The sequence below is a fragment of the Daphnia magna genome, linkage group LG9 (genome assembly GCF_020631705.1).
Source record: "Daphnia magna isolate NIES linkage group LG9, ASM2063170v1.1, whole genome shotgun sequence".
Taxonomy (NCBI): domain Eukaryota; kingdom Metazoa; phylum Arthropoda; class Branchiopoda; order Diplostraca; family Daphniidae; genus Daphnia; species Daphnia magna.
Genome location: NC_059190.1, coordinates 5,689,445 through 5,832,608, shown reverse-complemented (window position 1 = coordinate 5,832,608; position 143,164 = coordinate 5,689,445). Strand labels below are relative to the sequence as shown.

Sequence of the window (143,164 nt, the reverse complement as noted above, 5' to 3'; positions counted from 1 at the left end):
TTTGCGGGAGAGTCTGTCGCGTAACACAGATCCAATATGGCCACGCCCACAGTCACGCCTGCCTCCAACACGCGACTGGATCCAATATGGCGGCGCCCCTAAAATGTCAGTTACACACAAAACACACAAAATATAAACCAAAAAAAAATGAAAACTTACGGAGATTCACACACCACTTCACAAATTGACAAGACAAAACCTCAGAGAAGAGAGAGAAAAAAAAAAATAAATAAATACTTTAAGGCAGTGGCGTTCAGTAAGGCGACTTTTTAAAAGTCGTTCTAAGGCCTTGTAATCCCACTTCTGACACCAATTGTTACGTTCGTAACGAGAACACTGGGATTTACCTTCGAAAGAGGCAATTAAATAGTTCAACGAAATAGTTGTATTCCGTCCCTGTACTTGGGATTCGCACAGTTACACAAAAAAAAAGGGAACACGCGAAAAGGGAATGGAAAAATAATCCGCGAGGGAAAGCCAGCGTTTAAACAAAGCCCCCTCTTATGGTCCTGTCGCTCAGACGGTTTACCCTCTACTGCCTTTTACAACAGGTAGACAAAGGCGTCTGGCTAATTGACCCGCCATCTGGCAGAGACAAGCACATAATTAGGGATGGGGATATTGGCGGGAGATACAATTGTAACAAGTTCCTCGCTTGAGATTGACTCCACGTCAGAGTAATATTTTTCCATAGTGGGAGGAATGGACTGACTTTTCAGTGCTAACTGCCGTTTATATAGTCCTCACTTCACCTGGATTAGGACACGTATTGCTGGGCGTAAATAAAATAGCGTTGCTAGGGTTTTCATAATCATGAGATCTTACTTTTTTTAAAATTTTATTACTTTAGTTATATTTAGTTTTGTTTCTAAATTTAAAATATATATATACATACAAATTTTTTTTTTACGTTGACAAGAACATGTAAGCGAGAACTGAAGGCTATAAATATTGCCGCACCCACTTCGGTAATGCGGCACCTCTTTAATAAATCACTCGGGTTTCTTAAAAGACAGTGTATTAGCGGCACGAGCACGAGACGTATACAACTGACAAGGGAAGTAAGAACTGCGAGGGCGAGTGCTAGTAGGCCTGGCTTTTTATACGAAAGGCCTTCTAGATGACGCGGGAAGTAAAACCTATTATGATGGTCAAGCAGATTGCCTGGTTGACCCCTTTTTAGGCCAAGGTGACACATCACGGAAGAGAAAGCGTGAGCTATACCCTTCTATGCTGCGTCCCTTCCTAGCCATTAACACGTGGATGTCTGATCTTCTGGTTAATCGGACATACAAGTGTCATTATTACTTTGCGTATGCATGGCCTGTTGCTAGGCCAGACCTACCCGTGACAGGTCCCTCCTCTTGAAGGCAGACGACCCGACTACAAGTACATCATTATCCTGCTCAACCATCCTACGTCAAGCTACAGTAATTTAATTGCTACAACTACAGTTTGCAAAGCGGGAGCACTATTAAGGGAAGAGTAAAACAATTAATAAATCAAAAAACGTCGATCTGCAGTTGCCGACAGTTATGGCGACACCATCGTATTTTCTTCTGGCTCTTTTTTGGACATAGGACCAATCTCGTAGCAATTATTATCAATTTTTTCATGGTACTCTAATTTCGTTTTTAATTGTTGTGTGTTGTATCCCATGAATAGGGTAATCATGGTAAGCGTCACTAGTCCTAGCGCTAGTTCGTAAGGGTATCTTTGTGTTTTCATTCCTTTCTCAGTTTCAGCTTTTTGTAATAGTTGCCGGATTTGTTGCCCCGTCATTTCTGATGACAACCTGTTTGTCGTTATGCCGTAGCATTCCACTGATCAAATTTAGCTCGCTTTTGTCTTTTGTTGGTAGCTCAAATACTGCCGCCGTTTTTTTCTAATGTCACGTTTGCGTAGCCACTACTTATTGTGGGGGCTTGTAATGGTTTCGTCGTGACTTCCATTTGACCTTCCAGACTTGCGGGCAATATCCAGTCTTCTGTTCGGGCTGTACATCCTGGGGGAATTTCAAGAATGCCAATTGCTGGTAAATGCAGCGTTCGCGGTGTTTGTTTCTCCATAGTAGGAGGGCACGAAAAAACCACTTCGTGTAGTGCTGCTGCTGAAAAAGCCCAACGGTTTTTTTCTAAGTATGCTACCTCTGGTCCTTTCCATTCCATAAATTGGGTTTGACATTGCATTGTTGTTCGTTCTTGATCATATAAAAACTAACCCATCGCACAAGATGTACGTGCCCCTCTTTTACTGAGACCTTTATGGAAATTGCACAATTGCTTTTCCAATGCTCGGCATTTTTTTATGTCTTCTGCCGATAATTCCATGAAAGTTTCTAAATCTGCTGATACTGCTAGGAAATCTGGAAGATTCTTGAACTGGATGCCGTGCGTTCCATTATCTGTTGCTTATGGTAGTCGAATAAGCCCGTATAGGCTGTACTGTTGGGAGTGATCGTAAATGGGGACTTCGATGAAGAGTCGGAACTTTTCGTTAACCACTGCTACGGAAACCCTTGCTTCCCGGTAGGTAACCCATAGTTCTTCCGTTGGTACTGCCCATCCAAGGGGTAGCTTTGCGTTCACTGCTTCTAACACTGCTGCGAGTTCTGCCGGAGGGAAGATTTGGGGTGCTAGGTGTCCACTGGCAAAAAAGGCCAACCCCACGTCAAAGGTATCCGCCAACTGATGTAACCATAACAATACATTGCTTATAGAGTCGAACGCTGTATCCAGATGCGTTAGGTATGGTAAATAACTCCACACTGCCAGTTCATGCTGTTGCATCGTATTCAATATTTCTTTTGTTACTGTTTTTAGCGCCTCTGTTTGCGCTTGCAAATCCTGTATTATTAATGTGTTCATCCGAATTTCCCACAGAGATTCGTTCGCTACTGTTGCCTGCTTGTCCAGTAAATGCACAATTTCTAAGTCCCTCCGTGTCAGCCCAGCTACTTGTGTGCTAAGTTCCGTTAGGTCTGCTAGAGTTGATACCCCGAACAGCCATTTTAACACCATTCCTCCTCCGTCTATAATTGCTCGTTTAGGATGGGATACTCCTTCAATGGCCGCTCGAAAGGTAGTTAACCGTTCCTTTGAGACTTCTAGATCACGGGAGAAGAGATTTAACTTGTGTTCAATTTTTTCCGCTGTCGTGAAACTTGTTGTATCTCGCCATGAATTCACCGAGTCACTTTTCATGAAGTTGATTCCATCTTTTCGATGACGCACTGCCACCTCGACATATTCTTGAAGTTTGTTTTCCAACACTGTGACAGCTGCTTCTGCCTGGCTTAAGTACAAATCAGTGATTATTGTCCATGTTGATTCACGAAATACCACTCCTGGTTTTTCTTGGAACAGCACTGTATCTCGAATGAGTACTGCATCAGTGGAAGTCGGAACTGTTATCGCGAGAACACATAAGAGATATGGGAGTACTAGTGCCAGGTAATTTGGTCGGTTTCTTCTTCTAGGTGGTATGTCTGTTACCGCTCCCCTGTTATTTCGAAAAATTATGGGTGTTGTTGTTGTTTTTTCCACCGGACTGCTTTTTACTGGATCATTCTTGTTTTCTTGGTTTTGTGTAGTTTTCTTTCGACATTTTCTGTTCTTGTTTCCGTAGAAGTAGTGGACGTGTTTTCTTTCTTGGTTTTGCCTTCTTTGACCTTCGACTGCTTGTTTTCCTGTGATGTGATTGTCTCTAGATTTTCATTGAGAATCCTCTCTTCTACTGCATTTTCTGTCAGTAGTGTGGGTTGTGGGTCTACGTCTTCTTCCGCTATTAGTTCATGAAATAATTTTATTCGTACTACAGGAACAATGTCTGATGCGCCTTTACCAGACCGTGGTTTAATTTCGTAATTTACTGGAGTTGTTGGTCGGATCACCACGTATGGTCCTAACCAACGGTGCAATAATTTATCCGATCGTCCTACTTTTCTTACTGGTTTGTAGATTAATACCAAATCTCCCGGTTGAAAGTACTTTTCGCGATGATGAGCGTCATATCCTATTTTATTTTTGTTTTGTGCGTTGTCCATGCGTAAGTAAACAATTTCTCTAGCTGTTTGAAGGTCTGCTAATATTCTATCCGCATACCCGAGTTGCGTAATTTCTTGGAAAGTTGAGGATTGGCTGTTGCTTCTAGCTCTAGATCTATTGGGAAAATTGGTTCGCGGCCGTACAGTAGGAAGAATGGTGAATATCCCGTTGATTCCTGTCGAGCCGTGTTATACGCAAAACAAACGTATTGTAGCGTTTCATCCCAATCCTTTTGGTCTGCACTTACGTACATAGATAGCATCATGGCCAACGTATGGTTCATTCTTTCCACTTGCCCGTTTGCTTGGGGATGATAGCTGGATGTAGTCTTGTGGTTGGTGTTCATTTGCTGCATCAAACTTCGAGTTATCCCTGCTAGAAAACATTTTCCTCTATCCATGATTATTTGTTCTGGCGCTCCATGTCGAAGGATGATTTGGTGTAGCAAAAATTCTGCCACCTCTTCCGCTTTCCCCGAGGGCATTGCTTTTAGTTCGACCAATTTTGTCAAATAGTCAACTGCTACTATTATCATTTTGTTTCCCTTGTTTGAGTTTGGAAACGGTCCCAAGAGATCTATTCCCACCTTCTCGAACGGCCTTTCCACTTTTATACATTGGAGTAGTCCTGCTGGCTTGTCCGGAATTCCTTTTCGTCCTTGACAGCTAGGACAAGTTTGCACATAGTTAGTTACGTCGGTTTCCATTCGCTTCCAGTAATACCGATTCGAGATTTTTACCAACGTACGCTGGATTCCTAGGTGGCCTGCTATGATGTCATCGTGAGAATTTTTTCTCTATATTCTGGTGGTACGCAAAGTCGAAAATATGTCTTTCCGTTATTGTTTTTATATCGGTACAGTTGATTGTTCCGTAAACAGTATCGTTCTTTGGAAATTCTTTCTTTTTCTCTGCGATCAATTATTGACTTCCACTCTTTGACATTTTTCTGTTTTTCTTTTAATTCCACCGAAATTTCTTTTTCTTCTAACTGTTCTGCCGTTTCCGACAGCATCCCTATCTGCAGGCACCGATCCTCTTCAGTGTCCTCATAGACAGGGAAGGAATGGCGAGACAGACAATCTGCATTATTATGGAGTTTTCCGCTATGATATTTTATTTGGATGTCGTATTCCTGTAACGATAAGCTCCAACATGCTAACCGATCTGCTAAATCCTTTTTGGTCAATAACAAACATAGGGCTTCATGATCTGTCGTGATGTTGATTAGACCGCCCCACACGTAACATCTGAATTTTGTTAGGCTCCATATACGTGCTAGACATTCTTTTTCCGTTATGGAATAATTTTATTCCGAGTCTGACAATAAACGAATAATATATGCCAGTGGGTGTTCTACCCCTACTTTCTTTTGAGCCAACACCGCTCCATTCCCATAGCCGCAAGCATCTGGAATAATTTCCATTGGTAGTGAATAATCTGGGTGTGCTAACACGGGGGCTGTTAACAAAGCAGTTTTTAATTCCCCGAAACGGTCCTTTTGATCCTTTCCCCAAACAAACAAAGTATCTTGTTTGATAAGGAGAGTAAGCGGTTTGGCAATTTTCGCGAAGTTTTTAATGTGCTTTCTGTAATAAGAACACAATCCCAAAAAACTTTGAACCCTTTTTACCTTCTCTGCCGTAGTTTTTCCTTCTTTACACGATGGGAAGTTTTTCACTGCCAATAATTTTTCTGGGTCTGGCCCAATTCCATCTTTAGATATAATATTCCCCAACACTTTAAGGGTAGTTTCGGCAAACTGGCATTTCTTCAACTTTAGCCTAAGTCCAGGTTTCAGCAAACAATCTAACACCAATCGTAACCGTTTTACATGGCCTGCGAATGTTTTATAATAGACCACGATATCGTCTAGATACACGAGGCACGATGTCCATCGAAGCCCTCCAAGAACTATATCCATGGTTCGTTGAAATGTGCTGGGTCCATTTGTGAGACCAAATGGCATCACTTTAAATTGGTATAGACCATCTGTCGTAACAAATACCGTCTTTTGTCGATCTTCTTCCTTCATTGAGATTTGATGGTATCCTGCTTGTAGATACATTATTGAAAAGTAGTTAGAGCCTTCCAACTTGCTTAACACATTGCTGATTTTGGTAATGGTAATAATAACATCACGTACTGTTACTGCATTAAGTCCACGATAGTGGACACAAAATCGCCAGGTCCCATCGTTTTTCTTAATTAGTACTACAGGTGCACCCCGTGGGCCATCTAACACTTCTATGATATCCTTTTTCAAAAAATCTTCCACTTTTTCTTCGACTATTTGTCTTGCTTTCCATGCACTGGCGTATGGTTGACGGTGCACTGGTTTTGTGCCCAGTGTGATCTCAATGTTGTGTTCGGCGACGAGACACTTCCCTAACTCCTTCCCTTCTGCTGCAAAACATTGTATGTATTCCAGGAGTAGCGTTGTTAGTTGTTCACGCTGTTCTTTTGTTACTCCTTCAGCGATCTGACCGTTTAACTCGGGGACTATCGTTGCCTCTTCTTGATCCATGGCCTTTGCTTCTTTTTCTGTAATATTGTGGACGCTGCTTGTTTCCTCGTCCAACTCGTCTTCGGAATATGTTTGCACTGTTCCAAGCGTCACTCCTTCGGTGTTCTCCGATCTCGTACTACTTTATTCTCGTACCATATATCTCGTACCGGTACGAGATCATCGGTACGAGATTGGAGCTTCTAAGCAGCCGGTACGAGATCCTCGGCTCTTGACAGAAGATATTTTAAAAAATTTCTTCGTCGTAGAATAGCCACTACTCTAACCAACCGCCCGGTATTGCTCCAAGCCGCTTAATGAAATCTGAGGGAAACTGGGCCGCCTTATATACGGTCGCAGAGGGTGAGCGCTGCGCCACCAAGCGGGGTTCATCCCCTTTGGGTACAAGATTGTCGGTACGAGATTGCTTGTACGAGATTGTCGGTACCAGAGATTAAGTAAGAACGATTTCATAAATAAATATATCAGTTTTAGCTCTACGTCCCCTCTTGTAAAATTTCATATTGCTTATTGTTTACTTTCTTGTTAAAATTTAATTTCCCGAAGTGATTTAGGGCGAGGCATTTTCCATTTTGGGTCGGAGGAAACGAATGAAATTCGCCTGTTAAGCTCAATAGATGGCTTTGGAGACGAAATTCGCCAATAAATGGATTTAGACTTTGAATAAATAAACTTACGGTAGAACTAATTCTGGAAAGAATCTTATAGATTACTAATTACGGATAAAAATGTTCTGTTATCGTTTTCATTCCATAGCATTCCATTTTTCGGAATTATTAAATTATTTAAAAATTGAAAAAAGAAATAAACGGCAGCCATAATTTCAACTTGGTAAAATAAAAACAAAGCAGACGACTGCGGATATTGATATGTCTTTCCAAGTTTCCAGCATGCTTTACAGAAATTGCAGCTCAAGTTCAGGAAATCCAGCCAAAGAGTAAGGTAGATATATATGAAGAAGATCACATCGGATTTGACGAATCAGGCTTTTTTTATTCAGAAATCTACGGTGAAGTTCAAAGTCGATTTGATTGATATGTAACTTCAATTGCCACAACTGATGAAGTTGAAGGAGAAGATTATGATGGAGCAGTTGCCATTGGAGGCAGGCAAATTTTCACAGCACCAGCTGCGATTCTCAATGATGTGGCAGGAGAAGACTTTGACCTATTTGCTGAACATCGGAGATCAACTATTGCTGATAGAGAAGATGAATACAGAGCAATGCGTTGGAAGTTGATTATTTCCCCAGAACATGTTGATTCATTTGCTGAAGGTAAATTTAATATTTGTTATTCATTTTGTATAATTGTGTGTTGTGATGCAATAGTGGAACACATTATTCAATTTAATCTTATTTTAAAATTAAGAACATCTGTGATTGTGAAGTAAACTCTTTTTGTTTATCTATATTCTCATATCGTTACCCAATGACAAATTAAAAGAGGGCCATAGCAACCAGTTAAGTTAAAAGCTCTTGGAGATGAGTAATCTAAGGCTCTCAAAGGGGAATTGTTACAAGAAACTATTAAGCACACTAGAAGCCAATATTAACCTAGAACAAGCTACTTAATTATAGGTGGATTATTCACTTGTGGGCAAGGAGCTGATCTGCTCAAATTCCCCTTCCGTAACCATAATAAATAACATAAGTAAAAAAATAATAATAACCACGTATGTATTTGTAACTTCTTGTGGGCAAAGAAACCGTTTAAGAGTTGTTTCTACTTTCCATCGCTCACAGGGAGTTTTGGGTCTTGACTGCCGATTTTTCTATAAATTTTGATTACAAGATCTTTCTTACTTTGAATTAAAACCCATTTTTCTTTTTTGGGTTTTAATTTAAAGTAAGGTTCTATTTTCTTTATTTCCTAGAATTGTGTCACTCTCGAGGTCTAGCTCAGGTAAAAGATTGTCTTGTTGGTTTTAAATCTCTGGGCAAAATTCGTCTTGCCATATCATGCTGTTTAACATGGGGCGGAGTCTGTTGACATGGATTCGTATTAGCATGAAGGAGTTATCGGTGATGTCGACCGTTTTATTATCATACAGTTTTATTACTCTGTATGGACCCTTAAATTTCGAGACAAATTTTCTGCTGTCTCCTTGAGGAAGAACTTTGATATTTATCAATACTTTATCCCCTACTTTGTATTCGTTTAATACTGCTCTCTTGTTATATTTTTCTCTTTGTTTCTCTCTCGCCTTTTTGGTTTTCTTCGCGAGCAATTTGGAAACCTATTCTAAGTCGTTCTAGCATAAAACTAGTATAATCTGCAGGATAGTGTGTGGAAAATGGTAGAGCATCGAGAAAATTGTGGATAAGGAGTTTGGGATCACGTCCATCCAAAAGAAAAAATGGCGTTTCTAATGTTGACGAATGAACGGAATTACGATATTCAAAGCATATGTCTCCCAGCATTTGTTCCCAGTTTTCATGCTCAGTTTTCATGCCCTTTTTTTAATTCTTTTCTGAGCATTGTTGTTAACGTACTATTGAATCTTTCGGTTCCTTCGTTACTAGCGGGATTATACGCTGTCGTTAATCGTTGATCAATTTCTAATATTTTACATAAGTGGCAAAAATTGCAGATGTAAAATTCGTTTCTCTATCAGACACTATCGCTTTTGGTAGACATTGCCTTTGTACGATTAATTTCGCTGATGACTAAAAATGGTTCGTCAAGCAGAAGTGACGGAAAGATTTTATCGCGAAGATTACTGCTAGGTTTTCTTTTTCTACAGTGGCGTAATTTAATTCTGGTTTTCTGAGTTGTCTACTTGAATACGTAATGACCACTATATTACCGTCTTGGATTTAAAACAATACAGCTCCAATTCCATAACTACATGCGTCAGTAAAAAGTAAAAATTGTTTGCTAAAGTCGGGATATTCTAGAAAAGGCTTAGTTGTAAGGTATGTTCGGAGGGTCTCAAAAGCTACCTGATCTTCGTCAGTCCATATAAAAGGTTTTTTTAAGCTAGTTTATGGGTTTTCTTTGTTAGTAGCTGGGCAATAGTGTCGCACCCACTTCGGTAATGCGGCACCTCTCCAATAAGTCACTGGGGTTTTAAAGACAGTGTATTAGCTGCACGAGCACGAGACGTATACATTGTTAGTAAGAACTGCGAGAGCAAATGCTAGTAGGCCTGGCTTTTTATACGAAAGGCCTACTAGATGACGCGGGAAGTAAAACCTATTATGATGGTCAAGCAGATCGCCTGGTTGACCCCTTTTAGGCCAAGGTGACACATCACGGAAGAGAAAGCGTGAGCTATCCCCTTCTATGTTGCATCCCTTCCTAGCCATTAACACGTGGATGTCCGACCTGCTGATTAGTCGGACATACACGTGCCATTATTACTTCGCGTATGCCTGGCCCGTTGCTAGGCCAGATATACCCGTGACAATAGAACCAAATCTTTTAATAACACGTCTATAGTATCCTGCTACTCCCAAAAAAGATCTGATGTCGTCAGCTGACTTAGGAACTGGATAATTAAGAATTTCATCAATTTTTGCGGGATCTGGTGTGATGCCTTCTTTAGAAATTATATTGTGACGAAGGAACAACACTGAATTGGCGAGGACTAAGTGGTGTATTGAATTCAGTCACGACACACGTTGCAGAATAAACTGTAGGAAGAACTGCCCCGAATCGATCGAGTACTTCCCTATTTAAAGGAAAGAACGTCTAGGGGGACACGGGAAGTAAGGTACCATTATGGTCACGTAGATAACTTCCACGTGTACTTTAGAGGGTAAAGGGGTGACAAAGAAACTAGCCACACTTATACGTGAGTCTACAGATAGTCAAGTAGATAATTCTACTCGACTTTAACAGGGGGGAAGCGGAACAGAAGGTTGGGCGGAGGGCGTTCCACGAGGATGTCTTTAACACATGAATACCCTTCCAATCCTCGTGACAGATCCCCCCCCCGTTTGAAGGCAATCGTCCTCGATCGGTCCGCCTGAACCTTCTTATAAGCGCACTAACAAGGAAGGTAATTATGTAATGAACTAATGTCGGTTTAAAAGTTCCACATCTTGAGAATGGATGAAGTTTTCTCAGGCAGGATCGGATTTTCATCCTCGTGGGTGATAGTCAGCTGCTTATATATATTCCCATACTGTTCTTTAGATAATTATCCAACCGTTGGGCGAGTTATAGCGTGAATCCCGCTAGACCACCTATAGCCAGGGCCGTGACAACAAAAGCTACTATCCATTCAAACGGATAGGTGATTGCTGCAAGTTGTTGAAAGAGAATATTCTAGGAGGTTTAGTATTTGATTGTGTGTCATAGCGGTTGTTGATTGCCATTTTTCCTGTTGGAGCTAATATTTGCTCACCTGATTGAAATGAAACGTGTTTATTGAGGGGAATTGAACGACTGTTGCCTTTTTTTACTTGTAATGTTTTTTCGGAATAGAGCAAGTGACTGACGCGTACCCCCTACTGTTTTACGAGCGCAACTTACTATTTTAAGAGAGAAATTGCGGCTGGCAGCCATGTTTGTATCTCGATATATATGGCTTCCAGCCGCAAAAGCTATCTTAAAACACCAAGGTGCGCTCATAAAACAATGGGGGTACGCGTCAGTCACTTGCTCTATTCCGCAAAATCAGGCATGTTAATTGATACGGCGGCTGCCGTGGTGCTACACTCCAGACTTGCTGGAAATATCCAATCATTCGTGCGTGATGTACATGCTTGTGGGACCTCAAATAAGCCTATGGCTCGTAGCTGGAGGCGTCGTGGTGGTAGATGTGTGCTATATGGTGAACACAAAAAACGACGCCATGAGGACCTAACATCGAAAATGCCCAACGATTTTGTAACAGGGAAGCTATCTCCGGGCCATTCCATTGGGCAAATTGTGTTTGACAGCAGGCGTTATCTTGTGCTACTTCGTTAGTGATTGAGCCATGACGTTATGGATGGCACACGACTTCATTTTTCCTCTCTTGAAGAATCCAGTGTGAAACTTGTAAAGCTGCTTTCTAACTGGCGACAGTTAAGCATTTCGAGATCTGATAGTTCAATCAATGTATCTAGATCTGGTGATACTGCTAAATATTCTGGTAGATTGCTTAAACGCACTCCGTGCGTGCCGTTAGCTGTTGGTTTGGAAAGCTTAACGATTTGGAATAAATGAAATTGTTGAGCATGATCGTAAATGGGGATCTCAATAAATAGGCAGAATTTATTGTGAATCACTGCAACTGACACTCGTGCTTTTTGGTGTATTAACCATAGTTCTTCCGAAGGTATCACCCAAACGAGGGGTAAATTATTGTTGATTTCTCTTATTACTCGTTGTAATTCGGTGGGAGGAAATATCTGCTGGGATATGTGGCCACTTGCTAACGTTGATAAGCCAATTTTCCAGTCCTCGATTTTCTGTTGAAGCCAAACTATGACATGTTCCAACGTGTCAAATTTGCCCTCCAATTCCGCGAAGTATTATTCCTGTTGAATTTGGATCAACTCGTAAGACTGGATGTAATCTAGAATATAATCCACCCTCTTGTTTTAGATAGAGGACTGATGCTGAGGATCTTGTAACAGAACAAGATTCGATCGTGTTAACTGTAAGGTTTCATTTACAATCAACGTGTGCTTATCCAGCACGTGTACCACATCTCGGTTTTCCTTCCCCATTGTTTTAATTTTCTGGCCGCCTGCGTTTACTACTCCTCTCTTCAGTCGTCCTGCTCCTGATAGGGTCAGGGCACAGGTTGTGAGTTTTCATTTGGAGTTGTTTACGGCTCTGCTCAACAAAAGCACTCTTTTTTTCTATTTTATCCACCGCCATGAAGCTGGTTGGGTCTCTCCAAGCCGTATGTACGTCCTTTTCTTTGAACTTCGCTCCATCTTTTTTTAGTTTGGCAGCCAATAAAGACATTTCGTTAAGGTGTTCTTCAACTACTACGATGGCCTTCTCCTTGTTTTTTAATAATACATCTGTTACGACTGCCTACGACGATTCGCTGATTGAAAACCCGGGTTGTTCCTTGAAGAGTACGGTATCCCTTACCATAATTGCTGCACAGCTGTCCATAATGCCTAATCTCATGAGAGACAGAAATTATACCATTCCGACTTTAAAAAGCTTCATGCTAACTACGTGAGCCAGGCAGTATCCTAATTGTTAAAAGTGAACACCTCGTAGACTAGTTTCACTGATTAACTTATTTTTTTATTGTTGCTTGATATGAGACTCGACAAATATATCAAGGGAGGACAAAAGAATCCATAAGACAATAGACATTTTTCAAGTAAGAACAGTGATAAAACAGTATATCGGTGCAGACGACGGGAAGACAAGAGAGGGTTGCCAGATCAATAATAATCGCAACATCAAACCGGAACTACTCCAATTCTTGTTCTGAGCTCTGGAAAAACCGGGCCCGGAAGCGCCTTGGTCAGTAGATCGGCTAGTTGGTCTTTTGTTCCGATATGGACGACTGCAATCTTGCCGCTCACCTGTTGCTCACGGATATAGTGGTATCGTATATCAATATGCTTAGTCCGACGATGGAATCCTGGATTCGGTGTGAGTTTTACTGCTCCTTGATTATCGCCAAATAAAGCTGTTGGTTGTGTCTGTACGCAGCCAATACTGTCGAATAATTGGCGTGCCCAGACAATTTCCTTTGTCGCCTTGCACATTGCCACGTATTACGCTTCTGTGGTAGATAGAGATACACAAGATTGGCGTCTACTGCCCCACGCAATTAGTCCCCCATTAAAGATGAGAAGAAATCCAGAAGTTGACTTGCGGGAATCAGTGTCGCCAGCGTAGTCTGCATCTGCGTATGCGGTTAACACCTGGGGTTTATCTCCGATTTTGTAGACCACTCCAAATTGTGACGTCCCTTTTAAGTATGACAGAATTCTTGTCACAGCTAACCAGTGAACTTGTTTTGGATCGTGGCAGAATTGTGCTACTTGTCCTACAGCATATGAAATGTCTGGACGTGTGCAGACCATCAAGAACATTAAGCTGCCAACTGCCTCACGGTATACGGACTGGTCACAAGGTGGTGAACAAGGTCCGCCATCAACACCTGCCAAGGGAAGTCTGAAAAATGGGTCCGCTGGTAATCCCTTTGGGTTGCACTCCGCCATTTTGAACCGGTGAAGGATGTGAAAGATGTACTGTTGTTGTGAAAGATAGATAGTTCGATTAGGACGATCTCTATCGATTTTGATGCCGATGAAAAGATCAGCTTCTTGAGTGGAAATTTCCAGGAAAAGGATGATCTGATGGCTGGTTAATTATTTCCAGCAGCCGTTTCTTGTTCCGTCCACACAGAAGACCATCATCGACCCAAATTGCTAGGATGTTGATGCCGTCACCACCATGGTGATGATAAACACAAGAGTCAATTGGGCTTCGAGTGAATCCAAGATTAACAAGTAGGCCGTCAAATTTAATGTTCCACAACCTAGATGCTTGCTTAATGCCATACAAGCTTTTCTGCAAACGACAAACGTGGGTTGGGTAAGCAGTTGAAGTAAACCCTGTCGGTTGATCCATGAAGATTTCCTCAGTTAGTTCACCATTTAAAAATGCAGTTCTTACATCGAGTTGTAGAATTTCCAAATCGTTCGTTGCTGCTGTTGATAGAATTGCTCTTACTGATTTGTGGCGCACCACCGGAGAAAATGTTTCGTCGTAATAAACGCCCTCCTTTTGTGAGAAGCCCTTGGCTACTAAGCGAGTTTTGCGGCAAATGGGGTGACCGAACGAGTCCATTTTCACTTTGAAGATCCACTTATTCTTAACTGTCTTGCGGCCACTTGGAAGCTTTTCTAGACGGCAAGTTTCGTTTTCTTTTAGAGAACTCATTTCTTCTTCCATAGCGCAGGTCCATTATTTCGCATCTGGTGATGTGATTGCTTCTTCATACGATTGCGGTTCAACAATGCTTGAGAAACCATCGGTTGTGGCACAAAGAAAATCGGGGTCTTCAATAAGACGATCGGGTTTCCTTCGGATACGAATTGTTTTGAGAGAAGGATCCATTGTGGCTTCTGGTAAGTCAAATCCATGAAAGGGTTCAATATCAGCTTCCACTCCACTAGTTGCTTGTGTGCCGTTGGAACATATGATTGAATTAGACACGGTGGCACGATCATTGGATGCTGATGCATCCCCACCCACTCTATTTTCAGTCAAAATGTCAACATTAGCTACATCGCAACAGGGTGGTGACATGATCGGGGCTTCACTTAGATTTCATTGAAAATAATATCTCTCGATATTTTTACTTTCCCGGATGAAGGGTCGTAGAGTCGAAAGGCTTACTGCGTTTCAGAGTATCCAACAAACTGGCATTTTAGTCCTTTTGGTTCAAGTTTTGAGCGTTCATCCTTAGGAATGTGATAGTAAGCGTCACAGCCAAATATGTGGAGTTGGGAGACATTCGGTTTTCTTCCGTGCCATCCCTGGTAGGGTGTCATTGTTAGCATAGCCTTACATGACAATCTATTGTGTAGATAGACAGCTGCTGCTGAAGCCTCCGCCCAAAATTTTGTTCCAAGAGTTGATGAATGGAGCATGCTTTTTGCTGACTCAAGAATTGTACGATTGTATCGCTCAACGACTCCATTTTGTTCAGGTGTTTTTGCTGTATTTGTTTGATGGACGATTCCTTTGTTGGCAATCCATTGAATTAACTCCTTGCTCATGTATTCCCCTCCGTTGTCAGATTGAAGGGTTACAATGCGTTCATTAGTTTCGGTTTCAAACAAGGCAATGAGATGTTGAATGTGTGAGCTCACTTCGGACTTCTTCTTCAGGAACCTTATAAAGCCATATCCGTTGAAGTCATCACGATCGTAAGGAAGTAGAGAGATCCATTAAGCGACGGAACAGACATTGTCCACATAAGTCATTGTGGATAAGACCACCTCTTTTTGTTACTCGAGTGCGACCACACGTAGGAAAAGGGAGCCGATGATGTTTACCGAAAACGCATCCTTCACAAAAGGGGGGAGTGTCCGTTGAATTATCAATGACGAGACCATCGACGAAGTTAGCAGAATTCATTTTCTTTAACTTAGCAAAATTTACGTGTCCTAGACGTTCATGCCAAATCTAGATGGAGTTTGGTTTTGCTCTGGCAGCGAGTGCTGCAGATACCCCTGGCGGTTGTTAGTTTAAGAAATGCATTTTCTAGAGTCTCTTCTGAATCTTAGAACCAGTTCCAACAATTTTTCCGTTGTTACTAAGTGTCGAATGATGCTACAATATCGCGTTCTATTGTTGCTTCTATTTAGAACAAGTTCACACCTAGATTGGGAACAAACAAAACTTTGCGTAGGGTGCCATTATGCCACACATCATCAACTTTATATCTAATGGAAATATCTCCAATTCCTGTAGCCTGAAGTGCCTCGTTGTTTTTCCCGACTCCTTTGATAAGACGCTTGCCTAGTGGGATTGACTGGAAATTTTTGAATAAGTCTCTGATATCGGACATGTGCTCACTCGCTCCTGAGTCGGCATACCAACAATCTGAATCAAATTGAATATCAGTGGATTTGAAGGCATACGAATCTTCTTCGATTGGTCGTTCAGTTCTAGATGGTTGAGTGAGGAGAGCGTCGCCACTACCAGCATCGCTTTTTCCTTGTAGGTAGGACTTCGATTAAGTTTTGTGCAATAGGCACAGATTACTTTTGGGCAATTTTCACTTCTGTTAAAGTCTCTCTTTGACTCAGAGAATGCAACCTTCCCTTTCTTTTTGTTAACGAAAAAGGCTCCAGAATCAGATGGCTCCATAGTTACGTCAGCTAACTTCAACATGTTTTCTTCAACTTGCAACCTGGACGCTGGAAGTGGGATTGTCTTGATTGTGTTGTCAGTGCTGTTCCAAGCAGACATAAAGGCCTTGTAATTTCTGTTACCATTGAGAGGTAGAGTCGAAGTTATCTTGGCTATGATCTGATCATGCGAAACAGCAGAGTTGACATCTCGAAGTTGAGCTGCTAAGGATTCGATGGCAGCAATATGAATCATTATGTCATGATTGGAATCATACTGATAGGACATGAATTTGCCCATCAACAAATGCTTGTTTTCCATGCTTGCTAGTTCGTATTGGTTCAGAAGGCGAGTCCACATTAAATGAGATGTTGTACAGTTCATGATTGTTCGCATGACTTTTTCTTCAATAGTAGACACAATGAAGTTTTGTGCTGCGATATCCATCTTCATCCACTCATTGATCTCAGCCGTGTTGGCTGTTACAGCGGCAGCATTTGAAGGATTTGCAACTGGGGCTACTACTGTTGGCTTCTGATAGACTCCTTCTACTACGTCGAGTAGACCATGATTCATTAGAACAAGTCTTAATTGAAACTTGTAGAAATTGAACATTTGAACTGATCTCCTTTGAACTTTGAAATGTGAGAAACATTTTTTGCAGAAAAAATTCCAGCGGCCATTTTACCTCTGTTACAGAAACCAGCGTGAGTTCACTTTCTTGCTTAAGTATCGTTATTACAATTTATAATACCTATGGCGAAGCTAGGCCCATAACCTGTTAAAAGTAAACACCTCGTAGACTAGTTTCACTGATTAACTTGTTTCTTTATTGTTGCTTGATATGAGACTCGACAAATATATCAAGGGAGAACAAAAGGATCCATAAGACACGAGACAGTTTTCAAGTAAGAACAGTAATAAAACAGTTTATCGGTGCAGACGACGTGAAGACAAGAAAAGGGTTGCCAGATCGATAATAATTGCAACACTAATATCCCTAACTTTTAGTTAGAAACTTATAATTAGCATAGAAAGATTCGTCTTAATTAGCCGAATTTAACCATGCTTAGTTTATGGGGGTGTGTTGCAAATTGACTTTGCAATCCCACACCCTCTCCCTTTTTTTGACCGTCTCGTACCCCTCCTCCCACGCGCCACTTCTCTCTCTTCTCATCTAATAACCCTCTAATTTTGGCGCGCAGAAACAAGGAAAAAGAGGGTGGGGGAGGAAAGGGAAGAACGAAAGAGGAAAGGACAAGACAACTCGGGGGGCTAGTCGCAAGCAAAAACTGGACCAAGAAGGTTGTCTCAGAAATCTAGGACAAATTACTCTTTTCCATTGTTAGCCTCCACTCTTTCAACAAATACAAAATCGTTTCCAGCCAGCAATCGTTCTTGTCATTCCCTACAATTTGGTGCATCGACCGGGAAGACAAAGAACGTTGTAGGTAGGAAATTTCCAGACCAAGAACGAGCGAAGCCAGCCACCACGCTGCTACCACGCCGCCACCACGCTGTCACCACGCTACAACCACGCCGCCATCACTGCTTCTAAATCACCGCCGTCGTTACTGCCACTAGATTTTCTCTGCCATCTTCTCCTCCAATGGTAGGAAGAGGACCACGCCGTCGAAGAACCGAAGCGGGCAAAAAGGCCGAAAAGGAGAGGCGAGCTAAGAAGCGCCAAATCGCAGCGCAGCAACGCGACGAAGACATAGAGAAGCAGCTTGCCCAGCTGGAAGAGACGGAACTTCACCACCCACTCAACTATGGTAAATTTTAATCTTAACAGAAGAGAAAAACCAACAGATTCCGTCTAACTCCCCAGCCCATCCAGTTAAGCCCCAAGAACAGTGTCCGGCCATTGACTGGCCTGGACCTTCTACACGTGGTACACACCCGAATCGCCCCGAACCGGCTGAAACGAACCGCCCCGAATCTGGTTGTCCTGAACCCGATCACCCCGAACCAGCGAGACCGAATCGCCCTGAACCGGATCACCCCGAACCGGATCGCCTCGAACCGTTCCACCCCGTGCGTACTACTCACGAGTCTACAGCCTCGTCTTCATCATACCAGTTGCGTTCAGTAGTTTACCGGCAGGAACCAACTTCGAATTCCCCGTCTACACCTCCCCACCTTAGTGTTCAGCCGATACCGGCACGAACCTAGCAGACCCCCCCCCTCTCACACCTGCGTTCAGTCGTATATCGGCAAGAACCAGCTCCAAACTTCTTCTCTACCCAATCCTACACTACACTCCCGTCGCATACTGTAACTAACCTCTCCACCACCCACCCGACGTTGCGTTCAGTCGTTTATCGGCACGAACAAACGTTAGATCCTCCCTCTCACCCTACTTATACTAGCGCTCAGCCACACGCTGACCTGGATCAGCGCGAATCTCTATCGCAATCCGAAGTCTTCACTGACGACGAGGAAGACAATCTTCCCACTTTCCCACCCGAGTCTGACGAAGACGTCGCCACTACCCGTAAGGCTGAACCATATCTACCAGCAAGTAGCCAAGCACCTAACAGCAACAAAATAGCAGCCAGACGCATACTGCGGAAGACGGCGATTTCAGCACGAAAACGTTGCAACACCGAAAACGTTAAGTGCCATCCGCCTCCACGTTCATCTCTCCTTAAGGATTTCATCCCCATCAAGTTGGTAGGCAAACGACGCTTCAATACCAGAGGCCTCCCGAGACCACCTCGTCACCGCGACAAAGACGCCGACGCCCCAGCTGACTGCTTTGCCCTGGGACCAGCCAGACGGCGCTACTTGCCACCACACCTTCGAGAAGAAAGGGTCATCTTAACGAAGTCCATTACGCCCGGTACAGCCAGAAGATCGCAGAATTAATCCATCAATTGCATCTAACTATAACTTTTTCACCTGCCGCATCACCTGTGGGTTGACTGTCACATCAAGTCAATACATTTCTCTCGCAAGCACATAAAGTCGTCGTTATTTAGCAATGGATGAAACGGACGCAAATGATAATCTAGAAAGGGAAAGCCCGGAAACCCTAAAACGTATGCGAACCACTGAGAAAACCCGTCTTTCGAAGATGATTACTCGAATATCCAATCACATGGAGGAGAGAGGCAGCAGAAAGGTACTTAGAGTGTACCGCAATCAACTGGCGGAAATTCTGCAAGAATGCAACTGTCTTAACAGCGCATACGCCAGCTCCCTGAAATCCGAAAACCGTAGCGAAGAAGATGCGTGGCAAACCGAGCTAGACACACGAGCGAATGAGTGCTTCACGCTAATTGAGGCCCACCTGTTAAGTAGAGAAGATGAGGAATCAACCACTTCTGTCGCTTCCGCCCACAGCTCTCGCCATCACCCTAACGAAAGGAAACGCATGAACCCTATGCAACAGTCAACTCAAAACATTACAAGAGTTTGGCCCGCAGACACGATGGTGACAGACTTTAACCCACTAACCAAAGAAGGGGGCAGTGAATCCATCCTCACAACGAAGAGAGCCCGTAGCCTCAAGGATACCCTAACAGTTACGGTCTCCGACCTAGTCAACCCTGGCCCAGCCTCCGCTCCCGAAACACGCCGCGACCATACCACAGTTTCTGAACTCCCAGCAACGACATCCGCGTCCCTTCGCTGTCTAACCACCCCGCATGGCCAACACGAGCGCGTTAACACTACCGTAGCACGTCACAATACAGAAGGGCACCACGCCTCGGAGATAGCCCTTGAACCACCGGTCTCGACACCCGCGATCTATCGCCATCAGATGGCTTCAACAACAAAGGCTACGGTGAATACCTTCCCACGGCACCCAGCCATGACATCCGCGACATCTCATTATCAAGCAACCCAAGCCGCCGAAATTTTCGGGCCACCGCCTGTGAGTTATCCGGTAATTTCTGTCAATCAACAGACCAACGAGCCCACCCACCGTGCCATGAACACTGGGTCGGCCAGCCGAGATATCATCCAAGTCACCACGCAGACTTCTATTCCACGGCAGGTCAGCTTCATTCCAAACGAAGCTAGTGCAGACTATCACTCCGGCCAGCTCCGATCTTTCACCTCAAACCCACCAGCTAAAAGTTTAGACCTACCCGATAAAGACCAGCCGAGCAACCCCAACCACCAGTCGTTGGAAACACCAGACTCCTGGATTCACGCCCTTAATACACAGCGAGGTAGCACCGTGGGGCAAATGGCGTACCCCAAAACACCACAAATGTCCATCCAGACTTTCTCGGGGAATCCTCAGGAGTGGCCATCTTTTATAGCAAGTTTCAAAGTAATCATACATGATGCCTGTAGCTCCGACGTAGAACGTCTTTATCATCTGAGGAATCACCTCGCGCAAGAAATCCGTGATCGAATCGGCGAAGTTCTTCTTCACCCAGGGCTATATCAACACGCCTTGAAAGAGCTACATCGCAAGTACGGCAACCCGCAACTAGTCGCACAAGCATGTAGCGATAAACTACTCTCGCTCACTTCATTCAAGGAGGATGACCACAGGTCACTGAGAACGTTTAGTGCTAAGGTGCGAGGAGTTGTTGCTACGTTAAAATACGGGGGATACTCATCTCAGCTAGAGTGCTTTTCGACAATTCAACAACTATCGTCCAAACTGCCTCTTACTCTTCGAAAAAGTTGGGGGAAAAAGAGTTGGAGCCTCCAACCAAAGCTACCAACCCTCATAGACTTCGACGACTGGCTTGACGAAACATACATGGAGGACTCAAGAGCGCAAATTAAAACCCAAAAAGAAACCGTTAAATCCCCACGCGATCGCCACAGTATCTTTGCCGTAACCTTCGAAGAATGCCCTGCAGGCTGTCGCGAACCCCACCGGCTGGAAAATTGCCAACGTTTCGACCACCTAACGGTAGACAAGAGAGCTGAACTTATCAAAAACAGGAAGCTATGCTTCAGATGTCTAAAAGGGGGCCATAGAAGCGTCGACTGCACACAAGATAAAGCTTGCCCAAAAGAAGGTTGCAAATACAGACACCACGTCTTACTCCATGGGGCCCCAGTAATATGGAAAGGAAACCGAGCATCACGTAACCACAACAGAGCGTCTTACGTAACTTCCAACTTCCGCGGCTCTACCTCCTCACACGCTAGCTATACCTACCTACCAATTGTACCAATACTCGTGTGTGCTAACGGGAAGGAAGTCCGTACCTACGGACTCTTAGACAGTGGCAGCCGAGTAACACTTATCAGAGAAGACGTCTCAAAATCTCTGAAGCTAAAAGGGGAATGGGAGCAGTCGCAATTCCGAACCTTTCACGCCCAGGATCCACTAATCAGAGTACGAAAAGTACAGTTCACGATCACCCCACTGGACCGTAAAGAAAAATTCTACGTGGAAGAAGCATACTCCATATACAAGCTGAACATCCAGGGTCGCGTGGTTCCACCAAACGAGTTAGCAGAATGGCCGCACCTAACACGCATCAAAGTACCAGAATTACCTGGCGCCGAAGTTACAGTTCTGATAGGTATGGAGCTCACCGACGCCCACGACGTAATAGAAATAAAAAGGGAAGTCAATCAAAAGAACGCACCTATGGCGATTCACACTCCCTTTGGTTGGTGCATCGTGGGGCAAATGCGCAAAAGACAAAAATCAAACACCCTCGATGTGTTCGCGACAACTCAAGACGAAAAGGTTGACTTTCAAACGACAGTTCAAAAATTCATCACCGGCGAAGAACTAAACACCCACCCCGACGTTAAGGTTCCCATACCTCCCAGAGACTTAGAAGCGCTAAGGAAAATCAACGCTTCAATAAGACACAACGGAGAAAGATACGAGATCGGCCTACCTTTCAAATCCTCTGAACCAGCACTACCCGACAACTACCATGCCGCTCTAAGACGGCTTTACACCCTCGAAACTAAATTCCGATCAGACCCCACGTTTACCGCCAGATACGCAGCTAACATGAAAGATTATGTCACCCTAGGGCACGCCAAAGAACTCAGCAAAGAAGACATAAACTCTACCAAACCGGGAAGATCTTTCTACCTGCCCCACCATGGGGTGGTAAACCCGAGGAAACCACATAAAGTCAGAACAGTCTTTGATGCCTCGGCAAGGTGCAATGGCGTATCTCTTAACGACCGACTGCTTAAGGGTCCCGACCTTTTAACCAACCTAGTGGGTATTCTCATTCGTTTCAGACGATTCAAGATCCCAGTAACCGCAGATATCGAAAAGATGTTCCATCAAGTAAAAGTATCTCCGAAAGACTGCCCTGCCTTAAGATACCTCTGGCGGGAACCAGGCTCTTTATATCCACCCAAGGTTATGGAAATGCAAGTACAAATCTCCGGAGTGGTCTCGTCGCCAACCATCTGCTCGTTCGCCCTTCGTAAAACAGGAATAGATAACGAGCACGAATTCCCCGGAGTAACCAACAAAATCATCAACCACTTTGACGTCGACAACTATATGGACTCCTTCGACAACCGCGTAGACGCGATCCAAACCTGCAACCAACTAAGGCAGTGCCTACTCCGCGGCGGTTTTAAGCTGACCCAATGGATCTCGTCGGACAAAGAAACCCTAGCATCACTTCCAGACTCCCTGCTAGCTAAACCGACTCTTAATCTAGATTTGGACGATCTCCCCACGGAACGAACCCTAGGTCTTCAGTGGAATTGCCAGTACGACACATTTGAACTACACATCGAAGTACCAGAAATAGGTAAAACCAAAAGGGAGCTCCTGAGATCAGTAGCCAGCGTCTTCGATCCGTTAGGATTCCTAGCCCCAGTCATGTTCTCAACCAAACAACTCTTACGAGACGCATGGGAGAACTCAACTTCATGGGATGATCCACTCGAGGAGAATCTTTTGAGTCGTTGGAGGCAATGGAATATCTCCCTCCGATTCTTAACCCAAATCAACCTTCCACGGTGCTTCAAGTCCACGTCCGACTCCCCAACCAACACACAATTGCACGCATTTTCCGACGCATCAGAGAACGGTTACGGTGCAGTCGTTTACATCAGAATGGAGTTCTCAGAACGAGTCGAAACCGCCTTCGTCTGCGCGAAATCAAGAATTTCACCAAAAAAACCATGCACGATTCCCCGCCTCGAGCTTAACGGAGCTCTTATGGCTTACCGGCTAGTAAATACAGTCAAAAGGGAGCTCGATGTTCCCCTAGAAAAAGTTATTAACTGGACAGACTCTACCACCGTACTACGATAGATATTTTTAGAACACTGCCGATATAACTCATATGTGGCCAACCGCGTAGGTGAAATATTAGAAGACGGAAACGTCAATCGATGGATGTACGTCCCAAGCAAAGAAAACCCCGCAGACGACTGCTGTCGTGGATTAGAACCGGAGATCATAAACACAATGCACCGCTGGTTTCAAGGTCCGAAATTCCTACGGCAGTCCCAAGAAGAGTGGTCAAAATGTCCCGACCCACACATGCTCAGCCCGCACCAATTAGACCCCGAACTCAAAGTAACGGGTAACAAATCTCACTCTTTATGGGTCGGGGCAATAGGGGAGCCAGAGGTTAATGTTTTCGAGAAACTAATGATAAGAAGATCGTCACTAAACTTAATAATTCGCTCGACAGCGCTCATTAAACGCCTCTTTCGTCCCCCTACTACAACAATCAAAAAGGGCTTCTTGGTTCCGCCATCAGAAACCGAAATTTCTACAGCAAGGCAATTCTTGGTCAAACTAGCACAGAAAGCCTTCTTCTCAAAGGAAATAAAGTCTATAGAAGACCACAAACCTCTACCCGAAGACTCTCGCCTCGTTCAACTCTCCCCCTTTTTGGATAACGACGGGATCCTACGTGTCGGCGGCAGAATCCAACGTGTAAAATCTCTATACTCAGTGAAACATCCAATCCTGCTGCATCCCAACCATAGACTTACCACTCTGATAATCGAGAAACTCCATGATGACCTAGCACACGCCAAAACAGAATATATGTTGAGTAACCTACGTTCCACCTACTGGGTCCTGCGAGGATGAACAACGATAAAAAAACGATCAGCAGCTGTTTAGTATGTCGACGAAGGAACGCAAAGCCTGTAGCACCGTATATGGCGGCACTCCCCGTCTCTCGCCTGCAGACTTTCAACCCTGCGTTCACACACACTGGTATCGATATGTTCGGTTCATTCCCCGTAAAAAAGTTTCGGCGCCAACTAAAGCGCTACGGCATCCTATTCACGTGTATGACTACAAGAGCAGTACACTTAGAAATGACCGAATCTATGGAGATGGACTCCTTCCTTCGGGCGTATAGTCGTTTCATCGTACATAAAGGAAAACCGTCCCACTGTTATAGCGACAATGGAACCAAGTTTACCGCCGCAGAGAAAGAAATTAAAGATGGGATCGCCAAAGCAAAGGCTGAATTCCGACCTGGGGTATTTTTCCTCTCGGGCCCTGTAGGAGGGAAATGAAAAATAATATATTTAATTAAGTTGTAGTTAGTTTTATTACAAAATCTTTTGGAATCGTGTACTATACCTCTGTGCTGATATAATACACAAAATTTTATCTCCAAAAAAGCTGTTATTTTTCCAGGAAACTTTTTGAAAGGTACTTGTTTACAATGTACCGTAGCAGACGTAAAGTGATTGACTGTGACTAGTGACTGTAGTGTCAAACTGTTTTCGTTTTTTATGTCATGAGTAGTGTAGTTTGTGATGTCAGTAATGAGTTATTTGACACAATTAGTCTTTTTAAGTTATCTGATTATGCTAAAGGATTTATTCATAAGGAAAAAGAAATTTACTTAGAAAAACGTCTGCTTCTTGTTCTACAGTTGTAATACGGGGAGGGGGGTGTTGTGGAAAGGTAAACAAGTACCTTTCAAAAAGTTTCCTGGAGAAATAACAGCTTTTTTGGAGATAAAATTTTTTGTATTATATCAGCACAGAGGTATAGTACACGATTCCAAAAGATTTTGTAATAAAACTAACTACAACTTAATTAAATATATTATTTTTCATTTCCCTCCTATAGGGCCCGAGAGGAAAAATACTCCAGGTCGGAATACAGCCTTGGCAACTCAGCATCCGATCTTGGTCTATTAGATCAATCCATTTGTGCAAAATTATCGCATTAAAAAATTTTACTAGGGTAGTAAACCGATTTACAATATTTTGCTTTGGTTGGTACGGTTTCACGGGTATCGGTTAACCCCCACCTCCCTGATATATGTAAAACTTCAATAATTTTTTGCGGAAAAACTATAAGTCCAAGTTAAATACATTTTACAGATATCGATAGCCCTCATCAAAAGCTACCCATTTCTGTAAAAATTATGAAAAAATATTCATAAACAAAAAACTTGAGACAAGACGTTTTTTTATAGTTTTTGCGCTCTATAGAGCAAGTGATTGACGCGTACCCCCTCCCTATTTGTGAACGCATTCTTGCGGATTTCGCCATGTTTGTTACGAGTCCGTTTTTCCTCCGAGGAATCCTTATAGGGAAAAAAGGGGATCGCAAAAAAAAATTTGTGAAACCTTCCCAATTTACCAAAGGATACTAGCAATAATTTTGTGTTAAAGGTAAATGAACTAGCTACATTTTAATATTAAATTAAGGGTATTTAATTCTAGAAAACAGCTAAATTTTAATGTTTAACGGTATTGTTTACAATTTTCATTGTCTTAGGCCCTGGGTATGATGACACCCTTTTACAACGCAGCTCATTTTTTCTTACACATAACGTAAGGTTATTAAAAAAACTATCTGGTTTATTTTTATTTAGCTATTGTTTGTGAATGGTTTGTTGTTCATCTCCTTGTAGCAGACGAATTTCTGGCAGCAAACGAAATTCTTCGGCTAAAAGAGACGAGCAACTTACAAACAAAAATAAAATAAAAATAAAGTAGATAGAACTGGAGCTAGAAATAAATATTGGGAAATGAAAAGATGAATAGGGTACCCACTGCTAGGAAGAAAAGGGGTAAATCTAAATTATAGTTATAAAAACTTAATTTTTAACGTGAAGAAGATGGTTTCTCCATAAGACGCTGCAGCCGCAGCAGACCAACTTGGACACAAATGAGATTTTCGCATTTGTGGAAAACGAGCAACGCAGGATGTTTTACTGCTCTATTGACAGTCAAGGTTATCATACCCTAAAAATATGTCAACTAATAATTTAAAAAAATACGGGAAAGTATTAAACTCGAATATTAAATGTTTCCTAACTTTACAAAGGTGCAAAAGTACCTAAATTCATTACTAAAAGTAATTAATTTCATTAGTAGTTTTAAGCCACCATCTTAAAAAATGGCGACAGATCTAACCGATTGCGCCGAAAAACCGACTCGCAACTATCTGTTTCTAGAGGACCCATCCGATCGCACCAGATCGTCCATTTTTCGGGTAGATCAGATCGGTTTACCCGATTGCGGCCAATCGGGACCGAACCCTAGCCTTAAAACTTCAGATGGGGTTGGGCTGAATTGCGAGATAGTGCAACTCGGCATCCGCTGAAGGTCTATAACACGGCCGGGCCGAGCGCCACATTAAAATTTAATTTTCTTTTAAAATTTTGAAAAAAACTTGCAAAGCGGAACCTTTTTAGGTATACGGTTGGGTTCCTAAATTTATTTCGTTAAAATAACAGCTTTTACACGAAACATTAAAACACTAGTCATATTTTCTTCTGATAAGTAAATTTTTAATACATTTTTGATTTCTAAAGGAAAATAAGGGAACAAGATTGTCCATATTTTTTTCAAAAAGAATTTCCGAATTTTGAATTACCATTAACGTTTCTTAATTAAATCGATTAAAAAATTCCGAAGTGCCGATGGGCAGTCTAAGTTCTGTTGACATATAGCAACGAGACTACCCAATGTAATGTATTTTAGATTCCACATTGGATTTTTAGAGCAATAACTGAGACAGAATTTTGAATGAAAATAGTTGCAACCCAAACGATGATTTTATTATATAAGCTTGTGTTTCAGTACATAGTTTAACAATATTCCTATATGCAAGATTTCGCAGTATAACGTCACCACCCAATACATGAGCTATAAAAGAAAAACTATTCGCGGTGGTCACACTAGAAGAATGATATCTCAACCAAATTTTCTATTTGTCTTGTTTTATTTCTCTTGCTTGTTTGTTTTTTTTCAGTTTTGTATTAAATTTGTTGTGGTTGCCTATTTTCAATTCTTCTTATGTAAATCACATTTTTCAACAAATTAAAGATGATTGGTTATTTTTGTTCAAAATGGGCAAATGGTATTGAATCCAATTGAAATCAATCAAAAAGACGAATACTTATTAGAGACGAATAACCATGCTGAAGTTCGCGTTGATGTGAGAAACAAAAGTAATAAAGGCAAAAGATTGAAGATTTCAGATCCGATGTGAATGCATCCGAGTGAAAAAGGCACGGTATATAATGATAAAAATCGGATCGATGACAGGAACATTCGAAGTTGATTAGTTCAGTAATAATGAGGTGATGCGGAAAGACGCAGAAGAAAGAAATTAAACGTGTCCCACGCTGTCGGTTCGGCACTTGCGGATTCGGAAGTCAAACCGGTCTAAACTGCAATGCTCTAACGATTTTCAGAGGTCGGATTTACCTTCTGCAAAGATAAAAAATGTACAGACATTTAAAATTCAATCAAAGTTAGCAACGGTGGTATCTGGTTTTCTTTGCAAGGGTAGGTAAATGTCATGGCGGCAGTACAGTATTAACGCACAGTGGCACATGAAAAGCAATCGAATTCCTCGTCCTTATCAAGGAGCAAGGTATAAAAATGAACAGCTGACGATAGGTTCTAAGAACGAGGTTGTCCTACGAGCTGTAAACAAAATTAGTACCCATGTACTACGTAAATAAACATAATGAGGAGGACACGTACGACGTGCTGCTAAAGTGTTTCTCCGACGCGTCGCAATTGTTGCCGCAGAGTAAACAATGTGAAGACGGACGAAGACATGCTCGGCGTAACGACAAATGATTCCAGCAATCCGGTTCACAAGCGCAAAATTCACCACAAGTTCAGCATCACGACCCATACAAACGAGTCCAAACGTTTCAAACACGACATCTACCAATTCCCGGAACGTTTAGCGATAAGGTTTTTTTTAAATCAAAAACTAAATCGAAGTCATTTCACGAGGTAACCAAATTCATTCGCTTGAATTCCAGAGTTAAGAGCTTGTACCTTTGAAACCTTGGCCGATTTTCCATTTTCTTAAAAAACTATCTGCTGGCCCACCAGAATTGAGCGCGTCTGGAACCATGTAGCATTTCTTTGAATCAATGAAGAGCATTTTGATGATGTGAGAAGAATCCGTCCAATTCGGACGTTGCTGACGAGGGCGTTTCAGGCGTTACCGAAGCATATAGTCGAGAGTAACGAAAGAAACCAGAATGGCCGATGAATCCTGAGGTCAGTTGGTTGGTATGGTTCGGTGAAAATGGGGGCGGTGACGAGATGACAGCCTGCGTTATGTCTTCCGTGCTTGAATCGAATTCGTGCTGGAGTGAACGGAAAACGCGCGAGGGAATCCGATCTTTAGCTCGTAGTGAGCGGATGCGTAACCGCACGCCTGGCAGGTTAGGAGGCAAAAAATTGGCTTCTGTTTCCGAAGCCGATGGTGTTGAAGTCGGGACCGACAAGGCACCGGTCTCTGCATCTCTCACACCGTCAGTTCCGAGATCGCCACTCAAAAGTCGCAGGAGTCGACTGTGATGGTGAGTGGTTTCCGATTCCGTGTCAACATCAACTTCTTGATCGCTGCTACGTTTCACTTCAGCGCCACTGTTTGTCAATCCCGAGTGATCGCTGGTGTTCATTTCTGATTGCTGGTCCGTTGCAGTCGTGGCCGACACTACTATCTGGGCCTGCAATTCTTCTTCTTCATAGTTGTCGATGAGTATGGAAGGCGTTGGATTTGGGCTAGGGGCTTTTAGTTCATCGGCATTCTTTTCGTTTGATGGTGATTCATATCCATTCACTTTGTGTGGCTCATTTCTTGTCTCGTTAGGTGAAGACATTGTAAGGTCTACAGAGATGATTGTGTCATCTAATTTGCCATTTTTTTGTTGGAATGGACCACTATCGACCGAATCACTTCTGCCGACTAGTTCTGGACTTCGTGACGTCATGAAGACGCGTTCCATGTCGGCTGATAGGGACGAATGACGATTCGATACCCCCACCCAACCAAAAGATACAAAAATAAGTTGGAATGGGTTACATGTCGGGTCAAAAAATGAACTGCTCATAGGAACAGTTTTCCGGTAAACCCAAAAAAAAGAGGGTTTCATCGATATACTATCGCCATGAGGGAGGTATTGTACTTCTAAATACCATAACGTCTAGAGGTTTTGCCTTACCATTAGGATCCAGAGAAGTCATGGCTTGTAGCATTCGAAATGACCGCGATGGGATGTTTCCTCCCATGTACTTTTTGGGTTCGGGTTCACTCTGTTCGCTAGGTGGCCCACGATTAATGTTTGTTGCTGTGCCTGATTCATCATTTTTTCAATACATTAATGAAATTTTCCTCAATAATTTCGTCTCCTAAGTTTCTAATAGGTAATACCTGCTACGTTGGATGGCATCGGATTGTTAGCTTGAGCACGGTTCATTTGCTGCTGCTGTTGATATGCTGTGGAAAGGTAAACAATTAACCATTAGTCTCATCACTCCACAGCCGAAAAACTGTTGGTCAGTAACAAAAGTCTCTCATCCAAATAAAATCCGTTAAAAGATTCATTTTCATTGTGATCGACTGAAAATCAAATTGGATTAGATTATTTAGTTATCTTTTACTTCCCGAATCTAAGTTTGAACCTTTTGCAACTTCGATCGAGGGTTTACAGGAATTAGTAATGCTTTTGTTTCTTTTAGATGTTTGTAACATGGAGTTATGATCGTGGTTCTGTTAGGATTACTTAGATATGCAGCGCTTTTTTGTCGGTTAGTAACGTAAGGTTTACCATCCTCAGCGGCGGACGAATCGGTAGCGGTGAAATTCTGCAAAATGCGGAAAGCTCGCGATGGGATGTGCGAGCCGCGATAACGCGGATCAACTTCTTGATGCAACGAGTGCTCTTCGTTCACTGATGTGTGTTGTATGTACGTGTGCGTGTACGTGTAGGCGTGCGCGATGTACGGAAACGTGACGGTTGCCGTGTCATGTGGACGAAGACGCATGGGAGCAGAGCAAGGGAGAGAAAGAGAGAAGAGTTGGACCACATTCCACAATAAACGTTGATGATGACATTGATCGAAGGAAACGTTCTATTCCAAATCGGTTTGGCAATTTTTTTTTTGTTTTTTTGTTTTTTATATTTGGTTTAGAAGCCATGCTCAATTAAGTTTAAGGTATTATGACTTTAACAACTAAAGTACTAGAACTAAGACTTTAGCTCGTACCAATTTCTACTCTCAAAGTAGAAAATTATTTTCTTGTTGCAATGCAAGTTAGCGGACATTACTGAAGGATAGGATTTTTGAGTGGCATTTCTTTTTTTTTTTTTTTTTTACCCCATTGTTATTTTATTTTTAGGAATGGCTTCTAAGGTTGGATAAATGTTACCTTGTGACCGGAACATGTCCATGAGTTCACGATCATCCTGAGTCAGGTTCAAGCGACGTTCACCGACTGGCGGTGGCCCAGAATGCTGGGATAAGCGACCACCGCTTGTGCCACCGCTGTTGTTGCTGCCAATAGAGGAACGTGATAAACGTCCGGAACTCTCAGCTGGTTCGGCTTCAGCATCAGCTGAATCGTCGGCTGGATCGTGGATCATCTGTAAGATGCGAAAGGAGCGTGATTGTGTCGGCTGTCCGCGAGGTTGTTCGACACTGGCAGCACGACTGTAAGTTCCAGCTGCCATCGGATTCGAGGGCGATTCGTGGTGCTGTTCCTGCTGTTGACGCCCGTTATTTGTTGGCGACATCATCAATCTGTATTATAACATTCTATCATTACCATACTCTTAATGAAAGTTAAGAAAAATTCCACTATACGTCAAAAGGCCAAAGAATAAAAAAACAAAATTGTTTTTTTAGTTCTTAAAAAAGTATTGATGTTTTGCTTACTCGTCCATCATGGATGCAATTTGATTGGCGTTGGCAGCAGCTTGCGTCCGCCAGGGAGCTTGCTGTTGTTGTTGCGGCTGATAGCTTTGTTGAGCATCTGGTTGCCTTTGAACGGTAACTGGAGTCATACTAGTATTAACTCCCGATCCACTACTCTCCAAGTAAATTGGTATAACTTTGCCCTGTGCGTTATGCCAGGGTGGATGGACGGTTTCATCTTTAACAGACGAGACACTCCTTTGCGGCGTCGGAGGGGCCCTCGTGGCTGTACCCCCGGCATGGCCTCCTTCAACTGCGATTGGAACGACGCGGACGTTCCCCGATGCGGAAGCCGCAGTTTGAAACGGTTTTACATTCTCTTCTCGATCGACAGGGATAACTCGTTCGTGTTGCTGCTGTTGATTGTGGACGAATACTGGAGTCGGAGAACTAGAAGGCCGATTCTGCGAATTCATCCATGGCATTGGTGCCTTGGCCAACTGAGCCGATGCTAGTGGGGACAAAGGTCCGCTTGGCCCATTGCTATTCGCGTTGTTGCTAGTGTTAGGACTCCCGCTAGCAGCATTGTTGTTTACTGGTGGGATGTAAATTGATCCCAACTGAGTGTTTCGACGCTCCGGAGTCGGTACCGTAGTCGGAGCGGATGGCGCTACTGGCGCTGGAGCAACAACCGGCTGTTGTGGAGTATAAGTGGCCGGAATAGAACACTGAGCCTGACTGCTAGCGCTCCTGGCCGACAAAGAGTTCATAATTTCTTCGAACATCTGCTCCGGTGATTGCGTCTGGGGTTGCGATTGCAAAAACTGCGGCACCGCTGGCTTCAAGTTGATGCGCATTGGCTGTGGCGGCGAAGATTCCACACTCTGCTGCTGGATGTAATTCTGATGCGACGGCGGCGGAGGGGGAGGAAGCGGAGAGGTGGCCACCACTGTGGGCGTTGGAGGAGTTACTGGTAAGTGCATAGCGGGCGAATGCAGAACAGGCATTTGCTGAGGCGTCGGCGGAAAGACGGGTACAGCTATTTGAGGCTGCATGGCCATTAGAGCTTGAGGACTTAAGTGAGACGGCGTCGGCGACGATCCAGGAGGATTGGTCGGTGTCGGATGGGGATGGCTAGAAACGCCTTCGTCGGCTGCGTTTTTGGATATGCGACGTTGCATACGCGGAGAACGGATCTCGGCTAAAAAATCAATGCCGCCCGGTGTATACGTGAACGGTTTTTTGTCTTTGGTCATCATGGCGTTTTGAATGGCAGACGGCGGTATGTAGCTAAACGGTGCCCCGCCACCTGGTACATGTTTACCTCCACCTGCTCTTCCCGCCGAATTTGGCCCGCCTCCCATCTGTTATTCAATGTTGATTTGGAAAAAGGAAAAACAAAAACAAACAAACAAACAAAAGTTAAATTATTTGACCATAAAAGGGCACGGAACATTAACACTAAAACAGAATCAAATATTATGATACCTCCGTATTGATTCTGATTGCCGGCATATTACCGGGTCCATGGCTGCTGGGCATAGGTGGAGGAGGGGGCGGTGGTGGTGGTGGAGGTGGTCCTGCCATCATGCCCTGAAGCGCGACTCCACCTTCGAGTCCTGTGTATTAATATAAAACACGGGGTTGATGTGAACGCTTATGAACCACTTTACAGTACACCATAAAAATTTACAACTATGTGCTAGCCTATTATGTACCTAGGCCGGCTGGGGCGTCCATGTTACTGGTCTCTATAGGCCTACCAACTGGCGAGGCGTGAACACTGCTTTTGCCACCTGATAGAAACGGGCCAATATTTGCACTGCTGCTCCTGCGGCTAACGCCGCTCTTGATTTCTTCCGATTGACGTCTGAAATGTAGAATATATACGTATATGTATTTTTTTTTTTTTTTTTGAGTAAATTTAATAGCTAGAAAGCGTTGCATAAATGGAATAACCCAAAAGTGTGTAGATCTAAGGATTCTGTTAACACATATAAATAAAAACAGCGAGAAGAACTTGAAAAATCGTGAGCGTGTACGTTGAACCAAAGAAGGTATGCGTGAGCGGCTATTGTTGTAAGGCAGAGCTAAGTCATCTACTGGATAGAGAGTGCTACAAGGGTAATGCCTCGAACGTGACTTGCCTGCTCAATGGAACAGCGCCAGTCGCTTTTATGTGTTTATTTTTTCTCGTTTTTATCCATTCTTTTCATTGAATTCTTTTTTTCTCTCTTAAAGATCTGTCTCGGGCCTGCCTAACATGCAACGGCGGATGGAATAGTTAGTCCGGTGCATATTCGTCGGAACTGTGCTGGTATGCCGTTTTGTTCGGTTGCTATTGGCATTCAGCGTGCTGGTCAACGAGCGATAAACAGAAAATGAAACGGTTTCCGCTTCACTCTCGATTCTGATTGCGTGACGTGAGCGACGTGGCGTTGAGTGCAGACCTGGGTCTTTCCCCCTTTCGTCTGGACGGTCGATTTGATTACGATTTACGAAGACAAGGGTTGTGGCGCTACACAATCTAGCGTCTGGATCTTTTTGGAATAAATTCGTTGTGACTCCGACATCAACCTCTTTTTTTTTTTTTTTTGGGGGGGGGGACGCAGGTTGCCGTGCAGTCGAAGAAATATTTTTTTTTCTTAAAATATTACCAACGCAACTACTCGATTGACTTTTTTTTTTTTTTTTTCGGTTCGGCCTTGGCTGAAGCTGGTGTGGCTCACAAAAAAAAATCAGACTCCATGTCTTCTCAGAAATCGGAGAGAAGTAAAAAAATAACACCAGATGATAATAAAGTATGCGGATGGGGGTGGGGTAGTGAAATAGTGAGTGTAGGAAGACGGGAAAGCTAGGCAGAGGGAAGGCAGAGCCGAGAAAGACTTGGCTTAGCGGGAGCAGGAAGACTTGAGTGAAAAGAAAGGATGGCCTTGGAAAAGAAAGCCAAATAAGGTGAGTCCAATGTAAAGGAAAAACGTCGGAAAAGACGGCCAAATGATGGTGAATAATGTATCATTCGGCGCCAACCTTCACGTTGGCAGTGGACGTGCAGTGCAGGTGGAGGCGGAGGAGGCGTGAAAAAGAAATAAGAAAGCGGGAGGATTTTTAGTTGCTGTGTAGATTATAGACCTTAGAATACAAGGGATATCAATTTAATTCAATGCTTCTGTATTTTTCATTGTGGTTTCGGAGCCAGCTAACTCCATAAACGAATACAACGCATTCGAAGAATCGTTGCATCGCAACAATCAATTCAAATCACGGAGAGATGACGACAGCACCCCGTCTCAGTTCCCCAATCCATTTCGATGTCTCTCTTTCCTGTTTTCTATTTGCTACTTTCACGCGCTCTTTCGATCTTTTTTTCCATCTAGCAGGGTAGGAAAGCAACATTGAACAACCGACAAGCTGATTTGCTTAAGAGAACAATGCTCAGACATGGGATGATGGGCGTCAGCGTCCTTAACTGATCAAATCTTTTGAATGAAAAAAGAAGTCAACGAATGAAACCTACATATACAAAGCGATCAAGGCGGATCTCTTCGGTCGAACACGTCGTCATCAATGAGTTAGATTGGACCCGTCAATCCTCCCTTCCCGCGTTAACAAAAAAAAAAAAAAACCCGAACACAATGCAGTGAACCAAATTAAGACGGTGAAACGCCAGAAAAAGGGAATGAGTGCAAAAACATCCAGTTTTGATTGAACACGGATAGAATTTCAAAGCCGGTCCGCCGTCAAAGAAGGAAAGTGTTGTGGAATGTTCAACAACAACAACAAAGAAAAGAAGGCGAAGCAACAGTATAATATAGAGTCATTCGAGAAGGGAGTGGAATGACATCATTACTTTGATTATAACAAGAACTAAAGATCGCGACTGAGAGAACGTCCAAGTTGGGTGATATGACATGAGTCACCCACTGCGTGAAACCCCCCATTTTGTCACATCTAAATGAAAAGATGATGAACTGTGTCCGGAAAATAAGCACACGAGCTGTTGACAGTCTGCGACCGACGATGAGACATCGCTAGAGAAATAACTTCATTCAACCATCTCGCCTCTCTAAGCAAAGCCTTGAGCAATACAAAGTGACGCATGAGTCCTGAAAGTAACAGACGTCGATGACGACTTCCCGTCGAAAGCTTAGCCACAGGAGAGCGGCAAAACCGCAGTGGGACTTCTGACTGCCCGTGAGTCTGGTTTGCGTTCCACTGGTTAAGATGCACGCGTACAGATATTACGTAGATCGCGATGAATGTTGGGCGGTAAACAGTAGCGAATGATCTGGCTATTGAAAGCTTTCTGTAGGGACTTACATCATGCTCTCGATATGTTTGGCAATGCCGTGATCTTCGCGGACCATTTCGGGCGGCATGGCGCTGATGATATCGTTGGCTTTGTCATTGTAGGTGCCCAGCAGGCCGCGATAAAGGTTGTAGACAACACGGCGGACGGCGGGATCGCTTGTGTCCGTCACGGACGACGATGACGAGGAAGCGCTAAGTCGTCTATGCTGGCCGTGTTCTAGGTTGGCCGAGATCGGGTCCACTAGCGTGCCCGAGTAAATGCCGTGATCGGTGCACACGCTCGAAACTACGGGAGGATGACGCGGTTCACCGCTGACGGACGACATGATGGCCGCTGATCGGATAAAGTCGTTGGATTCGTTCGTTGGTTCACGCTCTTGTAATGTAGTCGAGATCGTTTGACTGCCCGCTCCAACTGACTTTTCACTACTGGTACAGAACTTTCGCCCTCAGTTTCGTCCAGTTTCAGTCGAAGCCGTGGAAACTTTAGGGAGGAGGAGCACTGGATCTCACCCGTCTCTCTCTCTCTCTTTCTCTCTCCTTGTTCCTTCACATAGACACACACACTCACACTCGTGTGTTCCTCGCTTAGTGGGTGGTTGTTATTTTTTTTTTTTCCCCTTTTTTTCCAAGCCCTCGTTTTTTTTTTCTATTGGCTTACCATCACGTGACCTGAAAGATGACGTCAGTTTTGAGCGCTCCGGGCACCGATCTTGGTGATTTTCAATTCTTTTCCGCATAAGGAAATCTCAAATTTTCTTTTTCTTCGTTTCGTTATTTTTCTTTTCAGCTGAGAAGAAAACGAAGAAGAGGAAGAAAAGGAGAGAACAAGAAGAAGAGAGGAATGGACGTGAATTCTTCTTATTTTTTTTTTCATTTCTTAATACTCTTTTCCCTCCCTCTCTCTCTCTCTCTCGCTCCCTTATGTCCGCTAGTGTGTCACGAGCTAAACGCCGACCTCGATTTCCAAACGTTACGAAATGGGCTTCTTTTTATATTTCAGCGACCAATCCCCTTACGATGGTCACATAGGACTATGTTGTTGGAAACTGATCAAAGACTGACAATGCTAGTTGCACACGCTCCTAGTGCAGTGCGCTTCCATACTGAAACGCAGCGTTGATCGTGTCACGACTAATGGATCTTCATTACATACAGCAGATAGCAGGAAAATCGCGCAATAAACAAATCACTCAGAAACAAGATTTTTATTTTTAATGATCTTCTTTTTGAAAGTGTTGCCAGGTATGAAATGAAAGCGGAATGTATTTGTGGTTGACGACGCCAGCGCCGCCGTAGCGTTTGTGGTCAAATGCTTCGTCGTTTCGTATACAATAGGACCAAACCGCTTCAGATTATTTTGAAATAATCATCATTTTAAATATGTAAAAATTCCACGACTGTCTCTTATTTTTTTGATAATTTTTTTTTGAACTTGTTTTGAAACTATGCATGAATGACGTGGTGGTGACGATAGAAAACGGGAGAGAGAAAAATTACCCACACGTAAACCAGCAAATAGGATTTCTGCATTTCCGCCCGCCACAAAACATCATCTCACGGACGGGTAAGATGGATGATGAATCGACGACGACTTACAGCCATCCATCATGAAAGCGACCTCGTCTTTGTTTTTTGGTTTTTGTTGTTTCAAGAATCGTTCGGTCCTTTCTCTTTTGAGATAGCGACCCGCGCCCTACCAACAATGTGTAGGCTTCTGGATAAACACAAATACAAAAAGATGATTCAGTTCGCTCGATGCATTAGACGGACGATGCGGAAGGGGGGGGTTGAGGCAACGAAACCAGATGGCCCTTGAGAAACGTACGTGCGCATATGTAAATGAACGAAGCATCCCAGCCATGCACGACATACTCTCAGTTACTGATTTCCTTTTTGATTCTTTTGAGGTCTATCTGCTATCTCTTTTTCTTCTTTGTCGTTGTTTTGGCGCTTGATCTTCGCTTGCTGTCCCCACTGCTCTCTCTCTCTCCCTCTCTCTCTCTCTCTCTTCATCCCGTAAGGGAAGGATGAATCATCTTAACAAACGAATGCGACCAGAGCCCAATGACCTCCCGCTGTCGTTCGCCCATGAGTCAGCAACGGCGGGATCGGCGAACTGCCGTCCAGCCGAAGATTCCATCCCAGGTGTTTACCACTCGCTAACTTACCTCCAAACGGCGAGCTTTTAATTTGTGATTTTAGCCTATTAGTTGTTGGGTTCTTTTTATTAGCGACAAACTTTCTTCGCCAAGATGGCTCTTTGCCTTCTTTTGCCTATTTATCCTCCGACTTACTCACTTTGTTCGGTCGCTATCCTTTGCCCATCGATGCTAACGATAAAACCGCGACGTCAACACTCATTGTTAGCCTTAACAAATGGTAAAAATCCAAGCACACCAAGAGGCTTGCGAGCTTGCTCCACAAACACACATTTCTAAGAGCAGCTGAAACTTAATGATGTCGAGATGTGTTATTGTAACGGCTAATGGCCGTGTGTTGTTACTTTTGATAGGCCGTCGTCGTTTACCCTTTTTGTGTGTGTGTGTGTGTGTGTTTCTTACATGCCCTTGAAAGTTTCCTGATTGGTCCAGGAATTCTGTGACCTAGATGACGATCCGACCTCAATAAAGACAAAACAACGCGTCTGGGTTTGTGTTAAAGCAGTTCAGCAGTCGCCGCCAGTGTTTGAATGAGCTGACATGTGATAACGTCCAGGAATTTCCGGCCGGATGTTACGGAAATTAGCCACGCAATTCCACAAGAATCAAACAAATTTACATTGACTAGTGTAAAATGTGAAGCATTGAAAAAACAACACAAAAAAAGGGAGGGGGAGGTGGGAATAAAAAAAAAAAAAAGAAAAAGGGTAGGCTGCATAAAAAAGTAGCCGTGGCCGAGTGATTGCGGTAGCGGCTTCTATAGCGATGGCGGCTATTTATAATGCAACGGCTTCCAAAGTTTTGAACGAACGGGAGCAAGCAAAGAAGTTTTCTCTTTGGGACATCGGGACTGTGAAGGAGGTCGACACCAGCCCAGCCCCAGTCGATAGAGCTGGAGCTGGCGCCAACGTAGTCATTTCTATTATTAAAACAGCAGCAACCGAAAGAAAAGAAAAAGGCAACAGACAAGACATGATGAGACGATGGGAAAAAATAAAAAATAAAATAAGAGAGAGGAAGCAAAGTATTAAAGAAGAAGAAGAACCACACATCACGGCAAGCGTAAAAAACACACACACGCAACACACACACACACACACACACACACACACCAAAAACAACACTTAAGATTTCGGCATGGCAACATAGATGGAGTTTGAAAGTGGGGAAAGATTTAAAAAAAAATATTGCGTACACTTAGCTCTTTTTTTTTTTCTCTCTTTCAATTCAATAGGAGGGGGGGATAGGAAAGAACTTTGAGAGGCAGCTGTGACGCCACACCCGAACCGAGATCGCATGATGTCTTATTGCCATATCCATATTCTACTCTGTCTTGCTGTCTCTTTATCTCTTTATCTTTTTCATTTCTCCTGTATGCGAGGACGACAACCCGTTAAGGCAATGTCCAACACATTTGAACAGCTTCGCGGAGAATAAGGGGACAGACGGGCGAGGCTTGCGAAGGCCCAGATCGGGAGATGGCCAGGCACGCACTCGTCAAACGATCAGACGGTAAACTATTCCGTCGCAAATAAATAAAGGGAGTCCAGTTCGGTCAACGTGCATTATTTCAACTACCAGAATATCGCGCAAAACTTTCTGTGATGTTGTTGGTAGCCAATCAGATTATGAGTAGGCAAAATAGGTCAGCGGACCTGGCACCTTATTTGATTTACTTTACTTTTTTTTTTTTAATGCTTCTAGGTGATAACGGATCCAGACAAACCGTCTACTGGACATTGTTTGATTTTCGATTAATGCTATCTATTTATATCTATATATACGCTTACCGTTGTTTAGTTAGGGCTTGTTGTCAGGTACGAAGGGGAAAAGAGAGCGTGATTCACTTAATGATGAACGGAGACAATTGAAGCGATGTCGATGCGGAGGATGACGAACAGTTAGTGAAAACAGCAACGAAAAAAAAAAACGAAAATCAGTAAAGAGGAGACAAACCACACTGCTAGACTTCAACTGGATCAAAACTTGACTGACCGACCCGGTCTTTGATGGCGCTGTTGCTGTTAGCAAGCTTTCTCCTCCTCACTCCTGCGAAGCTGATGTAGCGGCTGCAGCAACGGCTTCCTCCTGCCCGTTTTCTCAATACGGCAAACACCTATGAAAAGATTCTATATTTAGAGAATGCTGTGTGAAGAGATAGAGAAGGAGAGAGGGAAAGAGGGAAAGAGACAGAGAGAAGGAGATCGGGAGTGAGTGGAGGGTGGTAAACTGAATCTCGCTAGACGCCGCGGGACTAAATCAGTTTGCAGGCTCCTTTCTTTCAAGTCCTTCTTTTCGTTCTGGGTGTGCATGTCGCTGCTAAACTGCAACTCAAATATTGTCGACCGCCTCGTTTGATCTTTCCTCTGTCCAATCCGCTGAAGTAAGTTTCAATTTGCCCCGACCCAAATAACGATCCATTCAATGTGAAATGAATAATCGTGTGCTATGTGGTGAAGGGCACAACATAGCCTCCAATTTGCGTGTATTAAGATAGCGTGTGGATTCATGCGATCCACCGATCCCCACAAAAAAGAAGTACCATTTTCATTAGTTTACCACAATTAGTTGTAACATCAACGAGAAGAAGCCACGCTTTCCGATTGGAAATCACATCCAGGAAGTGCGCACTGTTAGGTGTACGGGTATGCATGCGGTACGTAACCCGGTTTTTACTTTGCATTTCTTTTAGTGTTGCCTTGGCAGTGTCAACGTGCTGAACCCACGCCCATTATTCCCTTCGCCGTAAAGTTCTCTGCCAACACGCGTGGCGATAATCATCTATTGGATGGTAAAGCAGGAACTGTGAAACCCAAACAAGTATATAATTGGCCATTTGGTTTGTCATTCCGTTGGGATCATTGTCTCTGGCTTTCAGCTTTTCCGTATTTGAAATATTAATCGTGACGACCGCAGACAGATAAGCATTTGCATCTGCGTCCCTTCCGAGCGTTGCTAAACTTGCTGTTATAAGACGTCCTCACCGAGAGCCACATACGTAACCATCGAGGAATCCGAGTCGACATATAAGACGCTAAGATTTATGGTTGTGCATTATGCTCTTTTGGGGAGAAAAAAAATAACGCTGCCAGCTTCGTTTTGACACTTATGAAGCTGACCTTAACGTTTATGTTCAGCCAGCCGGCAGACGGATGCTGGCTGAGCGTCATAAAGTCATGATGTCGGGGGCCCCAATGTTCCTTTGACGCCAGAACCAAAGCGACCGAGACTGTTCACTTGTTACTCATTTTCCGACGAATCGGCGTTTGGGAAAGCGCTCGGAAGGCTAGAGTTTGAATTTATCCTCACCCGACTGTAGCGCATAGTTTGATGAACCGAGGTTGAATTCGACCTCAAGCAGTCTAGTGACACACACAACGACAAGAGATGCAAACAAAAAAAATGCCTTTACAAGAACTCCAAATCCAGTTGAATACCGCCCGACGATCTAATACAAAAAATTTTCAGTTCCTGCGATTCCTTGTTCGTCCGCGTCCTTGACAGAGAGCATGTTTTCGCCAAATGTCCATCACCTACAGTATAGTTTCCACTCCTTACTTTTGAGTCAACGCTCGATGATTGTGTTGAACGCATATCCATCACGTCACGCTACGATTCTAAATACTTTTATCCTGTTAGCCGTCAACATTTTTGCACAACAATAGTTGTTGGTCAGCGCGCCGGAAACGCTAATAACGATGCGTTTGGACTTCTTATGCAGTTTGTCCTGATCAGATAACCCAGCACATTAAAATGCCTGAAATTTTATGGCTACATACGTAAATAGAGGTAGAATGCAAGTGCCACGATCTTAGTGTTTGCGCTCTATGGTCAATAATATCGTTTGACGTGTTTACCAATAACAAGCGGGATTTCAGCGAAACAGTATTGGTGGGATAATTATACCAGGTTATACAGTGGGACTGAATTTTGAGTGAATTAACGCAAAAAAAAAAAATTAATATTTATTATCCTTACAGAGGACAGGTAACATTTATGGATGAAGTACGGCAATCTAGAAGAGCCTGCTTTTAAAAAAGTGATTCGAATCAGATAGGGAATGATCCTGTCAGTCTTCATGTTCTCCCTCATTGTTTCTTACACACAAAAACCGAGAGGCAACTACGTGATTGTTTACACCATATCGACACCGTAATACCATAGTTGATAAGTTTACCTATACCTTTGGCCCTTCACCTAAGCCATGGCAGTCTAGATCATTGGAAGCCTGATTGGCTGCTACGATTGTTTACCTCTGGTCGGATGCTAATGAATAAGTGCCCGTGCCAAGAACTTTTAGCCTCTGTAGCGATACCTAGGCTAGGAATTCCTATTCAACGAAAAATCGATCACGAGGATTTTTTTTTTAAATAAATTTTCGAACACTGAGTATTTACCCAATATTTTGCTGGTCCGAAGTTGTTGTGTGAATAAGGATACAAGTGAGGACAAAGATAAGCAAGCAATATTGTTCGAAACTAGTATTTAAAATCTAGGATTTTTGGTTGTTTCCGTCATTTAAATAGAACTTTGAAGTCCTGGGAGATGAAATAATTTTGAAATTTCCTTACATTACAGAGAAACATGTTTGACTAAACGTAGTGGCCCATCTATGACTGATTTAAAACCAATGCGTGTTGCGAAAGCATAGTTTTCCTCTATAAAATGTTTTGTTTCTGCTCGTCAGATGGCATCGTGTGGTTATTGCGGATCGGCTGAAGTTGAAGGGCCTTAAGCGCTTGATAAAAGTGCCTATTTGGCACGGGCGAGATGGGGATCCCTCTGGGTTGTTTTGATGTTTTCTAGAAGGCTGCACCAAATATACGCAATTCTTCATGTGTCAATGACGTCGTCCTCGAGTTCATTCAATTGTGTCGGTGGTATAAAAAAAAAAATAAAAAAAATTTTTTTTTTTTTTTTTTTTTTATTTTTTTTTTTTTTTTTTTTTTTTTTTTTTTTTTTTTTTTTTTTTTTTTTTTTTTTTTTTTTTTTTTTTTTTTTTTTTTTTTTTTTTTTTTTTTTTTTTTTTTTTTTTTTTTTTTTTTTTTTTTTTTTTTTTTTTTTTTTTTTTTTTTTTTTTTTTTTTTTTTTTTTTTTTTTTTTTTTTTTTTTTTTTTTTTTTTTTTTTTTTTTTTAAAAAGGGGAAGGGGGGGGGGGGAAAAAAAAAAGAGGGGGGGGGGAGGGAAAGGGGGGGTTTTTTTTTTTTTTTTTTTTTTTTTTTTTTTTTTTTATATTTTTTTTTTTTTTTTTTTTTTTTTTTTTTTTTTTTTTTTTTTTTTTTTTTTTTTTTTTTTTTTTTTTTTTTTTTTTTTTTTTTTTTTTTTTTGGGGGGGGGGGGGGGGGGGGGGGGGGGGGGGGGGGGAAATTTTTTTTTTTTTTTTTTTTTTTCGGCGCCCCCCCCCCGGGGGGGGGGGGCCCTTTTCTTTGCCTTTCCCCCCCCCCCCCTCCCCTTTTTTTTTTTTTCCCCCCTTATCTGTGGATGGTTATCCGGGCATGTCGTGAGCTACGTCCCGATTTCCTGTTTTTCTAGATAACCACCATCTAAATGCCAGATTGTTGCTTTTCGAAGAAGTGAAACATACATTAATCTAGATAATGAAATTTAGGTTAGAAATTATTTAAGCCTACAGTCCCATTCACTTTTCAAAGGGTTAAAACGAGAACTGCTTTGAGTTCTTTTTACTGAAACATGGTTACTTCGGAACTTGTTAAGGTAACACAGAAAATACGCACTTTTTTTTTTACATGAAGAGTCCTGTTGAATTATTTATTTTTTGTCACTCATGAGTTTTCAATTGTGCAACTGGTTCCCAAGAGGAATTGGGATTTCAATATAGCAGGGTCTTTCTCTTATCCTTGTTTTCTAATTTTATTTATTAATGACCTTTGGTTTGTTTTTATCAACTGAGCTTGGAACTTTAAGATATATAGTCAGGATATTCAACTGTCCATCATTCCCATTTTAGAAAGAAAGATTTGTATTTATGAAGTCTCCTTGAAATTATTCATTTGATATCACTACTGCTTTGCGAGAAGGTCTGCTTAAAATGGAAAAGGACAGAACTATGGTCAAAAGCAGATCTTCTGAAGTGAGTGAACAATTGTTGTTTAAGGCCAAAGAAGAGCTTGGTGAAACTGATAGCATTAGAGAAGAATCTCTGAATCTCATTAAGGAATGGATCCAAAGCCATAACATTGATTATTCTCATTTAGGTAATTATGTTTAAAATTATGTCTTCTTGTTGTGTTCTAACCAATCATTATTATTCAATTTCAATTTAGATGATCAGTCAATACGGTGGTTTCTCCGTGGCAGCAAATTTGATGTAAAAAGAACCAAAGAACGGATAGATAACTTTTTTCAGTTTCGCTCTAAAGTCACAGAATGGTATTCAGGAAGAGACCCACTTTCCCCAGAACTCTTAGATATTCTGAACCTTGGGTAACTGTCTAGCAGATTTCCTTCCCACATATGCATTGTCTCAATATTTTCTGCCAGGACTATCTTGCCATTACCAGGACGTGATGATGAAGGAAGAAAGGTTATTATTATTCGTGCAACTATTCATGATGCTTATAAACATAAGCAAGATGATGTATTGAAAGTATGTATAATCAATCTGAATTGAAAAATTCATTAGCTTGTTTATGGAAACTTACAAATCTCTTAAATATTAGGTAATGAACATGGTTATAGAACTAATGTGCCGTGACGACGAAGCCACGTCTATAACAGGAGTAGTTTGTGTCGTGGATTTGAAAGGTGTTCTGAAAAATGTGTTAGATGAAAAGTCAAATTTTTTTGTTTTTTTTTTTCAAATTTTCATGATTTTCATTCCATTTTACAGCAGACTACGTCTTCTTCGGCCTGATTTTATTTAAGAAAATATAATTTTAAAAATTATTCAGGTGTTGGGATGGGCCACGCAATGCAAATGACGCCTTCGGTGATTCGCAAAGCAGTCAGTTCTTGGCAGGTATCAATTATCTGTCAGTTAAAAAAACAAAATAATCAGAAACTAGTAACATTATGAAAATTCAGGACGTCAATCCAATCCGTACGAAGGGAATGCACTACATTAACACTCCGCTGAATGTTCATGTTGTAATGAATATTTTCAGAACATTCATGAAAGAAAAGCTCAGACGCCGAGTAAAAACTTACTGTTAATCTTTGCTTATTTCCAATAATATTGATGGTCTCCTTTTTGCAGCTGCATTTACATAGAGGCGATAGTAAAAAAGTGCTCACTTCACTCATTCCTTGTGATAATTTACCAAAGGAATACGGAGGAAATGGACCCACAATCGATTTCTTAACAAGTGCGTATTCAGATTTGATTTGTCTGTATTTTTTTCTAACTTATGTTAGTTTAATTTTTCAGCCAAATGGAAAGATCGTGTTGTAGAAAACAGGGACTGGTTTATGAACCCAGAAAAACATGGACCATTTTCGCCTTTTTGAGCTTTGAAAAATGTTGGGCATTCAATCTGAAGGAAAATGTCGATTTTTCATATTTTACTGAATTTCCATCTTTGTTCCTAATATTCATGCTGTTGCATTTGGCATATGATAATATGCGTTACTGAAGCAAGACGAACATATTTCTCCTTTCGTTTTTGTGTTTCCAAAATGCCTTCAGAATTCGTATATTTTCTGTTACGTTTCCTAATCATTTTTTAAACTCAAAATACGATATATAGATATCTACTAAATTGGTTCTGTTTCATCGCAGGTATTTTTAGGTTTTCACTATTTTTCTGTTGCTGTTGATCATGGCTCGTGAAAGCAGGACTGAAGTTTTGTCACAATTGCTTCAAATCCAGCCTTGTTATTTAAGACATACATAGCGAACTACTAATCCTAATTGTGAATTAGAAGATTGTCGAGCGATTTGGGCAAGAAAAAAGGGTCCTGGACCTTAAACAATTAATTCAGCTTTGCAATACGCAATCAGGCTTTTTTAATTGTGTTTACAAAGCATAGTACAGGATGGGTCAAAACTGATTTAATTATTTAAAAAACTAAAAAAAAAAATGTATTGGCTGTCGGAGCATTTTACATACCTTAAACATTTGTAAAATGTTTAAGGTATTGTTTATGATAGATGGAATTAAGTGAAACTGATTGCCAACATAAAAAATGTCGCAAGCGCTTGTCGCTTCAACAGTCTTCATTTCCTATGGGCCTGTTCGAGTTGAATGGGGACCGCCCAAAGAGGGAGGGATAGGCGATGTGCCAACGGGATTGTTTTCACGAGTGCGGCAACGCAGCGGAAAATTTTAGTTAGTAGTGAAGTAAATATGGCGATACGATGGGTGTGTGTAACTCTCCTCTGCCTTGCAACTTGTCAATTGTGTATTAGTTCTTCTCAATTCCTTCCAAATTTGGGTGAGTGCCATACATAATCGTTCAAGGATCACAGTTTGCTCTTGACATCAATTTCTCATCAATTTCCCTAAAACAATAATGGCTCATGCCATCTGACATTCATTCGTTTGGGGCGACGAAGGGCGATGGCCTAGCCGTTGTTTTTCTTCGGGATTCTTCCAATCCGGGAAATATTTAGTTTACCGTCCGTCGCCGGTGCCCTCCCTTCCCCCTTTCGCGTACCGTTTGCCTATTATTCGAAAAATCGTGTTTCGTTGCATTTCGGGCATTCGGCAGCGGTTGAACTCATTGTTATTGCTCGTTGAAGTCCCTCAAAGTCACGAGCAGTGAGTCATAATACAAAAGTCACACACACACAACACCTTGAAGGGGTTCCGCAATCGCCTTGCCTGGTCATTCAAACATAATTGTTGCCGGAGGACGCAACTGCCTTGCGAGTGAATTTCATAGCACGACGCTAGCCTTCCATTTCGTTTCGCCGTCGACACCCTTTTCAGACGGCACCGGTGGTATTGATTTCAAAGGCCATCTTTTTTTGTGTGTGTGCCCAAGGTGGAAAGTCATAGTTGCAAAATTGTCTATTTCTGCCACAGCCAAAGGGATCTTTTGTAATTCCCAGGAACGACATTGCGTTTTAAGCTATGACGAGTAAATGGCGCTCCTTGAGGTCATCATTTTTGGGCTTAAGACCTCCCGCTGATGATTCCTCCCGTCTTGTGTTTCATGCTTCGGTGCATACATTGCCCAAAATTCAAACGTCAGCTTTTTTTTCACTATTTATTTTTACCTTAATATGAGATGGCAGGCATGCAGTTTGCATCTCTTCTTGGAGTGGGACACAATGAGTTGTGCGTAGGAGTCGGCAGAGAAGGAAGTTAGAAAATCAACAACAGGAACATCACAAAAGCTGTGCAGTACGGGATTTCAAAAAAAAAAAAAAAAAAAGGGAGGGCGAGGGACGGAGGCACGTCCGTGACGGGCAATTTCAGGCGATTGGGCACTGCGCCAAGCAAGTTCTTTGCCCTCATTGGAACAAAATGAACACTGATACACTAAGAAATGGAACGAATTCCAGTTCTTCATGGAACGTTCCCAAAACTCGTTTTTCTCATAACAACTTTTCTGATCGTGTGTTTTTTGTTTTCTTTGTTTTTTTCCCCTTTTTTTTCGGTGCGTGTTTGTTTTTTATTGTTTTTACTGTTTTTGTTGGTCCTCTTTTTCCATTTTCTGGTTATTCTCTGTGTCAGCTGCTTCGGGTAATGACATTATCTTTTGGGTCAAAACCGGCAAACTGGCTCTTCCGCTTTCGAAACTAGACGAAACCTAAGGGAGGTGAACGAAAAGACGCAGGACGTGTATGGAAGTCGTTTTTATGGTTTTAAAAGATCTAATCTGCTGCGTGCCCGTGAAGAGTTGAAAGTAGTTACGTCGCAACAAAAACATGTACTTTAGCAAACGAAGCATCCCCACACTCGCTCATCCCTCTTTTGGTCGAACATCTGCTCATAGCTACCGGCCATTATAGAGAAGTGGGGTAGGTAACTAGAAGGTTTCATTTGTTCTATTCCCATAGTATGTTATTAGGCTAGACGCTGTCTAGTACCAAAAAAAAATGAAATAAATAAATAAAAAGAAGGTAAAACTCGAGGTTTTCTTGAATTGTTTTGACGTTTAGCTATTACATACTGTACTTCCTTCATTTCCTCACGCACAGCCACACGGTTTATGTCTGCAAGGCCTTCGTGAGCAGCTAGACAAGGACACTTTGTGGACACCTCAGACTGTTGCTAGTCTGTTAGAGGCCGGGTAACTCAAAAGCTTTAACGTGCACAGAATAGACATTGTTTCAGGAAACTTAAGCTTCAGGAGCGGGCAAGGGAACAGCTTGAGGGTAAATTGTAAGCTTTTTGTTTGCGTAATTCAAGACGGTGGTGAGTGAAAAGCAAGGGCTCGTTTCCTTTCAATAAATTATAATGGTGGGTCGGAATATTCTCCCCTTCGTTTCTTTTCTTCCTGAAAGAGACAGCCAGCACTCGTTCGAAATTTGTCGAAAGATAAAAGAGCATCAAGCCACACCAACTATCTATTGTGGTTTCCGGTCGTGTGTCGTTTAGAGGACGTCTACATGTGCGTGCCTGCGTGTCTTTTTAATGAACTCCACCATTTAGTTAAGCTTTTCCAGTTTAAAGTTTTTGTTATTTGGGGATGTCAATTCATTTCAGTTGTTGTCGCATGGAATTTGCAATTAATTACTCTTTTGGGGGCTTTTGTAGGACGAGCAGAGTCCCAGTTTGCACGTCACCGCACATTCCGGCCGTCAGCCTACCATGGCCGCGAAAAGCGACAACTGCAACACACCCGCCGCGAGGTAAGCGCCGTATTATTTGAACTTCCTTTCACTTTTTCTGCGAGCGCTAACTTTATATCATTTTCTCACTCAGAACGGACACGTCAACGATTTGTCAATCATCTATTCTTTGGATAATGATTCGTATATACTAGACCTTCGATTAAATAGGTCAGCTTTCCCGGACGTATCCACTATGCAAGTGGTTTCAGATGTAGATTTGTTCATTTAATTCTTCTTGTCTTTCCGTCGTCATCAGAGATCTGGTGCCCGATGGCTACTTTGAAAAGTACCATCAGGATGGTGAGCAAATAACCGAGCGGTCAAATGGCACGGCCAAACAAGCCCAGCTGTGCCAGTACCAAGGGCAAATTCGCCATGTCCCTAAGTCGTGGGCGGCCCTGTCGACATGTGCTGGATTAAGGTAAATAGTCTACGAACTCAATTTCCGGCCTGTTGATACAAGCTTCAGCACAAACAGTCCCTTATTTGTTTACGTTTTTTCGTCCGCCATCGAAAGACTTAATAAGGTCAATCTGAAGGACGGTTGAATGGGCATCTGCTTTTTTTTTTTAACGTTGATGTAGAAAACTGAGGATTGTTGTGGTTGAATAGTTCGGATTATTTCAAATTCATGATTTCGTGTTTCGTGTTTCTTCGTTTTTTTTTACCACAGAGGTGTGATATTCGATGGCCAGGAACTTCATTATGTTGAACCACAGAGTGGTTCGTCGCTGGACGACGAACACCTTTTGATGAAACACTCTGATCTGACTGCCAACTTTTCCTGCGGTGAGTTCCAGTTAAAATCTCGCTAAATATGCATGTTCAATGTCAATTTTTCGCTATCAATATATGTAGGAACACATTCCGCCTTGCCCCATTCTAGTCACAGCCATCCAAGGGTAAGTAAAAAATTACTATAGGCAGATCAGCGCAGGACATATATATTTTTTAAATGTGGTACATGGGTTCTTAGGTGAGGCGACAAACAGATTTGCCTTCAGGCACTCCTGCAGCCAGTGGCCCATTTAAAGCTAATAGCCGATCCCGTTACGTCGAGCTAGTTCTTGTTGTCGACAATAAAAGCTATGAAAGTCAGGACAAAGATCTCAACCGAGTCTTTAGGCGATGCAAAGATATTGCCAACATTGTTAACGCGGTAATTTCAACTTGTCAAAGTCAATTGAAAGCAGATGCTTTAATATATATATCCTTACAGCTGTACGCGCCCCTCAACATTTTTGTTGCTCTGGTCGGCATCGTCGTCTGGTCAGAAAAGGATGAAATTCAAATTTCCGTTAAGGGTGATGAGACATTGACCAACTTTCTACACTACCGCCGCGTCCGGTTATCGAAAGAGCATCCTAACGATAATGCGCAACTACTTACGTAAAGGCTTCTCCTTTTACTTTTGCAGTTTCATAGGATTCCGTCATCAATTTCTTTTAAAATTGTTAATATTCGCAGTGGTGTTCAGTTTCAAGGGGGAGTAGTCGGTAAAGCTCTCAAAGGCCCCATGTGCACCTATGAATTTTCTGGCGGAGTAGCGATGGATCACAGCCCAACGGTCGGTCTCGTTGCAACAACAGTGGCGCACGAGATGGGGCATAATTTTGGCATGGAGCATGACAACGATTCCTTGTGCCATTGCCCAGATGACAAGTGCATCATGGCTGCATCTTCTAGGTTTGTTTTCTAACGGCCGTTTCTCTTCCTTCCGAATAGTTTGTATGAAACTAAGAAATTAATGTTACTTAACTAATTCAGTGCGGTCAGTCCGACTCATTGGAGCTCATGCAGTTTGGAAAATCTGGCATTGGCCTTTGAACACGGAATGGATTATTGTTTGCGCAACAAACCAGTGAGGTTGTTCTTTTATTCAATAGATAATGCGTGGGAATGAAATTGACATTGAATTTTTGTTTCTCTTTTGCAGCCTATTTAAAAGTCCAGAATGTGGCAATATGTTTGTTGAAGACGGTGAAGAATGCGATTGCGGCCTTCCAGGACGGTGTGACAATCCTTGCTGCAATGCCCATACGTGCAAGTTACACGTCAACGCCACCTGTGCCACCGGTGATTGCTGTGACACTGCGGTACGTAAAGTTTATGCTGCCTCTTACAAAGGCATTTATTTTATGAGTTGTAATTGTTTCTTTCTTAGACGTGCCGCATGAAAAATGCAGGCTCCCCGTGCCGATCTTCTTTGCAGGAATGCGACCTCCCAGAATTTTGCACAGGCAAAAGTGAATATTGCCCAGTGGATCTCCATAAGTTGGATGGCACCTCTTGCGGTCAAGATAAAGTATGCCTTCTGTAAATTTTTAAATTCTCGTCCAGTTGTTTATTTCTAAACTTTTCTTTTCTTGCTAAAAGGCCTATTGTTACGAAGGATCCTGCCGTAGCCACTCGGATCAATGTCGACTTTTGTGGGGTCCTTCTGGCAAAGGTTCCGACGCCAAGTGCTACGACCAAAACACGCATGGCAATAAAACGGGCAACTGCGGCTATCTCAAAGCCAACGACACCTTTGCAAAATGCCTTGACGAGTAAATTCCTATTTTTAATGATGCGATTTTATTACGGAGGGTTCTGACTTTTGTCCTTTTTCTCCTAATCAAGAAACACGCACTGTGGGTTGTTGCATTGCTCACATCTGAATGAAAGGCTAGAGTTCGGCATGGAATCCGTGGCCGTCTTATCTCATTCGTTTTTCAACGTAGAAGGAAAAATCATTCCATGTCGAACAGCTAATGTTGATCTGGGCCTACAAGACGTCGATCCGGGTCTAGTCCCCAATGGCGCCAAATGTGGGCATAATAAGGTATGTTTTCTATACGTGTGTTGAGAAAGAGCCTTTAAGTACATCAACTTGTCTGCCAACAGATGTGCGTTGATCAGCGCTGTGTTGCCGTTTCTTCAATAATAAAAGCAGGATGCCCACAAAAATGCGGTCAAAACGGCGAGTGCAATAACCTAGGTAAATGCCACTGCAAAGTCGGGTTTGATCCACCCTATTGTCAACATTTTGGGGCTGGAGGCAGTGAAGATGGAGGACCAGCATCCGATCCTAATGGTAAGTGTGACAACTTGATTTGCCGATATAACAGTAATAATACATGTTTTTTTTTTGTTTGTTTTTTTTGTTTTTTCCAATCGTCTGAAATTCTGTATACAGTACGAAATGGTTTCGTGGTTGCCATGTTTATCATCTTCCTTGGCATCTTTCCCATCATGGCGCTTGCATTCTGTTGCTGGTACTGCTGTCGTGATCGACAGCAAAGAACACAACTTTGGGCCAAAATTATGGGCGGGCCAAAATTATCATTGCCGTACGTATTCATTTCTTCCATCGTGAAAAAAATCTGCACATTCATCCGCAACCGGTTTATATCCAAAACTTTGCAACCGATATTTCGCACACCGTCCGCATCGGTAGCCAATCGCAAATCAGTTGATATAATATCAATCGAAAAAAATTGCGTAGACATTAATTACGCTAAACGAGCAGAAGAGCAGTTACAGAATGCCGATGATCCGTCGCATGGTGCCAAAGAAAAGAAAGTTAAAGAAAGGAAAAAGAAGGACATACATCTCGAAGTTATAACCGTTCAATCTTCCCCCAAAATGAAGGTGAAATCCTTTGGCGTGGCCTCCGAACGGCTCATCACCGAGCACGTCGACATTTCCCCTATTAGTTCGCCCGAAATTCGAAGCGCTTCCTGTTCTCCAAAATTTTCCCGTCGGGCAAACGAGTCTAGTTCCTCCAAACGAGAACCAAAAAGGGACTTTCGGGATTGGGTTAAAGATCGAGTTCATTTAAAGTTGCCAAATTTCATGCGTAGTTTCAGCAGGGACGGAACTGTCCCTAAAGCTGACCCCTGTTTAGAGGGAGTCGCGACAGATCCAGTTGAAACGATCCCTTCGCTACCCCAATTGTTGATCACACCTGCGGAAGCCACACCTAATTCGCCAATCCCCGTACAGGATCCCGAAGTTTCTGCCTCCTCCGATGAGCCGAGTGCCCCACTACTAGGTTCTCCGAAGCTAAGGCGCCCGCCGCTGCCGCCGCCATTGCCTCCGCCTATGCCACCAAAACTGGTTTTCAATTGATTTTATGAAGCTCATCGCCAATATTCTTTACGAATTTCACTATTCAATCGACTTAGCTCTTCATTCATATTCAAGTGCTTCCTCTTCTATCTTTATCGCGATCCGTTTTCTAGACTGAAGCTTAGCCAAACCCCCAAACTAGCTTACTATTTTCTATTTTGTAGGGATATATCATAGCAGGTTACGAATTAAGTTTAGAATACCCGCATTTTGACGAATTCATTTATTTTATTCGGCTTTTGTGCATACGTTAGCGATGTGGCAGTGCTTCGAAAATTGCTTCCGTGACGTGCTTACGCTTTTTGTCTTCCTATTTTGTCGTATCCCGCTTTTACAGAACACGTGGCAGTCCCGATTTTACCCAACCGCCGAGTAGCTCCAACAGTTCAACGACATCTTCGCCATCCAGACGGATTCAATATCGAGGGCGATTGTTTTGCCCAGTTAGTTGGTGGACGAACAAGATGTCAAGTAGACGACTGCCTGCAGACGAACCCACGACCCGAAATAACACTGTCAAGATTGAAATCTCCCGGCCAATGCCAATCCGCCCAAACAAGCTCGGAATTATTGGCAATGGATCAACTCCTTCTGTTACAACTGCATCAGTTTCACGAGCGCCGCCCAGCTCTATTGCCCAAAACCTTGCCGGCCAATACCCTGGCGTTACTCTCTCGCCTCTTACTGAGAATGCAGATTCCAGCTTTGATAGTTTCGATAGTGCGGATTCAGCGGATGCCCCTAGTCGCAATCCAGCACCTGTAATCAACGGTGGCGTCCCGAAGAACGAAACAAACAAATCGGTCGGGGTCGTTGCCGCCCGCGCAAGCTTTTTCTCCAATGGGCCCGTCTCGAGCAGTAATGCAACTGCTGCCTCCTCTGTCCCCGTCAGACCAGCCCCTGCTGCTCCCGTTGCTTCAAGCGCATCGCCACCCCCAAAGCCAGCCGTCAGTCTTCCACCCCGCAATCAAATATCCACAACTCCGACACTGGGTCATACAGAAATCGTCATCTCAAAAACGATAGTTCCAGTCTCGACAAATGATTCTTTGGTTATAACGGTGGGAAAACCAGAACTGCCTCCCAAGGGTCGTCCGCTGTCAATTCCAAACGCGTGCAATGTCAAAGGCCCTAACTGGACAGAACCCGTTCCCTCTCAATCTGTTCCGACATCAGCAGCAGCTGGATCTGCCCAGCCAAGCAGCTCATCAACTTTACAAAAAGTTGCGTCTCTTTTCAAAACGAATCCTACTCAAGCAACTGTCAACCACCCGGAATCAATGCCGGATGCAGCCAGCGTCTCTGAAAATGAAGGCAGCACATTGCCCCGCAATCAAAGTATAAAAGCCACAAAGATAAATCGTGAGAGTTTACGTGGCTTGGAGATATCGAACCCAATCTTGCAAAGTACCATTGAAATGCCATCTAAAGTTGTTCCCGTTCGACCTGCTCCAGCACCGCCGCCGTCTTCCACTCCGTCACCTCCGCCACCAGCAGCTGTTCCTGTCGTTTCGTCTCCAACTACCCCAACTTCTAAATTAGGAATCAGTAGCACTTTGCCAAGGCTGCCAAAGCCCAACAAGGTCCACTTTGCCGACGATAATGAAAAGTCAGACAAAACTAGTAATGTCAAATTGGCGCCAGTGGTAGAGCGTTCTGAAAGTATGCGTCTTCGCGGCGTTACCAACCGGCCGAACATACCACAATTCGGTTCGATGAGAGCCAAGAGACCTTTAAGTATGCCCTTCACTCGACCAACCTCCCCTCCCCCCAAGCCACCGAACGCAAAATTCGCCACCAGTCCTATCGTCGAAAACGACTATCCCTATGATGACTGTTCGGCGGTAACCCAGGCAGAGGAAGATGCGATTTACGCCAGCATTGAGGATTTACCCAGAGATGGGTCATCAGCGGATCGCGACGAAGCTGGTAGCACAACGACCAGTAACTCGGATGGCTTGTTATCCGAAATTGTTTGCGAACTGAAGAAGAAGAACTTAGACGACGTATACTCGGTTACTAAGAAAAATAAAGCATCAGTAGCATCTACTATTCCAGAATGTTCGCAGCCCGTTGCTACTACAGCAGCCAAAACAACAACAGCTCCTCTACAAAAAAATGCCCTTTCAAGATTCACCGCTACCAATAGCAGCAGTGCACCCCCGACAGCAAAACCAACCACGGCACCTGTAGCAACAGCTCCAACGGAAGGCTATAAACCATTTTCATCAATAATGGGTTCTCGTGGTCGCTATTTGGGTACAACTGCCGTGACAAGTACTGCTACTTCTGTCGTTGATGCGGCCGCTTCTCGCTCTGTTAGCAGTGCTCCTTCACCTGTTACCACCGTTTCGGCAACGAAAACAACGGCGTCTGTCCAGCCCGTCACTGCTGTTGTTAATAGCGCGAACTTACAGAAAACCACGCCATCGGCAAGTAAACCAATGGTTCCCGTAACGACATCGGCAGAATCGACTACCCGGAATAGCCACGTTCCTTTGCCACAGCAGCCGCCTGTCGGCAAACTGCCATTATCTTCGAAAATTGCAAGCAGCGTCACTGAACAATCGACCCGCGGGTCCGGCAAAACGGTGTTGGAAAAACCAACACCTGTTACGAACGGAACTGTTGCCAGTAAACGACCCATGTCACCAGATAGGGAGACAAATGTCGTCAAACCTGGAGTTCATCAACTGGGCAATGCTACGGCCAAATCAAAATTTCCAAACTCGAAGCTAAGTGCCGCGTCAAAGCAATCGGGGGCACCTGTCAAGAGTGGTGCCGGAAGCAGTGTTCCTAAGCTGACGAAGCCTTCTGTTACCGGTTCGGCTTTTCGCTCTACCGCGAATAACAACTCCACGACTAGCGTGAGCTCCAGCAAAGCAACGACATCAACTAGCCCCAGTGTCAGTACTTCTAGTCCAGTTGGCGCTAACATTGCTTCCAGTGGAAAACATAATTCTTCAGCGTCCCATGTACAGACCATGCAGCAGAAATTCGATACATCCAATTCTATTAATGGGCCTGTCGTCAGTGCCAGCAGTAATAAAGCCACTTCAGCTTTACCCGCGAAAAGCAAATCTAATCCTAAGCGATGAACAAAAATAGGTCCAATGGTGCCGTAATTCGTCGATGTTTTCTTCTTTACTATTCTCTTTCGTATTTGTAACCATCTGACAGCCACGCCACTCATTATTCCATCATACTTCCATTATCTTTCAGGCACCGCGTCACTTCTACAATAGGAGATGAATTAGAAGGCATTGATAATGGACAAGATCAGTATTTTAAAAAAGGATATTGTACATAATATGTAAATTCAATTCTCTTTTCGGCAATCATGTTCACACTACACAGAAATAAAATACTGTTCGTTTACATCTTATTCTGGTACTTTAAATACGAAAACGGAAAAATCTTCAATTCAATCAAAACCTTGCCAATCGGAGGCCTCAGCCTCTTCATCGACCTCTGCCCCAATGCAGTGGATCCCGTCTTTGAGCATCGGAGTACCTTGGCCCTTACCTAAAGATTTCGAAAATTACATCAGCCATAGTACGTATCTTACCAGTTTCAGTTGTGATACTTTAAAGAATGAATTTTCTGACATTGTGCAAAATTTATACATGCTGTTAGTATGCTTACCTAAGACTCTGGCCAAAAGTGTGATTTCAAGATGCACACTGGAATCAGTAGAACAGGTCAATTTGATAAGCTCTTTCATCAACTTTGGTTTTCCTGCCCTTAAAATTATGTGTAAATTGATTTTACTGTCTTCATTTTCACAGCATTTGACACTACTATAGGTCTTTGAAGTGGAATCCTGGGAATTTCCAAAAGAAAAATACCTTTATTCTCAATACATTACTTGTTCTCTTCTTGGGAAATGCCAACTGAAATTTGTGAAACAAAACCAACCACTTTTTTTGGCAAGGGAAAAAAAAACAAGAAATGACTAAACCAAGTGAGGACCTATGTAAAAAGAAAAAGAAAAAAACTGCTAATTACATTGGCAAGCCATCGTGAGTTGTCCTTGGTCATGGGGTTGTCTAGTGAAAGGCAAATTTCATATGAATGGTTCAGCTTTAAAAATCCTAGGTGAGCTTGTAAACTCCATTGTGATAATTTCTGGATATTAATGGTGTTTTCTTTACCAAAAGTACCAGTTTCCTCAATAAATTTTACATGATGTTGCTCTGAAACGAAGTACAACAATAATACAAACCAATACCTATAAGATGACAACAATTTACCTTCTTCTATTCCAGCCATTTTTTGTATTGTGATTTTGGATATTCAGTCACTAACTGGATAGAAACCTAAATAATGATAAGAAACCAAAGTGATCCCTTTCTCACTAATACTGCGGGTCAACAAGTTTTCGAAAACGACGTCCTAACGTGCAGGTGATTTGTGGTTTACTAGTCTTGTTTGTAGTCATGTACACCTCAACCCCATTCCCGATGGGTAGGTATTTGTACAGGTAGGGCTTCTTTTCTTAAGAATTGGATCCCGTGGGTTTTAGCGATTCCTCTATATTTGAGCCCGCGGCCTACCCGGGTTTCACGTGGGTGATAAAATGAAGAAACCGGTTCCATTACCCGGTTTGCATCGCTTTCTACCCCATTTACCCGACCACTGCTATTGCTGCGCAAATGGCTATGTTGTAGTTTTTTGCTCGAAGATATACAAAATATCACCAAGATTTTGTGCAAGGTTTTAAGAATAACCTGAGTAGTCACAGCACGCACTCTGGAAGCAGCCTACTTAGAATTCGACCCCTTTGAAATATTTCTTTCTATTTTTATGTTAACTGCCAAGGCGAATTCAAGCGAAACAGACAATTGCCCAACACATTAGCAGACGACAGTCAAAATAAGCTGTCAACGACAAGGTGTACGCCTGTCACCTGGTGGCAAAATTTTGCACTGACCAATCATTATTGAAACCGCCGCACAGCTTTTACATCTATAGGGAGCGGACCGCTCCCGTAGGAGTAGCTGGGTCTCTCTCTACTCCTACAAGAAGAAAACGGGTAAGGATCCAACCAAACGAGAGACTAGGTAAGTAAGGTAATGGAAAACAAAAAGAAAAGTGAAACTTGAGTAGGAAGAAAGTCGGTTTTGGGAGTTGCCACCCCCCGCTAAACAAGTAAATTTGATGTGAATCCTGGTTGCATTCCCGATAGTTTCGAAATTTTCTACCCACGGGTAGTAACGTAGAAACGATTAGGACTGTACGAAGGTTCACGTAAATGGGGGTGGGGCTTTCTTCTGCTAAGAATTGGGGAAGCAAACCGAACTTTCCCAGTTTACTTTAGTTTTCACTCTCAATTTCTTTTCTTGTACTTTGCGCCCATTAGCAAGTACATTTTATTCCATGGTATGAGGAACTAACTTCCGCCTCGGTCTACGGGCCAAAAAGGAGCACGGGCAGGGCCTAGGGGGAAGTTCCCGACGGCGCTCAACCGTGAATACAAAAAAAAAAGAAATAATAAAATAATAATAAAAAAAAAATAAAATAAAGTATTTTAGATTCAGTAATTGTGTAACAAATTTTTCACGCAAAATCTGTTACATGGTTATTGTATCATGTAACAGCTTTTGCATAAAAATTTTTTCATGATTTTTAAAAAATGATTTGTTATTATTTTATTTTGATTTGGTCCGGATTTGGTCATATCAACTTCATGCAAATTGTACAGTTTTTTTTACATTTTGTAATTTTGAGTATCGTCGACCAAAAACTAATCACTAATTCCTTTTTATCACTGATTCGTCCCGATAATAAAAAACAAACAAACAAGCAAACAAATAACCGCATAGAAAGAAGGGAGATGCTTAGAAAGGGGGAAGGGAGAGGAAAGGCAAGTTAGGCTACTAATAAACAGTTAATATTGAATTTGGGTTCGGTCAGCTACTGCTAGGTAATTGACACAAAATTGAAGTCAACCACCATTGTTCAACAATAAGTTATCACCAAAACTTACAGTATGAATTGCTTTTGAATACGCATTTTGGTGGACAGGCATGATAGTTGAATGCAAAAGGCAACTGATGGCCTGTCATCTAATTATTTATTTTCTGGCAATCTTTTTGAAGTTGATTATTGGTCAACATGAACGCTAAGTTATGCATTTTCCAATTTGTTGCTAAGGTAATACCATTTCGAGCTTTGTTTTCGGCCCTCACTGCCAGTTATGGCAAGATGGTGGCGTTGACGTTTTCCAATTGCTAAAATTCGTTAGATTTGAAAAGCCAAGCTTGATGTTGTACTACACGTATAATGCCCAATGATGGTAATAAAAGGTTTCCAGTAATCTAACGTGCAACTCTGAAGATCGATCCTTTCATTTTTGTCTTTTCAAGAGCGCTATAGGTAGGCCTACAATATGTATAGAAAACAACATAAGCTTACCTGTAGGCTGCTGTGACTAGCAGTTATTCTGTCGGCCTAACTTTTCATCCACAATTCACCTGTGTGGATGAGAGCAGACGTTAAGAATTTTCATGTCAAAATTTCTTTTTTGAAGGTCTCTTTCTTTCTTTTTTTTGTTTTTTTTTTGGGGGGTTAGTGAGTGTGATATTAAGAAGGTTGAATTTCAGTTTTAACCTGCCTTCCTTTCGCTAATTTGCATGTGTTGCCCTGCCTCCAGCTAAAGAAGAGAATGTTCCCATCGGAATGTAATCACTGTTGCCCAATCACCGTCGTACGACTGAAGATATATAAAAGACGGTGAACGGTGGAAAAATCCTCACACAATTTTTCTCTGTTGTCTACAGAAAAGTTTCAAATACACCAGCTCGTTGAAATGAAATACGTAAGTTATTGCTAATCCATATTAAGACGTTTAATTCTACTAATATTTATATTATTAAACTATTTCTTGGCTGTGTCAGATCATTGTTCTCGGTTTCTTGGCTGTGGCCCTAGCCGCACCTCAAGGGAATAAGATGCCAATTGAAATTATCTCCTCCAATAGTAAAATGAACGCTGATGGTAGCTACTCTCTAAGAAATGTGTCGGGATTTTTACCGAGAAATAACTCGGATATGCTACCCGATTACCCGACCCGATAATTACAATAACGAGTAATGGAAAGACTCTGTTTCGTATTGCAGAAATTGTTCTACTTAGCCGGTGGGGGGAGGCGGGGGTAGGAGAGTCTACCGATAATACAGTCTACACAATTTTCCAGACATTTAATACCTAGGGCAAAAAAAAGGTGTCTGAACTGACATTTCCCAACCCCCTTTATGATGATTTTGCGCAAAAACCGCCCTACCTCTCTTTAAAAAAGTAAACTATTAATATTTTCTGCCCACCAGGGTTTCGGATCTTTTTTTTTTTTGGCCTGAAGATCAGATACCGAATAAAGAATACCGAACCTAAAGATCAGATCAGATAGTCGAAATAAATGCTGAAAAAAAAAGATAGAAGATACTATCTACCAAAATACCGATCAGATACTTTTTTTAAATATTTTTTTACCCCTGAAGATCAGATAAGATCAGATAAGATACAGTGCCGGTCCAGTTATAGAACCGCCTAGCTATGGAACCGGCTCGGTTATCGAACCGATTTTTCTTTGCCGTGTTTCAGCGCCATCGTTGGCCGTATTATGAACTATATCAAATTTCTATGGCGGGAATTAACGGGTTTTGCCTTTTAAAACATGCAAAAAAATATTACTGTAATGGGTTTTATCTTTTAAGGCAATGTTGTACATCGTTTCAATGACCCAACTAATAATAATAGGCGTTAAAGTTATTCATACCAAATACAATAGAATACAATAGCTTCCACTATTCATTCTTATCTTCTAGCACCATATTCCATTCCAGTACTTCTACCAACTCTAATTTCTCTTTCCTTCTGGTATGACAACAGTTCTTCTAGTTCATCAAACCACTTCCTCTGTGGATGGTCCCCCACCAATGAAGATACACTAGTATCTCACCATTCATAGCCATAGACTATATTACACATATATTAAAAATCTTTTAAAGTTAGTCATAGCAGCAGTTCGAACACGGGACTCTAGATCTATAGCGAACAGCATTACCACTCTGCTGTGTGCCCTTACATTCTAAGACCGTCAAAGTTTGAGGGATGAAAGAACCGACGATAGGTGGCACTAAGATCGGGTGCTTGGTTATAGAACCATTCAGTTATAGAACCGCGCACAGGCCGGTTCTACAAAAGGACGTCTTAAAGATGTCCGGCTAGGACTACCTAAGGACATGGCTGTTCGAGGACTTAAAACAGATGTCTTTAGGATGTCCTGCCAGGACAACCACAGGACAAGGAATTTGAAGACCAAAAATAGATGTCTTTAGGATGTCTAAAAAAAAATAAAATAAAAAATAATTGATTTTTTATCATAAGAAGAAAGTATTTAATCTGTTTTGATTGTTGCCGTAATGTATAACAACAAATTCACAGACATTCTTTTAGTTGTTGTTATACATTACAGCAACAATCAAAACAGATTAAATTCATTCTTCTTATGATAAAATTAAATTTTTAAAAACTTTTTTTAATACGAATAATCTAGCTGTGTTAAAAGAAAGAAAAAATCTGAGCACTAGAAATAGATCCCAGTGCCCTTGGTGGCGCAAGCAAAAAATCTTAATTTTCTCTGTAAAACATTTGAGTGTAACAACTTTGGGGTATAGGGAAGCATTTTTTTAGTTCAAATAATTCAAAAACATGCACTATATTCTAATAGAGCAAAGAAAGACGCATCGTTCGGCATTAAAAAATTAATTTAAGGATGTTTTGAAGTATTTTATTTATATTTTTGGAAACGCCGGTATGAACATGGCGTTTGGGGGGAGAAAAGTGGTGTACCTAATCATGTGAACGATACTTTAGCGCCCTGAGTGTAACTCCTACAATTTTTTCATGTTAAGATAACTTTTAGAGCACATTCTCTTTTGATAGAGGAAAAAAGAAAAAAAAATTTAGTCCTTACCAGTAAAAAGTTATTTAAGTTTTCCTGAGACCCGTAGCGACATAAGAATGCACTAAAAAAAACTGGTGTGTACCTAATCGTTTGGTGGGTACTGAATATAGTAAGAAACAAGTGTAATTCACTATATTTTTTTTAAATTAAAATTTTTAATTTTTTTTTTTTTTTAAAAAAAACCCCCCGCCCCCCTATTTTATTTTTTTTTAAAATTTTTTTTTTTTTTTTTTTCTTCCTTTTTTTTTTTTTTTTTTTTTTTTTTTTTTTTTTTTTTTTTTTTTTTTTTTTCCCCCATTTTTGGGGGGGGTTTTTCTTTGGGAAGGAACCAATATCCCTTTTCACCCGCGACAATATTCTAATGCTTACATTTCAATTTAATCCAAAAAAGAAAAGGTAACAAACAGCTGCAATCGTGTGGATCCAATAAAGGTTCATCTTTTTTAACACGATAGGTAAACGAACATATTTTGATCAGAATTGGAATACTGCGATACATTTTGTTTCAAACGTTCGCTGATTTCACTATTTATCACTTTAATTTCAAAGAATTCTGCCAAAAAACAATCAGAGATTTTAAATTGCTCTTATCTACAGAAAAGTATCGTCTGACTCACGATCGACTGCCGTTGTCAAAACATGCCTATCTAACAAAATCATTTACATCACGGAACAAATCATTTCTTTTCCCCAGATATATTACCAAGTGAAATGAGCAATAGTTTTTACAGAAACTATTGTTAACTTGGTTAGTTATAGTTTCCAATGATATAAAAAAACCCGGAAAAATGGCATAAGATTGTCCGATGGGTTGTCATAAAAATATCTGAAATTGGTCTTCAAGATCACTTGTAACAGGATACACAAACCAAACTGACTTTCAGGGGGCATCTTTAAGACATCTTTAAGACCAATTATTTTAGTCATGGAAAGTCGTCCCATATCTGAATGATATGGCCATCTTAAAGACATATTAAGGACACCTAAATGACATTTCCAGTCCATCAAAAAGACAACCAAAAGATATCTTCAAGATATCCAAAAGACCTCTTACTTCAGTCTTAAACTCAACTGGCAAAGTCGTCTAATGTTCATCTGGTCTTAAAGACCTTTTTTATAAGTGCTGTTTTTGGCATAATTGTCCCGACCTAGTCGGATCTCGGACGTCTTGTGGAGTCTTCAAAGGCCTTGTCATTCTATAGAACTGACTGGTCACCCTGCAGACACCTTTAAGACATCCTCAAGTATTATTTTAGAATTTTCGTGAAATTCATCGATGTCCAGAATTTGTCTTCAGTGGTTTCAGAGATAGACAGATCCTCAACGTCCTATGGACGTCTTTTTTTAGTCTGGAAACAATAAAAACCGATGATTCAAATTTTATTGTTTTTTAATGGGAAAACGAAAAAGGAATCCAGTGACGGCGAGGTAGGCAATCTAACCAGTTTACATTCAATTTCATTAATGTTCCAGAAGTGATGGTCAGCTGAGAGAGATGAAACAAGATATTCTTGATTTACAGAGGATTGGCAGGGATACGTATAGGCATCTTGCTGACTTCATATCTTTTCCCAATTACAACTACGTTATTAGGGCATTTAACGAAATCAGATACTACAACCACAGACATCTCTTTAAGGAGCAAACAATTATCGGCCTCATCACAAGAATTCAAATTTCCCACTCCTGGAATGTTGACTGATCTAAATTGGAAACCAATAACATTTTCTAGGAGCCGTTTGCGGCACTTACCTAGCAAGACAAGTTTTCTCTAATCCAAAAACGATTAATACAGAGTTGTAGATCTTTTTACGCTGATCATTTTTAATATAGGGTTTAGGGTCTGCAAATGAGCGGGAGTGCCCGTAAAACGCGTACAAAGTTTCGAGTTTTACGGAACTGACGTGCTGCCCAAGCCGGCCAGAAGGGGGGTCGGGAAAGGGGGATTGTGCGTACTTATGGGAGAGAGGACAGTGAAGGGGGGGGGATTACCTGAGCCACACCTTACGGACCCATGTTTTCCCTTTGCCTTGCATGTTAACGGTGGTGTAATGTTTAGCCGGTTAGCCGGTGATGAAAAAGGTCGGAGGTTCGAATCTCGATCAAGTCAGTTAAAAAATCTAAGTATTGTGAGAAATTGAAAATGTTAAAAATATTCTGTAGTTGATGGAAGTTGAAGATCGGTGGTAAATCTTCACGACCGCGACAAGATCGTGATGACTGTGGAGAGGACAAGGGGAGAAGATAGAAATGACCCAGAGCTTCCAAATGACTATAATGTCACATTTTTAAAATATTCCTCGACTTCTTCGTGATGGCTAACTGTTAAAAAAGGAGTTCAACAAATTTATTAAAACCAATACAAAAAACAGTAAACCAAAAGAGGTAATAATGAAACAAAAAAAGGTAAAAAAGTAATAATGGGAAAAGAAGTAAAAAGAACAATACAGACGAAATCGAACAAGAACAATAAAAACCAAATGAAATTAAAAAAGAACAATAACATCAATAAATCAATTAAAGCTGATAATCTTGGAGATGACTGGGAATTCTTCTTTGGCGTTTGGGGAGGGAAGGTTCAACGGGAGGGTCGTTGGCCTCTGGGTGCGTAGAGTTCGGTAAAGGTGACGGTGGGTTGATCGTCGGTGAAGAGGAAGGACCTGATGTCGTCGGAATCAAGGTCGGTGCCGGTCTCATCCTCGATCGGTTCGTCATTCCCGTCGCTGTCTTCTGGGTCTTCCTCGAAGGTGGTGGAAATGGCCGAGTCCTGTTCGGGTTGAGGAATCCAGTTGCCATAGTTTCCGGGAGGACGTTCCCGTCGGCGATGCACGTGTTAGCCATTTTCATGAAGGCAACGAAAGTATCGGATTCCTCTTGGGCCGATAACATTCGCTTCATCATGAAGAGGGCCAAGCACGTGAAGAGATGATTCCGCGGCGTGCCTCCCTTGATGAGGGTGCGCTTGGCGTGCGCCCACATTCCCTCGACGGTGTTGGTGTGAGCGTCGGTGATAGGGTCTTTGAAGTTCTTGGAATGGTTAACGGTGAGGTGGATATAACCATGTGTTCTGTAAGAAAAAAAAGCAATAAAAAAATTAGATTAATATTGGTATAAACTATACGATACGACAAATAATCGAAAGAAAGGTTTAATTACCCAAGACACTTGAATGCCCTCCATTCGTCCGAAATAATAGCTGTGCCAGGCGCGATGCATTGCTTGATGATGGCAAGCAACATTTTTCGTTTCCGGTCGGGCACTATCACCAGGAAGAAGCGATTCGTCCCGCGTTCCACACCGCCAAACACCCATTCGCCTTTTTTGTAGTTCCCGTGTCGATATTTGCCTGTATGCACAAATTAAAATGCACGAGTTAGTTAATGTGTAAAAAAAAAAGTTAATTAAAATTTTATTATGCTTACGTTTTTTGCCGAACAAGGATTCGTAAATCTCGATGGTCTTTCCAACCCCACTAATCGGGGTGAATTGGGCAGAAAGGCCGAAGATGAGATGGAAAACTACTTCTCGGAGATATTTCGTCCATCGACCGATTGTCTCGTTGCTGGCTATCTTCATCTTCTCTTTCATCTGGGAGTAGCTCTGAGAATTCATGAAGAAGCACAAAAAGAACAACGTCTATCATCCTGAATGGGGCGCCTAAAAGAAAGAGGATTGTAATTAGCCTTAGAACGAGAGATAGTGTGAAATGTAGCCATTGCGAAATATGGTTGGTTGGTTGAGTTGGTTTTTTAACTGGCGAACATCAGGCTGTGTGGCCTATTCTCGCCAGGATCTTGACAGAAGGTTCTCTTATTCTTTGCTGCTCCGGTTCAGCAGACCTGTTTTCTTGGAGAAGAATAGGACTGCTCTCCGGGTTTCTTTGGTTTGGAATTTTAGGAGGATGGACAAAGATATTTCTTCTCGGGTTTTCTGGTTTACACTTTTGTACATTTCTTTTCTTTCTTCTCCGTAGCGCGGGCACTCCATCAGTGCATGTTTGGTGGTTTCGTACTTCTTAAACGTGTCGCAAAGGCCCGTCGGGTGAAGATTTTCCTTAAATAGCTTGTAATTAAGGTTGAGCTTGTCAAGGCGAATTTTGGAGAGAGACAATTGTTCTGCTCTCGATTCCCCGAAGAAAGCTGGGCGGAAAAGCGCAGTTGGGGAGTGTTTTATGTAGAAATTGCCGACGGAGGTTTTCGGCGATGACCACTGCCTCTGCCACGTTTTCTTGGCGTGCTCGTCTATTCTGCTTTTTTGAGTATCTACCAATGGTCTGATGTTCATGATTGCTGGTAATCCAGCTGCCATTTGGGCAGTACAAGATACCGTCTGGGACGTAGCATCGGAGAATTCAGTCTCTGAAAGCTCCTCACAGGATTCTAATAGCTCTGCCGCCGATTCTCTCAGACTTTCAATTTTCTTGCTTGGGATGGCTTCCATAATTCCGTCAATCGGTAGTCTCAGCATCTTTTTAACCTCTTTTAGCTCTTTTTCTATTCCTTTGTAGTAATCTTCCTTCCCTTGGTTTGTTGTGCTCCGGTCGGTTTTTTCCTCTTCAGCTTTCTGTGTGGAGCTTGTTTTTAGAGTCCGACTAGTGTCTTCTGGTGCGGATTTCTGGGCTTTAACAAGAGCCTTTGCCGCCATTGCCGCAAAAGTCAGGTTGCCTCTGACTTTGTTTCTTGCTTCCGCTTTAGGAATGTTCAGTTCCTGAGCCAATTTGATAATCTGCTGTTCTTGCTTCCTCTTTGGGCGACCGCCAAACGCAGGACTGTGCGGTCCTCCGCAGTTTACACATTTGAAATTTTCTCTAGGCCTGTCGCACTCCATCGTTGCGTGGTTTTTTCCACATCTTGCACATCTTTTCGCTTTATTGCAGACTCTCGCTAGGTGGCCGAAGCCTCGGCAGTTGAAGCATTGGGTTTGTTGCCTTACGCTTGAGATAAAAGAAAAGGCGGAAGTATTATTACACTTTGTATTTTGTTCATAAACAATCTAGCGTTAGGGCTGGAGAGACTTGCAATGAACACGTTTCCATACGTTTTCCTCAAGCTTCCAATTACACAAACCAAAATGGGGGCCAAATCTCATACAGGCTTAGATGTTCGGATGTTCAAAGTCTTGCTATGAGTAAGGTGCCAATCTTACTCCTCAAGATAACTTTGCGATAGACGAGACAACAGCGTGACCTGCTATGAACACGTTTGCTAATCGTGTTCCTCAGGGTTTCAGTAAAGATGGTTACGAGATTAAGTTTCAGATGTGGCAATGTTCAAAGTCTTGCTATGAATAAGTTCGCCAATCTTGTTCCTCAAGATAACTTTGCGACAACGAGACGACAGCGTCACCTGCTATGAACACGTTTGCCAATCGTGTTCCTCTGGATAGGTTGCGAAAACGAGACAACAGCACAACCTGCTATGAGCACGTTTGCCAATCGTGCTCCTCAGGTCTTGGAAAATAGTAAGGGAATTTAGGGCCACAGTCTACAAGTCAAAAGGGAAAATTAGATACTGGTTGCCTGCCAATATCGAACAACAAACTCAATTGCACGTGAGTTAAAATGAAAAACGAAAGGAAAAAACGGAACTAAGGGCGAGACGTAAGTTTGGGAGCCGGGACACGTGTCTTCTAGGCAACTAGTCGATCGTCTGGTCGCAGGTCATCCGTAGCTCCGCCCTTTGTTACCAATTTCCCAAACTCCCATCCAAACGTTGCCAGATCGGATGTTTGGTCAGCGAAGTTGACCCTTTTTTGGGGCATTGAAATGCCAACAGGGTTGGAGCTTGGTTAAAAGGCCTTACCGGGTAATGGGTGAACGCCATGAACACACTTGGTGGGAGCGTCGACGCCTCAAACATAACGGCAACGCAGGTAGTTTGCTCTAGTCGTCCGTTAATTCTTTTCATTAACCTCTCTGCTTTTGTGATTGTGCTTTCCGCTGACATTGTTTCCATCATCTCTTCGTTCGTGATACTTTTATGCACTCCCTGCATGACTCCTTTTACCAGTGACTTTTTTTCTACTTGAGTCAGGTCCCAGGTTTCGATTCTAGACAGTATTTTGATCTCCAGCAGGGCGAATTCGTCGTTTGCCAAGATTGTCATTTTTCCTTCTCTGTCGGTTTTTACTGACTTGACTGCTCCTTTGCTTAGTACTCCATTGAGTCTTTTGGCTATCTGGATCGGGCTCACTTTGTTCATGTCGATTACCGTTCAGTTTTCTGACACTCGGAACGTGATTGACATAGAGCTAATCGGAGGGAAACGGAGCTCTGAGGCTTTGGGTGTGTCGAGTGGGCTGACTTCCATCCTGGTCTCCTTCTCTTCTTTGCTTGGGCTCTAGTAGCTACTAATGACCATCGGCCGTTTTTCTCAAAGTTATCCAACAGGTCGTCCAAGTATCTGGGTCGCCAATCATCTCATTCCCGTCCTCTAGTGACGGGATTGGAGCTGGGTTGCCTGTGGCCGAACCCTGAGACTCGCCCTCCATTACTCAGTTCCCGCCGCCTCTGGTGACGTGGAGTGGAATTTGGATTGTGTCTTGGATATTGTTTGGTGAGCTGATTATTTTATACAATACCCACACAAAGTTTGGAAACACGACGAGTTTTTCCGCGCTTTTAACACGGCGGCTTATGGGCCGAAGTGTCTGCCTTTTTTACGCGATAACTCACGTTTGAGTTATTGCAAAGCAAATCAAAAAAATCCTCTTGTTGAGAAAGAATTTCCTTTCACCAAATTTTTTAAATTTTTGTGAATAGAAGTTTAGCCCCAAAGTCATAGGTATAAAGTTTGGAAACATCGGCGCCTCGCCATATGTTTCCATGCTAAAGTGTATGTTACTGAAAAAATTATTTAAAATTCCAATATATGAATTTTTACTTGAAACTTTTCATTTTGACAAAGTTTCAATTTTTTTTAATGAAAGGCTGATTTTTGCCGATTTTTTTAATAAAACGTACGTCGGAACTTCTGTTCCCCCTTTCTTCCCCTTTTGCTTTTCCCTTCCATTCTTCCCCCGGGCTAGGATTTCGTCCCCTCGCCACGAAAGATTGATCGGCATTGTTTATTTTTAAAATCGGCAAAATTAGCCTTTCATCAAAAAAATTGAAACTTTGTCAAAATGTAGACGACTATGTCGTCTACCGTTTGTAAAAGTTTCAAGTAAAAATTCATATATTGGAATTTTAAATAATTTTTTCAGTAACATACACTTTAGCATGGAAACATATGGACGTACCCCCGGTTTTTCCAAACTTTATACCTATGACTTTGGGGCTAAACTCTCTATTCACAAAAATTTCAAAAATTCATGGTGAAAGGAAATTCTTTCCTCAACAAGAGGATTTTTTTTTTTTTTTTGCGATAACTCAAACGTGAGTTATCGCGTAAAAAAAAACACTTCCTAAGCCGCCGTGTTAAAAGCGCGGAAAAACTCGTCGTGTTTCCAAACTTTGTGTGGGTACTGTAGCTATTTTGTTTGTTTTCATGTTCTCTTCAAAACTTCTTGAGATTGTTGCACTGTAACTAGCTGCTGGTAATGGTTGCACTTTGAAACCTTCACTGCGTATTAATAAATTAGGAAATTAGATATTTCGGGAGCTCTGTTTGCAGCGACTTCACTCTGCTAGCAGACAAGTGTTGGTTTGTGAATATTAATGCGAAATATTAATGCTCAAACCTAAATTGTTGCCTTATATATGAACTCATAGCCTTAGACCTAACAGAAAGAAAGCTTTCGGATTCGCTCGGCATCCCAAAAGGAGATCATCATTCGATCTTTTCAGCTTATGATTTGCTCGGAGAAAAACAGAAGAAGAATTATAGTTGGACTTAGAGTCTTTAAGTCCAGTCATAATCCACGTAATCCATGATGTCATCAAGTTATAATCTTAATGTATTTAACATAACACCCCTTTCACACTCCTCTCTCCCCCGGGAGCTTTTGTCACGCGCAGTCCCCCGTCCCCTTAACAGCGAGTCATCAACAAAGAAGTTGAGGTACACTTTTACAATGTGGCAATATACTCATTTTGTAGCTTAGGTTCATCTGTGTCTTCTTCTCTTTTCCCGTCATGACTCATCACGATCCTGCTCGCGTTCGTGAACCATTAGTATTTACCTCAACTGACCTATGATCCTCAACTCCCATCGAGACCAGACCCTTTTAAAGACTTGCTAACATGTCGACAAAAATATTTACTACGTATTGCGACTCGCTATCCATTAGCCAAGACATTAACTTATGTAGTGAAATATGTAGCAGCATGATATTGCAGTATTTGATGCTGTTGAATTTTTCAATTTTCTGAAATATTCATCTAGAATTTATCGAGATTCGAACCACCGGCTAACCGGCTAACCATAGCACCACCGTTAACATGCGAGGCAAAAGGAAAACATGGGGCCATATGGTGTGGCTCAGGTAAACCCCCCTTCACTGTCACCTCTCCCATGGGTACGTGCAATCCCCCCCGCCCGACCCCCCTTCTAGCCGGCTTGGGCAGCGCGTCAGTTCCGTAAAACTCGAAACTTTGTACGCGTTTTACGGGCACTCCCGCTCATTTGCACACCCTAAACCCTATATTAAAAATGATCAGCGTAAAAAAATCTCCAACCTTGTATTAATCGTTTTTGGATAAGAGAAAACTTGTCTTGCTAGGTAAGAAAGCCTTAAGACTTCTTCTATCAGGCGTTTAACAAGCTGTTGGAGGGGTTTGTCATTTTTCTTGAGGTGCCTTTTCATCTTTCCGTAATGGTTTTCAAAGTGGTACGCGCTGAAGTTATCAAGCGGCCCAAATCTTAAGACGTCAGAGGCCAAATGAAACAAAGCGTGAACGTTGTATGACATAAACAACTCTGAATAAAGAGACTGTGATTGGGCAACAAAACGGGCGAGCAATGCGTCAGCAAAGACGTTATCTGTGGTGGACCAAGGTCCATATGACAAAAGCTTTACAGCAACGTGGAGCAAAAGAAAATGGTCGTAAACTTCAAGAGGAAGAAACTGCTTGAAAATAACAGCTCCTAGGTAATGAAGAAAAGTTCGGAATTCAGATGCCTTCCAACGAGGAAGTTCTTTGATCGATCGAGGTTGTCGGGCAAAATATTTCCTGGAAATAAAATTCTTTAATTGGTGATGAAGGAAGGATCCGATTAGATCAACTACTCTGTGGTTTAAAGTAATATTTGGAATTGTTCGTTTCTTTTCGATCCGTCCCAAAAAGGAATTAAAGGATCTTTTTCATGACACCTAAGTCAAGAAGTTGCATTGGATCTAGCGGGATGTCCTTAATCATATCCAAGTAATGAAGATTTTCAAGAATAGATCGACAATGATGATGAGGAGCACACTGATTCTCTCTAAACGTAACATTTGTGCGCGAACATACCGACCAAATCCTCCGAATCTGGAACAGCCGTTGACCTCGGAAGAATACCCTTTGATACATAAAATCATCGCTCTTGTTGCCGGTGCATCCCAAATAAATGATTCAATCTTAACGAGGTAACGTTTTTCTTTGAAAAGAAACCCAATTTCGTAAAGTGCCTCAGCTTCCGTAATCAAGTCCAACAAAAAAACATTTGAGGATGTTGGTTTAGAAACAGCGTGAAACAATGATGGAATCAAAATGGAAAAAGGTGGAGAATCTTTCAGGAATGGCAAATAGCCAACGATTGGCCAAAACTGACTCCCGGAACTATTTACAAGATGAAAGCCATCAATTGCAACTTGTTAAGGTACGGGATCAGGGAACTCGGATACATTGAGAAACAATAGCGTATCCAAAATGCCTTTTTCGATACCAAAGTGGTAGTATTTAAACGGGCTGAATTGTTTGCAATGTTACTGCTTTCCTAGGCGTTTTTACAAGAGTCCGAGTTGACAGAGGAAGCTCAGGGTGGTATGGATTAAAAATCTTCAATGGCTGATCACACACGGAGAACTCAATGTGATTTTCAATTTTCCACGTAGCCAGCTTTGACATAAGTGATTGTTCGCCAGGCAACTCATTATGTAGCACTGCGTCTACATCGTTCGATTCCTCGGTTGTAGGGGTTTCAACATCTTATTCGATTTGAGATGTTTCGCAGAATAGTCTTCAGCAAACATCTGGACATCAACATCAATTACCGTTGCCTCCTTTAACCATTAAATAGTATTTATAAATTCTTTGGCATTTCTTTCACAGTATAAAATTTGTTTAATGTGAAATTACTTCTAACGTTGGATAATTACGAGTGTGAGGTAAAGATGACATATATCGTCGGCGTCAGCAAGTGGTTGGTTGACAGGAATGTCTATTTCACTGTCCGTTGCTGAAGATTCGTCCGTTGTTTCATTACCAAGCATGAAAGTAAAGTACGACATCTTTTCCTGATTTTGCCTTCTATTTCGTCGTTTATCGGCCATTTCTGTTACTTCGTGTGTTAATAAAAAAAACGATCGAAATTTCAAATGAAAAAACTCTAAAAAAACAAACAAATGGTTTGATGAACGAATGACTGCACAATGAGGTGTGTAATCAAAAACAGACGACAGCTTTTATCAACATATCGGTTGAAGCAACGGTTTTTGCATATCAGGAAAAAGAAATTGTGTAAACCAAAAATAAAAGAAGAGCCATCAGCGTGAATATTCCCGAACCCTAAACAAAACGCCCCTTCTCTCATACAGTCGGCTGAGTTCTAGCGAGTAGAAGTTCCAATATTTAAATTCGGCGAAAAAGTATTTTTTTTTCTTCAAATGACTACATTCTTAATCATGCAATTTGAAGATGAAAGCAGGGCAAACGAAGTTATCCCAAGTAATTGGTATGCTGATGGAGAGTGTCCTATGCCAACAAAAAATATGCACAAAGCAGCAAAAGAAAATGCGATTTACAAAATGTCATGGAAACAACACGTGTGTCTCTCAAGTCATGGTAAGTACTGTTATTGTGCAGACTAACATATTTCTTCTTCATTCATTGTAAATATGTCATTGTTTGTAGATTCCTATGAAAAAGCTTTAGAAAGAAAAGACAAATATGCTGTCTCTGGGTCAGCAGGAGTCTTTTTAAGCAGCTGTGGGAGAAGTTTAAGATCTGAAGGCTCGAAAAGAATCAAGCAGCAAAAAAATGCTACCCTTCCGCCCAATACCAATGCTGCTGGTCCCATCATTCAGCCATCGCTGGCAACAGCTTCAAAAAGTCGTCGCCCCATCACTCCTTCCAGTGATGAGGATTCAGATTCTGGGTTGGAGAACAGCGAAGTGAGTGCAGCAATCAAGACTGGACCAATAACAATGCCACTACACCGTCAAACAGTTGGCCAATTGACTTTAATTCTCCTTCTTAAGTATTTCATATATTTTTAACCTGCGTTACAAAAGTTATTATCTGATGTGTTTTGTTTTCCAGCTCCAGTGAACGGGGAGAACTTTTTAGCAACAAGAGGCTCATCCAACTCGCAGGCCGCAAATAACGAAGATGCTGATTTTCTGATTATGCCACCTACATCCCAAATTGAGCCTGTTCATCAGTAAAAAATCCCCTCTAAAGCGTCATTGATAGGTAACTTATCGACATTTCATCACCTCAGCATTTTTAGGTTTTCGAATAAGCTCTTATATTGTTCAGTTCAACGTCACGAACAACGGGATCCCGAACAACGATCACCTTTTCAAAAATTTGTCGTCAGAATGACGGCTGCGAAGTATTAATGACTTAAGTAGTTAAAATAGCCTCTTTTTTTTAATAACTTCATTGTTGCAGATCAAAACAAATATCTTCGTACAATGGCTAGGGAAGTGGCGGATATAAAGTCAGAAAACCGTGACCTGAGAAGACTCTTGCAAAGCCGACAACCTGTTGCAGGCATCAACAACAACATTGGAGAGAGCCGGCATTCTGTCTTTGAAAAACATGTTTCTCTTCCACTGAAAACCATAGATGACTTCAAACACTTCGAGGAAGAACTTCTCAAAGTTGAAGTCAGGAGTAATTTGGTAAAATGTTATATGAATAAGGACTTCCAACAATTTGTTTATAGTGACATTTCTTTTTCAGATCGAGATGCTTTGCAGTTTTTTTTAAAGGAACGTTGAGGACACAATAAGGAGATTGTGGAAAGAAGTTATGTCAAACGAACTGATGCGCCTTTACACTTGGTCGGGGACATCCAAACCCAATAGTGGTAAACAGAAGGGGTTGGCGGTTACAGGATCCAGATTTATGTCGGCCGTCATCGAAACTGTTAAATATGGAGAGTTTGAAAAAACTACAATCCCCAAAATTGAACAAACCAGCAAGATTTACATCCGAAAAGCTGTCGATCGGTTGAAGTCGTCATCAATTGCTCAACAAGAATAGTCTTTTTGTTCTTTTTATGGTTGTTTTCTATTTTTGTATTGGCCCAATTGCCCCGTGATAACCTTAATATTATCGCCGAAATGGAAAATAAAGAACGATTGACAATTATTGTTATAATACGTTTCTAAATATTATCATATAACTATAACTCGTCTAGAAGTCTCTCTCAGTCGGAGGGCATCTTTAAGATAATATTAGGATGTCTTTAATAAGTATACAATTGACTTAAGGTAAACATAAAGATTACTTTGGGAAGTCATTTAGTAAACCCGACAACATCAGAAAGATGACCAAAGAATTTTTTTGTAAATTTCGAAAAATGTTGTAAGAACTTCTTGAGGAAGTCTTTAGGCTTATCGGCAGACATGTTAAAGACGGCACAAGAATGCGTTTAAGACGGCGGCAAGATGTCGTAAGAACGTCTTTAGGAAGCCTTTAAGCTACTCCGAAAGATATCCTAAAAATAGCACTTGTCCCGGTCATTTTGGACACAAGTAAGGAGTCTTTATGAAAACTCTGAGACATCCTTTGGACATCCCCACTCGGGACAACTGGACATCTTCAGGACGTCTTAAAGACATCCCGGTGCTTTGTGGGCATATACGCAACATTCATTTATATTTATATATTTTTAGACTGACACATCTTACAGTGAAATAGTTTTGGCTTCCATAATTTAAAAATGAATTGTTGAATAAAATTTAGCTTTTAATAAATATACACCTTGCGCTGTTTGACCAAAATACCAGAAGAGAAACATAACTATTATTAGTTTCAATCATAGGACTCCCGCATCATAGACTGAGCTTCTTCTTGTTAACCAATCACTACGTATTGAAAAAGAAATAATAGATTATTATTTGATGTGGTGTACGTAATTCTTACCAAATTGAACCCCAACTCTACACTGTTAATTGTGGAAACGTGGCTTTTAAAGAAATGGATCAAAATAAGATGTCTTCACTCTTCAGAGGGACGTGATTTATTGTTTTAAAGGACCGTGGCTTAAGCGCGTCCTTATAACGTCCTTTGGCGGTCCAGTACTGCACGTCCTAGTAAGACAGATTTAGGATGAGTTCCTGCATTAAATTGTTATTTGGGTACTTACAGTACCCACCCAAATTATTGTGCACTTTGTCGTTTTTCGTCCCTTTTTACACGACCTCTTATGGCACTACGTCCCCCCCCCCTTTTTTTAACTTTACGGATCAGGCGTAAAAGATACGAAAATAAAAAAAAATCAGCTTACTTATCGATGAATTTGCTATTATTTGATGTGTGGCGCATCTATGAGCGTATTATATCCTGAACGGTATATGTGCGTTAAGGTGTACAAAATTTCCCCCTTTTCCCAGTTTCGCGCCGCCATTACTTTTGTTAGTGTACCCCCCAAAAATGTCCCTTTTTTCTTTCGTGCATATCTTTGAAACAAAACGTGGCACGAACTTGTAGTTTTTTCCCCCGTTACAAGAATAAGCTCAAGTTTATTCTTGTGTAATCAAATTATTTTTTACCCAATTTTTATTCCCTGAATTTTGTTGCTTTCTACGACCATTTTGAAGAAGAATTATTAAAGGGTGACTTCAGAAAAAACCTTGTAAGAGGAATTTTTCCCAACAGAGAGGGATACGGTGATCGCGCGTACCCTACTAAATTATATCGTAGCTGATAATCAAAACATTTTATTTTGGCTTCCGTGTACATGCTAAGAAGCTTTTTCGAGAAAAACGTGGTTGGCACAGTAAGGTGAATTTGGAGAGAAGTCCTGTCTAATTACTTAATGAGGCTTTACACCTGGAGCGGAACGCCGAAACCCAACAGCGGGAAAGTAAAATGCCTGGCCGTAAAAGGGTCAAGATTGTTACTTGCGGTTATTGAAGCAGTAAAACACGACGAATTCGAAAAAACAACAATCCCAAAAATTGAAAATATTACCCAAATTTTCATCAGGAAAGCTGTCGACCGACTGATAACAAAGCGATAGCAAACTTTAATATTAGTATTTTTGGTCTCGCTCGTGTAATAAAGATTTGACAATTAACACTTTTTATTTTATTATATGTGTCCAAAAGAAAGCTTTGCTGGGTCGTATAAGAGTCTCGTGGGGAATCTGTAAGACTTCCTCAAAACGACCATAAGCATTCTTTCGGAAGTTCGAAAGGACGTCATAAGACTTTATTAAAGTATTCCGAAGGATATCTTGGGGCTATCCTTTGAAATTCTTTTTTATGTCATTAAGATGTATTAAAGGAATCACACAGGTCATGTAAGGATAGTTTAAATTCTTCGAAAGGGATATCACGGGGATATCTTTAAGAAGTTTTTAAGATGGCATACGGATATTTTTAAGAAATTACATTGATGTCGTAAAAAAATACTAAAGATCTCATGGGGATATCTTAAGACAATCTTTCAGACGCAAAAGGATATCTTTAAGAAATCCGCAAGATGACATATGGATATCTGTAAGAAGTCAGAAAGATATCATAAGGATATCTTTTGGAAATCTAAGGGATGTCAAAATGATAGCTTTAAGAAGTAAAAAAGATGACATAAGGATAGCGGTAATAAGTCAGAAAGATAGTATGAGGATATTTTTATGAAATCTTTAGGATGTAAAAAGGATAGCTTCAGGAAGTCAAATAGGATTTCTTAAAAAGTCAGAAAGATATCCTGAGATATCTTTTATGATATCTTCAGGAAGTCTGTAAGCTGAGCCAAAAGATGTTTTTAAGACCTTTTAGTCCCGGTCAATTAGGACACAAGTAAGGAGTCTTAAAGATTGCTTAAAGACATCTTCTGGACGTCCCCATTCAGGACTACTTGACATCCTTTGGATGTCTTTAAGACAACCCGGTGCTGTGTGGGTGACGTCCGAAACAATCTGGTACGGCCCAACTAATGTTATGGAGCTTTAGAAATGGCTCTACCTGAGTTAAATAGTTGAAGCAGGACATCATTAATTTTTTCGTTTCAGGTGGAGATGCTCCGTAGCTTCTTTGAGAAAAACGTCGAAGATACTATTAGAAGAATTTGGCGGAAGGTGATGTCAAATGAGTTGATTCAAACCTACACCTGGACCAAAACCCAACAGTGGGAAGGAGAAGGGCCTAGCAGTGAAAGGTTCTAGATTGCTGTATGCGGTAACGGAAGCAGTCAAACATGGAGAATTTGGCAACACATCTATTCCCCGTATTGAACAGATTTCCCAGGTTTTTATAAGAAAGGCAGTGGACGGGTTAAAGAACAGCTCACAAAAATAATAGTGAAGTGGATATATGCCCTTCTATATTTACTTGATTCTCTATAGGCCGCATGGCCCCGCATTTTGTTTATGTACACGGTCGGACTCAAGAATACATTTTTTGACACGAGATGATTTTGTTATACGCCTTTTTAAAGCAATTAAGGACTATTTAGAAATGTCTTTAAGATGTCCTGTAGGGGACACTTATAGAGAAAGCAATTACGGACAATATAAAGATGTCTTTAACATGTTCCGTAGGGGAAACTTATGGAGAAAGCAATTAAGGACAATATAAAGATGTCTTTAAAATGTCCTAAAAGGAATACTTATGGGCAAAGCAATTTAAGACTATATAAAGATGTATTTAAGATGTCCTGTAAGGGATACTTATGGACAAAGCCATTTAGGACCATACAGAGGTGTCTTTAAGATGTCCTGTAGGGGACACTTATGGACAAAGCATTTTAGGACTATAAAGAGATGTCTTTAAGATGTCCTGTCGGGAATACGTATAGACAAAGCAATTTAGGACTATATAGATATGTCTTCAAGATGTCCGTCCAGGACTACCTTTGGATAAAGCTATCGAAGACTAAAAAAGGAATTCTTAAATATATCCACGAGTAAGACTAAGTCGGAACTTGACAATGATACTACCTAAGTAACAAATCTATAAGTAAGTTCAATAAGTACAGTATCCTACACGAAAATCCGAACACCGATTTCATTTTTTAAAGCCACCTATTGCTGGCGGGGAAGCGGGGTTTTGGTTTTTGGTTTTTTTTAGGAGGAGGGTAGACACGACATAGGATGGACACGACAGTGCAGGGTTGGGTAAGTCTAAACATATTTAAAAAATGCCTTAAGGTATTACGCTTTAAGGCAAGTTACAGGTCAGGACATTTTTGCAACCCCCAGGGTGGTGTGTTTTTTTAAAGGACAGTTGGAAATTTAGGGCTTGGGTTTGGTAATGTTGCTTACCGAAACAATTTAGATTATGTTCCAGCTGCCTGTGAATGTGTTCGTCGTTGTCAATGGCGTAGGTGTAGCCTTTCTGAATATGATGCTGGAGATCGGTGTTTGATTCCAGATAATGTGATGAATTTTTGTGGTTACCTTACGAGAAGTTCTCGTTCATATATAAAACAAATTTTTATCGAGCAATATGTGCTTTTTTTGTTTATTAAATAATTTTAAAAATAATAATAATAATAAATAATAATTCCCTTCGTTCTAAAGAAATTATTATTCCCAGCATATTCGAATGAAGAATTATAAAGATACCAAATATTTCGCAATACGTTATCGGGAATTGAACACTTATCTACGGCGTCGTAATCAGAGGCTCTACACATATGCCATCGGTATCGACATAATTGTGCACAGACAGCTCTCTAATTTATTTTGGGTAAGGAATATTACACAGCCTAAATCCAACATTTCCAACTGTCGTTTTAAAAAAACACATCACCCGGGGGGTTGCAAAAATGTCCCGACTTGTTACTTGCCTGAAAGCGTAATACCTTAAGGCATAAAAAAATTTCTAGACTTACCCAACCCTGTCCTATGTTTCCATCACCCCATATAGAAATCCGATATCATATGGAAGTGAAACGTTTAAAAAATAAGGTTAGCCAGAAATTAAAAGTAGGGCAGCATAAGCTGCGCAAACTGTCTAAGATGGTCAATTAACGTGTATCAATGTATATTAAGTTGTGCAATACAAAGAGGAATTGATTCAAGGTTCCTTTTTTTTGTAGTAAATTTTTTTATTTTTAATCCAGGGGAAAACAGCGCGGAAAACACAGTCACAAGCGACTACTTTTCCAATTGTTGACAACTGTATTGGACAATTAAGACCAGAGCTCTAGTCAATTAGGCTTTCCAGGAACTACTGACCTCTAGTGTTGGGGATACCGATACCGATACAGCGATGTATCTATAATTTTAGATACTCGATATCGATACGATCCGATTCCGATGTATCTGAATATCGGATCAACGCCATCTTGCGGTGGAAATAATAACTCAATAAGCGGCAATATATAGTATACTAGATACGGTGTTTGTTTGCTATTAGTAGGTCTGTATCGGGTGAAAGGTTACGTCTGCATTAATTGCCCTGCTATTAGATCGCTAGTTTGTTTAATAAAGTTAGTGCTATGGGAAATAAAAAAACAAGTGCTGTTTGGAAGCTTTTTAATCAGGTAAAAGTGGACGGGAAAGAGGTAACGGTGTGTTGCCTTTGCAAAGCCGTCACCCCATACCTTGGGAATACCACGAATTTGTGGTTTCATCTCGAAAGGGGTGACGCAAGACACAAGGAGGAATACGCCGCCCTCAAACCCCAGAAGCAGCCAGCGCCGAAGAGGAGAAGAACTTCGCCTTCTCCCACAAGACTCCTCGACGAGGATAGCCTGGGCGAGGGGAGAAGTACTGATCCCGCATCTGGAACTCCTGATTTGGACAATACTGGTGCTTCGACTAGCAATGGTAATATATCTTTATAAATATATCTTCATCTATTTTTCATATTTAATAGTTTTAGCTAAGGAATTATGTCGTAAACACCTTGCTGTTACTTTACATGGACACTAAGCCCAGTTTTTGTTTTTTGACTTATAAGACATCATTTTAATAGATGTTTTTTTTTTGTTTGTTTGAAATAAGATGCTTCTGAAAGCCGCGCTTCATCTCGGAGCAGCTTCTTGTGTTCTTCACTGGATGGATTGGAAGCGTCAATGTCAACCGATGGTAAGAGTGATTATTCTAACACATCTCCGTAGTGTAAAATTAATGTAAATAAAACATAGGTGTTAGGGTAGAGTTAGGCTCTCAACCTTACCAGAAGGATGGAGCACAAATGAAGGCGATTCTTCGCGCATTGGTGTTATTCCTTGTCCGAGGGATGCATCCTCTGAGCATGGTCGAGGATGAACATTTCCGTGCTTTCGTCAAAGCCATCGACCCCAGGATCGCCTTACCTTGCCGCAAAACGCTCACACATTCACTTCTTCCAGAAATGTATGCTGAAGCAAAGGCTAAGCTGGTGACGGAACTTTCTCTTGCGAACCACATAGCATTGACCGCAGACTGTTGGACGTCGTTGACAAATGCCAGTTACATGACTGTAACTGCACATTTTATCAACGATCAGCTCAAAATGGTTTCTCGTGTCCTTTCAACGTTGGTTCTCGAAGTCAGCCACACATCGGAAAACATTGCTGCACATCTTAAATCTGTCATTGCAGATTGGGATGTTCCAGAAGACAAAATTTCAGGGATTGTCACGGACAATGCATCAAATTTCAAGAGAGCTATAGCTAATATCTTGAAATGGAAGCATATTCCGTGCTTTGCTCACACCTTGAGCCTTGCAGTCAAGGATGCTATTCATGACAACCCTGAATTTTCCGGTATATATAATTTCCGAACTATATAATTTAGCCAAAAATTCAAAATTGTATTATATGTTTTCTTTAGTTATCCTGAACAAATGCCGAAATATTGTCACCTTCTTTCATCACAGCGGACCGGCCACTCTGAAGCTTAACCAACTTTGTAGTGGCAGGAAGTCGCGGCTTCAGCAAGAGGTGCCAGTAAGATGGAATTCCACGCTTATTATGATCCAGAGCCTTTTAGGTATTGATTTGATTATCGAATTTCCTTTAGATTTACAACAAGTAACTGTTTTTTGTTTTGGTCTGTTAGCATTGCAAGAACCAGTGACGGATACTTTAAAGGTGATGGATAAGCGGGACTTATTGCTTGACGATTGGGAGTGGGAGACCTTGGCTGGTGCAAAAGCTCTCCTTAAACCATTCGATATCCTTACTCAAGACTTAAGCTCCCAGTATTATCCATCCATCTCTAAGGTTCTTCCGTCCATCAGACTACTTCAGGAGCACCTGACAGAGATCCGCAATCACGAGTTCAATGATGTTCTTATAATGATGTGTAGTGCACTGAATTTGAACATGAAAGATCGTTTTGTGGATTTCTATCAGAATTCTTCGCATATAGTGTCGAGCTACCTGGATCCTCGGTATGATTTATTTTAGAGAAATAATGTAATTTAAACTTTATTTATATCTTTTGTTTAGCTTTAAGACCGAATATCTTTCTCCGAACCATTCGTCCGTCGGTGCAGATTTTGCAGAAAAAAGGGTTGTCGTGGAAATGAGAAATTTAACAAACTTGAATTGTCAAGACGGTCACGATTCCGTCGGACAGCACTCCCTAAGTTCGATATCGAGTGATGACATTCGTGCTCTTCACGACAACCGTATTTCTCAGTTAAATCTGAATCGAGGTGGCCAAGGAAGAAGTGCATCAGCCAATTACATCATTATTACTAATGAATATAAAAAGCTGCCACTTCTTCCATGGTCTAAGGATCCACTAGAAGCGTGGCGATCAAAGCAGAAAGATGGAATTTTGCTGCCAATGATCCCCGTTTTAAAAAAGTATGCCTGTATCCCTGCTACCTCTGTTCCATCGGAACAGTTATTTTCCTCGGCCGGAGACCTTGTGCGGGAAAAAAGAAGCCAGCTCTCTCACAAACATGTGAATGTCCTGCTCTTTCTTTACAAAAATGCATAGTATTTCAATAAACTACGTTTCTGGCCAATACAAATAGATACAAACATAGTATGTTGATGTTGTTTTGTTATTTATCAACATTTGGCCAAACTACAAGAGTTTGAAAAACCAAAAAAATATGCACAGCATATTTGTCTTTTAGGTATCCTCATCGTTCACTATTGGTTGTCGTAATCATTCTTGTTTTGAAGTTCTTCTAACACCAAATTTTATTTACTAACTGAATGATGAATCCTCCTCTTCATCCTCCCCAACAGATATTTTTAACAAAATAAGCTAGCAGAAATATTATATGTCCATTTCTTCGAAACTCTTTGGACTTGAACCACGGACTCCAGGGTTACTATCCGATACTATACCACTGTGCCACCACTACATGTTCATAAAGTGGGAGGTAGGGACGAGATGAATTTCAATATATCGATACATATCGATACGAGGAGCAAATGGAAAATATTGAAAACAAAGAAAATCAAAAATCAAAGCCGTCCTCGGATTTGAACCCTAAATGTACACGTTTCCAGTCGCAGATCTACTCTCCGCTTACAAACCGATATGCAATTTTTACTGAAATTCGTTTTACAAACTAAAAAATACACGATTTTAGGTTTGTCGATAATTCCGATATGGAAAACCAAAACAAAATTCAGAAAGCAAAAAGATGTAATCTAATTTTCTCGGATTTGAACTCCGGGTATATGCAACCACAGTCTAAGATTATACCAACTAGACAGGAAAACGATACATAAATTGCAACAAGGCAGATAAATATTTCATGAAAAATACCGATACCGATGATTCGAAATATATTTTTCAATTACAATATTTATTTCAAAAAAGATTTTCCTTAGGATTCCTACTGACATCTCAAAATGAGCATGTTTATGGAATCGAACATCAGACTCCCAGTTCGCTGTGCACTACTGTACCACTGAGCCATCCCCTAAAAAAACTGGTGGTTAACTACAAAAGACATGAATTCAGATTTATCGATACATTCCGATACAAAAAAAAAGAGAAATAAAAAAAACATAAGTAAAAATGACTTCCTGTGAATATAACCTACTACTTCCAACGTTACAATTCGCAGTCACAGATTATACCAACCACCCAAGCTAAATTTGTTCTACAATCTAAAAAATACACAATTTTAGGTTTGTCGATAATTCTGATATGGAAAACAAAAACAAAATTCAGAAAGCAAAAATCTCAAAACTAGTTTTCTCGGATTTGAACTCCGGGTATATGCAACCATAGTCTAAGATTATACCAACTAGCCAGGAGAACGATACATAATTTGCAATAAGGCAGATAAACATTTCATGAAAAATACCGATACCGATGATTCGAAATATATTTTTCAATTACAATATTTATTTCAAAAAAGATTTTCCTTATGATTCCTACTGACATCTCAAAATGAGCATGTTTATGGAATCGAACATCAGACTACCAGTTCGCTGTGCACTACTGTACCACTGAGCCATCCCCTACAAAAAAACTGGTGGTAAACTACAAAAGACATGAATTCAGATTTATCGATACATTCCGATACAAAAAAAAGAGAAATAAAAAAAAACATAAGTAAAAATCACTTCCTGTGAATATAACCTACTACTTCCAACGTTACAATTCGCAGTCACAGATTATACCAACCACCCAAGCTAAATTTGTTCTACAATCTAAAAAATACACAATTTTAGGTTTGTCGATAATTCTGATATGGAAAACAAAAACAAAATTCAGAAAGCAAAAATATCAAAACTAATTTTCTCGGATTTGAACTCCGGGTATATGCAACCATAGTCTAAGATTATACCAACTAGCCAGGAAAACGATACATAATTTGCAATAAGGCAGATAAACATTTCATGAAAAATACCGATACCGATGATTCGAAATATATTTTTCAATTGCAATATTTATTTCAAAAAAGATTTTCCTTATGATTCCTACTGACATCTCAAAATGAGCATTTTTATGGAATCGAACATCAGACTACCAGTTCGCTGTGCACTACTGTACCACTGAGCCATCCCCTACAAAAAAACTGGTGGTAAACTACAAAAGACATGAATTCAGATTTATCGATACATTCCGATACAAAAAAAAGAGAAATAAAAAAAAACATAAGTAAAAATCACTTCCTGAGAATAGAACCTACTACTTCCAACGTTACAATTCGCAGTCACAGATTATACCAACCATCCAAGCCGACTGTGTTATACATTGTTATAGAATATAAAACCACTGAAAATTGTCTAATCAATACCGATATTTCAGCAAACAATTAGATCGAAGATTCGTGTTTCTGTGAAGAGGAACTCTATTGTATTATTCAATTACTTTATCATAAGAAAATTTAGTATTTGTATGCATTCTGATGCGAGACTGGAACACTGGACTCAGAATGACAGAATCACAGAGCTCAGAAGCGCTAGACCGTACCATTGAGCTAAACGTGTATTTCAAATACAACAATCCAAACGCACAATTCTAACCATCTACGATCCGATACACCGATGTATCGACGATACGCCAATACTCCGATACGATATATCTAGTATCTATAGAATTTCGATGTATCCCCAACACTACTGACCTCCCGCTCTGGGTGGTTGCCTTTTATACCAAAGAAAAAGGGGGGTTAGGCAGGTCAGGGGAGGAGCAACAAAGGTCAATGGGAAAGGGCGCATCTAGCGGTCGAAATAAGACTTAGCATAATGACATGTCATAACACAACATTTTGGAGGGAATGTTATGACTGTTCCGGGTAGTCAGCGCCCCTAGCGAGTGCCTCAAAATTTGTCCAACGGAAATAGCAGACGAAACAGCTAACAGACGACAGTTCGGGGACCTCCAATGTTAGACCATGGTTAAAGCACGATATAATAGTAAGGTATCACTATTGCCAAAACCGGCGGGTGTTTACTAAGTGGTTGCAGGATTCCCCGCTAGGTTCGATAGTCTAGGAGGCCGGTTCTCTACAGAGGTGATAGGGCAGAACACCTTTTTTTATTTTTATAATGTTTTATTATCAGTTCGTGTGCTAGAAAAGTAAATCCACTAGGGCTCCTTTTCATTCCCGATTTTTAAAAAAAAATCTAAATGACGGTGCAATTTGGGAATTTTTTGATTTATGTAGGACGTGGAATACGCATTCCATGTGGAACCTCAGCCATGTTCCCTCTCGAATCCCTAACAGGATCCGTAGCTATTTATTGATAAGATATCTAGTTTTACTTCATTAATTAAGCCCAACTTTTTGTACCAAAAATCGGCTTAGAATTTTGACTTGGAATTCAATAAAACTTAAACTACTACAACAAAAATAAAATCTATTTCTGAATAAAATATTAGTTTTCCACTCAATCAATCGTTTTTTGGATAAGACGGAATCAGAAACGCAAACACTTGGAATCAGAAAAACCCAAAAACTTAGTTTTAAAAGGGGAGGCACATTTTTTTCGTTGTTTTTTTTAAACAGGGGGTTTAACGAGTTTTCCCCATGGAATGCTGATTCCATGGGGAACTACAGCCATGTTCCTTAAAGAAAACAAGGGCACAAATATGGAATAGAGGCAATTCACATCGCGGTTTCGCGTGTCAATTGTTTCGATGTCCCCTTTTTTTTTTTTTTTTTTTTTTTTTTTTTTTGTTGTTTGTATTGGCTGAAAGGATTCCCAAACAAAGGGGATTTTGTGAATCATTGTTCAATTTTTTTAATTTTTTTGTGTCAGGTAATTGCTACGTATCTTGGTTAGTATTTGTAGCAATTTCGTTTCCAGATCACATTTCTTGTATTTTTAAAAAATCTTTCTGTAGGGCTTTCATGGGTTTTCAATATTTTTTGGGTTGCAAAAACAAATAACATTAGATTTGTAATGGCACATTTTGTTCTAGGTAAGTCTCGACAAATTTATTAATAGTGAATGTGTCTATCTAATTCTTCATTTGAAATCACACAGGAAAACCTTTTTAGACACTGAAAAACACACCCAGACTGGGCCCCATCCTGAATCTTGACAAAGTGTATGTTAACGCTAAGTCACCATGGATAGAGAGTCAAGAAGAGTAATTTTAAATGTTCAAGAGGTAATACAAATTATGAAGTATAATTTATTCATACGTTATGACAACAAAAGTTATATGTTATAGTAATGTTACAAATAAACAAATGAAGAGTAATAACCCTTCGCTTTCATCAACAAATTTTTGTTTAAAAGACTGATTGCACAAAATGTCCCATTTCCCCATCGATAAATCTTGTAGGTCTCAAGGCCCTTGTAAGCCTTTAAATTTTCATGCGTGTATGGAGACTTGGAACATAGCAGGTAATTTACCAAATCAAGATTGGTTACCAGTGGCATTTTTCCTGCGATGCTAAGTCCATTGCCCAATACTCTTCGTGAATTGTATAGGGGCAATCACAACCTACTATTAATAGTTTTGCTGCATACTTACGTTTATCTTCTGACAGCCCTACAGAAAAGATTTTTAAAAAATACAAGAAATGTGATCTGAAACTAAACACATACTAACTAAGATACGTAGCAATTAAATGACAAAAAAAAATTGAAAAAATTAAACACTGATTCACAAAATCCACTTTGTATTGGGAAATAACACTTTCAGCCAATACAGACAACGCAAAACATGACATAAACAACCAGAGAAAATGGCGGACATCGAAACAATTGACACGCGAAACCGCGATGTGAATTGCCTCTATAGGTATTCTGTACCATAATACATTTCAACCGGGCTGTAGAAATGAGTGTAGACCGACAACTGTTAAGCCGATCGTAACGAAAACCGGCCATTTTACGTAACGATACGTCGCCTATAAGAAGACATCAATTTCGGTGTTACAGCGTGAACCGTTTTTAAAAAGAAGTAAACAAAACTGCATCGAAAATCGAGACGTCATAAAGGCGGCTCGCCATCTAGCGGTAAAATGTGGAAAAAGGGGATCGGTCGAAATGTAACTAAGAAAGTTTTGATAGAATCCCTATCGGAAAATTTTCAATATGAAAAAATTTCCGATCTGCCTCGTGATAGGAATTGATGGCAAAAAACCAGAAGTTATTATTGAAGGTATTATCATAATTAACTGGATTTGTAATCGTATAAATTTCATTCACTACTGTAAATGTTTCGCTACCGTTCGGTTTTGACAGGAATAGTTGGTTATCTGCCTCCTGTTTGTGAAGATGGCAAAGGGTTCTCCTTCTATCAGTGGGATATAACAAATAAATATTACAATGCATCAATTCATTTGTGCCAGATGACCACAAAAACAACTATTGATGAAGACTTTGCTGAGAATATAAATGCTTCAATAATCTTCTTTGATAGTGCTCAAGTATGAGCAAAACATTTCACTAGGCAATTTATAGACCACCTACAGTGTAACAATCTAAATTTATCTTTTGTTTTATTTCTAGGAAGATGGATTGAAAAAAGCCGAAGAGTGGATTCCATTTCTGAATGAGTTCGATTCTGGTGTTAAAATACTTGTCTGTGAACAATGCTCTATTGAGGGAAATACGAAACATACTCCCAAGATTGTTGGTACAATATTAATGTTGATGAATGTAATTTCAGAGCCATATTGTTCATAATGTTTGTGTACAGCACAGCAGTGGTGTATTCGGCATGGGTTTGAACTAGTGGAACTCAACCCTCTTGAAAAACCAGACCCAGAAGACGATTTTCCAGAAACCTTGGGAATGGAAAGAATTATTCAAGCCCTTCATGCTCATTCATGGCCAAACTTAGAATTAAAAAGTAAAAATTTTTAACTTCAAAAGATAATGAGTGTAGATTTGGAATATTTTCAACCTTACAGGTGGCGACAAGAGCCGAATAAATCATTTGAGCCGTTTGTTGCTGAGCGAAGACTCGGAGCAACCGTGTGACCACTCGTCGTCGGAAAATAATGCGGGAAGAGACCTGATAGTTGATCGTCAAATTAGTGAAGGAATCGATTCCTTTGAGGAACTTTTTCAAGCAATGTCCTTGATGAAAAGTCAAGCCAGTAGTCTTCAAGGTGCTGAAAGAAAAGCATATGCTGAGAAAATGACCATGGCATTTTGGCAAGCGATAGAAGGAAGTCCAGACGAAATCGAAGGACTCGAATCTTCAGCAGATGAGGAGTGAAAATGGAAACCCTTTCGTTCTTTTCTGGACTCCTTTTTTGTTTGGTATTTCTTCTCATGTATGTCATTCTTTTCCTAGCTATGCAATCATAAAGGAAAATGGTAGATCCGAAGCTGCTTTTAAACTACTTGTATTTGCTGGAGCAAATGTCACAAGAAGGAATTGTATGGAAACAATTGTATTTAAGTTTGTGAATACCATGTTATGGTTGGCGAGCGGTAAGCCGTTTCTGAGTGAAAAATGGAAAATTTCACATTTTGAATTTCCTCATTTATCATACATGTTTAAAATAATCGCATAAAGCTCTATTATTCACCCTTCCTCTTCTTTGTTTGACAAAATATTTGCTTTAATGATTGATAAGAAATCAAGAGGACGTCACGAACCTCGTATTGCTGAACTTCTGTTTAAATCCTTGGTCGCAAACAATCAAGTGTACCAGCATTTTACGAGTCTTATATGATTCTTGCTTCATGAATTTTTCTTCGGATAAAGCATAGTATACATACGTGAGTAATATACAAAAAACGAGAGGAGTTTGGCTCGAAGGACGGAATTACACGATAAGAGTTGAGCATTTTTTTACATTTCTTCCCATCTTATCTGTTATTTCTGTTTAGAAAGTTCTTTTCTTTTTATGTTGTCATTTTGCCTGCATACTGGTTTTGCAATAGAAAAATTTCAAACTCGAGAAATTTTAAACAATCAAGTTCTGTTGCCGGGCAGTCGCAATCTATTGTCGCTTGCCGGGTACTCAATGAAGAAAAGTCACTGTAATTCTGTTGCGGAATATTTCTTAAAACGGACCCCCGCTATCTGCTATTAATGGTGTTTCTGTCAGACCATGAAGTTCTACTGCCGGGTATTTATCTAATTTTTTTTATTAATTTAAAACTAGAGTTCTACTGTCGGTGGTTCCACCGACATAGTTTCCTTAACTTTTTTTTAGCCTGCCAGTATTACTTGAATAAGGCCAATTAAAACAACGGAATGATTAGCGTAAATCTTGCTTCAGAAGTCTTCGGCAGCCAAGTATGCACGCCTTGCTTTGTTGAAGTTGTGTGTTGTGACCGTGTGATTGACTCTTTGACTGGTTGTTATCTTCCCTAGTTCTGTAACACTATCGATCAAAGGTATAAGTCATAATACCATACCATAGGTTACGCATGACATTCTGGAGAACTACTTCAGCTTTCCACAAGAGAACGTTTACTGGCATGCTGGTAAAACATCGAGTACAAAGGTATATTTATAAGAATTGGGTTAAAGAAATTGAAAACGCATTTCTTTTTCTATAGCCTACGCCGCTGTCCATCTGCCTACGTTCTTCTTTGAACATTTCTACCGACGTAAAGGGATTATAATTACTCGACCGATATAAAGAAACTAAGAAGACGTTTTTGGTTGAAGGATATAGGATTAGCTGATGGAAGTTGAGAACCCCTTACATTCTTTCCGGTCTCATTTGTTATTCCATTCGGCAAAGTTTTTTCATCTTCTTTTATTCTTCGTTGAATCGATAAAAAAATGTAGTTCTTTCAAAACAAGAAATTAACACGTTTTCCGAATTCGGTTAATCTCTTTTGATTAGCGTAGTAGACTATATGTTTCTTTTCTATCAAAAGGAGTTCAGTTTTTCTAGGAAATCTTTGAACGTTAATCACTGAAATGGCCTAAATATGTTGAGCTGGTGTAGATATACTCTGGATAATTTGTTTTTGTTTAAAGCTTTAAATAAATAGAGTCTTTTTTCCTCATCCTATAACGTGAAATCCCATTCCGTTTCATAACGTTTTAACCAATTTCTTTCTTTCTTTTCCCCTTTCTTGGTTAATCTCTTAACTTAGTTTATTTCTCTCTACTGATTAAGATCAATGCAATAAAATACTATTATACAAGGCTTTGGAGATGGGTAATATGTAGTTTTAGAGGCCAGGGTATAAGGAAATGCAAAATTACTCTTCGAAAAGAGCCAGCTCTTTAGCTATAAATAACTAAGTGAAATAAAAGCGCGTGACTGGCGTGTCTCCTATATTTGAAACGCGAAAATGAGAGCAAAGGCAGTCTTGATTTGCACTCTACTGCAGTTCAACCGGGAGTTTAACCGATAAACAAGTCACTTGGTATCACTGTTTAGCCATTTATGTAGTGAAAAGTTGGCAATCGACCATGTGTGAGTCCAAATTTCTTTTCGCACGAGACAACAAGAAATTAAGCATTTTCTGCACAAAAAAGAAAACTATTACGCCATGCTGCCTTGACCCCATCTACGCGCCAGCATCAGATGCGGCTACAACCTTCTTTCATATAATTAACAAATCATGTGTTAACGTAATAGTTCACTAGTGAAGAGCTGGCATGTGCCAATAGTAATTTACATACACTGTATCCCTTTTTATGGGATTACGACTGGATCACTCATCTCTCGTCCTCTATTAACCTCGTCCGTGTGTTCCAGTTGCTTTACAATAGCATTACTATTATCTCCTATCTCTTGCACAGTGAACCTTGTTCATGTCTTTTCTACTTCAAATTCGTACAAGCTGCAGAACTAGTATTTGCTTCAGTTCGTTTTACTGACATTCTGTCGGTTATCGTAACACATCAAAACCAATTTCTTTATTTTTTAAAATATATATTACCCCGTCTGTATAGTTTCAGTAATTTTGAAGAAGGAAAAATAAATCAAGTTTAATATTACTACGGTCTTGTTATTCGCAAATAAAACCCGTACTCGGGTTGATGCAATCGAATATATTGAAGTAAACAGTTCATGGATTTTTTCCATCCTAAGGTACTGAAATGTTTCTAACCCATTTGGTGTCGTTTTACAATCTAGAATATAAACGTACTGTATCGTCTCATTGAATACCGCGTTTTTACTTTCGTTTAATCTGTTAAATCCTTTGTCTGCTGCCGTTAGACCCCTTGAACATTATATACACACAACAGACCGATTGTTACTGAGCAGCCTAGTATGACCAGGATTATGGCATGCCGGAATGACGACGTTTCCATCATCACAGAGCTAAACATGGTGTCCAGTTTACTCTGGATAACTTGAAAGTCTTTTGTGTACGATACATATTAGTTACGCAGCATGTCAACATTTCGATATAAGAGGTATCGCCTTGAAATCTTTTCACATTTCCAATAGAAGATAACTTCAGAAAGACACCAATGAGTCTCTCTTTGGGTAATAATACGAGTACAAAATTTATAATTGCAATGACTTCAACTAATACCCGAATGAGTTGTATGATTTATTTCATCAACGTTTGTCCGAAATCCTTTTTAAAAAGTTTTGTAATGAGTCAATCGAAAGAACGGGCAGCAGTAGATAGCACTTGGCTATTGAGCTATCAAAATGAATTGTGCAGAGCAGTACATTCAGCTGCAGCACGTTCGTATGGTGTTCCTCTTCTCTTCAGGCCGAAAGAACAATACCGTCCTTTCTACTTTTCCTTCATCCCCTTCGTAGCCGTCGCTCTCCCTTTATGTTCATTTGGTTTCCCTTGTTCTATTGTTTGAACTGAAACCCTTCTTCATCCTATTTTCCTTTTATTGGACTCGAATACAACTGGATGCTTTGGTTTCCTTCTTCTCTTTTTCCCCTTTTTAAAGAAGTAAGAACAAATGACTTGCGTCTACTTTTATCGCCACATTTCAGGGATACCGGCTGTTTCAAATAAATTGAAACAATTTCGTATGTTAATAAGAAACGATTGTTCTGCCATGCGAGGAAGTTTCTAAAAAGAAGATGATTTAAGCATTTCACTGTTTACCAATGGTAGATCCAACTTTTTTTGCATATTCCAACTCCCTAACTACATGTTAGATAACCTACCTGTTTTTACGCAAAGTTATGCATACGCGGTATGTACAATAGTTATATGTTTGTAACTTGTTGATTTGTACTTAGTGACATAATACAGCAATCGAAAATCGAACTGCATTACGAACAGGGAGAATTATCGCATTGAGTCATATGGCAAGACTTTTGTACCGTGCACCAAAAAAGAATAATAATTACGAATGTAAATTTTCCTTTAATCTACGAGACTATAATGTGATGTCAAAATCAATATTGAACAAAAAGGAATAACGAAACAAAGAATCAGTTTAAAAACAAGACTATATCCTATATAGTAGCTATATCGTATAAAATGGTAAAATCAATGAATCGCAAAGCTATAGACTAAATAAAAAAGCGCGAGCTCTATACTTTTCGCAAACAGCAATATTCGCATCGAAGTGGGTTACTTATATATTCGTAACTTCGAAAAAAATCAAAATGCTTCCATACTGCATTTCACAGACTACATATTGCAGTCTTCACCTATATATATCTATCCTTATGGATATACGTTCATTGAATATCATCATTTCAAGCGGTTTCTTTGAGCACCGTATATGGACAGGAATCTAAATTGGGCGAATTTCTTATCGTCCGATTTGCATATCATAATAAATGTAATCGTCTCAAATATCGATATTTGTTATGGGGAAGGGCACACAAACCACGCGCAATTTCATCCAAATTCATTATAAAGGAATTCGAAAAGCAATAAGCGTCGAGCGAAGGACACATGAATTTGGCAATGGGCTCAATTTTCGAATATAAATACCAAGCGATGGCTGTATTACAGAACGAGCCAGCTTATCAAAAAAGGCATTCACGTTCAAAATTGTATCGCGTTTTCTTAAGCATGATAACAATACACTGCAACTTTGAAGGCGATGGAAGAACACGTCCATTTCGTATTGCAGCTTTTCGTAACGTTATAATTAAAAATATAACGTATTTTAACTAACATAATACTTCAAAAGATATAGTCGTTTGCTGTCACGATACGTGGCATTTGGGAGATTCATCTACATGCAAAATAGGCAAGCACTAACCGTCATTCTATTATTGGCCACCGTTTGTTCTTGCTTATTTTTGCATGTCGACGAAGAAGTTACGGCGAAGCAAACATATTAAGTGTTTTTTGTAGGACTTCATGGTAATTTAAGAAGCCATTTCCGCAAAAGTGGACGATTGCGGATGAAACATTGCAATTTTTTGCGGTTAATTCTTTTATTTATTTACTTATTTTTCGTCTGCGTTGAGCCAGTTATCTATATTTTATGTAATTGCTGGCCCTTCCCTTGTTTTTCGTTCACACTTCCATCCCGAGTCCATATGTTATGTGCTCAAAGCGTTGCTTTCTGTGTCGCGTTCGACTCATTATAGCGTAGAAAATGAGGAGGACGCATCGTTGTATCAGCCTCGTCTGTTAACGTATACCGTTCTTTTATAGCAACATGAGTTTTTTTCCCCTGTTTGTTTGGAACAAAGGCTTTTGATGTGAGGGTCATAGTTTCTTTATACATACTTAGCGATACGGAGAGCTCATTAGTAGGTAAGGAAGTATCTGCACGCTATACACGCAGAAGCTTATATTTTCTTCGTGTTCGTAGAAACACATCGTAGGCTGCAGCAGAGTTTGCAAATATATATATATATATATAGTCTAGATGAATGCTTGTGTTTTGCGTCAGTTGCACGCTGCAGTCACGAGTGAAACATGCCATACATTAGAATATATAGAAGGCTACCAGCTTATTGATTATTGTGTGTTATGTGCGATGCACCCCGCCATATACTATCACTTTTTTATTCTTTCGACGTTTCCACTCACACTGCTAATGACAAAGATTTTTTCAGTTGAAACAAAAAGCTAGCAAAACAAAAATAAATAAATAAAATTAGTAAACAAAGACGAAATGAGTTTATTTTTTGTTGAAAATGTGGATCGTGCCAAAGCTGATGTGCAACAAAAACTGTCTGTTTCGTGTCTAGTAAACATCATTTACGTAGGCCGTAATAGCTTTAGGGCCCGTTTTAGAACATGCTTCCAATTAAATGTTTCCGATTGCTTCCTCGATCAATAGCAAATATATGTTTGCCAACTCAAAACTCTTTGTCATAATAAGTCTAATTGGAACGTTATGCAAAAAATGATTATATATACGTTAGAAGGAAGAAAAACACAAAAGCTTTCATTCAATCAAGAAAAATTCTGCCTTTATTATCAGAGTCAAGTTGACGTCATGTGCAACGCTATTAGATTCAAATTTATTTTGAATTTGATCACGTGGTTACCTTGAATCATTTCAATTCCACACACTTAAAATCACAAGAAAAAGAGGACGCATATGACGAAGAACGTGGGAGCCCGTAATCCTGATTATCGGTACAGGCAGTTCAATCAAACCTAATTTTCTTTTGCCGTGCTCAAGTAGTTTGTGATGAACTGCAATTAAAAACGACATCACATGAAGAGAAAATCCCCGACAAACCAATGTCTCGACATCCTTTTGCAGAAAAACTTTCGTGAAATGTGTAGCCCTATCTACTATATCAAAGTTTTACACACAGATAAACGGCAAATGAAAATGATTATACTCCCTCAGCTGTAATGACGTTCATAAATATATAAGAAAGGTTTTGGTCCTCCGAATGTCCGCTGAAGGAGAATCAAGGAGTTGAAGGGCTGCGCGCAAAAACTGATACTCTATGCATTATATATATACAGTATGATGGCAAATATGCTGGACGCATGCAGCGAAGGTTTCCTATAGGAGCGTGCGGCGGAAATGTTGGCAGACGTGGTGAAGGGTACCCGGCCGGGTAGAAAAGACCTATCCCCTATGTTGCAGCTGTCAGTACGGTTCAGACCATCGCCCTTAGTGCTGTGTGTGCTCGTCTGTGTCGTGCGCCCCTTTGCTGAACGTCCTAGTGCAATATCTCCGTAACAAGTTACTACTATATCAAAAATCAACACTTTGACTTCAAGTTTTTGTCTAACCTGAAAACGGATGCACGTAGTTCGATGATATAGTGAACAAACCATCCATTAAATCGCGACTACGTTATTGTTCTACAGTCTTCACGAACAAAAAAACATCTGTTTTTGGATTTTAATAAGTGGTAACTGAAAGTGTCATTTTGAAGACTTCATTTTTTTTTACGAAGTGAGTTGTTACGCCGACCTAGGCTTAATTGGTTACTATACATTTTCATCGTTTCACATAAAACTATGTAGTGTGTGTTTAACTATTTTAGGTTCTCATAGTCATCACTTTGGCTGCATCAGATTAATTGCCTAAACAAACATATTTACTCTTTTGATACCGTTGAAAGGAGAGGATACCCTGATAAAGTGGGTGTCAGGGAGTTACAAGCATTATTCCAAATTACAATTTTTTAAACTCACTCGAGAAGATCGTAATACTTGTATTGTTTCGTTATCTGGGCAACACCTGATTCAGTATTTTTCTGCAAATTCATATTAAATGTAAAAACAAACAAAAATGAAAACACACAGAGTGTTTTACTCCGAATAAAATCGCTTTTACAACAACACAGGTTACATAAATTAACAGTTGTTATTTCACAGCCATCGGAAGCTTCTCTCTCCTGTGATTTTTCTAACGAATATTTATTTGCATGGCTTCAGACATGTAAATGAAAGACTTTAGCCCAGTTAGTCTTATATCGTTTTTTTTTTCTTCTTGTTATCCTACTGTATGAGTTAGCGGTGCCAGCAGTGTCACGATAGGCCTAACGGATAGATACTTCAACTAGGCCTACGAGATTCCGATAAAAAAAAAAGATGAAGTGGTAACACGCCTATAAGAAATCATGAATATTCAATTGCATTGATTTTCGCTCAAATACTACGTACTAAATGTATCTCTAACGCTGATACAATTTTGGAAATGAGGCCCCAGGATATTTCACCGTTTAAATACCGATCGCTCCCTTAACCTGTTTATTCATTTTCCTTGGTATATTCTATTTTATACCGTCATTCGGTAAGGCAACGAAGAAAAACGAAAATATCAAGTAAAAAAAAAGTGTACGATCCGATTGACCTTGTTTTAATCGGAAATCAATTGTCACCCCAGCTGATAGTGGCTGGCACCAGGTTTTAAGTAGACTGAATTGGCTTGCATCGTCGTGTGTTATAGTTCCTGAAAGCTCTAAAACATTCGCTATTCACCAGTCGATATACACGTTGGGGGAAGAAAGACTCTCTAAAGCTGACGGTGAAGAGGGCCCGTTGACGAAACGAAACAACACTGCCGACTAGAATGCCCTCTTCATGAAAATAAAAATGATCAATACTACACTCGTTACTCTCTTCTCCTATTCACGTTAAGAGAAGATTTGTATTGTCATCGCATAAATGAAAGTCGTGGAACGATTGAGTATATATAAGGTTTCGGATTACGAGTCGTGATGTTTTTCTGTTTTTTGTTTGTTTTGTTTTTTTTTTACCCCACCGCATGCAGTTCGTATACCAGAAATGTGGTTCTTAGCAAGCCTATACATATTGCATAGCTGTGGCGGAAGAATACATCAGCAAAAAATTCTCTTTTCGTCGTCGAAAGAGTAAAGGATCCAATGACAGTAGGGTAGCGCAAAGCCGCTTATTTATCCCTCCCCCCGTTCAGTAGCACTCGGACAGGCATCACAAGAGACAACTCAACGATGAAGAGGGAGAGGTACCCTACACTGTTACTTTGGTTAGGCCTCTTTGCTATTGTCGTATCGAACTGTGTATGTAGCAGACATTCGAGCGTTAATTGTTGCACTAGTTGTACTGTTAAGTTGGAAATCATCATCTTGTCTGGGACTTACAGACACAGAAAGGCGAATATGGTATGTGAAACTTGACGTGTTCACCGTTAGGGACGGATACCCAAGTCACTTCATACGTGAGGCGGTAGTCCCAGCCGTGTACTCTTGGAACTTGATCTCGAGGCCAGGACGTGGGGACCTCATGACAACGTAATACTTGTTGTTACTTGCGCTTCACATGGGAAACCACAGGGTTATCACCGGGAAAAATAAAAAATGTAATGACTAGACAATGTTGGAAATAGTGGACTCGACAGGATATCGTTGACATTTGCAGAGATAGATAGAGACGCCTTTGTTGACATTTCGGAAATGGAGCGCCTAACACATTGCTTTTGTGTGATCATTTGTAAATGTACAGTATATTTGCCAGCCATGCTTTCAATTGAAACGAGTCGTTAATGATATTTTTCTTATAAACTATCAAATGAAAATGGAAATTGATTGGAACTTAATGTCTGTCAATTGGTCTCATTACAGTGTTACAGACGTTGAGTGGGTTCTACAATGTCTCCAAGTGTTAGGTAATTTCACCAGAGTAAAATGAACGTGTTCGTCTTCAACTGCAAGCGATCGGACAGCCTTCGTCCAGAAAAATCCACCGTGTGAATAGCACTTTGTCCAACAGCGTCTGCCAACTGTGAACTGGAACTTCAGTAAAGAGCCGATGTCGGCTAACATTAAGCGTCTGGTTGTACTATATCGGTTGGATCCTCGACCGTCATCCAAAATGATACGACCACTCACCCCAGTTTTCTTGTTATTTCTGTTGTGCCATTTCACCAGTCAATCGTTTGTGAATGCCTCTTCACAACTACCAGCAGGTAAGCTGAATAAATAATGAATTTCTATTCCTTTTGGATGAATAGACTATACTCGTAAAAAGCGTTCTTGACAGACGCGTCTGTTTCGTACGCAAGAGCTGCATATTTAACTGAAGCAAAATCGTTATAACTGCAAAGGAGAGACTTCAAACACGGCGCTGTTCATAATGATTTTTTTAGTGCCATTGCAATCTTTAGAGTGAAGTGCACGATATTCGTATATTATTAATACGTAGCGCTCGATCGGGAAAGGTGTCCATTCTCTTTTTGGATGAGTTATTTTTGGCGCTGTTTTGTTGCCCATCAATGTTAAACTTGTCTGTTATATTTTGCACAGTTATGCAATGAAAATAGCACAAGAAATCGACGCTTATAGCCAATGTGTGTGGATCAACTTCTTGTTAAATCGTGTTGATTTTTCTACAAGATTATAGCATTTAAATACTTTAAACACGTTAGGACAGGATCGTCATTCAAAAATAGAAATATGGCGATCGTATATCCGGTCTTCAAAAAAATTAATACAATTAAAAAATACAGTATAATTAATGAATATACCGATTTTATCAATAGCTTATTAAGTATATCAAAAGTAACAAACAATTAATACATCTAATAAAACAGAACAATTAATTATCTAGTTTCAAAAATCGCAACTATCAAAATTAATTATTGTTACACAACTGTAAAAAATGTGATATAAATAAACATGCAGTTTGATAAAGGCGGAGGCAATTATGCTAATGTATATATTATTAGAAGTCAATTATTATAAGTTATATTTTAGTTTCAATAGATCGTTTCACACGAGAAACAAAGTTAACATAGTCATAGATGTGATTAGTCGTAAAATTTTGGAAAATTATTATATGGCTGTTAAAAGAAAATCTTTCGGGGTTAGCAAACAGGAATAATGGGAAAAAGCAAAATTTTACATTTCCAAATTTCGGGGTGTTATACCATCATTATATTATCAAATAATATCCAAATTTTTTGGACATATGAACGCCAACCGAATAAACGAAAATATAACCAATATTTATGGACTGGAAAGTGAAGAACCCATTTTCAGGGTATTTTATTTTGTTTAGCCACTTCTATTCAAGTATCCGCATTAATACGAAAGTTAACTTATAATGTCGATTATCGTTCAATATTATTATTTAATTCAATTAAGTTAAGTTATCATATAAATTTCACAAAATCAATTTTATGAATCGTTATGTTCAAAACCAAATCTACACGTAAAATTAAATGTTTCCAAATATTAAAAAATCTCAAAATTTTATCACCTAACGCACTAATCAATCTGGATAGATATTTTTAACCATCACCATCGAAGGCACAGTTGGTAGCACGTTCGGCTACCGATATATAGTTCCGTAGTTCGAAACGCATTGAGTACAATTCTTCCATGATTCATTCTATTATTTACTTATAGTATACCAAAAGTGGACACAATTCATTATTCTTTATCTAAAAATTATATTTAGACTTAGTATGATTCAATACATAATTTATATCTTCCTCAAGTGTCCCAATATAAACATGTATTAAAACATGCATTTAATTGTGTCGAATTTTTGGCTGGGTTATCACCTGCGTTCCACATTTTCACCAATTTTTTCTTGTTAAGTTTCTTTCTTGTGCGCTTTCAAGTACGGAACAGGGTTATTGTACTGGCACGAAATGCTACTAATTAAAAAAAAACAAAAAACAAAAAATAATAACGTAACCAATTAAAATGGTTGCCGAGGCCCTCGATGCGTGTTGCAGACCGTTAAATCAAGCTGTCATTTTGAGTCTACGTGTCCCACGATTCTAGTCATTCTTCCCCGTCCTTCTGCGACTTGATTCGATACGCTCTTTCTTTGAAAGACTACCGAGTTTTATGAGTTACCGCGTCAGATCACCCTTATACGAGCATGAGGAAACAAAAACTTCCTTTCTTTATTTTTCATTTTTTTTTTCTTTTTCACTTTTTAATAATAAGACTGGATCCCATAAAAAAGAAAAAAAAGGGGTTTACGGTCCGTTTTTCAACGTCAGTCGTAATTACACGTACTATACCACGTTGTTATTTCATGTTCTGCATCGATAATATACAGCAGCGTATAGAAGTTTGGGAACTTTCAGGTCGTATTTTATCTATGAGTATTAGCGTTCGTAGAGTACAAAAGTCATTTGGTAAGCAAAGAGAACTTTAGTTTGTTTAGCAGTAAACCTTTATCAAATGGTTCAAGTTTCCTTCTCGGGAAGTCACTACGCCATTGCAGATGTTTAACAAATGAATTGATAATGAAATCTTTACAGTACATATATATACTGTACTAATATGATTTGGTAAGAGTCGTCAGACGTTAGACTCTGTTAATTATCCAATTAACTATGTCAGATTGCGCTAAACTCCAATGGTTTCTTGGACAACAATTGTTCAAATCGTATACACATTGCTATTAATAAAACAATAATTCTAAAATAATCCAAGTATAGTCGTTAACCTCCCTTTCGTTGAGGAAGCAGTTAATTGTTTGCAATCGAGTCATTTTAGTGGCTTGGAAACAACAACATTCTTTCAATGTAGCCTGAATGGTATGACGTCATATAATCCGTCATGTCCGATTGGGACGTTGCCCGTCCAGACTGTATATATAAGATCATTACTGTGTATAGATAGGATGCAAGTTCCTGGCTCCAACATGCTCCATCGTTCGAGTATTAATCAAGTTATCGTTGGCTTGATGTCTTTATTCAAGAACTTTGGCTCTATATCTTCTGATGAGGAGAGGTTTGGCTCGAACCGCAAAGACTTGTTTATTGTGTGGCCGAAGGAGGCTCGAGCTGCTGATTTAAAAAAAAAAAAAACTTTTTGTTTGGTTTGATTATACATCATATGGCTCAAAAATAGCTTGATAGATTCTATTAGTGCATCACTCCGACCTGTCTTTTCATCATGTCCTATAGTGTTTTTACGTTTAGTTTTCTCCAACATTCTAACACGCAAGTCCATTAACGAAAGGGAAAATGTTACGACAGAACAATGCGGAATTGTCTCAGAAAAGAAAGTAGAAGCTTCACATAGCTGACTGTAGATAGACGAATGTTAAGACCCTATAAAGGAATCCCTTGCGTATTAAAATACATTAAACATCGATAAATCTATTAGCACAAAGTGAAGAAACGAGTCACGAACAAACTGCCTATTAATTTGTTTTATCTACTGCCCTTGCAAGTGCCTTTCAATGTATGTCTCCCAAAATGTGTGACACGTGTTTTCTTAATTTTTAATCTTTAATAGACTGACGTAACATTGGTAATTTCTATAAGTGATTTATGCCAAAGAGTCAACAGTTGCCACATTCGTTTAAACAATTTACATGTAACAGTTAGAATTGCAGTTGCACAACAACTTCGCGGAACACGATAAATCATTAACTTAATGAACGATGCATATAGCCTAGTTCAGTATTCTATCCACTTTGCGATGAAATGGCGTAATTTTTGCGGCATTCGTCTTTGCAGGAAATTGGGCCCTAGCATAATAGTAGTATATTTACTTTTTACGTTAGTGGTCCAGCCGAGTTTCATTCTGTGTCAAACGAATAAATCAACGAGAGGGATACTGCCCAACAGCCCACATCTAATAGGTCCCGCCCTTCCTTCTTCCAGCGCAAGCTGTTCACTTTGCTATTTATGGGCCATGGCGTGGCTGCTGTCTCCTTCACGCAATAAATGTTTCACATTATAAATGTCTTTCAAGTTAAATACCCAAAGGAAACCAGCAGACATTCCGTCTTACTAGTTCTTTCTCTACTTCTTGCTAATCACGAATTACGGCCAACTTGATTGCAGTCCATTCTGAACAAAATTCCAATGGATTTAAGCCGGGGTATGCCCGTTATTTTGTTCGCTCCGGCTTTTTTGGCTCAGCATTCTAACTCTAAACGTTCCCCCTTTTATTTCTCTCTCTCTCTCTCTCGTTTAATGAATTTTTCATTGATTTGCGTATCTAACTACAAGAGGTCCTTTTAGGTCATATATCTTTAACCAAGGAAAAGACAGTTTTTAGACCTACTCAGTATAATAAAAAAGAGCTCGATTGATAAACTCATGTTAAGAAAATATAGAGTCAATTATCATAAGGCAGCCCAACCAATAATTAATGAAATGGCACTTTGTCTTTATCGTAGCCGTAAACATTCCAGCATTTATCACATCAGCATAGTTCAACGGATAGCATTATGCAGGGACGTCGGTGTCATCACGGGTATTTTGTGTGTGTGTGTGTGTGTCTGCGTGTTTTGTTTGTTTTCTGCTTTTACCGGAAAAAGAAGAAACAAGACCTGTAAGGTTTCTAACCCTAAGTAGGGAACATGGGGATGACTGAAAAGTTAAAATAAACAAACAAAACAAAAAAATCTGCTGATGACTTTCAAACGACGTCAGAGCAATTAACTCCCCGTAAGTCTCTCAGACAACATAAAAACGCCCTTTCAGGTCTTTTCTTTAATACATTAGCAGAACGACTGAGGTTGCCCACAGAAACGGAAAATCTTCAACAACGAAAAAAATAGGAAAAAAAGAAGCAAGAGTTGGGTATCATTAGAGAGCTAAGCTATAGAGAAGCATCTTACATAAATATAGAAACTCGTCCAAGAAAATGAAGAGTGAGCTCCGCAGTCTGGCGTTCCTCTTTTATCAAGCCCAGACGATGTCTTTACTTTAAACTGTTTCCAGAATTTGTCTGATGTACTACACATTGTTGTACTGTATATACTAGTGGAAATAGCAGATTGACTCTTTGCCTCCAAAGAAGGTGGGAGTCACTAGCCGCTTCTAACAAGACACGACGTTCGCTTGATTGGGTTTACTCTATATGCTCCTACGCCGTTATTCAATAGAATCCTTCTTTTACAAAGAAAAAAAACTTTCTATATTAATAAAGAACGAATGAGAGGCTCTCAGTAAAATAGACTGGATCGTCAAATCATCAGCAGGCAGCATTTATTTATTTTTTTTACAAGCAAAACCAAGAGCCCTCAAAAGAAAACAATAAAAAAAACCTATCGGAGAGAAGTCAAGCGAACGAAACACGCATAGACCCGCTCGGCAGAGTTAGTCTCATTCGGATTACCACCCGCTCTCCTTTCTCTTCGACGTGATCAATGAAGCGTATATACACCACAGTGCAAAATCTGTAATTCTCTTCAAATCTGCCACTCAACCAACCTGTTGAAACATGCTGCATATCCATACACCCATTTTCTACGCTCGTCCTTTCAAATTCATTACACCACAATAATCATTCGTGTCGTTACACACCGCAAAAAAATAAATAAATAAATAAATAAATAAAAAAAATAAAAAACCCCAATAAATTATTCGTCGTTTTTTGTTCTTAATGGCCGTGTTCTCCTTATGGGTTTCTTTTTTAGCTAAATATTCATACAGGGCGGCTATTTGAGCGCTGCTTGTTAGGGAACATGGACTGAAATAGATACGTGGGATGGTAGCTGCTAATGCATAAGTTCCTAGTTGATTGAATAACGATGACATCGTAGGCGATCCTTTTGAGTACTCTGACCTATTGCCAGCGTACGAAGAATAGGAGAAGGAATGCTGCCGATCGCATTAGTTTGACGTTGAACATTTCTGAGACGTTAAGGGCGAGACGAGACTTCCTGCCAGGTTTCTCTCTCCCCTGTAAAGTTCAACGGACGTTTCATAAATTAAGAGAAGATCCAAATTCTGGCCGAGCTTACGTACCCCCAACTGGGATGCGCACCTTGTCTCTAAACAATAGCAACCAAACACGACTCGCCATATAGTTTTAAACTTTCATGCCAGCATCGAACAACGCTGACCTACTCAATATAAAAATATCCTTTGTCTTCTCTCTCTTTTCTTTCTTTTTTTCTGTTTTCTTTTGTTTTTCCCCGTTTTACTGGAATATTGGAATATGTACAACACTCAAATTTCCAGCGAAATGTTCCACCTGTCCTGAATGTTTAACGAGGCATTTTTGAAATACTATCCTAGTGTCAAGAAAAAGAATCAATGTCGGATAGCCCCGTCACATACTTCCTGGAAAAGAAATCGTCTCCATTTGGCAATTCGCTTTTTTATTGGCCTTTTTTTCATGACTCGCATCCAACAAGACCCACACTTCTTCTCGAGAAAAGTTAAGACTATTGCTCCATTTTAATATAATCGTCCTCGACATAGACTAATGCACATTGCACAGGACTCGCTCCCTCCCCTGACCCGACTACCAATAAGTTGACAAATGGCCGACAAACAGGTTCGCTAAATAGTTTTGACGTTCCTTCGTTTCCAAAAGTCTGTCTTTTTTTTTTTGTTTTTTTGTTTTTTTTTTTGTTTTTCCCCTCTTCGTTCCTTTAACTTCCCGAGACAGGCTTTCAGAACTTTTAGAAGCGTAATGACAGTAGGCCGCCCACGTCGTCTCACCTCCAATCCGCAGCTGTAAACTCCTGCGCAGTTCGCCGTTTGAAAGCCGGCGGCTAACAAATGCCTTGCGAAAGTTGTGGCCAGTATTGTGTTCGACGGGCAGAGCAATCTTTTTTCATTAGATGGCCCATTGTTTGGCAGAAAGGCTGTCGCGTGCCCCCCCGGTCGCGGCTCACAAATAGCAACACATCCCCGTTATTCACAAACCAAATGCTTCTTCGTGTCCAACACATTTCTCGATTTGCTCCACGTCGTTTTCGAAGACGAATTGACTGGATAAGTAAGAAGTAACGCATCGCCCGTTTCACTATTCAACCGATACGAAGAACAAAACTTTCGCGTCTACAATAACAGCAGTCGCAGTTTCGCCAAAAGCCGGGAATTCGTATTTTATCGATCGTGGCAAAGCCCTAGTATATATAGCTGGATAACACCGCCAACCGACTGATTTATCCATGTGTGACTGAAATTCACTTTAGCAATATACACACACACAGGCACAGACACACAGACACACACACGCTGCATAGTCATTTGCTCGGTGCGCACCGTTTACTTCACGCTGGGCAAGATTGCTAAAGGAATTCATTTTGATTATGGAAGCACTTCCCGCCCTTTTGGCCGCATATACTCGCAATTTATTTGACGCTGTGTGAGGAGCGTCGGTCGAGTATATACACACCGGCGGCCCGCTTTTCACCCAAACAATCGACAAGGCGAGAACGAACGTTTCTCTGGCCCTCCAAACTTCCGACAGCATTAATTAGAGTGAGAACGAGAGGACTTTGCAGGCTGCTATACTGTCGGTATAGGCGCCCGCCGGTCAGAGCCGTTATTGTGAGTCCATGGATTTCCGATAAATCGCCTTCGGTTGTGAGACGGGCTGAAATGGGGATAGCCAACGAAATTCGTATTTTGCAGACAACAACGTAGACATAGCGAGAATACATCAGGCTATGGCAATCTATCTTGTGCATCGATACAACATACTAGAAAAGACATGCTGTTTTGTATATACCTTACATGAATATACGACTAAGATGTGTATGGAGGCAGTGAAGCGTGAAGGGGAAAAAAAAAAATAAAATAAAATCCCCCCCGCAGTGCGTGATGGTTCTCAACTGCTGAAAAACGAAAGACATGGGACTAGAGGAAAACTTTTGAAGGAAGTGGGTGGGAGAAGCCAGACATGGCGACTGGGGAAAATGAGGTTTACTGTGAATGCTTAATGGATAATCGAAGAGCAACGATTCATTGCGTTTTCCCACCGAAGGCCCTTTCTGGAAATAATAAAAAAAAAAAAAAACTCAGCAGGAAGGGGGAAAAAAAAAAGGGAAAATGACGTGACTGACTTCCATCAACGCAGCACGATTGCACGTCGCACTTCCTACCCACTCTAAGCCCGTTATTTTATTTTTATTTATTTATTTATTTATTTTTTCCCCGTTTAGATTTTTACCCTTTGCTCCTGAAGCGTGCGTCCCTCACTTTGATTGCTCTCTTCAAATTGCTTTTGATTAAATTACCGCAAACTGGGGAAGTTGTTCAAGCCTCTCATTTGTTCGACGTTCTCGCCGGCCTGGGTCTTCCATGTTATCTTCACCGTTCAACCAGTTTAATGCAAGTCTACATAACGAAGGGCGCCCGGTATTCTAACGATTAATCGCCTGATTCCCGACAGAGTGTTGGTCAACCTTAAATATTTGTTCGGGTGTTAAAAAATCGTCACGTTTGATGATTTTTCTTTTATATACCGACACTGATGGCACGTACTTCCCATAAAGCGGGGTACTGACTCAATTGTTTTTATTACCGTCGTTTTATTGCCAAACGTTATATAATTTCGCGTGAATGATCTACTTCAATGCATCCGATGTTTTTGCAAAAACGTGATGCAACGACGGTCCAAGCAAATGAAATCTGGTCAAATGACCGTGTCAGATTGGCGGAATTTCCTGCAACACACACAGCGAACACGGCCCCGAAATGTTGGCTCGTTCATAGCACGCATGTCCAAACCCCAAATCAAGTCTCCAGATAGTCGTACTCATTTCACTGCTGCGTTTTAACGATGGTTCAGCTTTAAGGATGAAAACAAAAAAAAAGAGAAGAGAGAAATAAAACAAAACAAAAAACACACAGCACGTTATAGTAATAAGGTACACTGAAGAGTCGTTTGGCGTATCAGCAGGGGATTCACGCCGGCCGAGTTGAAACATGTGTAGCCATGTGCAGCAGGGTGGAGTCTGTGTGTGTGTGTGTGTATGTGTGTGAACTGACAGCAAAGATAACAAGCTCGCCGTCAATAGCTGAAGAACGACTCGAAAGAATGAAAATATAAAAAAACACAAGTCAATACGAGCAGAAAAGAAATGATCGTAATGTAATAATGCTAGAAAAATAGTCATTATACCGAAGCAATTGTGAACATTTCATTATTTTATTCACGTTGAATATTATGCCAATTCTCGCGACATCCCTGCCACAGTTTTTATTCTCGAATCCGTGGTTGAAAACGACAGCTGAAAGCCAGACCTCGCCAATGTTTTCATTTTTCTTTAACGCGCATTTTTTGTTTGGTTGGGATCGTACTCTGAATCGTTTAGGTGTGAAAGCCGTTGACAGATTGACTTCCTTTAACGTTGCCTTTTATACTCATTGGGATTTGCTACCCGCCAACATAAGATGGCGAGTGGCAAGTACGCCACTGTATATACAACTCCCAGTTGTTTTCTTTCCATTTGTTATGTTGCTTTCCAAAATATTCCCTGATATCCTCGTCGACGTCATTTGTTTATTTACGTTAGTTGCGTGTTCGTCGAAACTCAACAACGCGAATGGCTAATGCGCCAGCGATTCCACAACGGTCTTTCCTAAAAAACGAGTAAAATATGTAGGATCGAATTGTTTAGCAATTTGACCTCTTTATATTCAACTTTGCTGCAACTCTCTATGGTCAATATGGTGGTCGACGATTATCAATTGATGATGACACAAAACAGAAAAAGTGTTTTTTTTTTTATGATTATTCTGAAGTGGAGCGCGTACGCAAATGCACGCCATGAAACAGTAGCGAGAAAATCAATGTGTGTGTTGTATCACAGAGATCAATTTATCAGGGCAAAATACTTACACTTGCGGTTAAATATTTCACGTTTACGTCGCTAGACTATGGGGGGGGGGTGAAATATACTGATTTTTTGTTTTGTTCAACAAGTGCAGCAAAAGGAACGTGAAGCTATTGCAACTTGTTCCATTCTGGGGAAGCAGAAGACTTGCCAACTAAGTCGCTCATTTCTGAATAGTAATGACCTTTTGCCATGACGTATATTTTTCTCGACTGGAGAGTGAAGATAATTGAAGATAAAAGGGTGGCACTTGTTCCCAACTACTATACATGCAACCTTTTCCACTGAATTTCCCCCGTTAAGTTGCTGTTAGCGACGTCAAGCTCACAGATCCGAATGCACTCGACCGCATCAGCCGCGGAACGCGAAAAGCCCAGTTCAATTCAAAATGGCAAATGTTTCATGGAAAAAGTGGATGGGGGGTACACGACAGCGAAGGAGGCCATGACAAAATAAAAGAAAATAACATCACACGACAAAATGGAACTGCGTGTAGCCGCGTATATTATGCATAACGAGCAGAGGAGATCAAAATGCGGTTGTCAACCGACGCACAGCCGCCATCTCTTTCTCGCTGTCTTTCAATCCCGTGGGGCGGCACTATAGTCTTCTTCCTACCCCATCTTAAAAATCGTGAAATGGCATTAGAGAGAACGACGGAGATGAGCGAATAAAGATATTCCATAGGCGACAGAATTTGAGGCGAGCAATGTCGCCAAAGGGAAATTGGGCATTTTTCACTGCGTTGCTCCTCTCTCTCTTTCTTGTATGATGCTATACTTTCAAGGCAGACGTAACGGCGTTCAGCACACAGAGGAACGGCTCGAATAATGTGCGCAAGGACTGAGCACAAAATTGGGCTCCATATCTTAATTTTATTTTCTTTTTCTTTTCTTTTCCCGCCGTCTTCCTCCCTCTTATTTTGGGTTTGTTTTTGTCCTTTTCCCTTGTTATCGTGTTGGCTTTAATCCCGTACTTCGTTATATGGCGGGTGAAATAGACGGGGTCCCCGCGAGTGATTCAATGCCGTATATAAACCATCGAGAACTACACCGCGCCTCAACAGCGCTGAATTGGGGCTCTCTTGTCACGTTGCCGTATAGTGTGGTGGGTCCTGTTGGGAGTGTTTGGCCATTGGAAATAAGGGGAGGAAGCCAACAGACCCACATATATATTTATAATGAATGAAAGTGCTGTTGATGACATCCCATTTATATAAATATGCCAACAAAATGGAGACGAGCGGGAAAGGAAAGAGGAAGATAGACGATGGAATATCGTTGCTGGATTATATGTGACTAAACCGGGCGGCTAGAAGGGTGTGGTTGCCACACACAAAAGAGAGGGTGAAAAGGGAGGAGGGCAACCCTATTTGGTCAGCCTGGTTTCGTCGTGCGGTTGGGCGATTGCTGTGTTCTAAAAACTCGGATGGCATTCTGAGTCATAGGGCTTTATGTATTGGCCTATAAAAACGGACCTTCGGTGGCATCGCAGCAGGCCTCCCTTCTATTACATAAGCGGACAAGCCGCGACAATTTGCGTCAATCGAATACCGCGCCACTAGTAAATGGAGTGACGATGAAGCTCTTTGCCCAAACGCCCAAGATAAACCCCAGGAAGAACGCGCAGGGGGGGGATATCTCGTTATACGAACGGCATTCCCCCCTCATTCTCTGTCCCACACAAATACAGATATCAAAGTAGGCCGTAGCTATACACAATCAGATGGCATTTATGATATTATACGACATCAAAACAGTTCAGGTGTACAGGAACTGGAGCAAAATTCGTTGATGCAGCGCCCACCATTCATATATTTAGTTAATAGCTTAGATTTTCTGTCTTTTATCACCACACTTCGGCTGCTGTAATTTTTGCGTTAGGCTACTATTGTCGATGTCCCGCAATTGCTATGCGTTTATTATTTATACCCACAGTTTGAAATGATTGGTGTGGCGAACGAGGTTCAAGGGCCCGCTGCCGAGTTCCGCTGAGAAACCTTATAACCTTGCAGCATTCAAAGCCATACATTTCCGTACGAGCTTAAGTTTGTTTTCTCTTTGATTTATTGGACGTATACAGATACCATAGACGAGAATAAGAGCACGGCTTGTCCCCGGGTTAAGACGTTCAAGGCTAGATTGATGGTCTGTATCTCTTTCATCCCTTAGACGAATAGCGAAGCATATCTGTCTGAACCGTGCGCAAAATTTGCCAGCAATGGAATATAACGAAGGCTTTCCGCATTCCTCAACGAACTCGATGAGTCGAATATATCGGGGGAATCAAGAAAAATATATAAATTAAGACTTCATGTGCGAAAATTGCGATGTTGCCGCACCTGCCTCTGTCGGAAGTGCTATAACTGCATTAGCCATTCGCAATTTCGCAATGAAAAAAAAAAGAAAAAGAAAAACGATAGACGAAATGTGTGAAACGACGACAATAAATTAAAAGCTTTATTATTTGTATTATGTTTATTTCCTACACTTCATCCGCCGATGAATTACTGACGCTCGCATAGATTTTCAAGGAGTTAGGAGGGCTCGATCGGACGTGCTGTACGCTCTGGCGGAGCGCTATAGATGTTGGCGCTATTCATTGGCGGTTACTCATGCCAATACGTCACGGTCGGATTTATTTGTAAGCCGCTAGCGAAGAATGGCAAGAAAAACGCGTAGCAGTCAAAGTTCTGGAAAATCAAATTGGATTTCGAACGCAATGATAATGAAACGCCATAGCAACCAATCGACGCGTGGCACCATTTTCAAGGCATTCACTTCAAATGTCCTGAAAGAGATTTCTGCGTTTGCTCTTTCACGCATCGTAGTTGCGTTATTTCCTTACACAAGTTTCTCACGCACAGCGATTCAAACAGACTTGGTACGTTCTTTAAGTCTTCAATATGTATAGCACCGATCCTATACATGTTTCATTTTCCTTCTCGGAAAAGAAAAAAGACCGTTTGATTTTCGTAGCAGATTTAGCGGTGAACGCAACTCGTGCAACATGCGGAAATGGCGCCCTATACGCTCAGTCATTATGCAGTTCTTGCGATAAACGTAACAGTATTACGCCATTTGTTTAAACACAGCGTGGGCTTTAAAAACGGGAGGTTCGGCTTTAAAGAGTTTGAACGGCAACGCGTCTGTTGATGCGAGGTAATTTTTCATTGGAGAAAGATGAAAGACTAGCGTTTCTTCTTTGATTCCACTGCGTTGGGATAAGCATTTTTTTTTACATGTAAATGTAGAATCGTATGTTATCCTAGTTGATTGAAAAAGTATTTTTGGGGGTTGGGCTTTCTTTCGATTGCAATCAAAAACATTACAAGTTAGGATTTTCAAGTTTAGCAGTTGGTTTCGGCAGTAATTCAAGTTCGTTTGGAATCACTATAAAACCAGAATAGACATACGTATACGTCTATTCGTCCATTGCAGGACGGCTTCATATGTTTTTGAAGCTCGCATTTGCCATTTTTCTCTTTAAACGCATATAGCATTCTGGGCTTCGTGATGCATGCGTTGTCATTCGCACAGACAGCTGATTGAATAATACGAAGCACTAGTTCGTTTTGGAACAGACAAAGTCATTCGCTTACTATACTTGTCAATCCCTATTACTTGATTTGCTTCGAATGGATAAAATAATGCACTTTCCATTCTCCCTTTCTTGTTCCCTTTTATTTTCCTTTTTTTTCTTTCTTTCCAAAATATGTACACGACAGTTATACACACACGTATTCCTGTTTACAGCTTGGGTGTAAATGGCAGCAGAGCTTGGCCAATTTTCCTGCACCAGTCCAGTCCCTCTTCCCGCGTCTAGACGCCCCTTCTTGCTTTGACAACCAGACTCTATCACTCCTTCGTCCGTCTCCTTCCATTTTTATTTACTTTTTATTTTTTGTCCTCTTTTTTTTTGTATAACGAAAATCGAAAAAAACAAACAAAAAAAAAAAACAACAACCAAAAACCAAGAAATATATAAAGCAGTAGTAGACGTAATAAGAGAGAGAGAAAAAAAGAAAAAAATAAATAAAAAGAAGGACGAAAAGTGTCAAACCAGCTGGTACTAACTGTGTGTATGTTGGATGGTGACGGCAGGTTGTGGTGACAGTACGGTTTGCATTTCTGTCTGTTTTTGGCTTCATGTTTGTTTTCTACGCTACGGTCCGAAGGCAGAGTGACACATCGCTTTTAACAACAACAGCCACGTCATTAACAGTTCGTGCAGCTCAATCCACACGCGGCCGACTCTCGCAGGCAGTAATGGCGAAAAAGGTTTCCAACAATTCACGCCATTTCACCTCGGCCTGTCTGCCGACGTGCCGCTCAGTTTGACATCCATCGATATAGTAACTGTTCGCAAATATGGGGCTCTGTTTGTTTCGTTCCTGTTTCCTTTATTCGACTACACGTTTACCTTTGAGGCGATTTAAAAAAAATTTGTCATTATTATTTTGAGGCCGATGGCATCGCTACATCGCAAACAGATGCACAATAAAAACCATTGCAGCATTTCAGAAGACCATCAATTTTGTTCAACAACAAATTCCAATTCCAATTGTGAACTACATTGAATTACGTCTAGTGAAATCAATAGCCTTACCAAGCAAAACAAATCAAAACTTTTTGCCGGTTCACCTTCCTGAGGGTTTGCAAAATGCCTGCAGACAGAAAATATACCAATCCATTGTTATTATATTCTGTTGGTAACTGTGACGTACATGAGTCACCGTATGATTCCACTCTTGGCCTTATTTTGTCAATACTTTACCGCTATTTCCTTGTTTCAGTTTTTATTTATTTATTTTACGTTTTTAATTTTTTCTCATTTGATTTCAACGCGGATTGAAGCGCCCAAGTCAAAGGCGGCCATATAGAAAAGCCCTCCCTCCTTCTTTAAGTCGCGTGTAATTGAAACGGCGGCATTATGATGTGTTTGGCTCCTGCTGTCACACGATGTGTTATGAGAAAAAGCGGGACAAAAAAAAAAAAAACGGAAATATATTAGAAAAAAGAGGCTCCCCCTTTTTTATTGCGGCTGGCTCCAGCAGAAGCCTGCACAAACCAACAGAAAATTCAATATAGGGGGCAGAATGCGTGGCGAAGAACGCAGAATTTCTGCGTACGTGTTTCTGAATACGAACTCAAAACGGAAGCTTACGTATATATAGTCACGACTGGCGATGATCTTCATTCAGGAAAATCATATCGGCATTTTTCCTCTTCTCCTCAACAATAGATTCCCATTCCACTTAATAATATTTGGAACGGAAAAAAAAAACAAGAAACAAAAAAACAAAGCAAAACCAAACCAAATTCTCTTTGGTTTGATGACAGACGGAACGACGAAGACGGAACGAATTATATTCTAAAGAGAAGGCCATGTATAGAAAAGCGATTGCCTGCTGCTCGTCGGTAATGATGCGCTTAGATATGCATGCTCATATTTGCATATCAACTAGGCTGGAAGCATTGATCGAGGACCGCGAAGGGTGTGCTCGACTAATTGGACGGTTTATTCAACGCCTTTCGCTTTCCGAAAGAGGCATCTATTTTTATTTTTTATTCTTTTTCTCAAGAAAAGAGATGATTTGTGCAAAGTTACGATGGTGAGCTGTTCAATCGATTCGGAAGATGACATTTTCCTCAAAACCGGTCGTTGTCAAACACTCGTCGCCGGCACACGGCCGCATTTCTATAGCGTTCGCGCTATTTCTCACTGACGCCTTCAACATTTGCTCCGTCTTACGATCAGGTTGGAGTGTCGTAAAAAAAAAAAGAACATCGATACGGGTGTCTGATCATCTCAACGAAATGCTTAGCTTTGCTTCCAGTTGCGAACGAGGCCGTGAATAAGGTGGATAGATACTTGAATAGACTTTCTCTAAACGCCTAAAGCAAAAGAAATCGGTAAAAGGGGGGAGAGAAAAACATTTTCGTCAATGTTAGTAATTACCGGAAGGATGTCGACACCCGGATGAAATAGCATTCCATCTGCAAGAAAATGAAACAAGATTTTTTTTTTGTTTTTTTTAAGGTATTAGATGCGCAACATTTTTGTGCATTCGGAGGGGAAAGGCACAAAACTTTTCGTGCGAGATTTAAGAAATTTCAAGTCGCGTTGAAAATGCGGACCAGTCGGATGTATATAGTACTATTCAGTTTGTTTTTTTGTTTTTTTTTTCGTTTTTTTCTTTCTTTCTTTCCTTTCTTTCCTTTTTTATTTTATTTTTTTATGGGGAAACTTGGGAGAAAACATTGCGTCTTGCTCTCATGCGTGATTCTCACAAATCTCATGCGGCGAAGCGACGATTCCGGTTCGTTACGAACACCACCGGCTGCAGAAAGAAAGTGAGCTCGTAACCTAATATTTCATGGCGGCATTGCGTATTCCGACAGCAGTTGCATTCATCCAACATACTACACGTAGCGAGTTGATGGTCGATGTCTATATACTTTCCAGTGTATACATCAGTAGTAGGCCGCATCATACGAATCCTTTCTTGGGTAGCAACAATTGATTCCGCACATCTATAGTCTACGTATATACTACAACGCTATATAGTTTGATTTCTCTTTTTTTTCCTTTCTTTTTAAAATCTATCATGCCGCATAAGGATCGTGCATTTAGTAAAATGTTGCATCGGTTAAATGCGGCTTTCTCATGCTCATCAGCTGTAGATGTTATAGATTGCTGATGAAACAGCTTCAAGCGAAAAAGAACCGCCGCTGGACGGAACAAGTCCAGACCAAAATCCCGATGAGATATTGCCAGCTATTATGAAACTGACTATAGGAGATCAAAGGCACGTCTAGCAGATTGGTTTCTCGTTGCAGCTCGCCCGTGCCTCCCCGCACCAAAAGCAGCTTTCTGATCACCCGGATTTGCTTGGTGCAAGTGGCCCGGGCTAGTCGACTGATCACCAGATGAAATGGGCTTACGTTCGTGTATCTACCGCATATTTTTGCGGCGACTTAAGCCAGTAATCATCGAGCGACCGACTTCTTTACCCTCCCCCCTCTTCTCCCCGGAGGGGGGTGGGGGGTGGATGACATGTTGGAAAGAAAGCCAGACAAGTTCTAATTCACTGTACTAATTACCTAAATACGAGTGACAACATGCCCACGTGTATAGGTTGTTGATTGCGCTTGTTGTCCAACAGTTTCATTCCATTTGCGGAACGAAGCGTGACGCACACGTAGCCCAACGACCGGATAGAGAGATGGATTAGGAAACAAACAAAACAAAACAATCTTCTCTACGATAGTTGCACAATCTTTATTAGGAAATCGATGAGTGCCATTCTTCGTCCCTTAGGTCATTGTTTAATTGGTGGTCGTTTTTTGAGTGTGTGCGTGTGTGAGCAATTCCCACTGCAGACCACACCAAAACATTCCATCTGATATAAATGAGTAATCTTTCTACGTAAGCAGCTGAGAGTGTATAGTGAGCAATAGTGAAACAGTGGCACTAATAAGCTGGAACGAAATTCGTATAACTTGGGCGTACGAAATAAGATTTGGTTTTTATTCTTCTGTTCACCGTATTGCGTTGGCTTATATGCTACGGCGCGTTCCGCTCTTGAATGCCGGGCAATTCAAAAACTGGATGCAAAAGCCTCCAACGTTATGAGAGTTGTTCCCACAAGGAGAAACGATCCGGTCCGCTCGACTCACTGGCCGCCATCAAGCGTATACCATTCTCATTTTTCTGCACGACGTTGGGGATTTATTTTCCGCCAGTTGGAATAGCAAAAAATAACAAATAAAATAAACAAAAACAAACAGGGTCACCGTATATAGCGTCGTGTGGGCTTGGTTATTCTTTTATTGCTGTAAGCTTAGGTATTCACGACCGAGTTATAGACCTAATATGTGACAAAAGAGTATAGGTACTAGGAATTCGGCCGATACACCCGAACAAAACAAAAAAAATGGCCGGGCTCGACGGGGTCATACACAGTTACACACGTTACTGCAATCTAAGCGGACCTCTTGCTATTTGGTTTGGCTTTGCCAAGCGCTGGGATGTAAAAGCTGCACATTCATGTCGGCCGCACATTTCATGGCTGTTTGATGGTCAGAAAGAAGCTCTAAAAAGTGCGTATCGCCACAGTGGCTGCTCTTTCAGCGTCCACGTTTTCTCATTAAGAAATGCTTGTTGTAACGAATTGCAACTAATCTGCAAGCAACTCATTACGATCTGCTCTGGCAGCTTGCAATTTGATTCGCTGCTTTCATCCAACAGTGAAATTCTGCATGATGAAAGCTTTGATCTGAAGATCAATAATAACTGGAAAGATTGTGAATTATTCGTAATCATCATACTTCTGCAACACATCCTATTCACCCTCTTGTTTCTTGCTCGTTTTCTTTGTCGTCCACAGATTCCAGTCGCAACAATTTGGAGCCGCTTTCCCACCAGCAAAGCAAAGCTTCGCCGGCCTCTGCTAATTTAAAACGTGGCTCGACCTCTGCTGACATTGATGGCGGCCTGACGTCGTCATCGTCGGCAGTGGGTACCCATTCGGCGCGATTCGTGACGTCTAACGGCACGCTTATCACAGCGCAGCGCGGTTCAACGGCAAGCCTGCCGTGTGAGGTTGTCAGTCTCGGCGATGGCGTGGTAAGTTTAGATAATGACGATTCATTTTCAACTGCATTTCTCGAGACGTGCCTGAGAAGTGGGACATTGCTGCCAGATTGTTGCCACCTGTGTACAGTAGACTATATGAATATAGGATAGTTTTTCATTAGTTGTCTCAGCTTGTATGTTTAAATATTAGCCTTCGTTCGCTTTCGTTCGCTATCGTTCGCGTTGTGCAACTTGATGAAATTGTGCCGCCTAATTTAGATATATGCTTCGTGATTGCGTAAATGTTCGAGACAAAGTTCCAGTTGAGTTTGACAGCATTTAGGACTTGCGCACACGACGGCGCTGGCCTAAAAAAAGAAGAATTGAAATATCAAAATTTCAGTTTTCATCCAGCAGTTCAGCGGTTCATTTAAATAATACGATGCAATCTTTATAATTAAAAAATGAAAAAAAAAAAAGAAAAAAGAGAAAAGTGGATCGACTGAGATTCCGTTCGCTATTTTCATGATTACTGAGTTGCTGCAGATAGCTTTTTTGCATCATTGAAATTTCATGAAGCCAAAAAATCATTAAAGGAAATGAACGACATATACACTCACCCGCATTTTGGAACTTTCATTTCCCGTCAACGTCATGAAAAAATAAATATCACATGGTGCTTATCTTCCACCCGCCTCCCCCCCCTACCCCCTCCAACATTGATTTCTATTCTGCCCCTTCTTTCTTGTGATTATTTTAGCAAAGTTTCCTGTTCGATACATTTTGTTTTCTCGCTTTCGGTTCCTACACGTGCCCACCGACCTGATGAATTTCCTGTCTGAAAATCAGATTGGCCTGGCGTCGGAGCCGGCACGAAACGAGTGCTTTCCCTCTCTGTCCCGCGCTCCCGCCCGCGCTGCTGCCTGTATTTGTATCTGTCGGGGTGGGCATCATCAATGCGACTCATCCACTCTTGTGTCTTGTCGGCGTTTCCCGCTCGATGATTTCTCGCTTATTTGAAAACGCCAAATAGATATGGGACCTGTCATCAAAAACGCTGCGGCGTGCAGCCGCTATAGAAGCTATACACATCCGCCGGAGTTATATCATCTTCCCGTTGCTTGGTTTTCGGCTGGCAACGTCGACTCGCAACTTTGTGCATCGAGACTTGATAACAAAATAGAGAAAAAAAAAGAAAAAAATCGCTCTTCAGACGCTTTTTCTTGTTTCGCCATCTTTTATTTACAACTATAGTGACAAGTGAGGAAATGGGAAGAGACGAAAACGCATAGCGATATCAAAGGGTGAGTGAGAAATGGTGTTCCGGAATGAAACAAAGCAAGGAGGGGATTTTTCTCTTTCTTATTTTTCTTTTTTTTTTTTTTTTTAACTGCTAGTCTGCCACTTTGTACTATATACCCTCCGCATCCTCCATGTGGCTGTTTTGTACATGCCAGTTTAATATAAAAGATAAAAGATAGAAAGAAAATCGTCGATATAGAAACTCGATGAAACTGAGAGATGCCGGAACGTCGTATTTATTTATTATTATTATTATTATTTTTTTTTTTTGAGGGGGGTGGGGGGGTGTTGTCGCTATAGAAACAGAGTAAAAACGGCATCGGGGATGCATCCAAATGAAAAAAAAAAAAAAAAAAAGTCGACTAGACAGGAAAGACTGGCAGTGAATGCGAGTCATCAGAAAAAATCGACCATAACAGAGAACCAGCTGTACGTTCAGCAACAGCCGCAGAACACACGACGCTTTCGCCAATCGAGACTCACAAAAAGAATCCTCCTCCTCCTTTCTTCCCCCCCCCTCCCTCCGAAATTGACTCATTAGACATCCTACGTATTCGACAGAACATCTTTCACAGAAGCAGATCGATATTAGGTTGCACACAATATAAGTCGTCAGCTGTGCTCTTTTCTCTTTCTTCTCTATCAAATTGCGCAATAGACGCATCATCGTAGTACCTAGTACCCTTTGGCTACATTTTTAGTCTTTCAGGGATCACCTGGCTCGAATTTCCAGTACAACCTTCGAAACAAAAACAGAACTTGTAACAAGGCAATCGAGGCACCAACTTTTACCTTTATCAAGTTTTCAAGGCGAGTCTAAAACGCTGTTCTTTTAAACAAAAATTTTCAAACCTTAAAAGTTATCCCGATCTTTGTATTCATCGTGTCAACTCTATTATCGTCGATCCAAATCGCACGTTATGACGTACGGATCGAAAAAAGGAAGACAGCGCAAACTCTGAAAAGAGAAGAGGAGGCATGATGCCATTAATAAAGTCAATAGTGGCAAAAGAACTAAAAAACAAAATAAAAAATAGAACAAGAAAAAAAATAAATAAACTGAAAGAAATCGAAGGTGGGAGGAACAATGTCTAGTGACATGTCCGAAAGCTCATGCAGCTGTTACGGATTTGTGTTTGTTTGTTTCTTTTGGATTTTGTCATGCTTTTTGGACGCTGCTCCTCCCGTATTCTAATTCTTGAATTTGTATGGATTTATTCAAGATATACTGTAAGTTCAATTCAAAGAAGAAGGAGAAAAAAAAAAGTTTTCAGATGTACCATTATCTTTATTTATTTATTTTTCTTCATTGATTCGCATTTTTGTATTTGCTTTCCAACGCATACTTGAAAAGTTCATATTGCTTGCCTGCCGTTCCTTGTCCTACGCGTATCGACATTTGAGTTACACACTGACCGTGTCCGTCGCAAGACTTCAAAAAAAACCAACTAAAAAACGAGTCCTAAATATATTGTACGCCAAATATCTATACACGTCTATAGGAGTTGAGGTGTCCGTGCATCGATATACTTCACAGCTCTTGTGAACTCCTTGAGCCATTGAATTGCGAGCCATTTATAGACAATTTCGATCGGCATGCTGCGCTATTGACACACACTTTTTGCGTTTTCATTCTTCTCCCAAGTCAAGATGTTTGACTTTTGATCGCGATTCATTTAACAGAAGCTCGTTCTTTCACTTTTATCGTATGACTTACCGATGTGTATGTAGTGCAAAACATGATTGAGGTATCCTATTCTTTGAGAAGACAAACCGCAAGATTTATGTTTCATTCGCAAAAAGACAACAACGAGCTTTTTATTTGTGAATGCTTCGCGAGCCGTTGCGTAGGAAGCTCGTTTGAGTTGGTGCTATTGTTCAACTCTCTGCTTGTCGTCGTAAGCTGAATACTCGTTTAAACAATTGAATACGTATATATACCGGAAAGAGGCACGCTGTCTAGTTGCAAAAAGCCCAATCTGTTGCTAGTGCAAAGTGAGCTAAAACAAGTTTGCACGATCGTTATTCTACACTATATACTACTACAATGCTCATTCTTCCAACTGGCCTAACGTGTAAATAGGCGTTCATTAAACTAAAAAAAAAAAAAAAAGAAAACAAAGGGTTGGCAACGGCATAATTTTAGTGCTTTTCTGCCTCGTGCAGTGCTCAGAGATTTGCATTGCCATTCACAAGGTTTAACAACCCAATAAAGCAACACGACTCGACAGGTTAGTCATCATTAGACCATTGAATGAAGTCAACTATATGTTTCGCTCTAAAACGTAGGCAAGTTTCAGCTGGAGTAAGTTAGCAAGTCGTTGTAAATACATTGAAGAGGATTCGATCGATATCGTTGTATATGTAAGGCTACTAGTAACTCGACTACAGACTATAAGGCAAACACGGCTCGGTTTCTGAGATCAATGCGCGCTATATGGAAGCTGCTGTTTCCGCTTTATCTCAACCTGCTTCTCATCGGATCCCTCCTCGGCTCCCCTCTCTTTTCATACCTCATGCTTTGTCGCGGACTCATCGGCGTGTAAGGATAAGCCAAGAGGACGAGCCAAAAATCAGAAGACAGAGCCTATAATAGATGGGCTAACTGCGAGTGCGGCAAGTGCAGCGTCTGTAAAGTCTGCACGTGGGCGGCAGCGAGCAGATTAGTTACGCCGTCCGGCCGTTTCTATAAAATCTCTTCTTCTATACAGCTTCAAATGAAATTCAGTCCACAACTCGGCCGGCTGATATAGCCGGCCAGTCTTTTTTACTCTTAGCCAGCACCAGTCTGGCTTCCTCTTAGCTACCAGCAACGACAAGCTGTGTAGAACGCTTTCAAGCTTTTCGGGTCCACGTAACATCAAGTAATGGCAGCTCTTGCTCCCTCTATATCTGATGCGCTTCGCCAGCGTGAGCTAAAGCGAAAGGAGCCTGAACGAAGCATTCATTGCCATCCAATCTTCTGGTCTTTTGGGCGCATCAAAACCAGCCAACAAAGTGGGAGGCTATTACAGACAAACGGGACTGTTCCAACGGACATATATAGTATAATACAGTATATAAGATTGTATTATATATATTCTTATTTCTTGTTCTACTTTTTTTTAAATTTTTTTGTATTTTTTGTACGCGTCGTGTGTAAAGTGCGATATTCTCCCTGTATCTTATTTCATGTAGTTTTCCACTATTTCAGTTTGCAAGTTTCTGTTTTTTTTTTTTTGTTTATTTTTATTTGTTTCGCCTGAAAACATTGCTATGATGACATACTGCGATGACCTACTGGAGAAAGAGATAGTGAAAAGAAGGAAACGCCCGCAGCAACAAGGCCGTCTATCAGGTCTGGAAGAGCGTGGTGTTGCACAATAAAGCTGGGCCAGCCCGGAATACTGGATAGTAGTCCCCACGCGCGCGTTCCCGTTCGCGTTCCTTCCCATCCACAAATCGATCGGCTAACCGAATTTTTTGTTTTTTTCTTTTTCTCACATTTACTTTAACGCTGCCCCGTCGTACAGCTGGCGGTTAGACATCGAAACGCACTCCTACGCTGTGCCTATATAGACGTAAAAAAAAAAAAGAAAAAAAAAAAACCCTCACGGACAGCGTATCGGTTTCAAAGTATCACAATGAAGCGTGTCGAATATCAACAGTTTATATCCGAGCTGCTGGGTCTGTGGTCTGTTGGTCATCACGCCCAAACTGTTTGCTGCCCCAGAGCCTTTTGCTGTCCAAGTGCTAATATATACCAACATACAGGGTTACAGCCCTCTCGAAACCATATTGGATTAGAGAGCAAGCGGTCGTATATTCCGCGAGCAAACGCGAACATGTCCACCAGAAAATTGAATAAAAGGCCTATGCTATTTTCTGTACTATAACTTTCAATTTTTCACTAAAGCCGCAACCGGTTAAAATGTTATGAAATTCTTTTTTTTTTTCTTCCCTTTTCCTAGAAAATTGTCTTTTGACTTGTGCCATAGATCTAATCTACACAAGAGTGTCATGCAAGTCGACTTCACTTTTTTTTTTGGCGGAGCGCTTCAAGTGTCGTGTCTCGTCGTGTGGTGGGGGGATGTTTGAAGCGTTTGACGATGACTTTGAAAATGGCCAAAGTGCCCCCCCCCCCCCAAAAAAAATTTTAAGCGCCCTAGTCCATTCGCAGAGCGACGCGAAATGTACTATACAATAAGCCTGGCCGTTTTGTATAGCCCAGCGTGCAATGCAACGCGGCTTTCAAGACGGAAGGGAACACGACCCGCGCCAGGCTCAGCTGTCGACACGTAACCAGAAGCAAAATGCACCTATATAGAAAAATATGTTTTGACTCCGAGTGTAGGCTAAATACAGTTTCGGGGGCACGAAGATGATTGATGATTTTCAACTGAAATTCGATATTCTTGATGTATATTTATAGTTTGTTTTTTTTTGTTTTTTTTCTCTTTTTTCGCATATTGTTGTGCTTAGCAGTCTATGCGTAAAGTCTCGCAGTCAATACATAACGTGGAACTCCATAGTCCTGCGAGAAAACCGTATAGATGCACGTCGTATAGCAGCTGGATAGTAGATAGTGGCTCTGCTCCTGCTTTTGATGGATTGTCCTGTTACACAAGCGGAAACGGTGCGCCACTTGCGCACGTCTAGAATGGCCGCTGTAGACGTCAAAACAGGCCGTATAGTGTACGTCGTATAAGTGACCTGATATACACCGCACGTACTACAGTCCCTATATACCATCCAGCAAACCAAACATCTATAATAAAAAGCCGCGGGATAGCGCTGTCGTCAACATTAAGCCACATCTTCTTGCAGCACATCAGGGACAGCAGACTGAATGATGAACTCACCAAATGGCGGTGGCGTGACTCACGAAAAAAAAATTCTATATGGGCGTCAAACTGCTGGCGGCTGTCAAAAAAAAAAAAAGCTTCAAACGCATGTCTCTTTTTCATTGATAATGGCCTTGTTAGAATGACACACAGCCCGTCTCTCACCTATTGTCGTTCCATGTGAAAGGCCTTGATTGACGACCAAAAAATAGTGCAAGGTAAAAGCACACATATAACTCGGATAATTTTCTTTCGAATTTTCTTTATTTTTTTAAAAATATCTACGTATATAAAAAAGAAAAAAAAATGAAAAGGGGAAAACGAAATAAAAGGAGAGAGAAATAATAATGGGATGGATAACAACGGCCTTTGTCTAATTTCTATGACGTGATTTACATACACACGGCGAACGCGTGCGAAGAATAGTGTCACGGCATGCACGGAACGCACGTCAAGAGTTCGCAGAATTTAATTCGATCGTGTTTGATAGGACTTTTTGCTCGATCGTGTATTATCAGCGAGAATGCAATTGCCGTTTCGGGTTGTGATGACGCCATGCTTTGCGATTGACGTTGCCAAGGAACCCAAGTCCTATACGGCCATTGCACTGGTTCTTTTCGTAATGCGTCAACCTAACCGTGTGCTGATCTAGCGACGAATCTCGCCAACTCATTCAAAACTAAGCGACGTCAGTGTTGACATTCATCGGCAAACTTGTAAAACAGGCGCCGTAATATTCGACGAATCACGTCATTGAAGAAACAATTTCCCTCTTTGCACGTGGCCCAGCGACCACTACCTCAACCTTTCCCCCCCCCCCGCTTTACTTGTTTCCAACTTGACGGAGTCCGTTTCTACGTTGCTATCCGCAGATAGTCCCTGGCGTGCGTGCGGGACTGTCTTATCTTTTGAAATCACGTGTGGTCTACATTCCTATTAAGAAGGGCCTCGATATGTGACCTTTTCAAGTCACGTACCGTCTCATCCTTTCCTGATAAATCACTCAAGTGCAATGGCCGCTTTCCCAGGTTTGGATTTCGCTCTCCGTATAGCGCGCAGTTTCGTTTGGCATTGAAAAAGTTGTTTTCTGTATACAAGGACGACTTCTTCACTTCCCTCTTTTTCTTCGGAAACTCCTCTTTTTTTTCTTCCTTTCCGCCTTTTACAAAAGCTATGGCTAGACTTAAAAAAAAAAGTTTAAAAACCGGCTACTGCCCGCGTTTTACAAGCCATTTTTCTTGTTTTTCTTTTCCCTTTTTTATTTCTATTCCCCCCTTTTTCTTTGTAGCAAAAACAGACTACACGATACATCTCTAATGAAATTGGCCGCCAATTCCTTTGGCCATTGTTCCCGTGGACTCGACAGCAAAGCAGCTATCGATCTACATTTAAGTCCGGTTGCACGCGTGCACGTTGCATCACGGCCCCCGGACGCCTCTGTGAGCGCTGACCATCGAGAAGTCAATCAATCTGGCCAGAAAGGCAGAGCGGGTTGTCGGGATAGGAGGCTTCTTTTAAATTCTTCTTCATTTGAGCCACTTGCCCTGATCTCTGTCTAGTTTATGTCGACCTCGGGCTCGCCAAAGATCCACTTCATCTATACACGTCGGCAGAGGGAAAGAGAATTGGCGGATAGACATGGGCCAGCGGCCCATCGCTTCCACGTATAGCTCTTGATTGCATTCTTACCGACGAGTTATCCCTTTCATATGATTCCCTTCATTTTACGCTACCGTCCTGCCTCCCCAAACGACCGGATTTGAAATAGCTGCTTGATTCCGCTAATTCTTTTCGTTTTTACTTAGCGTGAGTGAAGACTATTTAAGACTTTCAAAAGACTGTATAGCTATTTATTTGGCATTGTTTTACTCAGCTGTGGTGGAATGCAAACAATTATAAAGACATTTTGGTGTTCATTTTTGTTTTTTTTTTTTTACAGAGGTGATTGCAGTAAGAGAAAAAATAAAATAAATCTAAACAAAAATGTTCATAAAACATTCCTTTCGGGCTTTTTGCTTTTTTTTTTTAGCTGTGCCCGCTTGTTTTGTTTACTTTCCCTACGTAGTTTTTGGATGAAAAAGACAAATTCTTGGAAGCAGATACTAAAAAACATCCCTTTAAAAAAGAGGTGGGGGAGAGGGAGGCAATATTACGGTGACTATAACCCTGTTATTGCCACTGAGAAATGTAAAAAAAAACAAAAAAAAATGTATACGCAAAACAAAAAAAACAAAAAAGTTTTCAGTTCTTCTCAAGTCAATTTCTCCACCGTCTTTGGAAATTATTGTCTTATCAAAAGTACGTTAGGGGGCATTTCGATACACCCCCCCTCCCCTTCCCCGTCGCCATCTGATTAAATGCCGCCAAATAGATTATTATAATGACATGCCAACGGCTGGTATAAGTCAGTGGGTGGTATAGACGAACGGGCACGCGTCTAGCCCTTGCTATACCCTCAATATACTTTTGCGAGGTAGTAGATAAAATATTCCAACATGCCGTTCGTATATAAATATATAGGATCCCAACTCATGCGAGCATCTGATCTTAGCTGCCATTGAATTACGACCATCACTTTATAGCACATCAGGAGTCTAGAGGCGGATCGATAGCGTGACGGATTCCTGCCAGCAGATCGCGCCTCTTGAAAAAAATACTTGCAGCCGCGTTTTTTTTTTTTCCCCCTCTTTACCTTTTTTTTTTTTTTCTTATTTTTATTGATTTGATTTTTTTGTGTGTATGCGCGCGCGTGTCTCTATGTCTGTTGGTTATTCACTTGTTTTATTTTGTGCAAGATGAAGAAAATAGGAAAAAGAAAAGAAAAAAAAAATGCTTAGACCATAGGGGGGAGGGGGAGTGTGTGGGCTCGAAGGTGGAGGATGAAACTGTGATACTGTTGGCGTGCGCTCTGATCGATCTGTGGCAAAGTAAATCGAATTCAGTGACCGCTCTCGACGCGCCCATCGGCCACCGCGCTGAAACCTCCCTCCCTGGAGAGCGTTCTCTGTCCAGCATCACGGGGCGGCTGTATTTCACGCTCTCTCCACAAATAAGGCCAGAGCAAGAAAATGTACCGTACAGGAATAATATACTCTCCATCAAAGAAGCAAGCAGAGACTGTGCCAGATAGATAGACGATGCAGTCCCCCCACCACCACCACCACCACCACAACGACGCTATAGTTAAGGGTTAAGAGCAATATTGAAATTTCTAAAATGCCAAATAGACGCGCTGTATACATTTTTGTATTCATCCTGTTAACTCCGCAGCAGCTAACGCTTCAGTTCGTTCCGCGTGCATGACTTATTGTTTTCATATTTATTTTTATTTTTTGTTGGTCGGTAAAAGTAACGACCGAATAATAAAAAAAATGAAATGTTCGAAGTGGGTGATGCCGCTATCTGTCATGCAAATTTGTTGTGTTGTATCTCCCGCAGCGTTGGCAGCACGCGTCCCCTTTTTTGTTTTGTTTTGTTCGAAACTGAACGGAGCGGAAGCATGGAAGAATAAATTGGAAACAACGGCTTCAATGCTGATGAAGAATCGAGGCACACAAGCGAGTGACGCACATGTTGGCAAATCAATAGAGCTTCGTTAAAAGATGAACGGGATTTTGTTGCACCACGGCAAGACGGCAAGATGCGACGACGTATTAGTGAATCTCTAATGGCTATAGGTCAAATGTGCTTCATGCGCTTCACAAACGAGTACCGCTTGAAGGTTACCCGCAACCAAAGAAAAACCAAAAATCATGAAAGACACCTGGCATGTACAACGCACCTACACGAGTACACATGCAACTGCAATTTTTGTCGAGCCCGAGGAGAAACTGGGATGGTGAAGATTGCCGTGACGGTGGTTACATGCTCGTATAGTCTTCAAACTCACTCATGCATAATGTATAGAAACAAGGAGTGAATAGGGGCTGCATGGGATAATAAATACAAGGGATTATATACGTCCTTTCCATTTGAATTTCAAACAGATTTAACAAGCAAAGAGTAGTCATCGCACACCTCTTGCATTTCATGTCGTACTTTTCGCTCTTGTAGGCTATATATATGTATACAGTACGTAATGCAACTTGAAGGCTATCTGATAAACAGTTGGACGGATTTGCACGAGTACCAAAGATCCACGTGACCTATACTACATGCATTCAAAGATGAGAAATTCGCCTTCCTTCTCCAGGTCTTTTATTTCGCACTTGCATTCATTTTTACAAATCTGCGCATTGCGTCGTGAAAAAATACTTCACATTCTTTAAACCTTTTGTGACTTGTGATTGATGAAAGAGTTTGGTCAATCACTTGGGGGCTGTCATATTGTATGCAAATGACAACTTTGCTTCACTGTTACTCAGCACCTTTTTATATATAGCTTATACATAGCTGTTATGTCTCTCCCACCCTGAGTTAATTTATTTAACGTGTGGCGACAGACAGACCACAGCGCAGATGGCGTTGGGGCCAGAACTGTATTGAATGGACGAAACGCCTATCGTCAAGTGATAAACAGAATATTAATGGTTTCCTTTTTCTTTCTTGTTGTCCTTTTGTATATTGTATTCTTTATTTCAGGTGACGTGGTTTCGAAGGAAAGACTTCCATTTGCTGACAGTGGGACACGCCGTGTACTCCAGCGACGAACGGTTCCATGTGCAAGGACCAATGCGATCTACTCAGGTGACGAGTTGAAATCATTTTAAAAGTAGAACCTTCTTTTCCGTGTGTAGCACGCAGCACCTGGCCTCTTCCCAAGCGTCTTTTTGCACCCGGTTTACACTCTTTCGATTTTCGACGTTCGAATCAATATCTCTCGATTCCATCTTCTTCTTCTTCCTTCTTTTTTTTGTTTTTTTTTTCTATATTTTCATCTCTTTCCTTTATATCTAATTCCGCTTTTCTTTTATTCAATTTTTCTTTTTGTCTCCCCTGAGTCACTATATATTCAGCCTATCTAGTGCCTATATAAAAACAAGATGTCGGCATGCGTAACGAAAGGGCGTTCGGCTAAAAGTTTTTCCTTTGGCCAATTCTATAAGATTTACATACGGTCGTTCCAAATGGAACGTCGGCCTCTTTCACTCTCTTGCCTCCCTTCGCTGTCAAATGGGACTTGCAAATGTCGGGGGGAAAGCCTAAGGTCGCCAGTTGGAAAACTCGTCTAAAGGACAGTGAATGGCCAATCATATTTATTGAACGAATTCAAAGAATCGACTGAACAGAGCGCCATGAAAAAAGAGAAGGACATTTGTTAACACATACCTACCTACGCTTGCCATAAGGATTTAATATTAACGTGAATATATATATATTCCGTGTGATTTATATACGTCCTTTTGAAAAATGAGAAACATAATGTCTAGAACGCTGGCAATCAACGAGTGAATGCAGCAAGGTCCATATAGTTGCATTTGCTGTTCGTCTTTCCAGCATTCTTTGATCAAACCTATACTCCTCATGTTTATTTTGCTTACTCATTTTCGCTAGTTTTCAATATGCAATACTCTGAACTAATATGGCCCAATGCATACGAAATTCCAGTAAAAAATTACCTTTTTCTTGTTCGTAATCAAGTCTGACGAGCCATTTTCCTTTTCCTCTTTCAATCAAAAAATCAGTTTGTCCAGAAGATAATAAGCAGATCAAAAGGGGGCTCCTCACTTAAACTTGGCATTTACGGCCTTCGTACCGATCCCTCGTATCTAATTTCTTGTTGTTGTTAAACTCCATGTCCGATTTCTTATCCAACAAGTATTTCGATTTTTAGAATTAGACATTAAAATTCAAAACAGAAAGGGTGAACAGGTTAAATGAATTCCGAGCAATCGCTGACTGAACGACTCAGATTTTCGTGAACGTATATTCCTCAATAACGACACGCCCTTACAGTTTGGTTATATCGTTGTATATCCAGTAGTCGTTGCAGCCGGCATCGTCAAAATAATTATTCAGGTGTGCACGCACCACCGCACAGGTATTCCAGATTCGCAATTTCACTTTGGCGTACACTGCATATGCTGGCCAAAATAACAAGGATGAAAGCTGAAATGAGATTGCATCAGTGCGGGTCGTCCTCTCGTGTACGAGCGTGGAGAGTATATAGAAGCTACATGGCGCTTTAAGAATCCGGAGAAAACATGGCCGTTTTTTTTTTTGGGGGCACCAAATTGCTTTGCGTGTACGTACCAATGTGCTGTACGATAGACAATTTGCGTTTGAAGTCTAACGAACCGACGAAAATGTCTCTCTCTGCCACCGGTGACTGTATACCGTATACGACCCGCGTATTTGAAAGGACACAGACAGATCGAATATTTGAAGAGCCTTTGTGAGCTACGCCACTTAATTGTAAGGAAATAGTACGACGACAAGAGCCTATCCTTGACGGCAACTCAAAGATATCGGTAAGGTATCAAGAACGAAATTGCATTTTTTTTCGCCCTGAAGCATCCGACTCAGTTCTTTGCACTTGCCTCACATAAAAAAAAAATCAAAATAAATTTAAATATTCATTCGTACAGACGGTTTTGACAGAAACATACAACCTGTCAACACGAAGCCTTTCTATTCATAATACAGTACATCTGTATATATATATGCTACGTATATTTTCCTCCTTGAACTGTAAGAAGACCTACAGCACAGATAAAACCAGATAAAACATTTCAAATCAAATCCGTCTCTATCCATCCAGTTCCGCTGTTGAACTGAGTGATTTTTACAACAGGAAAGAGAAAAACGTACTAGTACTAGTCAAAAGACAGGGTGGCAGGACAGGGGGGGGGGAAGAAAAAGAAAAAAAGAGCTGACTTTCGACTTTTGAATGTTTGATTGATTGGCTCGAATTTGTAGAATAGAAAAATCAAAAACCAAACACTGCTACCCCTTTAGGGTAGCGATATATATTTTATTTAAAAACTGCTAGCCATAACAGAAGTATTCTTTGAAATATTCATGTCGGGCGCCCACGTTTGCCGACGTGTGCCCCAGCCTTCTCCGCCGTCACATCAAAGGCAGTGGGACGAACCGAGCGAAGGGACAACATCTTCTTTTACATTCTCTCGTTTCCATCCGTTTGACTCGTTTTCGTTCCTCTTTCTTCCTTTTCTACACTGCGCCCCATCTCCCCGACAATACATTTCTTCTTAGCAGATGATTTTCTATGGACTCCGCCGTTCCGCTTTTCAGCACGTCTAGTCAGCAACGCTACTCAGTGTCTGCAACTCGAGGCCAGAAATATACAGTCCAGCATGGAAGATATAAATATATATAGCCTATACTATATATACGTATATGTATTACTGAATAGACATGTTTACATAGCGGTGGTAGGGCCCACTTTGTGAACGACGGCCATGTGTCGAATGCGAAACGAATGAATGATGGACTATAGAGAGAGAGAGAGAGCGACAGAAGAAAATACACGAGCTACAAAGGGTGGGCTGATGGGGTGGGGTTGGGGGGAGAAGGGAGGCAAAGGTTCTACGAACGTGACGCTTGATGCAGCAGACGCGTCCAAGTAGCAAGAGACGACGACAGCGGCTGAAACAAATGGTGTGGGAGGTGGTAGCAGGATGTTGAGTTGCACCATTTTTATTTACTTTTCTCTTTCTTTGGTTTTTATTTTATTTCCACTTTTTTTTTTTTCTAAATGTCTTATGTCCGTGTCAATAAAGATTTTTTCTATTCTTTTTTTTTTTTTGCTTTTTTTTTTGCTTTTAAAGTACTGGTATAAAGGGAAAAAATAATAACAAACTGTTAAGAACATGGCCAGCTGTTTCCATTGGGGAAATAAGACGCGTGACATTGTTTTTGTTTTTGTTTTTGTTTTTTTCTGTCTTTGTTGAGCTTAAATTTTTTTTTTATTGCCGAATTCTTCGGTGTTTCGCTTGCTCAGTGAATCTAGTAAAAAAAAAGCTCTTTGAAAAAATAGAAATGAAAAAAAAAAAATCCTCGCTGCGTTTTGTCCAACTTGACGCCTACAATCTCATCATGCGCACTGCGCGTAAAAAAAAAAAAAAAAAAAAACGAAATCTAGGTAGTCTATTGTGATATCTTTGTAGATCTATTTATCGAGAGAAAAAATCAAAAGAAATCCACCGTAAATAGACGTATCACAGCAACAACATTCGGTTGCGACTGGCTGGCAAACCTTCCAGCGAATCTTTCTCTTGCCGCAAACGTATTCCAAATATTCAAATTCCCTGCAAGTGAATGCGCCGTTCTCTACTTTTGATGCCTCGTCTCGTTGGCAAGCCGTTAAAAACTCGCAAAAGGCAGCCGCACTTTTGTTATCTAGCGCACAGCCGAGCAACATCCATTTTGTTTCTTTCATCGTCGCCAGTTGTTCTTCACGTCGAATGCCCCGTTTCCGCTCGATTTTGCTTCCTCCCCTTGCCGCGCTCGTGTTTTCTCTTTCTAATCCCCCTCTCCCCCCAATCCAAATTTCCGTCATCACTCATCAAACAAAAATAAAAGGCAAGCATCCTTATATTTATCGAACCGAAACTAAAGAAAAGGGTCCACTGGCTATTTGCGTGAAGATGATCCGTTTCTTTTGAATGCTCACGTTGAGTTACGTCAGATGTATATACGTATACTGTGTATAGGGTGTGTAGCTCTATTTTATTTTGCGAACGCCCGTTAGCTGAGTCTTATAGGTCTACGTCCTAATAATCCGCTTCCTTTTTCATGATGGATTCTGTTTGTTTTCTCTCTTCTCTTTTTGTTTGGAAATCCACGTCCATGCCGATTGCTGCCTTCCTGCTGGATGTTCGCTGTGTCCTGTGCGCGTCTACCCGGCCCGTCATATTCCCAGACTCAAGATTGGGCTCTGCAGATCCGCTTCGCTCAGGAGCGCGACTCGGGATTGTACGAATGCCAACTGTCGACTCATCCGCCTAGCAGCCTCTTCGTCGAGCTGGTCGTTGTTGGTGAGTCTCTCTCTCTCTCTTTCTTCCTTGCTTATTCCTCTTTGTTCTATTCTTCTACGACTGTATACCCCCCATCCCCCAATCCTTTGGATGCTGTCGGGTATTTGGTGTTTTTATTTGGCTCGCTGCTGTCGAATGCTGGCCAAAAAAGGAGGGTTAGAAAAGACGGGGCTGCGAAAAGGAAGGCAAAAGAGAAAGAGAAAAAAGATGAAGGAAGACAAAGTAAGTCGGAAAGTTTTCCGCGCGGTATAACACACGTCCATTGACCTACAGCCCCGGAAAACATGAAAAAGACGGTCTTAACTGCTGCCGAGAGCTAATTAACGTCTCCGATCAAATGGAAAGATTGAGCTGGCTCCTCTTCTTCTCTGCCTGTTTGACTAATTGATCTAACACCATGGGAATTGTAGGCGAACGCGTATACGCACGAGCCATTACGATGGATGTCGGAAGAATAAAAAAAAAAAAATTCAAATAAAAAGGGAAAAGTTTTGTGAGAAAACTTCACGGCCACGTCCGACGTTGCTTCATCAGTCTGAATCAAATGAAGTGGATGAGAATCAGGCTTCTATCCTCACACTGTTTCTCATTATAGGCTAAATCCTCGGTGTTTTTAGTTCATTTAACCAAATGAGCCACACGAAAACAACTAGAACTGCAATTGTTTTTTGTTTTTTTTGCTTGTTTTATCGTCTTACTTAGAAATGGAATCTTTCCCGACATAATGGCTAATTAATAATTATCATAGACAAGGCTAAGTGCTCCTTCTGTTTAGTCGTGCTTTGCTTGAAATCCTATTCCCGGAAGGTCGAGTGTTTCAAACGTCACGCACTTGATCGCAACGAACCCAAAACGCAAAAAGAAAGCGCCATCTGATGTATTACAGTACGTACACAAGAATGTTTTCTCTTCAACTCTTGCGAACGGCTGTACATTCTTCGCATTTCTTTGTGACGATAGTTTGAAGAAGTAGTGTGCTGTTCACTGGGGGGCCCTCTCTCCAAGTATAGAGCGTATAGCGTGGAAAGCAAACAACTTATTTTCCAAATCGACTATTTTCGGTCACTTTCTCATTGTTCCATTCTTGTTCGGTTGTGCGTCGATCGATCGATAGACCAAAGGGGTTTGTATACGCAATCAAATGGAGCAACGCCTAACTTTATACTGTCGTGCTTCTATAGTGTCTCATCGTTTTTTTTTTCTTTTTCTTTTTTTTGCTGTTGTTGCCCGTTTTCTCAGTCAATTTTCATTGGATTGCGCGGTGAAACGCACCGCCATTCGGCTGTCCCGCATTTGCAAGATGCACTGCAGCGTCATTTATGCATAGACTCACTTGTCGTACTTGGCTTCAAATTCGATTTCCATCCCAAAAAGGGCGAGGACGGCAAGCAATGCATACAATTTTGGGCTATTGGTAGCATTTCAAATAGAAATTAGCCTATCGGTAAGCAGGACATCGGATGCCTTCGAACTATAGCGAGAAATGGAAGTCCACTTGAATAGGAAGGGAACGATATCGAATGATGAGCTCGCACAAATTGTTTTTTGTATGACGATCAATCGATATTGACCGACTCGACAAGAAAACAAAAAAAAAATAAAATAAAATAAACTTTCCATTAATATAAAGCGAATCGTTTCGGGTTGCGATGGGAACCCATTCGATACAATTTCGCCACGATTATTATTTGTTTTCCTTTCTTTGTTTTTTTACAGCAGCAAAATGGCCGCTTGAAACGGCTTCCTCGGTTACACTGAATGAACCAAATGCCTTCCTATTCAATGGGATTTTTCAAACTAAACTTACTCTATACGCGCTAACGGATAGAATTTTCCCTTTTCTTGAACAAGTGCAATGATGACGTTACATCGAGGACAAACGGTGTGCCCTCCATTGAAACGGCTTGGTCGACTGACATCATCGTCTCGCGCAGAGTCGCTTCCACAGAATGTCGTTGTTGATCTTTGTCGTCCCCTCTCTTTCTTTGAAATGTTTTACTTGTCACTAATATACATTTGTGTTAGTCGCGCGATGGACTGTCGTCCCTTGTGCGGGCCAAACAATCGCAACGACATCTGTGATGAATGAAACTGATGTCTTTTATTCTCTCTCTCTCTCTCTCTATGCAACACATAGAGGCGCACGCCGAGATCGACGGTGGTCCAGAGAAATACGTCAAGAGCGGCAGCACGTTGAAGTTGACTTGCCACCTGAGACAGAGCAGCGTGACTCCGGATTTCGTCTTCTGGTACCAGGACGAGCGTATGATCAACTACGAGGGAGCAGCCGGCGTCAAAGTCATCAGCGACGCTGCCTCCAGTACGCTCATCATTGAACGGGCTCAGAGCGTGCACTCGGGCAACTACTCATGCGTACCGTACAATGTCAACCCATCGTCCGTCATCGTTCACATTCTCAATGGTATGAATCCCGTCCGAAATGCTCGCAATTCCTCTGCCTGCTGCCTCTCTACCTCTCTCTCTCTCTCTCTTTCTCTTTATATTCCTTCGTATTTCAGCACGTCCGTTACGACCCACTCTACTTCACTAACCACTCCAATTTCCGACTCCTTCGGCTTGTCTTCTGATTCTCCTCTTCGCCTACCTTATTCTATCTCGTTACTCCACTCAGCATGTCCTTGGTATATTTCCTTCCTGTTTTTCTTTTTACCTGTTTTTTTTTTCTTCTTTTCTATCTACCTACCTCTTCTTGATGGATTGCTTGGAGAAACCGCCATCGTCGACATTTGCTAACGACATTCAACGATATTGAAGTCCCCTTTCTTCTCTTCAATATCTCGTTTTAAATCAAGGCCTAATGACGATGTCGCTGGATGTGGAAGCCAAAAAGTAAAACCTCTTTGGATCTGTAATCCTGACGTACTGCACAACACAGCGCAGAAAAAAGAAAAACAAAAAAGAAATCTTTGCTGAACAAATCTACGTTAAAGTATATAGCGCGGAGGGATGTGTGTATGTATAGCTATTCATACCGGTTTTTATGGTCGTTCGGTCGGCCACAGAGTAATAGTATAAGGAGCTGATGGCATTAGGACGAAAGGGGCACGCCAAAATGCGCCAACATCAGTATACAGACACCGCTGTTGAACGGCTTAGTGGGGAAACCCATCAAGATTTTAGCCAGTTTGTCGTTAATGCATTTATTGCCGCGTTTTAAACTATTAGGGCTCTGCCTGTACATCGTTCAAGAAAGCAGGTGCATTTTATGAAATGGATTTTCAAAGAAAAACGCCATTTTCTTTTATCAATGGCATCTGGTTAGACACTCCTTGTCTCTATAGTGTTCAGTATGTATTTTTAAACGTTAAACTCGTTCGTAACGCACTTACTGCGCCATGGATGGCGGTCGCTTTTGCGTCGCTTTTACTCGTTCGTTATATCTTTACGTTTATCGACGTGTTATTTTCCCTGTGTTAAATCCCATATGTGGATCTATTGTTTAACGCTGCCGATTGCTACAGCGAACCATTAGCCAAGAAATATGGATTTTGACTCTTATTTCTTGTGACATCATGAGCGTCACGTGCATTTAAGTGTCTTGATTTTCGTTGCTTTGGCCAATGTCGCTGCAATCGGGGAATAAATGGAGCCAGGTCTCAGTATATGCAGTTCAGCGCATAGATGTCATCTACTAGTTTTCCTGATCTTCTTCAACACAATTACGCGCTATAAAATGAAAAAAAAGGAAGAAAAAAAAATGGGTTCAGTAGCCCAATTATGATGATGTATTTTGATCTCGCGTTTCCATGGCTCCAGAAGTATCGTGCGATGGCGTTAGACTTTCGGCTGATGCCTCCTCGCACGCCAATTGGAAAGCATTTCTATATGTAGTAGTTGGCTCGTTAAACAGCTTCAACGATCAGCAGCAGTGCAAGGCAGTTTGTCATCCCGAAAAGTAGTATAGAATCCTCGGTATAATTCAGTGACATTATTCTTTCCGGAGAAGGCGACGAACTCTACACCATACATCTAGACGATGCAGCATTCAATTAGGATGCTGAAGAAGGCGAGAGCGTTTGCATGCAGATAAAGTTGGACCCTAAAACTCGGGGAAAATAAAAAACGAACGAAGAAAAATGTATTTCTTTTTTTGTGTGCTGCTGCCGCTCAGTCGTCAAGTACCAGAATCTAATGGCTGCTCTTTAAGAGACAGATGAGTACGTCAAAAATGCAAGTCAGACGCTGTACGCAGTACGGAGGTAATGGAGTGTAAAGGAAAAAAACAAAAACAAAACATGGTGTTTATTCGCCTATACATGTAACAGTACGTTGACTCCAAATTTAAGGAGAACGCGAGGCATATCATCTTCATTCGTCATCGTCGTCGTTTCTGCCAAAGTGGGACGCACCAAGCGCAAATTTGACTCGGCTCGTGAAAAACTGGCGGTGTCACGAGAAACCTTTTTCTTATCGAATAAAAAGAGAAAGGTCATTTTCACTTCGTCCCCTAATCTAATTCGTTCTAAGACCTGCTCCCTTTCGCCACTTGCCACCAGACCGTTTTCTTATATATAGCGTCGCCAAAGTCTGCATGCCGTTGCAAGTACGGTACGTTTAGATAATAGGGGGAACAAAAATGGGATGGCGAGAACTGCTGGGCAAAAAAGACACGACGACATCTGCATCAGTTCATCAATATATTCTTTGGAAAGGTCAGGGTTCTTTTGGCGATAAAGGAAGCGTTATAAGCGAACAACTTGCGACAAAAGGAAATGAAAAAAAAAAAGGGGGGGGGGAAATCATCCGCAAGAAAATAAAAATAGAGACCAAGGGTAGAATACTTTTTTTTTAATATATCGTTGCATTTCTTGCACCGTCAACACTGCGACATGGTTTACGGTACGACTATAGTCCCCGTCCCACACGCTTTCTATCACGACGTCAGCGCTGACACGAGTGCGAATAGTCATTAGACCAACGTCATTCTCCTTTCGCTCTTGTCCCTGTAACAAATGGTTTCCTCTCCACAACCTCAAAATGAAAGCGTTTTTTCGATGGTACTATACGTCTACAGCTCTCTGTTGTGGCTCTGTCCTACTAAAGGGAAGCAGGAGACTCTTGAAAAGTTATCCAAAAAAAGAACCTCAAATCAAAAGATGTACAGTGAAAAACTAAAAGGAAAAAAAAAAAAGAATGAAATAGAATAAAAACAACATGCACATTAAATTGATCTCAATTTTCCGAATATGTCGTCTTCGTAAATACCACATTGTAAGAGTAAATGGAAACAATTAAAAATGAAAGGGGATGACATTTTGTTGTCCTGAAATTGGGAAGCGAGCCGGGGAGGGGGAATTCTTCATTACGTCGCTAGACACAGCAATATAGCGGATGTAGCCTAGACCGCTATACCGTCATGTGTACAAGTCTCCATACAGTACGTACGTATACTATATAGTGCCCAACTGTTTAATATCCAACCTCTCTCTCTGAGGGGTAGGGGGGGAGGGGGAAGAAAGAAAGAAAGAAAAAGAGAAATGAAGCTTCCATGACAACAGTCCTGATAGTGTGGAGGGGAAAAGTCGCCTAACGTGCATGATCCTATGCAACTCTTGCCTCTTTCTACTCCCTATACGTCCGGTCAGCGTCATCACAGCGGTCCCAAAACGTCGTTTATATATCATAGTGCCACGCTCGCCCGTTTTTGATGACAGCCTACATGCAGATGAAATTACGCCATTCAATTACTATTGGACGGAAACGAATGTACCAACAGCCGACTCCTTTTCAAATGAAAACCCAGGAGAGCGGGGCAAAGGCATCCGGACATTGAATGTGCCAACGCATAGAGCCCCTTTGTTTCAAATCTTTTTTTTTTGAGGGGGAGGGGGAGAGGGTCATTTTAATGTTATGTACAGAGAATAACATCAAGGAAAATGTCGAAAACTATTGCGAACCGAAAGTCTGAACGCCACCCAATGGCTTTTATCGATTGGTGAGAGGCGATTTACGTGACCGATTCTTTCGACATCCGGCAAAGTGTTTCACGGTATTTTTATATAGCTAAACAAAAAAAAAAGCTGAGATTCACGGCAACAATATAACGTTATAAATACGAGCCAAACATGTCGAGTAATAAGGTGAAGAACTCCAGTTGGGGAGAGGGGGGGTTTGAACGGTCATTTTCGTGACTTGAGGTAAAAACGGGGGGAAATGCGCCGATTCGATGTCGCTCGCTATATAGTATATATATTATATACGTATATAGCTATCATATAAACTGCCACGGTACGTTACCGGATGCGTTCCTTGCAAGAGTACTGCTGCTTGGCTCTTCGTGTAACTTTATCGCTTACTGTTGCTCGTTACTGCTAACTCCGACCAAAACTTGGTATTATAACGAAGCTCGCTACCGCCTCCGCTATACTTTTCTCAATTGTCTATAGTATCTTTCTTTTTTGTTTGACTGAAGATTTTATTTTATTTATTTTATTTTTTTTTTATCTCAAAAAAAAATAAATAATAAAATAAAGAAAGACTTTTGTTTGGAATGTAGCGTTCACACTGCTCGTGCCAACCCCCACACTGATGATGTCTTGGGTATGGCCTCCTGATCCGTTTATCGCCTCGATCCATTTCCAACACCATTCCATCGTCACTCACTTTCCCCCTCTTGCAAACTAGACGAGAGTTAAAAAAACAAAAAAAAAACAAAAAAAGATTTCTGAAAGATGCGTGACACTAATAGAAGCCATGAAAAAAACAAAATCGGACGTTCACTTTACTGGACCGAATGTATATATAGCCTACAGTCCGTTTAGTGAAATCGAATCTATCGAGAACCGATGATCGATCATCGTCGAATGGATATGCATAGTTTCGAAACTAGTGCCCGGTTATGCATCTCATAGTGTGCCATTTGTGCTATTCGAGGTTCAATGAAATGTTTGACTGATCTTCTGGCTGTCACAGTTATATATATCAAGATTTATGGCATATTTGGACTATATAACGACAATTGATTTTGATAGGGGAGAAGCCGGCGGCGATGCAGCACAGCAGTGCGGCTCTTCACTGGTATTCCGTGTCCGTCATTTTCATCGTCGAATGTGTTTTCCTGAAGCTGAACGGCGTTGCTGGATCGCTGCAGGAGTGGCTGTGACCATCGTGGCTCATCGAACGCAACCCATAGAAAACAATTGACGATACAACCACGAACGATGAGGGCAGCGAGTAACACAATCCGACCGAATAAAATTGACAAAAATTAAGAGAATGGCAATAGATTTATACTAATGTACATGTGCTGTAGATTCAAGAGGCACACGAACTGGGAAAACTGGGGAAAAAAAAGAGTAAGCGACAGCCATGTTACGGTGAAAAGCACTACAAAAAAGAGAAATAGGCAAATGGATGCACATCCGTTATTCTTCAACTCGTATTGTATTCAAATTCAAGATTCCATATACGATATATAACAGGCCCGCCATATCTGTTCAAAAGTGTGTTGATGAGGCGTGTATTCTTTTTCTTGTAAACACTGAGTTACATTTCTCTCATTCACTATCCCTGTCATTCGTCAAGTAATACTATAAACGTATAACTATTAAGAAAGATGGCAATTGTTTCTTCTTTTTTTTTCCTTTTTTACACTTGCAGAAAAACAGCAATATTTGCTTTGTTGCTGATATATTCGAATTGTTTTATATCCGTTTTTTTCAAACAACTAATTTCGAATTCCCCCCCCCCACCCCCCTCTAGAACAAAGACAGAGAAAACGATATATTGATGAAAGGTGAAACCAAACAATGACTTCATTACCAGATGTTTGACCATGTTAATATTACAATGTGTTTCCGTTCACAATTCTTATGGCGTTATAAATATATACAATTCGTCATCATGTCCCTCCCTCTTCTTTAACCTTCCTGCCCCACTCGGCGCCACCTTTGCTTTTACAATTGAGGCACAAAGGGGGGTGAGGAAACAGAGCAGCATTACTGCCACGTACCTCTATATATCCTGTACGTGAAATATACCAACTCAAATGCATATTACACCATAGTCTACTATAAATCACTTGCGTCAATAAAGTGTCAACCCGTGCAGGCGAGAGAGCGCGATTACCATGGATAGCGGCATGTAACGCTGTTGTGTTATTTAGAATGTCGGTGACGGAATGTTGAAGCAACGGCATTGGACCCATCCTATATTGTTGAACAGAAATACATCCCATCCCTTGGAAAATCGTGTATTGGTTCTTTGGTCTTTGTCGTATAAATCCCCCGAAATATCACCTTCCGTTGTACAATATCCACATTTTGCTCCGTTCCTTATACAACACCGCCACTCCGCAACTGCAGCACAGTAAGGCCTAGCCGAATTCCTTTGCTCCTCATCTTTTCAACACTACAAGTGAAAAACAAACAACAACAAAAAAAACAACAAAACAAACAAACACATTAACCCACAAATTAACCATCAGTTGATTATCGTTTCTGTAAATAGACCTTGATTATTTCATGTACATGTAACTTGTCTGTGTGTTTTTCTTTCGACAACACAAGGGCCAATTGCCATCAAAGTTTGACGATTTTAATGGCCAATTTTTTTTAATATCACCCCCAAAACTAGAGCGTAACTGATTTCTGACGAACAATTGAAAATAAATCCTCCCGGTTGATACATGCGCAATAGTTTTGCGTAACCCCGTCGCATGCTATTGCATGTACATAGGTCTTTGGGGACGGACGAAACTGATGATGACTACCGGCTTGTGAAGCGTGTCGTCGATCCAATTACCCCTCACAGCAGCGCGCAACTGGCAGCTGACCGTTGACACGAACAGCCGATATGCTTTCTAACAAGAGTGAGATCCTTTAATCAGCAGCCGATCCGCTTGTTGTATAGCCGGGCCTACGGTGATTGGCTGGAAGTGAATCGAATCGTCTGGTATACAGTTGCCAGTCGCAATGACCATTTCTTTTCGTCGTTACGGTCGCCATCAAACGGAACAACCTGATATAAATATTTTTTTCCTGATCAACACACAAAAAAAAATAAAATAAAATAAGCGCCAGAAAATGCGCATTCGAGCATGTCTGATTGGCAATCGAAAATGGCGAACAGAACGACGTGTAGAATCGAAAGCAGCAACAGCGGGGGATAGACGAAATGGGGGTCTACGTATAGACGACGATGGTGTATCGAATCTATGGGGCGTGATGGCTAATCACAATCCGCGTGACAGGTGGCGTTCAATCCGAACGTACGTTCGCTTGGATGATGACGATGATGATGTCGCTTTCGCAGCTGACGACTTGATGACTATACTACGTCTTGTGTGTCTGAGAAACTGTTTCATTGGCTGCTCAGGCGATAGATGAAGCCGGCCAGTACGTCACCCACGCATCGCAAAAATAAAAAACAAATAAAAAAGAAAGACTGATCGAGTTGTCAGGCGGTCAATATATCAAGCAAATCCCATTGGCCACCTACCCCACTTGCTTGTTGCTGGATATCTTCCAGCTAAATCCCAGTGCCATCAATCATTCGAAATCCATCACGAGGCTACGACACACACTGATACCACGCACCTTTAATCTACCGATTCTTTTCGCTGCGTGTCTCTCTTTCTCTGTATTGTTTTAGCGCTAATCTTTCCTTGTTTCCCGTTCCTCTGGGCAAACGGTGCATCTTTGAAAAGGAATACGTAACAATAAAAAAATACGTAGCCTCGAGCTCGATTGACTGCCACTATGTAGGATTGACTGAGACGATAAAGTAGACCGTGCCAGTAAGAGAGGAGCGAGCTGCAATAGGTGTGTATGTGTATAAACACGTTGATTCATTCACATCAGACTGACAAACGAACACAAAACAAAATGAAACCGCAGCCGAATGATAAACTTCCATTCCCGATCGCGCATCCTAATTTGATTCGTTCAAGTTGATGGACACAAAAGACGACCTTGAAGTCCACTTCAGAATTCATGCAGGGCCGCTTTGTCTTGCCCGTCTGATTGGCGTGGCATCATTTACTTGCATTACATTTTCTGACCGCGGGCGAGCCGATGGAGAGCCTGTCGTTCTTTAAAGAAAAGGGGAAGTTTGAAAACGAGGCAAGGCAAACAAAATTGGGTCACATTTTCCTTGAGTTATTTCACGGTTGTCGTACATTCTGTTGCATCGTTGGCTGTTTCGTCCTTTTGCGGTTGCGCTCTAATACGCCATATACGGAGAACTTATACGTGTCGCCGACCGATTGCGTGCGTCCTGGTCGGCACAACGTGACGGCGAATCAGTCATTGCTGTTCGCGTCTTGCATCGCATATTTTCTATAATATACAAGACCCAATGAGATGTTTGATGTCGGCTTCGTTTCTGTCAACCTTATTCCCACCAGCGTTTCATTCCTCCCCCCCCCCTCGCTATCTTCTGTACATACATAGTGAAAAGAGCTGACCAATCAGCTGACAAATTGAATTCTCCTGGCCATCTTTGTTTTTTTTTAGTCAGTTAATTTCTCGCCTGCAAGGATGCAGTGTCACGCACCGATTTATTACAAACTATAGAAAGGACGGAGGAAACGATAGAAATGGAACACAGCTCGATAGAAACATGTATAGAAGGTGGGGCGCAATGGAAAAATACACATGGATGGTCTTCGACGTCATCGGCCATAGATGGGTAGACTGGGCGTCAGGGGGTGGCCAAAAAGCGTGTCCTGCGTGCTTTGTGGCTGAAAGAAAAAGAAGAAGAGGGGGAAGGAGAGCAAATCAAGCCAATCTGTCAGAAATCCGGGATAATGATGCACCACGAGGAACCCCACACTCCGACGCGATACACACACAGCCGGTGACGTTAACCACCAAGTTTCCGATTGAAGACGATAATGATCAGCTTCTCTCATTGTTCTTGCCAGCGCCTCCCTCACTAGCTATACCGTTACCATAGCGCATTTGTTCTATTTTGAAACAAAGCACACACACACACACACACACACAAAAGAACAAAGAATAAAAAAAATAAAATAAAATGATAAAAATAAAGACAAAAATAAATAGAAATAAAAATATCCAATAAAGAATGTTGCGTTATGTACATATACGTACAAGCATAGCCAGTGGGTGGGAAATCAATATAATCTATTGCCCGCAGACCTATGGGCACGAACATGCAGTCCCTGCTGTAGTCTATACGTACTACATGGATATAAATAAACAAGTGGGGCGAGAGGATCAAAAGAAAAAGAGCGGCAGGGCGCCAATTAAAGTGAGACAGAGAGAAAGAGAGAACGACTAAGAAGATGAAGAACAAACACGGAACTAGTCGTTAGCTGAGCGGCAACGAAATTTGTGGTGGCCAACGCTCGCTGATTTAAGCCGAAAAAGAAAAACAAGAAAACAAAACAAAACAAAAAGATAGAAGACCCATTCCGGCCAACGTTGCCGCAACACTGTATAATACCGTCTAAAGTCAAAAGCTTCCTGGAGCACGAACAGGCTCAATGTTGTGCGATCAATATCCGCAAATAATGAGCCAGTTTTATTTATTTTTTTTATTCTCCTTTTTTTTCCCCTTGTCACCGCACCTAATAATTTCAGCAAAATCTCAATCTCTCGGATGTCACGCCATCATCGCAAAAAAAAAAATAATAATAAAAATAAATTTGGAAGCACAACATTTGTATGTCCAGGACGCATATACACATTTGTATAAAGTCAGTCGGTGCACATCGAATACGTAAACCGAATCCCCCCCCCCCTTTTTTTTGTGTGTCCTTCCTTACTGTTCGACAGCTACCCAGTGATCATTAGCGAACGAAGAAAAGAAAGAAAGAAAAAATTAGATCCTCAAGATCAGCATCAGCGTTAGTTGGAATCCCCAGAAAGAAAGAAAAAAAGAACAGGCGTCGTGGCAACATAAAACACTGTATCAAGGGAAAACCAAATAAGAAATGTCGTACAGTACGTAGACAACATAATAATTGTCTTGAAAGAATAGACAATAAAGGAGAATCTATTTTTGTTGTTTTCGTTCAATTCAAAAGAGAGAAGAAAAAAAAACCAAACAAAAACAAAAACAATAACAGCAACAACTAAAACCCTCCAGAGAGGTAGTAATCAGGTCCGCAATGGACCTATTGGGACACGGATGACTGGAGAAGACAAATTGCTACGCTACTTGGTTGCATGTCGGGCTGCTGTTGGGGGAAAATAAAATAAATTCTAAAATAAACAAACAAAAACGCCAGTTTGTTCTTCATTCGACCCACTTCACCAACAATGTCTCGTTTGCACCCCAGCGGTCTCTCTGCTTCTAAATCCCGACACTTGATTCTTTAACATTACACAGCA

At 41.1% G+C, this 143,164-nt stretch overlaps 7 protein-coding genes, 3 long non-coding RNA genes and 1 pseudogene across 15 annotated transcripts; 8 read left to right on the top strand and 3 right to left on the bottom strand.

Moving 5' to 3' along the window:
- Positions 1-27,293: 27,293 nt before the first annotated feature.
- On the bottom strand, positions 27,294-39,891 carry LOC116930393 (bromodomain-containing protein 4). Of its 3 annotated transcripts, none has more exons than XM_045179262.1 (9): positions 39,693-39,891; positions 33,148-33,299; positions 32,918-33,048; positions 31,451-32,793; positions 30,945-31,315; positions 30,343-30,465; positions 29,946-30,011; positions 29,737-29,868; positions 27,294-27,973 (listed from the first exon to the last, which is right to left on the bottom strand). In XM_045179262.1, the coding sequence occupies exons 2-9, from the start codon at positions 33,167-33,169 to the stop codon at positions 27,954-27,956; spliced, it is 2,208 nt and encodes a 735-aa protein (XP_045035197.1). In that variant the 5' UTR covers positions 33,170-33,299; positions 39,693-39,891; the 3' UTR covers positions 27,294-27,953. The 3 variants fall into 3 exon arrangements, with proteins under 3 accessions (XP_045035197.1, XP_045035195.1, XP_045035196.1); XM_045179260.1 differs by lacking the exon at positions 39,693-39,891 and adding an exon at positions 35,750-36,534; XM_045179261.1 differs by lacking the exons at positions 30,343-30,465; positions 39,693-39,891 and adding an exon at positions 35,750-36,538.
- LOC123475990 lies at positions 36,613-37,490 on the top strand. The gene is made up of 2 exons (XR_006651516.1): positions 36,613-37,125; positions 37,218-37,490. It is a non-coding gene; the product is annotated as an uncharacterized LOC123475990 (long non-coding RNA).
- Positions 39,892-40,064: 173 nt separating the features above from the next.
- LOC123475989 lies at positions 40,065-42,746 on the top strand. The gene is made up of 2 exons (XR_006651515.1): positions 40,065-40,285; positions 40,362-42,746. It is a non-coding gene; the product is annotated as an uncharacterized LOC123475989 (long non-coding RNA).
- LOC123475988 lies at positions 41,854-42,781 on the bottom strand. Its single transcript, XR_006651514.1, has 2 exons — positions 42,300-42,781; positions 41,854-42,232 (listed from the first exon to the last, which is right to left on the bottom strand). It is a non-coding gene; the product is annotated as an uncharacterized LOC123475988 (long non-coding RNA).
- Positions 42,782-43,380: 599 nt separating this feature from the next.
- Positions 43,381-45,618, top strand: LOC123475987 (retinol-binding protein pinta-like). 3 transcript variants are annotated; one of them, XM_045179264.1, is made up of 9 exons: positions 43,381-43,615; positions 43,939-44,115; positions 44,185-44,344; positions 44,402-44,507; positions 44,581-44,665; positions 44,812-44,879; positions 44,945-45,055; positions 45,117-45,225; positions 45,288-45,618. In XM_045179264.1, the coding sequence occupies exons 2-9, from the start codon at positions 43,950-43,952 to the stop codon at positions 45,365-45,367; spliced, it is 885 nt and encodes a 294-aa protein (XP_045035199.1). In that variant the 5' UTR covers positions 43,381-43,615; positions 43,939-43,949; the 3' UTR covers positions 45,368-45,618. The 3 variants fall into 3 exon arrangements, with proteins under 3 accessions (XP_045035199.1, XP_045035198.1, XP_045035200.1); XM_045179263.1 differs by having other exon boundaries at positions 43,381-44,115; XM_045179265.1 differs by having other exon boundaries at positions 43,381-44,115; positions 45,275-45,618.
- Positions 45,619-45,761: 143 nt separating this feature from the next.
- On the top strand, positions 45,762-56,135 carry LOC116930392 (mucin-5AC). The gene is made up of 17 exons (XM_032937807.2): positions 45,762-46,294; positions 48,568-48,662; positions 48,736-48,812; positions 48,901-49,065; positions 49,318-49,433; positions 49,503-49,546; positions 49,621-49,803; positions 49,864-50,033; positions 50,112-50,330; positions 50,412-50,510; positions 50,581-50,740; positions 50,809-50,949; positions 51,021-51,193; positions 51,267-51,468; positions 51,531-51,720; positions 51,823-51,976; positions 53,095-56,135. Exons 1-17 carry the CDS (start codon positions 46,105-46,107, stop codon positions 55,853-55,855), a joined length of 5,139 nt encoding a protein of 1,712 aa, XP_032793698.2. The 5' UTR covers positions 45,762-46,104; the 3' UTR covers positions 55,856-56,135.
- LOC116930395 (UPF0687 protein C20orf27 homolog) lies at positions 56,065-57,627 on the bottom strand. Its single transcript, XM_032937812.2, has 4 exons — positions 57,011-57,627; positions 56,766-56,953; positions 56,403-56,580; positions 56,065-56,282 (listed from the first exon to the last, which is right to left on the bottom strand). Exons 1-4 carry the CDS (start codon positions 57,027-57,029, stop codon positions 56,182-56,184), a joined length of 486 nt encoding a protein of 161 aa, XP_032793703.2. The 5' UTR covers positions 57,030-57,627; the 3' UTR covers positions 56,065-56,181.
- Positions 57,628-72,702: 15,075 nt separating this feature from the next.
- On the top strand, positions 72,703-73,444 carry LOC123476023 (annotated as a pseudogene).
- A 7,604-nt stretch (positions 73,445-81,048) lies between these two features.
- Positions 81,049-81,926, top strand: LOC116929565 (E3 SUMO-protein ligase ZBED1-like). Its single transcript, XM_045178792.1, has 2 exons — positions 81,049-81,369; positions 81,428-81,926. The coding sequence occupies exons 1-2, from the start codon at positions 81,071-81,073 to the stop codon at positions 81,924-81,926; spliced, it is 798 nt and encodes a 265-aa protein (XP_045034727.1). The 5' UTR covers positions 81,049-81,070.
- Positions 81,927-86,866: 4,940 nt separating this feature from the next.
- Positions 86,867-88,662, top strand: LOC116930803 (alpha- and gamma-adaptin-binding protein p34). Its single transcript, XM_032938201.2, has 5 exons — positions 86,867-87,023; positions 87,107-87,291; positions 87,374-87,500; positions 87,564-87,716; positions 87,778-88,662. Exons 1-5 carry the CDS (start codon positions 86,957-86,959, stop codon positions 88,086-88,088), a joined length of 843 nt encoding a protein of 280 aa, XP_032794092.1. The 5' UTR covers positions 86,867-86,956; the 3' UTR covers positions 88,089-88,662.
- Positions 88,663-94,790: 6,128 nt separating this feature from the next.
- LOC116930801 (zwei Ig domain protein zig-8) lies at positions 94,791-139,332 on the top strand. 2 transcript variants are annotated; one of them, XM_045178781.1, is made up of 7 exons: positions 94,791-95,064; positions 97,261-97,604; positions 115,593-115,831; positions 126,487-126,591; positions 130,730-130,844; positions 132,982-133,266; positions 137,837-139,332. In XM_045178781.1, exons 2-7 carry the CDS (start codon positions 97,448-97,450, stop codon positions 137,965-137,967), a joined length of 1,032 nt encoding a protein of 343 aa, XP_045034716.1. In that variant the 5' UTR covers positions 94,791-95,064; positions 97,261-97,447; the 3' UTR covers positions 137,968-139,332. The 2 variants fall into 2 exon arrangements, with proteins under 2 accessions (XP_045034716.1, XP_045034715.1); XM_045178780.1 differs by having other exon boundaries at positions 94,791-95,108.
- Positions 139,333-143,164: the final 3,832 nt, after the last annotated feature.

Coding starts and splice junctions, on each gene's coding strand:
- LOC116930393 (XM_045179260.1), bottom strand. CDS start 36,066: ATGTCGTCCGTCAGCGGTGAACCGCGTCATCCTCCCGTAGTTTCGAGC. Junction 30,466..30,944: donor GGACATGTTCCGGTCACAAG/GTAACATTTATC, acceptor AACACACATCAG/TGAACGAAGAGCACTCGTTG. Junction 29,869..29,945: donor GATGCCATCCAACGTAGCAG/GTATTACCTATT, acceptor ATGATGAATCAG/GCACAGCAACAAACATTAAT.
- LOC123475987 (XM_045179264.1), top strand. CDS start 43,950: ATGGAAAAGGACAGAACTATGGTCAAAAGCAGATCTTCTGAAGTGAGT. Junction 44,508..44,580: donor AGCAAGATGATGTATTGAAA/GTATGTATAATC, acceptor CTTAAATATTAG/GTAATGAACATGGTTATAGA. Junction 44,880..44,944: donor AAGCAGTCAGTTCTTGGCAG/GTATCAATTATC, acceptor ATGAAAATTCAG/GACGTCAATCCAATCCGTAC.
- LOC116930392 (XM_032937807.2), top strand. CDS start 46,105: ATGGGGACCGCCCAAAGAGGGAGGGATAGGCGATGTGCCAACGGGATT. Junction 49,434..49,502: donor GACTGCCAACTTTTCCTGCG/GTGAGTTCCAGT, acceptor CAATATATGTAG/GAACACATTCCGCCTTGCCC. Junction 51,721..51,822: donor ACCAGCATCCGATCCTAATG/GTAAGTGTGACA, acceptor TTCTGTATACAG/TACGAAATGGTTTCGTGGTT.
- LOC116930395 (XM_032937812.2), bottom strand. Junction 56,581..56,765: donor ACTCACGATGGCTTGCCAAT/GTAATTAGCAGT, acceptor GGAAATTCCCAG/GATTCCACTTCAAAGACCTA. Junction 56,283..56,402: donor ACTTTTGGCCAGAGTCTTAG/GTAAGCATACTA, acceptor CGAAATCTTTAG/GTAAGGGCCAAGGTACTCCG.
- LOC116929565 (XM_045178792.1), top strand. CDS start 81,071: ATGGATAAGCGGGACTTATTGCTTGACGATTGGGAGTGGGAGACCTTG. Junction 81,370..81,427: donor TCGAGCTACCTGGATCCTCG/GTATGATTTATT, acceptor TCTTTTGTTTAG/CTTTAAGACCGAATATCTTT.
- LOC116930803 (XM_032938201.2), top strand. CDS start 86,957: ATGAAAAAATTTCCGATCTGCCTCGTGATAGGAATTGATGGCAAAAAA. Junction 87,292..87,373: donor TCTTCTTTGATAGTGCTCAA/GTATGAGCAAAA, acceptor TTTTATTTCTAG/GAAGATGGATTGAAAAAAGC. Junction 87,501..87,563: donor ACATACTCCCAAGATTGTTG/GTACAATATTAA, acceptor GTTTGTGTACAG/CACAGCAGTGGTGTATTCGG.
- LOC116930801 (XM_045178781.1), top strand. CDS start 97,448: ATGTCGGCTAACATTAAGCGTCTGGTTGTACTATATCGGTTGGATCCT. Junction 97,605..115,592: donor CTCTTCACAACTACCAGCAG/GTAAGCTGAATA, acceptor TGTCGTCCACAG/ATTCCAGTCGCAACAATTTG. Junction 130,845..132,981: donor CGTCGAGCTGGTCGTTGTTG/GTGAGTCTCTCT, acceptor TGCAACACATAG/AGGCGCACGCCGAGATCGAC.